General features: G+C 43.6%; 3 protein-coding genes and 1 long non-coding RNA gene across 6 annotated transcripts; 2 read left to right on the plus strand and 2 right to left on the minus strand.

The window, feature by feature from the left end:
• Window positions 1–28,197: 28,197 nt before the first annotated feature.
• Window positions 28,198–33,863, minus strand: NENF (neudesin neurotrophic factor; the record flags this gene model as incomplete). 2 transcript variants are annotated; one of them, XM_081000620.1, is made up of 4 exons in its annotated part: window positions 28,198–29,210; window positions 29,487–29,590; window positions 31,072–31,132; window positions 33,480–33,863. In XM_081000620.1, the coding sequence occupies 4 exons, from the start codon at window positions 33,861–33,863 to the stop codon at window positions 29,034–29,036; spliced, it is 726 nt and encodes a 241-aa protein (XP_080856746.1). In that variant the 3' UTR covers window positions 28,198–29,033. The 2 variants fall into 2 exon arrangements, with proteins under 2 accessions (XP_080856746.1, XP_080856747.1); XM_081000621.1 differs by lacking the exon at window positions 33,480–33,863 and adding an exon at window positions 32,058–32,252.
• PACC1 (proton activated chloride channel 1) lies at window positions 30,692–57,060 on the plus strand. Of its 2 annotated transcripts, none has more exons than XM_081000610.1 (8): window positions 30,692–30,940; window positions 43,522–43,621; window positions 44,308–44,511; window positions 46,415–46,569; window positions 47,637–47,779; window positions 51,934–52,078; window positions 54,245–54,349; window positions 55,909–57,060. In XM_081000610.1, exons 3-8 carry the CDS (start codon window positions 44,400–44,402, stop codon window positions 56,068–56,070), a joined length of 822 nt encoding a protein of 273 aa, XP_080856736.1. In that variant the 5' UTR covers window positions 30,692–30,940; window positions 43,522–43,621; window positions 44,308–44,399; the 3' UTR covers window positions 56,071–57,060. The 2 variants fall into 2 exon arrangements, with proteins under 2 accessions (XP_080856736.1, XP_080856735.1); XM_081000609.1 differs by lacking the exon at window positions 30,692–30,940 and adding an exon at window positions 33,763–33,897.
• A 1,207-nt stretch (window positions 57,061–58,267) lies between these two features.
• On the minus strand, window positions 58,268–103,962 carry PPP2R5A (protein phosphatase 2 regulatory subunit B'alpha). The gene is made up of 13 exons (XM_081000580.1): window positions 102,949–103,962; window positions 81,321–81,517; window positions 72,605–72,706; window positions 71,381–71,473; window positions 69,921–70,051; window positions 67,638–67,697; window positions 65,883–65,991; window positions 64,662–64,715; window positions 63,549–63,599; window positions 63,110–63,229; window positions 62,902–63,029; window positions 60,626–60,727; window positions 58,268–59,592 (listed from the first exon to the last, which is right to left on the minus strand). Exons 1-13 carry the CDS (start codon window positions 103,100–103,102, stop codon window positions 59,436–59,438), a joined length of 1,458 nt encoding a protein of 485 aa, XP_080856706.1. The 5' UTR covers window positions 103,103–103,962; the 3' UTR covers window positions 58,268–59,435.
• A 240-nt stretch (window positions 103,963–104,202) lies between these two features.
• On the plus strand, window positions 104,203–105,618 carry LOC308474392. Its single transcript, XR_013984684.1, has 2 exons — window positions 104,203–104,691; window positions 105,295–105,618. It is a non-coding gene; the product is annotated as an uncharacterized lncRNA (long non-coding RNA).
• Window positions 105,619–132,462: the final 26,844 nt, after the last annotated feature.

Below are 132,462 nucleotides of genomic sequence, written 5' to 3' on the forward strand. Positions count from 1 at the left end.
GGCCAAAACATCCGCGACAGATGGCTATTCAACCTCTGCTTAAAAACCTCCAATGAAGGAGAGTCCACAACCTCCCGAGGGAGTCTGTCCTGCATAAATTCCCTGGCTTAGTAAAAGCATATATGATTTGCTGAACAACCAGTTTCCAGCCAGGGATGCAAATGACTGGTTCTACTGTGTTTGCTAATCTGCTGAGTCAGACCACTGGTCCATCTAGCCCAGGAATGTCCACACTGGCTGGCAGCAGCTCTCCGGGCTTTCAGGCAGGGAATATTTTCCTGGGAAACCTTGGGTATAGGGTATCTGTGGATCCCTTGTCCTGTCCCTTCCTTTTCCACCTCAGATCTACCCCCTTCTCCTTCTTGGTCCCATCCCTTTAAAGAAAACAACGAGAACCCTGAAAAACTCCCTATTGATGGTGGTGGGGAAGCCAATACAAACTTGAATTTCATGGGTTGGCTTAAAAAAAAAAAAAAAAGAAATTGCAAACAGTATAAGTTTGACTTGTAACTTAGGGTGCAAGCCAAATCCTGGCAACAAGGCATGAATGGAGCCACCACCTTATTTGGAGCTCTCTTGTTCCTGCTGTCTGGGGGCAGAAGGCTATTGAGGTTGGGCAGCCAACTTTCCCATGCAGCCTTTGGCTTAACAGCTTGACTTCCGCTCTCAGCTGAACATCGCCGCTTGACACCATCTGTCTCAACATTGTCTTCTAAGACCAGCAGAAACAGGGTCTCAGGTAGAGGTCTTTCCCATCACCTATGCTTTAATCCTTTTATCTACAATTAGAGGTGTTGGGGGTTGAGCTTGTATCTTCTGCAGATAAAGCAAACTCCCCATATCCTATTTCTTTTGCACCCGTCTTTCCAAACAAACCGCCCTTCACACAATGCCTGTCTCACCCCACTGACATGGGATTTCTCCCCAAACCTATCCTCCTCCTCTTGTGATTTTCTCCCCATGAGAAAGGCAGCAGGTGGGAGGAAAACATTCAGGCCTGCTTGATGACAACAGATATGTCTGTATAGTAAGGAGCCTAGATCCCCCTTGAGTAAGTAAACATGATTTCTTATCATTGTTCCATCTTGAAACAGCCATATCCTAATACTTAGTACCATGATCTTAATAGATATATTAATTAGGGTTGCTGGACTCCACACGCCCATCGTCCCTGACCAGCAACTGTGCCAGCTGGGGATGATGGGAATTGTAGGCCAGAATTTATGGAGGGCACCAGGTTGGCAAAGTCTGCATCAACAGGTGTAAGATATGTATGGCAATCTGTTAAATGCCTCTGTTGTTTCCTAAACATCTTGTGATAAGGGCTGTTTCCTGCCTAGGGATATAATATCTGGTGTTTCAAACAAGGCATAAGAAAATTTGAGAAATGCAGGGTGGTAATTTGATCCTTGCTGGAAACTCATTTACACCACCAGCCCATAAACAGGGTTTAACACCCTCCAGCTATTTGCTGTGGAAAGATGAGAAGGCCCATTAGGCCTAACAGGCTGTGTTTCATCCACCAGGCTGCCCTAAAGCCAAGTATTTGCCTGTAATATTTTGAGCTGGATTGGGAGATAGCAAGTCGATCACTGTGTAAACTGAAAGCAGCACCGTGTTATTCCTGCTTTCCTAAACAAAAACCAATTCCCCTTTCTCACGCCACCCACACACCAGTGATTAGCTTATTAATAAACCAGTGGAAGTGAAACCACTGGTTTCAACAAAGGCCTTTTATAACACCTTTCTGTCGCCCTTGTCCCACAATGCCCTGCTGTGCTGTAGGTAATCAGGCTCCAATCAGCGGACAATGACCGGCAATAGAAACTCAGGAGTGACAGAAAACCACAGTTGCTTTGCAGGCTTCATGGGACAGGAATGCTGGCCTTAACTTTTAAGGCAGTTATAAAGCACTGCCCCACAGGCAATAAGCTTTTACCAAGCCTTTACAAGGGGCTGAGCTTTTAGTGTAGCCAAGCCCTGCCCTGTGGAACTCCCTGCCACTGGAAGCTTGGAAGTAATCGTCCCTGCTGGCTTTTTAGATGACTCCTGAAAAATGTGTTACTCAGGCAAGCCTTTGAAACGTGAACTTCATTTTCCCAACCCTTATTCTAATGAAAATGTGGTTTAGAAATATTAGGGCAGAAAGTCGTCCAGTCTGGCATCCTGTTCTCACAGCGGCCAACCAGACTGCAAGCAGGCAGATGGGCACAGAAGCACCCTCCCACCCATGTTTCGCATGACAGGCATGAAGTAAAGCCATTGCATTAGCAGCATCAAAGTGACCTCTCTGGGGTGCAAGCCTGGGCAGTGTGTATGGAGGTCCTGGGCTGTCCAGATGACAAGACCTTTCTCTTGGCCCCACTGATGTGGTCCAAAGGAAAGCAGAGCAATATGTTTGGCACTAGCTTCCCTGTAGGAGTTGCTGGAAGGAGCTGAACAAGGCACCATCCAACCATCTTAGGGACTCCCCTCTGGATTTGTGTAGGGTTTACTCCTTAGTGTTTTCTTTTCCCAGAGATATGTCTCAAGACAGCAGAAGGTTAGGATCAGAGTTTTCTTTCTCCTAGATGGGTTGTCTTCCCAGGTTGATGAGCCCCATTCGCCCCTCAAGTCCCTCTACAGCATGTGCAGAAAACGCTGCCTTTGACCACTGATGGTCTCATCCACCAGAGCCTATCTTCACATTCAGGGGAAGTCCATCACTCACCGAGGGTTTGAGACCTGTTTGCTACCCACACCTGGTGTAGCCAGCCAGTCAAAGCCAGTCCCAGGGTGAAAGACCATATAAATTGAGTTTCATAAGGAAAACACCAGCATTGTTTGCAATCCAGCTCTCTGGATTTTCACCTTGGTATTCTCTTCCCCCTTCCCACTTCTGATAAATCCTACTTTATATTTTACTTGGGAATTAACTGGAAATGTTAATTCTTAGAACCTCCTTGTTTTTCTGTGCCTAGCCTTTCTGTAAAAGGGTTAGCATGCCGTAAGCGGGGATGACAGTGTTTCATCTTGGAATTGCAAGTCATGTGCTTAATTGGAAATGATTTCAGTTTACTACACTGGAGAGTAATGCCGCGATGTCCTCACCAAAGGAGCACATGACTCTTGTGTAAGCCGGCTGTACCTGGGAGGAGGGAATTTGATAAGGCTCTCCGGGTGTGTATTGTTGTAAGCAGATTAATAGCTCTGATCCAATAAAGGAGGTCTCTGCAGTGGCATCATCGCAGAGAGCCAGTGTGGAGTGATGGCTGCTGCCGGCTTCTTGGATCACGCTAGCCAATGAAAGATTCATGAGGAGATGGTGTTTTATAAGCCAATATCTCATATTGCCGCAGAGTCAGAAGTGTGACGTGAGCCAATCGATATAACCCGCCCTCCCGAAAGGTGGTAATGGGAGTGTGTTTATGAGAGGAGAAATGCTCCACAACAGGTGTGGGAAATCTCAGGTTCAGAGACCAAAATCCAGCCTCCTTTACTCTCCTCAGGCCAGACTCTGAAGGTACTTACCTGGCTGCAATGTGTACTTCAGCTCTCGTAATACCTCTCTCTTGTCTGGATGAGGGATAGCTATTGTGGAGTGGCAGTTTTGTATTTTTGTGTTGCTGGTTTTGTTTTTTCTTTTGTAACGTATACAGCTTTGGATGAGCATTTGCACAGAAGAGTGTCCTAAAACCACTTTAAACTAAATAAAAATATTGTCTAAATAAAAAAATATTGTTTGCCAGAGAGAGGGGGCGAGCAATTCCCTGAGTTGCATTAGCAGTGGGATTTGGGGCTGGTCGACGGGAAAACGGGGGAAATTTTGCAGTATCATGCCACATCAACACATGGTTACAGTAATTGGACATAGCCTTCCTTTTTTGGATGAGAAGAGCTCTTTCTCCTAGTCCAGAATGAATGGTAGGCGTCTCTCTATGTGTGTAAAACTGAAAGCGAGAGAGCAGCTGTTTGCAACAGATAGCTCAGCACCCCTGTGAAGTGCAGTGCTGTTGAGATCTCAGCTAAAACATCTTGATTTCCCAGAGGCACCTACGTATACATATAGGTAAACCTGTGTCAGAGGCCTACACCTTGACCTAGCAACACCTTCGCCAAGGAGACAGCCTGAAGGTTTTTCTTTCAGATTTCAGAGTGAGGGCAGGAAAACTTTTCCAGCCTGAAAGCCACATTGCTTTCTGGGTAGGCACGCCAACTCCATGGGGGTGAGGCCTCTACAGCCCCCACTCTAATGTCCACTGGAGCGGGGCTCAGCCTCCCCCCAATCTTGAAGTGGCAGGGGAGGCCTGGCGGGATGCTGTTGGCAAGGCCAGAGTGAAGGAAGGCTAGGCTGAGAGGCAGTGACTGGCCCAAAGTCACCCAGTGGCTTCATGGCTTTAAAGTGAACCAGTAATAGTTAGAGATTTGTGGTTGGATCTCTTGCCATATTTAGTGGTAAATGCAGCGGGTGTGGGGGTGGATCTCATTTGGAATCTGGCTGCTGGGAGGTCAGCCAACTTCCCAGCAAAACCTCCCCTGTGAAGTTGCTATTTGCCCCACAAGTGAATATTTCCCCTTACAAGGCAAATAGCCACTTGGGAGGTGGAGGAGAGATGCAGTGGAAAAATAATATGAGTGAAAGGATTAATTGCCCCCCCCCCCCCCGATTGGATTTGTGGGTCTTCAGTATTGCAGTAATCAAGTTGCAGTCTTGTGTGCCTATACCTGGAAGTCTCATTAAACTCAATGGGACTTACTTCTGAGTCGGTATGGTTAGGAGTCAGATGTTCTTGTAGTCACATCCACATAATACATGCTTCGAAATTGTCATTTGCCGATCACAGGCTGTGCAACCCACTCTACCTTTAAAGCACATTCCCCACCCCAAAGAATTCTGGGCCCTGTAGTTCGTTAAGGGTTGCTGGAAACTGTAACTCTGTGAGGGGGAAACTACAATGCCCAGAATTCTTTTGAGGGCAAGAAAGTGGTTTGAATGCCCTTTACAGGTACAGTGTAGCAACAGAGCTACAGTTCCCAGTAGCCTTTAGAAACTATAGTTCCCGGAATGCTTTTGGGTAGGGGAGCCATGTGTTTTAAATGCAGAAACCTTTTGCTCAGATTGCAAGGGCTTTTTGGAAAGGGCGATCCGTCGAGGGCAATCTGTACATTGAGTCCCCTTGAGGTTTGCATAAGGAAACGAATTAATATTTGTATGGTCCTGTTTCTGCTGGTGGTTTTACATTTACAGTTGGCAAGGCTAGCACCGAGCAAAGGGAAGCAGCCTTCTTTTCCTTTTGCTTGGAGATCGAAAGCAGCATTCCCAGTTCTGGTAACAGGAGCTCGTAATTGCTCTGGCCTCCCCACTTTGCACAATGACACAGCGCTTGATCACCCCTCTGCGCTGCCCATCAGTCTTGTTTTCGCTTATGATTTCTTGTAAGGCTAAAGGGCCATAAAACATTCTTATCTGCCTTTGTGGCAGCACTGGCTGAAGTGTTCTCTGAGATAACAGCTCTCTGAGCCGGAGAGAGGGAGGAACCTGTTTAGATTGCAAAACCACCTCTCTGCATCTGGAGAAACAGAAACTCCTGCAGTATAAAGCAGGCCTCTGGAGCTCTGATTGGTTATAGGCAGGAAGGTTTGAATGAAATGCCACCTGTACTCTGTGGCCTGCAAGAGGGCAGGACCACAGAAGGGATGGGGATGTGGCTCAGCAGTAAAGCACGTGATTTACATGCAAAAAGTCTTGGGGTCAATTGCCACATACCAGGTTTCTAATTAAAGGTACCAGGTATCAGAAGATAGGGAAGATCTCCATATATGCAAGGGAGCTGATCTGCCACAAATAATTCTGGGCACTGTCGTTTACTCTCAAGAGTCAATTCCCAGCAACACTTAACAGACAGCAGTGCCCAGAATTCTGGGAAGGAGAGCATGCACTTTGAAAGTGCATTAAAAGTATAGTGTTTGTACACAGCCCGGGGGAGGGGGGATCATTGTTTAGCTCAAGGTTTGCATTATGGGAAACCTTTCAGTTAGGGGCACATGTCAGTGGCATGCAGGGGCTAAAGTACACAGAGGAACAGGTGCGACTCTTGACTTTGAACAGTAACAGTTTGAGGTATCTGCATACAGACATACAGCCCACGCATCTCTCCGTCTCCTATGCAGGCAAGCAAGAGGGATTATCGCAGTTCAAGGACACGTTCCAGTCTGGTAAAAGCCATCCAGGAGGGTGGAGAGCAGGGCCATTGAGAGGAGGAGCTTGTGAAGGGCCTGATAGAGAGGTGTGGAAGGGCTGTAGGAGTTGGGAACAGGTCAGCAATAACCCACAAGGGGTCAGGGAAGTTAACTACAGTGGTAAAGGTAAAGGTACCCCTGCCCGTACGGGCCAGTCGTGTCCGACTCTAGGGTTGTGCGCCCATCTCACTTAAGGGGCCGGGGGCCAGCACTGTCCGGAGACACTTCCGGGTCACGTGGCCAGCGTGACGAAGCTGCTCTGGCGAGCCAGCACCAGCGCAGCACACGGAAATGCCGTTTACCTTCCCGCTATAAAGCGGTACCTATTTATCTACTTGCACTTAAGAGTGGTTTCGAACTGCTAGGTGGGCAGGAGCTGGGACCGAAAGACGGGAGCTCACCCCGCCGCAGGGATTCGAACCACCAACCATGCGATCGGCAAGCCCTAGGCGCTGAGGTTTTACCCACAGCGCCACCCGCGTCCCCTAACTACAGTGGTACCTCGGGTTAAGTACTTAATTCGTTCCGGAGGTCCGTTCTTAACCTGAAACTTCTTAACCTGAAGCACCACTTTAGCTATTGGGGCCTCCTGCTGCCACCGTGCTGCCAGAGCACGATTTCTGTTCTCATCCTGAAGCAAAGTTCTTAACCTGAGGTAATATTTTTGGGTTAGCAGAGTCTGTAACCTGAAGCGTATGTAGCCTGAAGCGTATGTAACCTGAGGTACCACTGTATTCAGAGAAAACAAAGCAGCTCAGGCCTAGTGAGCACAGCACGTCTTCCCAGTGGATCTTGCCCCAATGAGGCAGTTGCGAGGACTAAGACTCCCCACGCCCCCAGGTCCTTCCTAAGCAACCTGAGACTTCTTTGCCTTGTCTGCCTCTGCTCCGTCCTCTTCATACTTCTGTGGGTTGTGGGAGACCAGAGGGAGGGGAGCTGGTCACAACAGGACGGAGAGACCCCCTAGCTTCTCAGGGAGCCCACCTCATCTCTGCCTCTTGACCCTTCTCTCCAGCCTCTGATTCTGGACTGCCCTCTGCCACAGCCTCTTCCTGCTCACTAAACCCTGTTGCCTCTCCAACTTCCGACATCTCCTTCTCCCAGTCTGCTCCTTCTTCTCCCTCTGACCACTCGCCAGCATCCCACCACCAATCCCCAGGCTCTGAGCCTCCTTCCCTTGGGGGTTCCCCAGTTGGTAACTCCCACCACTCCTCAGCACCCAGCCAGTCCATGACACTAAGGTTCCCAACCTCTAAGATGTGCAATACAGGACTAAATGGACAGTCAGTCTGGTTTTGTGTGAGTTTGCCATGTTCTTAAAGAAAGAAGATGGGATTGTTTTGGTTTTTATCATTTTGTATTGCTTTATTAAAAAAAAAAAAATAGTGTTGCAGTGCACAGGAATGGGTATTGAAGCCTTTCGAAATTCAGGCAGAATAAGAAAGTTGTACGTCCCTGCCTGAAATCCTTCATTAAAAGGGAAGATGTTCCAGAGTTGGGGTGCCACCACCAAAAAGGCTCTGCACCACATCTTCCTCTGCTATGCTTCTACTGGTGGCATCAGGTGGAGCAAGGCATCAAATCATGAATGTAAAGGACAGGCAGGTTCATTTCGCTTTTTCCCCTACCTGCTGTCTAACAAACTAGTGAAAGCATGATTTCTCACGCCAACAATGCTACTCTGAGGGGTGACATGCAGAAGGTGTGCCTCAAATTAAAATGAAAGATGCTTGGATCATGCAACGAAACTGATCCGGAGGTGTATCTGGGCTGCACTCTGAACTAAGTGTTTCCTCAAGGGTAGCATCCTATTGCCCAGATACACCTTGTTGCAATCCAAGGGGAAGCTGATGAAAGTTTAATGCATAAGCAGGAAGTATAAAACAAATCTCAAGAGGTAAGAAAAACATACAAGCTCTCTTGAGGTTTGGGTACTGGTTATTGACTTACCAGGTGCATCTAAATCCATCTGATATTAACTAGAGAACCAACAGCATGACAGTTCATAGTCAATTTTTATGTCACCTATGATCACGTTTACACTGCTCCTGGTGATAGATTTTGATACTTTCTGCAGGTATTATGGCAATACACAGTATAATCACTATCTTATTATGTTACAGTGTAATCAGATGAATAGCCTAATAAAACTTTGACAGGGCTTCCAACCTCATTGCTTTGCGATCAGAACACTTGTTGTTCTTTCAAATCAATATTAATTGGATTCTCAAGATTGCCTTGGCCAATAGATCCGCACTAGACCTCTTTGGTCTGAGGAACTGGCACTGTTACAGGTGCTGCACATTCCTTCCCCTGAAAAGTATCTTGGGAACTGTAGTTTAACCCCTCACAGAACTACAGTTCCCAGCACCCTTCGCAAATAACAGTTCCCAGGATTCTTGTTGGGGAGGTTGCTTTAAATGAATGTTGCATACATACCATATCAGCCTGAGAATTCCTGAGAATTATATCTTCTTGAAGACAGCATCTGGCCACACCCACAACATTCTCCCTTGCATTCTTGTTACTCGCCTTGGGGAAACCTTTGTTATGCAAAGATGGGTCATAAATCTTGGTTAAGAGACTGAGCTATGTATCTGGAAGTCTCCACTTTGAATCTCACTCCCTTGTCTCACTAGCTGGCCTTAGGCAATCTAAACTGTCTTGGCCCTATTACAGATGAGGGTTAATAATGTTGATTTACCTTCTAGGCGTGTTGTCAGGATTACAAACGGGGTGCATATGAAGAGCTCTGAACACTTGAAAGCACAGTACAAATGTTATTGTTAAGATAAAGAGGCTGGGGAAAACTTCTGCCTGGGGCTTTGGTTCTCTCCCAGACTGTCTGGGCCTTTGCAGAGAATCTGTTTATTAAGCATTTGTCCCAATCTGTTTGCAATAATAATAATAATCAAAAATGCATGGAGATTGATATGAGGTCACTGTTTGGGGGTTTTTTGGAGATAATTTTGTTTTGGATATTTTTATTTTAACCTCTGTATCTGTATTCGATCTGAAACTTTTTAAATATATGGAATTTTTTTTGTTGCTGATGTTTTTATTGTTAAATCCTTTCAATATGTTTTTATAAAGTAATGGGGTTCGTGGGTGGAAATGAATGAATAGCATCCCGTGATCACATACTTCCCTTTGCATTTTCCCATCGCTTTTCTTAGCACAAAATTTCTGTGTGGGCAGTTGGGAGTGCTAAGTTGGAAGTAGGTTTGTTGTGCAAGAGTGCCAAATTCATTTTAAGTGTGCAAGCCAATTTTGCTGGTATATGAGTGATTCAATACAGTTGCAGTCTAGAAGGGACCTGCAGCCCTATAGCATTTCTGAGGCACTGCCATTCCTCTCTTTGCTGTTAGTATAAATGAAACTGTGCTTCCACATGATACTTGGCTGAATATACACCATACATTTAAAGCACATTGTTTTCCCCAAAGAATCCTGGGAATTGTAGTTTACCCTTCCAGACTCCCTGACCTTCCAGAAACCTGCCGTTTAATTCAATTTCCTTTCTTTCTCATCCACAGCTATTGCCAAAACAGACCTCAAATTATTCAGTCGTTTCTTCTCTGCAGCCATAGAACCCTCTGCTGTTCGTTCATCCATTTTAAGAAGTTTAATTTTCATCAGCACGCTTGTGCTTGGGGGTGTAGGGGAAATGAATTTAAAAAGTATTAATCGCACATGCACTTTTAAAAGGAGATGAGATCACAAAGGAGGAGCGGAAGGCAAAATGGAGTTATGGGTTGCGTAGCGTTACATGGTAATGAACCCAGGAAACTGCACAGAAAAAAGCAGGACTTCACCTATTACACGACCAACGTCCTAGAATTGTGCGCTGCTCTGAAAGTGCTTTGCAAGTCTGCACTGGGCAGGCTGGCAGCTGCAATTACATTTGAAGTCAGAGAAAATCACAGCAATCCAAGTATTTAGAAAGGAAGGCAAAAGCGGTGCCGTGGTTTTGGAAGTTGCATCATTGGGATACTCTGCAATCACTGAGAGAATGAATGAATGAATGAATTGTGTCTTGAGAAAATGGCTTGTATGAAATCAGTGAGGAAAGAGGGGAAGGGCTGGCTCGTCAGGGCTAGAGCAGGAAATTTGCCTGCAAAAGTTCCCAGGTTCAGTTCCTGGCCATCTCCCTATAGAAGAAGAAGAAGAAGAGTTTGGATTTGATATCCCGCCTTTCACTCCCCTTCAGGAGTCTCAAAGCGGCTAACATTCTCCTTTCCCTTCCTCCCCCACAACAAACACTCTGTGAGGTGAGTGGGGCTGAGAGACTTCAGAGAAGTGTGACTGGCCCAAGGTCACCCAGCAGCTGCATGTGGAGGAGCGGGGAAGCGAACCCGGTTCCCCAGATTACAAGACTACCGCTCTTAACCACTACACCACACTGACTCTCATAAGAAGCACTGGGAAAGCTCCTCTCTTCTTCCTGAAACTGGAGACTCTGTTGAAAATGCAGAGCGAGGTGGACCAGGGGTCTGGTTATCAGAGGAGATGGTCCAGATAGACCAGGGGTCTGATTCAACAGGAGGCAGGCTCCTGTTACGTTATAGCCACCCATGACCTTCACTTGTCCCTTCAGGCGAGGATCGGAAGCGTAGAGAACAGAGGAACTTGCAAGATGTGTGCGTAACTGTCCCTTCCTTCTGCAATCTTTGCCCTTCCCTTAGCTTATGTTAATACACATGCATACCTTTGCTTCCTCTTCCCTTTCTTATTCCTCATTTGGAAAGAAACTGCCCTGAGGAGAGAAGTCATCCCGCAAGGTATTTCAAAGCCCCAAGCACAATTGCCGTCTTGTACAAGTCTGGTTCCTCCCTAAGACTGGGGAAAGCTGCAGAAAACTGATCTAGTCTTTGGGCCCCTCCAGGCAGCCTCTCTCATGTGTCGTCCAGCTGATTTGCACTCTTGATGCTCCCAGGGTTCCTGCATTGAAATTGGTTTGTACCTTCCTGGGACATCTGTGCATGGTCTGTAGCTTCCAGCAAACACAGTCGTACCTTGGAAGTCAAACAGCCTAGTTCTCGAATGTTTTGCCTCCCAAATGATCAAAACCTGGAAGTGACTGTTCTGGTTTTCGAACATTATTTTGGGAGCCGAACGTCTGACAGGGCTTCCCGGCTTCTGATTGGCTGCAGGAATTTCCTGCAGCCAGTCAGAAGCCACACTTTGCTTTTCAACCATTTTGGAAGCCAGACTGACTTCCAGAACGGATTCCATTTGACTTCCAAGATACGACTGTATGCCAAAACTTTTATACAAGAAATGTTCTGTTTGGGGGGGGGGGGTGTTTTCTTTTACTACCACCTCTGATGCCCTAATGGCGCCATGGCAGTGTGACAAACTGAAGTTGCTTCTTTGTGACATAAGCCACTTCCTGCTTGTTGATGCTGTTTTTGTGGAACCCAGGGCACAGCAATTACAGCCTAAAAGTTTAAACGCCAAAATGAAAGTATGATGCAGGCATGATGTCATAGCGCAAATTTTTATTGTTGTTGTTTAGTCGTTTAGTCGTGTCCGACTCTTTGTGACCCCATGGACCAGAGCATGCCAGGCACTCCTGTCTTCCACTGCCTCCCGCAGTTTAGTCAAACTCATGCTGGTAGCTTCGAGAACACTGTCCAACCATCTTGTCCTCTGTCATCCCCTTAAATAGAGGGGGGGGGGGATATGTATGTGGCACCCGCTCTCTTTAGCTGCTTGGCTCTGGATACAGCAGCTTTGCTTGTGTCCGGAGTGTCAAGGAGAACCTTTGTGGTTGGTTGAGCTTCTTAAGGTTTTGTTTTGCTCTGGAATGGGAATTTGAATAAAAGGGAGGAAGCGCTTTGGAGGGAGTGCTTTGGGGGCAGCCCAATCACGATACATGTACACACAGAATGAGGGGACCCAGGAGGCACTGTGGTCTAAACCACTGAGCCTCTTGGGCTTGCCGATCAGAAGGTCAGCGGTTTGAATCCCCGAGATGGGGTGAGCTCCCGTTGCTCTGTCCCAACTCCTGCCAACCTAGCAGTTCGAAAGCACACTAGTGCGAGTAGATAGATACCGCTGCAGCGGGAAGGTAAACGGCGTTTCCGTGCGCTCTGGTTTCTGTCACGGTGTCCCACTGTGCCAGAGGTGGTTTAGTCATGCTGACCACATGACCTGGAAACCTGTCTGTGGATGAAGGCTGGCTCCCTCGGCCTGAAAGCAAGATGAGTGCCACAACCCCATAGTCACCTTTGACTGGACTTAACCGCCCAGGGGTCCTTTACCTTTACCTTTTACCTTTTTAAATACAGAGTGAGGAGAGGACTGTGTAAGTGTGTATATTGATAGATAAATTGAAGGGGGGGGGTGTGCCAGTGTATCAGCAGATTGTTAGCTGCTCTGAGAATGTCAGAGGAGTAAACCCTACACCAATCTGGAGTGGAGATGTTTGGATGGCGCCTTGTACGCCTCCTTCCCTCAACTCCTGCAGCCAAGTTGGTGCCAAACGTATTGCTCTGCTTTCCTTTGGACCACATTAGCAAGGCCGAGATTGGAGGGGGGATTTTGTCATTGGGGCAGCCCAGGACCCTCATGCACACTGCCCAGGCTTGCATCCCGGGGAGGACACTTCGGTGCTGCTAACGAAGTGGTTTGACTTCACCCCAGGAGGTACACTCAGTTGTCTTTCAACACAAACAGTTGCCAATAACAACGCACTGCTATGGAGTATCAGCACCTCCCTTTTTGCTATCCATGGCAGCCATTTTGTTCTGGCGCTCACAGCACATTTATCAATATATGAATACTGGCAATTCATTTAAAAAACAACAACAATCACCCATAAAAGCACTGCCTGAAGGAATATTGGAGGTTACCTTTTAAAAATGTTTTCAAAAGTAAACTGAAGGCTGGTTTTTGATATGGCAGATGCCTCTACCAATGGAAGAGAAGGGGGAGAGGGGGAGATTTGCCATTTCGCCCTTATAGTTGAAGCTCCCTATCCGCTCTCTTCTGAAAGATGCCAATTTGCAAGGGGCAAGGGGAGGCGCTGAAACACACCAAATCGCTACTAGGAAATGCAAGGGGATTCCTTCTTCTGTCAGCATCGCCAGCTTTCAATTGACAGCAGCAAAATCACTAGGTGTGTGGTAACATTTGGCTCTCTTCTCCCCCCATATGCTCAAAGCAAGGCAGGCATGCCTGCGCAGATCCTCCCCACATATGAATGACTCTCCATCCAGGTATCATGGTGAGTTTCTGCTGCAAAAGTCTTCTTTTTTCCTCCTCGGCACACAGATTGTTAGTCATTGTGGTTGTTTCTCCCGTGGTTGCCCCACACAAAGCCGCCATTCATCCACAGGAATGCTCAAGTGCTTTCATTCTTACATAAGCACTGAGAGCACCTGGGGCAATGTCTCATGGTGGGGTGGGCTTCATTGAAAACGGATGTAGTTTTCACATTTCCTGCCTTGGGGGGAATTCTTCTCTGCACTACCTTGCCTGCTGAACATGCCCAGGGAACCCGTGTGCCTAGCAAAGGATTCTGGAGGCTTAAAGGTAAAGGTAAAGGGACCCCTGACCATTAGGTCCAGTCATGACCGACTCTGGGGTTGCAGTGCTCATCTCGCTTTATTGGCCGAGGGAGCCGACGTACAGCTTCCGGGTCATGTGGCAAGCATGACTAAGCCACCTCTGGCGAACCAGAGCAGCGCACGGAAACGCTGTTTACCTTCCTGCAGGAGCAGTACCTATTTATCTACCTGCACTTTGACGTGCTTTCGAACTGCTAGGTTGGCAGGAGCAGGGACCGAGCAATGGGAGCTCACCCCGTCACGGGGATTCGAACCGCCAACCTTCTGATCGGCAAGTCCTAGGCTCTGTGGTTCAAACACCCTCCCTTGGGGAGTGTCCCCTCAGCCTCCTCTCTTCTCCCCTCTCCTTGCAAGTCCTCTGGGTGGCCGCAGGTGCCACCCCTGGTCCCTGAGCTACCCGACTCCTGTCCTAAAGAGAGGTGCCTCCTCACACTGCCCCACAGGGGCCTGGGAAGCACCCCCTGGCCAGCCCGAGAGGCACCATTCACTTGGGAAGCTTGTAGCCAGAGCTGCTGCAACAAACAGCTGTGCAGGCCTTTGGGAGGCAGAAATGTGAGAGGGTATCAGAGGAGGGAGGGAAGGAAAGAGGGATAGAGACCAGTGTTGCCCGTGTTACCCCTAACCATCATTCAAGGCACCCCAGGGTGCCAGGGCACACTGGTTGAAAACCACTGTTCTAGGGGCTCGCAGGCACGGAGGCAAGTTGAAAGAAGTTGAATATCACCACTCTAGGCAGGGCATTACTTAAAGAAGATCAAACCTATCCATTCTGAAGGAAATCTTTTTTTTTTTAATAATATTTATTAATTTTCAACCGTTTAAACACAACAAAACAGAAAGACAAAAAGAAGAAAGAACAAAAAAATAAAAAAATAAAAAAATAAAACTGACAAAGCAAGACACAAACCATTTCAAACACAAAACAATTTCAATGTCTTATCTTTCATTCCCTTATTTCCACGACCTCCTCACACCTCCCTTTTTGTTTTCCACTTCTATTAATTATTTCAGCAATTCCTTTCCATCTTCCTCTGTTTTCTATCCTATAATTATCTTAACATATTCTAGCCTTATTTTCCCCTTAATACACTATTAATCTATTTATACTTGATTCCTTATAGCATTTCTACTAAAGCCATATAACTTCATTCCAACATTTTTCTAACATTCATTATTTTTACAGTATTTCTATAAATAGTCTTAAACTTTTCCCAGTCTTCTTCCACCAACTCTTCTCCCTGGTCTCAGATTTCTGCCAGTCGTTTCCGCCAATTCCATATATTCCATCAACTTCATCTGCCATTCTTTCCGAATGGATAAATCTTGTGTCTTCCAGTACTTCACAATGAGTATTCTTGCTGCTATTGTTGCATACGTGAAACAAATTCTATCCTTCTTTAACACCAATTGGCCTACCATGCCTAGGAGAAAGGCCTCTGGTTTCTTCGAAAGAGTATATTTAAATACCTTTTTCATTTCGTTATGAATAATCTCCCAGAGTGTCTTAATCCTTGGGCATGTCCACCAAAGGTGAACTCTAATCCTCAAATTCGTCTGTTTTTCTTTAAGTTCAGTCATAGCAAGCGTCAACTTATGTTCATCCAATTGCCTCTGTAGGACTGGGGCTCTCTTTCTCTTTCTCTCCAGTTGTGTTACTTTACCTTCAGCAGCAACAGCTTTTTCCCTGACTTCCTCCACAGTGTGCCATATCAAAATAGGTTCTTGTATCAATTTCTGGGTGGTTTCTGTATTGGTATTATTTATACTTTCTGTATTTAAGTTAGTTTTGGTAATTGAAACATCCACTTTCGCATTTATCATGTCCATTTTCCTGTGAAGCTGATCCAATGAGTCATTTATCTTATATAATGCAGCCACTAAAGCCTCTTCTGTCGACATTCCTCTTGGTTTTAAATATACTAGTACAAAGACAGCAACAGAAGGAGCAGGAGGGCCTAATGATAGACCTCTCCTGGATTGTTACCAAGTCCTCCCAGACCTTAATGTTTTGTCGGCAGTTGACTGGTCTGTTTTTCCTCTTCCATTTGCCATAACACTTAAAAGATTCAAGGTCAGTCCCAGAGTCTCACGGTTTTTAACTTGCAGCTGGAAATTCCCCTAGTCCAGCTTTTGTAAAGCAACCGGTTTCAAAGGCTTCCACTAGGGGGAAACAGTTTCTATTTGTAATAGTCAATAGTATCCTCTTTTAAATAATCCAAAGTTAGTTTCAAATTAGTTTCAATTTTCAGTTACTTTTACTCCTTTTTAAAGCAGCCGGAGACAGTAGAAACAATGTATTTCTCTTATTTAACTGTCAATGAACGTTCTAAACGCTGTCAATGAACATTCCAAAAGACATCAGTCCTACTAGCAGCCCGTTTCCAGGGTCAGAGCGGCGGTGTTTTAAGTCTCTTCACTCTCTCCCGCAGGCATACTCAATCCACAACTTCCCCCTCTCTTCTCCTGCCTCCAAGAGGGGGTTTAATGTTCTTTACCGTTGGAAATTTGATCTTTTACAAAAGACCTTCCAGGACTCCAGCTTGCAACTTCATTGCCTCAGTCTATTTACAAAAGGGGAAGGCGGACTTCCTGTTTTGAACCTCCCCGTTACGGTACCAAATTAAACATTTAGAAATCCAATTCTTTCGCTTCAGCTCTACTCACGGGTAATTACTTTAAAGTCAAATTGTCCACAGGAAAAGGTCAGCGCTCTCCGGCAACAGCTATGCGGCTTCGCTCCATGGAAGAAGCAGACGATTCGATGCACCGTGCCGCTCACCCCACGTCGCTCCGGAGCCCCAAAAACCGAGGTTCCCCGCGAGTGGGGGAGGCGCAAAAGGTGCCCGCCGAATCCCACGTTCACAGGCTTCTCCCGCCTGTGATTTTAACGGGTCTCCGCCTTCGCCGTGGCGGCCAGACCCAGATTCCCACGGAGCAGATTCCTCCCGGTCAGAGGAATTCCGCCATTACCGGAGGCGCCTCCCCGGAAGTCTATGCATTCTGAAGGAAATCAGCCCTGAGTGCTCACTGGAAGGACAGATCCTGAAGCTGAGGCTCCAATACTTTGGCCACCTCATGAGAAGAGAAGACTCCCTGGAAAAGACCCTGATGTTGGGAAAGATGGAGGGCACAAGGAGAAGGGGACGACAGAGGACGAGATGGTTGGACAGTGTTCTCGAAGCTACCAGCATGAGTTTGACCAAACTGCGGGAGGCAGTGGAAGACAGGAGTGCCTGGCGGGCTCTGGTCCATGGGGTCCCAAAGAGCCAGACACGACTAAACGACAAGGCAGGGCATCATAAACATGGGATATGTCTTGTTTGTCTTTGCAGAATGTCATCTAGGTAGAGCAAAGGGGAGTAACAGATCCCCTGTGTTTCAGTCCACATGTGATCAGACTTTAGGATAGGGGTTTGGCCAGATATTCTTCATGTGAATCCCCCTGACAGAGCAGGGAAAATCACTCTAGACATTGTAATAAAGTGGGCAGGTTCCTGTGTGTGTGAGGCAAGACTTTGGGGCAGGAGACCAGGGCCCTGTTCAGCAAAATGCGCAGAGGGACCCTCAAATGCAGGAAAGCTGACTTACCATATTTGGGAGAACTACCCATTACCGCCTGCTCTATAAGACCATTAAATCTAAAATTACCTAACAGCACCACTGTGTGTGATGATGTTAAATATAGTTATGTGCATCTATTCTGTGCAACATGAAAAGAAAAAAAAACACTATAGTGGTCAGTCTATAAATATGTCAGAAGAAAGCCACTATGAATGAAGGAATTATGGAAGAAGGCTTTATTTGGTCTTCTTAATGCCCACGAATAGATTTAAAATGAGGAAGAAGGGACCGTGTGATGCAGCTATTTCAGGCAAGGATGGCTGTCATTGTTACAGCACACTGCATGTCATAGGCACAAAAACTGTCAACACAGCCCTTAAGAAATTGTGAACTTAAAGGAAGAAGACAACCCACACAGTTCTTCTAAAGGAAGGCAGGGCCTGAAATGTTCAGAAGTTAAAAGAATAGCCTGTTCCCTCTTCCTTTGCCCTTTCCTCTTCTCTTTTCCTAATAAACAGCTACAATAATTACACAGAGGGCATTTTCAATCAAAGTTCAGCTCTTGTAAAAATTGCACATGTATCTCTTTTGAAGCAAGCCCCGCTGAGTTCAATGTGGGGTTTATTCCTGCATAAATGTTGTTGTTATTTATTAGATTTATACAGTGCTTTTTTTTTCTTTAAAAAATGTTTTGGGGTACTCTAATTTTGACTCAAGAAAATCACCATTTTATAGTTCCAAATCAGAAAAAATAAATACAGTAAATGGACAAACGCACAAGGAACATTCATTACACCAGGAAAGGAAATGAAGCTGCCATTGGAGGTGGTAACAATGAAACTGACCAATCACCATGCTAGATTCCAACTCCTACTTCACACGTTAAGTGCTCGCTTCCGTCTGAGACTCAGGAAACACTGTGACAGAAAATGAGGCTGCCATCGGGGGGCGGGTAGCGGCGGAACTGACAATTCACTGCTAATTTAAAAAATATTTTTAGTTTCTTATCCCCATTAGATTCACAAAATGTTTAGGGGTATGCGTCCCCCTGCATCTTCCCAGAAAAAAAAGCACTGGATTTATATACCGCCTTTCATCAAAAGATCGCAGGGCGGTTCACAACATGAAAACACGAGACAAATGCACAAAAAAATAGTTAAAACAGAAAAAAGCAAAACAATAACCCCTCCATAAGCACATTTAAAATATGTCTTTCTTTAATAAAGGGGGAAAGGGTGTCTAAAAGGGGGCTGTGTATACACCATACATTTAAAAGATCTAAAGCAAACCCAGATTGATAGGAACTGTAGTTTACCCCTCACAGTTCTCAGTACCCACGATTTTTTTTTGGGAGGTGGGGAAAGGAAATGTGCTTTAAATGTGTGGTTCCTCCACAGCCAATGATTCATAGGAATCCTGCTCCTTCCATAAGCGTTATTGCTACAGAAGTGTTTTGTAAGGGTGACTGGAATGTGCTTTGCATCATGGGCATTAGGTGGAAGTACCAATTATTCAGAAGCCTTGATAACAGCAAACATAGTCTAGGGAAGTGGAACTGGAGAGTTGGGTTATCTCTGGGCAAAGAGCCATTTCCACTCTGCAAAGCTCCAACCCTTCCCAAAAGCTATCTTTGCAACAGCAGACTGTTTAGGGCAGAGCTTTCCAAACTTTTCATGTTGGTGACACACCTCTTAGACATGCACCATTTTGCGCCCCAGTAATTTGGTTTCACTAGCAAACCGCAGCTTAAACTAATCCCTTTCCATCTCCAGGAGGGATGCGGGGAGCGTTTGTGCGACACACTAAGGTATCGTGGCACACAATTTGGAAAGCTCTGCTTTAGGGTGACAAGAAGAGGGGCATTGCGCGACTGCCCTCCAGGCCTATACAGTTTTTTGTTTTAAATGAAAATCACCGAAGGGAATGTGGAGAACTGAACTTAAAAGACTGAAAAAATCAGATACGGAGAGAAGCAAAACTGACAAGATTCTTCCATCCATAATGTTGCCATTCCTGGGAATACAGTGGTACCTCAGGTTATGAGGCATCTAATCATAGCCTGCATTTTTATCAAGGCTTATAGTTTGATTAGGGTCTGTATTTTAAAATGAGCTTAAAGATTTTCAAATGTTTTATGCCAGGCAGAAGACCAGCTGCCTAAGTACTTTGGCAAGATGTTTATCCTCCTGGACAAGGGGGCCCCCTGATTTATAGCAGAAAACAATTCTCAAAGTCGTAAAAAAGGGAATTACAGGCTGAGAGCAAGGTTACACTGACCCTACATAATTAAGAGTTGGTAAATAGTAAAATAAAACCATGTGCCTCCCATTTGAGCCATATCTTCCTAAGGTTAAAGGCCAAGAGCAAATGGAAAAGAAAGCAACTGGCTGGAGAAGGGGAGTGTAAACAGAAGAAGAGGCTTTTTTCCTATTTTATTTTGAGGCTGTAAACTATTCCTTCCTTTTACTTTGAGAAGGTTTATTCTTCTAAAAAGCTATCTATGATAATGTATGAAATATACTGGCTTAAATGTAATTATGCAAAGGATCTAGAAAGAAAGAAATGTTAAATTCTTATTTCATAGAGTCATATTGCTGTAGGAGACCAGAGGGGCAAACGAGCCCAGCCCCCTGCCAGACAGGAGACGCCATCGAGCACTCCTGACATATGGTTGTCAGGCCTTTGTTTAAAGACCTCCAAAAAGGAGATCTTTCATTGATGATGCATGAGAATGTGAACCCAAGATCTCTGACATCTGTTTAAGATAAAAATTTAAAACTATTAACCATCTGTTTTGGAGGGCAATAGGGCAAGGAGGGCAAGAGGTGAGCTGGTAATTAAGGTTCCTTGTTGAGACAAATGTAAGATATATGACTACTTATTTGTCATTTATAGATAGAAGAATATATAGCTTTTTGTATCCCATAAAAGGCAATAGGAAATGGGTGTATCTTTTAGGATTGGTTATAGCAATCAGCCAATAGGAAATTCAACCAGGCTGATTGGACAGAGGCAGCCAAAGGAGGAGCAAGGGGGCTGGGCTGAGGGAATATAAGTGCTGGCCATAATGGCAGGAGACCAGGCCAGAGCTTGGTAACCATATACCACTGTGCCTCTCATTTATTTGTCTGACAAATAAATTATTATTTTAATTTCTCTATTGCTGCGTTGAATATTTCATTCCAGCTAAGCGTTAACCACAAGCAGGGTGCTACAGTTACATACACTTCAGGTTACATACGCTTCAGGTTACAGACTCCACTAACCCAGAAATAGTGCTTCAGGTTAAGAACTTTGCTTCAGGATAAGAACAGAAATCGGGCTCCGGCAGCGCGGCAGCAGCAGGAGGTCCCATTAGCTAAAGTGGTGCTTCAGGTTAAGAACAGTTTCAGGTTAAGAACGGACCTCCAGAACAAATTAAGTACTTAACATGAGGTACCACTCTATGAGCTTTCTGTGCAAACTGATATTTGCAGGGCTAGGCATTCTTCAAATCTTTGTTATTTTCAGTCATAGAGAAGAATAAAAGGATACCATTATAGATGATGAAATTGGTGTAAACTGTTTTATCCTTTGTGCATTTTGCAGAGTGTTTCTCTCTCTCTCTCTCTCTCTCTCTCTCTCTCTCTCTCACACACACACACACACACACACACACACACACTACACCTGGGAAATCCCCATCGAATGACTCAGCACAGTATTCCTATTGCCCGCCTTTTGCTTCAGCCTAAGTATTTCACTGTAGCACGTTTCACACACATTGCAGCATTTCAGAAGAAAGGAAACTTGGCCACTCATCCCTGGTGTTTCAGAATTTGCATCATAGATGATGCGTCTCTTAAAGTTTCACCTGCTCCTGTTCATTAATGTTTAAGCAGCAAGGAAGGGGGACTTGAAAGGTGAGGCTTGCAAGAAGCTGTCAGCACTCACAAAAGAATCTCGCCCCAAGGGCAGTAAAGGGAGAGTTGAAAACACAGGGCACAAACACACCCTCTCTGCAACAACAAATTGCAAGGGGGGAAAGCATGATTAAAAAAAAATAGGCTGCTTCCAGATGGGCGACTACTACTAACGGTGCTCTTTAGCTGTTAGCTGTAAGCTGTAAGCGGAATTGCTTTCCCACAATGTAGAGCAGGGGTCAAGAAACCTTTTCAGCAGGGGGCCGGTCCACTGTCCCTTAGACCTTGTGGGGGGCTGGACTATATATTTTTTTGGGGGAATGAACAAATTCCTGTCCCCCACAAATAACCCAGAGATGCATTTCAAATAAAAGGACACATTCTACTCATGTAAGAACACGCTGATTCCCGGACCATTCACGGGCTGGATTTAGAAGGCGATTGGGCAGGATCTGGCCCTGGGGCCTTAGTTTGCCTACCCATGATGTAGAGGGTATATTCATCTCGCTACATTCAATCCACACCAAGGGGCAGGACAGTTTTGTTTTATGTGACCCCCTGAATTTATACTGTTCTGTTCCATTTGGAAATGTGTTGGTTCCCTTGGTTCCATAAACTCATCCTCAGTGCCCTCTAACCTATAAAAAAACATGATTCACAATAGCTGTTTGCACAACCCGCTAAAGATAATAACACAATAAAATTCATAACAGGAAGAATTAAGTGCAAAAATCCAGTCAAAACCATTTAGTTTCATTAATTCAACAAAGCTGGTGAACTGGATCCAGCGATACCAGCTTTTCAAAGTTGGATAGTCCTTTATACTTCCAGCATCCTCCTGGGTAACCCCACTGGCCCCCAGGGGGCAGTAGCACCCACTTTGAGAACCATTGGTCTGTATGCTGTGCCATTGTAACCAGCCCTACAACCTCATGAGGAAAGTCGGGTAAGAAATTATAATAAATAAATAGCTGTAGGCAAGGAAGGTCTAGTTCACCCATGCAGCCATTTCAAGCTCAGCACACCTTCATGATAACCTTTGAGGTGGACACCACTTTATCAGACTGTTTGGTTGTTTGTTTATGCCAGTCTTTTAATTAATTAATGCCCCAGTGCTTTTCCAGCTGTAGTGTTTTAATAAACAAACAAAAATATTAGTGGCATAACAGCACTATAGCACTCATCTACATGGTAACACTATCATGCTCATTATAGCTCAGCTGGTTAGCATGTGGTGCTGATAACGGCAAGGTTGCAGGTTCGATCCCCATATGGGGCAGCTGCACATTCCTGCATTGCAGGGGGTTGGACTAGATGATCCTCAGGGTCCCTTCCAACTCTATCGAAGTTAAAAAGAGAGAAAAAATAACTTTTTGACCAGGTGGCTAATGGCAGTGACTGGAAAGGCTACCAGGTCCATTTCCAAGCGGAATTCAAGGAGGCAGAAAATACCTTTTTAAAAAATATATATTACATTTGTATCCTACCATTCCTCCAAAGAGTGATGTACACAGTTCTCCTCCTCATTTCATCCTGGCAACAACCCCTTCAGATCACCTTGGGAAAGTGTCTTCAGCAATTTATTTCCTGTATGGCTACACTTTGATTTAAGCTTACATAACAACGCAGACGTGGGACGCTGTGGTCTAAACCACTGAGCCTAGGGCTTGTTGATCAGGTCGGCGGTTCAAATCCCCACGACATGGTGAGCTCCTGTTGCTCGGTCCCTGCTCCTGCCAACCTAGCAGTTCGAAAGCACGTCAAAGTGAAAGTAGATAAATAGGTACTGCTTCGGCAGGAAGGTAAACGGCGTTTCCGTGCGCTGCTCTGGTTTGCCAGAAGCAGCTTAGTTATGCTGGCCACATGACCCGGAAGCTGTCTGCGGACAAACGCCATCTCCATTGGCCTTTAAAGTGAGATGAGCGCTGCAACCCCAAAGTCGTCCGTGACTGGACTTGACGGTCAGGGGTCCCTTTACCTTTAACAAAGCAGATACTTCACCGAACTGTGCAGGCTGTTTACTTAACAAAAGAGCTGGGGCCAGCTATGTCAGCAGTCCCCTTTTTCTGCAGATTCCTATTTTGCAGAGGTAAAAATGACAGGATTAGAAGGGACCCCAGAAACCTAAGTCATCTAACCCCAATTTCATTACATACACACTGCCATCGAAAGAGGGAGGACCGCACAAAACCATCACATACGTAGCAATTTGAAGCATTTGTGCGAGTGTAGTTTGAAAAGAAGTTTCAATTCTGGAAGGAACATAAAGAAAATGCACTGATATTAGCACAACAAGGAACACAACTGAAATGAAAAGTGGCAATAGTGTGCATTTAAATATGAGGCTTTGCATTGCCCAGAAACCAAATATGATTTTGAATTCCTCTTCCTCTTTCTCCTCCTCTTTCTCCATCATATCTCCTCTTGACATGTTCCAATACAAGGCTGGCTGGCATGATTCAGCACAATGTGATGGATCATTTGACTCTGTGGGGAACAACATGCAGTAATGAAGGAATGTTTTATTTCCTCATTTTCTTTTTATCTAGAAAGCCTCTTACATAACTTCATACTGGGTGAAACGTGCCCAGGAGCCACAGAGGCCCTTTCCCTTTGTTTATGGGGCTGCCTCAATCTGGCCAAAATGGAGCCTTGTCTCACTGTAGTCTAAGACCGTCGGAAGCCTGGTATAGTGACATCTGTCATCAGGTTGCTTTAAGGCAGGGATGGGGAACCTGTGGCCCAAGTGTTGCTGGACTCTCAGCTCCCATCAGCCCCAGCGGACATAGCCAGCAGTCAGGGATGATGGGAGTTGTAGTCCAACAACATCTGGAGGACCAGGAAAAGAGAGACCACACCTGTCATACAATTCCCATTCAGGTGAGCTTCTTTTCAGCCCTGGTTGGTGCAATCCTATCCCCAACAAGGGGCCGTATCTTTTGGAAGGTAACCGAAGGCCTGTAGTTCAGTGGGAGAACACATGCATTTACGCAGAAGGCCTCAGGCTCAGTCCCCAGCATCTCTAGGTACAGTCAGAAATGCCCCCTATCTGAAATCCCGAAATCAGTTGCTGGCAGTCAAAACACAGGCGTCCCCGCTCTTACAAGCATTTGACTCCATGGGACCCTGTATACGTGCAGTGCCAGCAAATAATTAAATAAAACAATTTTTTAAAAAGGCAAGGAAAGGGCCAAAATGACCCAAAAAAAAAGCAGGAAAATTGCAAAAATGGTGCAAAGAGAGCGGGAACAATCCCAGGAGCTTTTGCACCGACCTTCGAGGCCCGTGTGAGTTTGAGAAAGTAGGTTTTCAGGGAGTGATTGTGGCAGATTTTTGTGGATGTGGTTTCCAGAAGTTTAGAGAGGGTTCAAAAGCTTTTTAGATGGTGTTCCCAACTATACGTGAGTTCATGTATACGTGCAGTACCCGGGAACATATCCCTGCATAGGAGATGACTGCAGTATAGACTTGGTCTCTACCGCCCACTAGTGGGTGTTTCAGGGTTCTAGGTGGGCAGTAGGGGGTTCTTTGGTACAAGCTGAATCCTCCTTCCATTGAGCACTGGTTGGCGGTAAGGAAATTTTACCATCAAGAAAGATGCATTAGTGGGCGGTAGGTATAAAAAGGTTGACAACCCCAGGTGAGGACAATAGAGTGGAATGAGAACTATAGCCTAATTGAGCCTGAGGCATCTTCCAGTGCTCCTAACCCATTTAACGAAAGTTCACCTGTCCTTCCTTGATACATTAATCCGGCACACAAATACCACCCCCTTCCTTAGAAGAGTTCAAAGCAGCTCCTGCTGCCTTCTCAGACAGTCTCCCAATGAGGCAACTTATGGGCCCAGACCTGCTTAGCACCAGCTAAGTCTTCTGGCCCAATGCAATTATTAGAAATGGCATAGGGAGGTACAGTGGAATATCAGCTCCCCCATCTGCTGGGCTTCTGAAATCTCAGGAAATGATGTGTTACAGCAAACCAAATGTCTCTTTTGGTACATTTGCTTTGAGGCTTTGCATACTCCCGAGAAATATCTATTTAAATTAATGGGTTTTCATATTTTATACTTGTCACGGGCTTGTGTTGAAACTTGCACCTCTCCATACCACAAAGTGCCACAATGCCCACTTTTGCCAACCCTAGGCGGCTGTCCGCTTATTGTTTGAACCACACTGCCCTCTGGTGGCAAAAACATGCATGCACATAGATCCCAGCAAGACGAGGAAGATGGTTCAGAGAACTTTCTTCACGCAGAACACCTTACCTTCTTTGTTACCATGCTTAAAACATCTGCACCAACGTATCTTCCTGTAACACTGATGTACCACCTGCATTTTGTGACATGGTCCTTCTGATGCAGAGACTGGTACCCAGCATACAACAGGCTTCCTAGGCCATAAATATGTATTTTTAGGTGGCAGGCAAAACATTTTCCTCTATTACCAGGCCTTTGACCTTTAACTATCTGTGGCCTTTTAGAAATGGTTGGGATGTTTTTAATGTAGTTCTCTTTCCTCTGGGTTGTAAAGTATCTATGTAAGGTTTACTGTCTGGTTGTTAAGTCCCTTTGGGTTGCCCAGGGCAAGAAAATAATAAAACAATAGGATTGCTCCTTAAGGCAACAGTGTTTTTACCTATGAATGAAACTGATAGAGAAGGAGCATAAAAACCTGAATGTCTGTTACTGAATACAAATTCCACTCCAGATTTTTTGACTAGAGAGCACACACCTGAATCAACATCACAAGAGACTAGGGCCCTGTGGGACCTGACATCTTTCCGCAGGGCCTGCAAGACAGAGCTGTTCCACCAGGCCTTTGGCCAGGGCACAGCCTGACTCCCTCCTTTGGCAATCTTCACTGAACTCTAGCCCAATGGTTGCCATCAATTTGATTTGAATTAATTTTATAATGAAATGATTTTAGAATGTTGTATTATTTTATTGGTTAGCTGCCCTGAGCCTGGCTTCGGCTGGGGAGGGCGGGATATAAATAAAGTTGTTGTTTTTTTATTATTATTATTATTAATTATTATCTTGTAATGCATTGACAGGACTTTGGAGGGAGTGGGGCGGACACTGCACTGTTAAATGCCTTCCCGTTTTGTTCCTGTCCAGGACGCACTAGTTTTCACCTCTAGAGCATGTGGAAGGCCTTTTCTTTGCATGAGAAGCCACAGCCTGAAATGAAACAACAGAATTTCCAGGTTGGTTGGAATGGGTTGTAGACAAACGGGAACCCTTTGCATCTGTGGCCGCTGAAATGAATCTTCGTACTTGTCCCATGGAATGCCCCATCAATAGGTTATTCTCCAATAAACACACACCGGGCACAGCCTTTGTGTTTTGCTTCTGCACCACTACAATACCCATTCGTTTTGTACCTTTGTAAGGACACAGATTATGACAAAGATGTCCCAAAGCTTTCTGTGTGGACATAGATTCAGGTGTGGACACCCAGAGGCTCTTACATAGTTTCACTGCCCTTTCTAGTAATGAATTGCTTTTATTGATTGCTTGTCTAAATTCAGTTTTTCATTATTATTGCAAACTAATATTTAATGGGTGGTTTGTTTTTGCTCATAAGCTGCTTTGAGAAGTTATTGGTTAAAGAACAGAAATTTAAATTTAGAGAAATGTGGGAATGGGTTATAAGGAACTATTTCTCAGATTTGCCAAGGCATAGCTGCTCATAACACTTCCACAGCTATTATTCTTAGAAATGGGAGCGAAGTGCACTGTTTTCTGTACTGTCTCCCGTTTCTGCAAACCACAAACTGAAAGGGCTTCTGCCGAGTTTCGCTTCCACAATATGACGACAGAACCCTGGAAGAAAATTTCTTCTGCTGACGGATGCTGACCACAATTGAGGTTATGTTCTCTCCCGCTACTAATTAATGTGACTGGCACAGGTCCAATTGCAACCACATGGAGATTTCTGGACGCCAGGTTTACAACTGGCAAAAGCAAAATGTCACTTAGAGAAGGATCTGAATTTTTTCCCTTGAAGCTTGAATTAATTTTATTCTGGCTTGTTTTATGTGATATTTTAATGTGTTGTAAACCACTTTGAGATTTTTCCTCTAAAATATAAAGCGGTATAGAAATGAAATTAATAATAAGTTTCATTGCAAAAAGGAAAAAAAGTGCCTAGACATTCCATTGTGACCACCACAACCTAGAATTAAGTTTCCATTTGGCAATTAGCTTATATATTTGAGTTTCTAACAAGCAGCCTGGCCTGGTATAAAACAGCTTTCTATGGCCAAAGTGGTACCTGAGGGCAGGGACTTCCTGAATCAAAACCCAGTTTTAATGCAGGAAGTTGCCTTATAGTGAGTCAGACCATTGGCTTCAGTGAGCTCAGTAATGTTTGCAGTGATTGGAAGAGACTCTCCAGGGTTTCAGGCAGGGATCTCTTCCAGCCCTAACCAAAATAAATTAGGGACTGAACTTTGAACCTTCTGCATGCAAGGCAACTAGTTCTCGATTATTTTCATTTATTTATTAGTGTGTATGACACACAACCTCCCCTGAGAGGGATGTGTAATCGTCTGCTCTTTGAAATCAAACAGTGGGGAGCTTAATGCAACAGAACAAATTATCTTTGAAGAATCCGGAGCGGCTGCTCAGTGTCATCTTGCTAATTCAGCCTCTCAGGTAAATCAACATAACACAACACAATCTCCTTAGGCTACTGCAGCTCTGTGGTTAGCATCAATTTGTCTAGCATAAGCATGCATGTTCTCCAGGAGCTATGCAAATTAAAGCCCCAGAGATTTCCTAATAGGACTCTGACAGATGGATAAGGGCATGTCTTTCCCTGGTAGAAACTGGAGATGATGTAAATTAGGTTAACTAGGAGGGGAGGGGAACAAAAAACCACAACGCAACCGTCTCTCCAGAGGACTGAAGTAAATAAAATATGACCAAGCCGCAGTGAGACAGTTTAAAAAAATAATACAGGGGACCCAATTTATATCTAAGATGACAAAACACAGATGCAGTTAATCTCAGGATAAAGAAACTGGAAATATTGAAGTCATTATGAAACATCCATAGCAAAGTACGCAGTGCAAGGTTCATATCTGCAGGCATGTTCTGTGTCCTGTCCACAACCCAAGAAAATCTGGAGCCCACCCAGAAAGCTTTGGCTATTATGCAGTTTAGGAAGGCAGTAAATAAATAAAATGTATATAAAACGAGAGAGGGAGGACATGAGCAGCCTTGCTTTACTGCAGAGTTTGTAGAAAGAAAAGAACCACAAACACAGCCCACTGAGATGGAGCATGATCAGTGGGCGCAGAATGCCAATTTCCTGTTGCCTGGGGGGCGGAGAACAGAACAGTGGGTGGATGGAATGGAATCCTTCAAGCTGCCATGGCTGGCTGGCACCCTGAACCAGGAACGTTCCACGCTGCAGCCTTTTGTTGCAAGCACCGCCCTTCTCATAAAGACTCGTATTTAGTTAGCCAAGTGACAGGTAGGTAGAAAGGCATGGATAATTTCACTGGGGAGGAGAGAACTGGACTAAAATAAATTCCACATTTACCATGACGTTACTGGCTCATCAGCTGCAGAGCCAAGATAGCATAGTAAGCATCTGGTACCTAGTTTTACCCTTAAAGATGTCAAAAAATACATCCTGTCACAGGCATGCCACGCCATTCAGTTTTCCAAGAGTTCGTCCTGCTATCAGCCATACATCTTGCTTTTGTCTATTTCCTCTTGTAATGCAGGAGAGTACCCGCGGCTTCTTAGAACTGCAACGCCACTGGGTCAAAACTCATCCTTAATGGTGAAGTGTGGCTGATCTTCAGGTTTGAAGTTTGGATTAGGGCTGCCATCTTCATTGAGAATTCTTTGGGCAGTATAGCCGACAATGGGATATTTGGCTTTGTAGACATTTTGGAAGGTTTCCTCCAGAGACTGCAACTCCTCTTCCGTAAGGCCCACCTAAATGACATATGAAAACGAGTTAAGGTCTGTGCAAGGGGAGGGAGGGAGGGAGGGAAGAGAGAGCAAATTCATTCACTGTGCCGTATATGACTATTCAAAAGGGAGAGGAAGATATGCAGAGATCGCTTCCCCACCCACCAGATGTCTTGCTCCTGCATGTGCCTGAGGCAACAGCTAGCTGCCAACAACAATTTAGGCCTACATGCAAGTAAAGTGATGTGCAGGATTGTGGCTCAGCCCGTTGTACAAAGAACACATCTCTCTTTTTCTTACTGTATCATGCGTGAGATCCACCGGATCAAGCGACATCTTTGCAATCCCTCGTGTGGAATCTTTGCCAGCTAGCGCATTGTACGGTGCTCCTTTCGCATAAAACTCTGTCCAAGGAGGAGAAAATAAGGTCTCAATGAAATTAAGCTAAAATTCATTACCCTTAAAAAAACCAAACCTCTCATGGTACTTCTAATATTTAATTATGTCCATGATATTTCAGAAAAAAAGCCTATTTCCTTTTAGAACAAGGAACAAGTTAGAAAACCGTGAGGGTAGAAAAATCCCACAAACATCTGATGGCTCAGGAGCTGAGCGCATCAAATATCTGGTCTCTGGACAACATCTGGAGGTTTGTCTGTTTTATCTTCCTTGTACAATGCCAGAACCTTAAAAAAATTAGATTCCATCGCAAAATAACTTTAGCTTCCATTGTGCAAGATGAGAAAGACGTCCACTTATTGCACTTATCAGCCTCCCTGGCCATGAAAGTGACAAGCAAATTATATTACTAATACAGCACTAATGGAAGACCTGCACATGATCTGAGGGAATCCAGTATTTTAAATAATGAGGCTCAGTGCACAGATGACGGCAGGTGGCAACAAACTAATCACCTAGGAGGCAGCCAAGTGGATTTAAATGGTGATCTGCTGAAAGGGGGCGATGTGCGTTTTTGGCTGAGGTAACCAGGCCCAGCGTTGGCATCCAGCATGGTTGGGCAAATGTCAGGGCCTACAAACTCCAGCAGGTGCCAACAAGGCTGCTCCAGCATCCTTTGTATGTGTGTGTTGGCTTACTTTTTATTTATTTTTAAGGCCCAGCACTTTAAGAAGCACCTTTATTTCCCCCGATGCCTCCTTTGTTTCCCTCAAACACAGCAACCTTAAGTCAGACCTGAGAGGCATTGTGGGTAAATGAAGTCCGCGGCAACTGCAGCCACCTGGCTTGGCCCTTCTCTGACTAGCACCAGGCTGTAAAAAGATTTTTTTTAATAAATAAAGTCCATTGCTACAGCTTGCCGCCTGGCTAATGTGTGAGAAGAAATAGCCGGCACCATGAAATAACTGAGGTGAAAGCAGATGGCTGCTGAGAAGATACAGTCATTTCATTGTATGCTGCTTTTCCACCAAAAAAACCATGCACAAAGCAGTTTACAGGAACTGGAGGCCTTGAGGGGGGGAAACATGCCTTCCTGCTGCCACAGACAGCAAAGCTGGGAACATTACTAGGTCTGGTCAGGTAAGAAAGAATTCAGAGTTGTGAAGAATCCTTTGAGCACATTTTGATGGAGAGAAAATAACTTTGGAGGTGGGAGAGGGAAGGTACTGGAAGATATGTCAATTGTGATTATATATTACTAATCTTCTGTTCTCCTCTCCCTTTCAAGAATATCCCAGGACAACGCTAGCTGGGGCTGATGGGAGTTGTGGTCCTGAACATCTGGCGGACACCAGGTTAGGAAATATGGAGCTTTCTTAAAAATGCCCTACAGTAGCTGGGGCTGCAGTGCTGAGATTTCTGCCTCTGAAACAGAGCCAGAGATGGGGAGGGAGGGAGGAACCTTCTTGTTAGAAAGTTAACTCACCTTTTCCAGAGGTGACATCAAACACCACGCCCTTCACAGCTATGTAAATAGGCTGATCCTCCTGAAAAGACACCCCCCCCAAAAAAGACTCATTTTTAAGATATATATATTTTAAAAAATCATCCTATATAATTTTGTAAGCTTCTTTTCCCCAATCAAAAAATGGCGTGAATCAAGTTAAGAGAGCCTTGTCTGACAAAACCAGTTAAAATCACTAAAGGAGTATGGGAGTTTTAGGATAAAGCATCTACAGAGCACAAGTTTGGGGGAAGGCTGGCAGCTTTGCTTCCAGTTACTAAACCTGGAAGGAGTCAGGCTTGTCTCCTTTAGGGAGGGCAGAAATCTGCAGATGGGCTGTACGAACTTGCAGCTCACACACTGTGTGAGAGAGAGAAGGAAGAAATATAAATTCCATACAGCATGCTTACTTGGGAGAAGGAGGAAACAAATCCTGCTGAGACTTTAACCCAAGCACTATAAGTGTCATAGCTGTCAACGTTTCCCTTTTTTTAAAAGGGAAATTCCCTTATTCCGAATAGGATTCCTCGCAAGAAAAGGGAAAATGTGACAGCTATGGTAAGTGTGCACTTGAGCAGCCTGCTTCTGTGGGGGCTTGTTTACTCAGAAAACCCACCGCGTTCATTCAATGAGTTCGCACTCAACGCCCTTCCATTCATAGCAACGGGAACCAAACGCGAGGCAAAAGGACACCCGTCGCTGTTTTGAGTTCCAATCCGGATCCCACCAAGAGGTGCAAAACTCTTCCGTCCATACTCTTGCGCGCACATTTTAGCCTGCCGCTAGCAGCGTCTGCAAACCAAACATCCGAAGGCAAACCCGACCTCGGCTGGCTTCCCGCGCCGGATCGCTCAAAGCCAGCAAAACCCGCCCTTGCGCCCTAAATCCTCGGCCAGCAGCCGCTCCTCGCAGCCTCAGCTCGGCCCTGGCCCACCGTCTTCTCCCGGGAAAGCGCCCTCCCTCCGTACCTGCTGCCCGCCGTATCGCGCCAGCTCGGACTCGGTGAAGAGGCGCACGGGTCTCTGGCGGGGCGCGGGCTTGAAGCGCAGCTCCTGCTCGGTCCGCCCCTCGCGGAAGCCCAGGAGGGCCGAGGCGAGCAGGACCAGCGCCGCCGCGAAGCCGCCGGCCATGGCGCTCCTCCTGCGCCGGATGGCGGCCAAGACTTCGGGGGCGGGGAAAAAGAGCCGCGGGGATCGGGTTTCTCGAAAGCAAACTTCTCCCGCTTGCTTTTCTCCACGCCTTCCTTTCCACGCTGCGACTAGACCGCCTGCGCGTCATACATCCAAAGCACGCACCCTCCCCCCCCGCGAAGACTCCTGGGAACTGTAGTTTATATTCCTTACAAAGCTACAGTTCCGAGCACCCTGAAACAGAAATACGCTTTAGATGCATGGCCTTCACGAGCCTTTAACACCACCTCTACGTTTTAAAATGAAACCTTGCACCACAGAAAACATGCGTGTAACTTTGCTTTTCAATGCTGCAAACATGTCACCACCCTGGAAAGGCAGGTTACCTCCTGTGTCAGCGCACGATATTTATAAGAACATGTGCTTAAATGCATTCATTAAAAAAATAAATCTGCCCAATTAATCAAGGGAAACTATTTAAACATTTGCATGTTTTATACTGTAGTTGTTTATCCGACCCATCAACCGACACTGCATTCCTATGCAGGCGAGGGCCCCATAATCCCGGGAATTGTAGTTTGTATGGATGCCGAGAGTTGTTAGGTAACCCCCGGTACCCCTCACAGAACTACAATTCCTAGAGCTCCCTGAGAAGAGAGATTGATGGTTAAACTATGGAGAACTGTAGTGTTGCAAGAACAAAGGAGTCTCTTAGCTCAGTCAGTAGACCAGGGCTCTTAATTTCAGTGTCCTGGGTTCAAGTCCCACGCTGAGCAATAAGGGTCATGCACTGCAGGGAGTTGAACTAGTTGACCCCCGTGGTTCACCACCCAACCCTACAATTCTGTGAACCTAGCCTCTTTCAGCACCCTTACAAACTAGAATTTCCAGAATACCTTGGGGGAAGCCACGGCTGTTAGAAGTGGTATTATGCCGTTTTAAATGTCTTAACGCAGGAAACAGCCCTACTAGAAAAATTAACCAATAAACCGAACCTGACACGGGGACATATAGAAGAAGCTGCCTTCACCCCGGTATGGCTCCCCTTTATCACATACACATATCACATACAACAAGACACTGACAATAATCTACAAACAGCATACAAATCAATATGGCTAACCTGATCCAAAACACCCACCCACCCCACTCACACACGAAAACAAAGACCACCATAGCCAACCACAAATGAATAACCACCCCCTAGGCTAAGCCCAACCGCCCTCACCACCAAAGGAACACAAGCGATCAGCAAAGAACCTGCACAAGCAACGCTGACACCGAACCCTTGCTCGGCACATTTCGAACCCGGCGCTTCCCCAGAAGCCCCGAGTCCAGCCCAATGCTTCCAGGCCACAAACTACATTTCCCATCATCCCCTTCTCTACACCCCCCCCCCTCGGTGCAAGCAACAAGCCGTGCAGACCCAAGGTACGGGAAGCGCGCAAGTAAGTTCCTGGAGGAAACGGTGGGGTCTCGCGCGCTTGCGCCGTGCGTCTCCCGGCCGGAGAATGTGTGTCCCGTTACGCCCGATGCTCTTTGATCCACTTGTCGCTTCCGCAGCTGCCTCGCCAGATCCCGGCTTCTTTTGCAGCTGCCTGTTGATCGAGTCTCTCCGCTGCCTTTTCTCTTCGCTGGTGCCATGAATAGACAAGAGACTTCGTCGTCTTACCAAGAGGTATTGGGGTCGGGGGTCGGAGCAGTGGCGGCGATCTTGCTCCGAATTCGTCTTCGCGAAGCGCGATCGACGCGCCGCTTTCCTTTCTTGGCCGATCTGAGCGTTGCGCGCTCCGGAAAGAGCCTTTGCAGTTTCTGCTGCTGTGGCAAACAAACAGGAAAACTTGCAGCCCGGGTATGGGCAGACTTAACACAGCCGGATCCGATGCATGCTTACCGCTCCGTACAGAGGCAACTGCTTCATACCGAGTCAGACCGTTGCCCCATCTAGCTCAGTATAGCCTACACTGAGTGGCAGCAGCTCTGGGCAGAAGTAGCAACTCAGCTCTGCATCCGGAGATGCCGGGATTTGAACCTGAGCCCTTCTGCGTGTAAGGCGGGAGCTTTACCACTGCAGTAGAGCTTGCCGTTTGCAATAGGGCTGCAAAACTACAACAGGCTGCCATCCCTCTGTGCATGCATTCAGTATAATGTATCCCATTGAGCAAAGAAAGGTTTACTTCTCTGTGCATGGGATTGCTCTGTGCAAGCAGCAGTTTATAGATGAAAACTTCTGTTGGTTCCCAGAAGTCAGGAGTAAGACTAATTGAACTAAGTGAGACTTGCTTCTGAGTAAAGCATGCACAATCTTGCACTTACATTGACCTGAGTGAGACTAGCCTCCTGTTCTGAGTAGGAAACAAACACGTGACTCTGCACAAAGCCCAGGCACAAGTTTCTTGTTTGCCAGCGAAGGCACTGCAGGAAAAGCGTTTTCTTTGCTGTGCACAGTAGTTCCTCATCCCCGCTCCCCCCCCCCCAGCACTTTGCAGACTTTTTCTAGTCCAGATGGCAAGAATCAGAAGTGGGAGCTCTGCTTAAAACTGCAGGACTCTAGCTGATTCTCCTGTCACTGGCAATTGATTCATAAAGACGGTAATAATAGTATAATAATCCTCCTGATGAGCTGAGTGCTATCCTAGAAGGCAGTTGGTAATAATGAGCTCTTAATTGTTGCTGTAAGTGATCTTATTATATGCTCAAATGTAATGCCTGCTGAGTTCAGTGGGGCTTAATAATAATTTTTTATTATTTTTAGTAGTGTTGACAGGACGCTTGCCTTAATTCTCTTCCCAGTTTGCAACCTAACAGGGTCTCTGCATCAACTCCAGCCTTTATTCTTATATTTAATTGTATAACCGCCCTCCATTAATTCTGATTCTCAGAATTCTGTTTAATGCCACAGAGAAAGATAGCCAGATCACCAAGTTACCATATTTTTTGCTCTATAGGACGCACCGGACCATAGGAGGGGGAGAACAGGGAAAAAAATTTTTTTTTCTAGTTCTCCCCCTCTAAAACAAGGTGCGTTCAAGGTGCATTCACCCAAAGCCTCCAGAGCGCAGCTTCAGGCGGCTACCATCCCCAAGCTAGAACAGCTTTGGGGACAGCCTTTGTAGCCTCCGCAGGGCAGCGGGGTGAAGGCACCCTGCTGCCCTGCAGAGGCTTTGCGCGCAGCCATCCCCAAGCTAGAAGAACGAGACGGAGCGCTCCGCAGCGCTCCGTCTCCCTGTTCTGACTTTGGGCTTAGCCGTGCAGCCTGCATTCGCTCTATAGGACACACACACAATTCCCCTTAATTTTTGGAGGGGAAAAAGTGCGTCCTATAGAGCGAAAAATACGGAAAGTCCATTTTGTAGTGTCAACAATGGCCTGTTTTTTTTCCCCTGAGCGAACTTCTCTCTCTCTCTCTCTCTCTCTCTCTCTCTCTCTCTAACAAAAGGATATCCTGCATACTCTCTCACACGTTCTGCCCTTGAATCATTTAATCATTTTTCTTTTCTTCTGGAGCCCAGATCTCTTGTGTTCATGCAGTTAATCTGGAAGGAAAGGGAAGGGGGTGGTGATATCTGTTGGTGTAAACAAACCCTCCCAGATCTCACTTTTTAAAAAGCATTTAAAGCAAATCCAGAAAATTGGTTATCTGTTTGAATGTGCTCTGGTATGGTGCTATCAAACTGGTCTTAGCCATGCAGTGAAACTCCTCCGCTGTCCTCCTGCCAGGCCTTGAAGGTTTCGCCTGCTTTGCATATCAATGTACCAGCTGGTACAACTGTAACTCTGGGCTCATGGCAGTTGCCTTTGCTTCTCCTTCAAAACTGCAGATGTTGAGAGAGCTCAGCTCATTCAAATGCAATTATAGCATGCCTTACTTGGGGCAGGACATTAGCAGGAGAGCTGCAATGCAGCCCATAATAATAATAACACTATTAACAATAATAGTACCATTCCCAGGTTCTCTCCCAAATTCCCAGATTCCACAGGGGTTGTCATGGTGAAATCAAGTAAAGATTGATGCTTCAAGACAGGAGCTTGATGTTACACAAATAGTCATAATTTAACAGATGCTTCCCAGAAATCCAGGTGAAAATGGGGGGGGGGGGCAGGAATGTGGGCTGGCATTTTGATGTGTGGATTGTGGGGGGGCACAATAAACACCCACCTAGAAGCATTTACTGTGACAGAAGTTTATATGGGCTAAGTCAGAGGTCAGCAAACTTTTTCAGCAGGGGGCCGGTCCACTGTCCCTCAGAGCTTGTGGGGGGCCAGACTATATTTTGAAAAATAATAATGAACGAATTCCTATGCCCCGCAAATAACCCAGAGATGCATTTTAAATAAAAGGACACATTCTACTCATGTAAAAACACGGTGATTCCTGGACTGTCTGTGGGCCGGATTTAGAAGGTGATTGGGCCGGATACGGCCCCCGGGCCTTAGTTTGCCTACCCATGGGCTAAGTGATGCCAGAAATAAAATGTGTTGCTTTTTAAGGTGATACAAGGCTCTGGTTTTTGCATTCACTAATGCAGACGAAGAATAATTCTTGTATTTGTTCAGTGCCAAGCTACCTGAGGTCCCAGGGTTTGTGGCCTGGGATTCTGATGAGAATCCCAAGGGCCAAGTAGAGAGGTTTGGCTCCCAGGCCTGAGGCTCCCTGCCATTCTAATATATTCTCAAGATGCTCTTCTATTTTGGAGACTACAGGTTTTATTCATTTTTTCAAAATCTTTTGAATCGTCCTTACAATCAAATGTTCAGCTGCTTTTGTGATTTTAAACCTTCTGGGTTAAGTGACTTAAAGTGTTAGTGTGATTGCCATTTTGCTCTTTAAATGGACTTCGAAAGAAATGAAATAAAAAACACCAAAAGTTCCCTGAAGGAGGTTAATATGTGTTGAAGAACTAACTAATGTACAAAAGATTTCCCTGCTTCCCTAAACATTCTGTTCGGTCTTTGGCCTCTTCTGGGAATTTTAATTTGTTAAGGGTGATGACTGATGAGAGTTGGCAGGAGACACCTATTCCCTACTCAGAGCTATAATTCTCAGGGATGGGGGGGTTAACCATCAATGCTTCCCAGTGAACTCTCGATATTGCAGCTCCACACCCTTAACAGACAAAACAGACCCCTAACAGACATGCTAGTGGTGGGCAATAGTGGAACAACAGATATGACTTATCTTTGTACAGCAGGTTACATTTCAGCTGCGTCAAAGCGCTCCAGGAGGGCATGGAGCAGGACTCTTGAGCTGGTATATCTTGAGGAGAAGGGGTTCAAGCTAAGGAGAGTCCCAAGGGAAAGACCCAAAGTTCTCCAGTTCCGATGTACCTGCATGTGTGAATCATCCATTCCCTGGGATTTTAGACTTTGCCCCATTGAAGCCAATGTGAATAAATAGCTTAAGTGGCTTGTATATCATAGCTTCCCCTGCTGTCGCCGCCTTGTCTGACATCTGAGTAAATACCGAAATAGGACATACCTGAAAGCTACCTGATCACTGTAGCTCACCTATGCTCCTAACAGTGTGCCAAGGCTTCTGTGCCAGGGTGATCTGTATTCATTGTGGACTGCAGCCATGCACTCATGTACACACGTAACAGCCAAGAAGCCTGTTGCATGCATTGTCTTCTCAAGGGTGTGGAAAGCATGAGAAACTTACAGTGCTATGTCTTTACTAATGGGACCTGCAACAAAGTGTTGCAGCGTGGAGAGCTTCTAGTTAGGGCTCTAGTCAGCTAAGCATTCCATTCCTCCTCTTCTGTTTTCCATTCAGCCCCCACCAGTTAGCATTCCGCGGCCACTGAGCATGCTCAGTTCTCATTGGGCTACTTTTGGCTTCGCTCATTTATTCCCCAACCTTTTCGTTTGTACTTCTGCAAACCTTTGGGGTTTTCCCAAGAAGAGCTGATAACTTCACTGTTGCTTGCTTTAGTTTTGAGTGCCGTTTATCCGCTTGCAGGGGTGTTGAAGTCTTGCAATAATAGCCTTATCTGTTTAAAGAATACAGTAGATGTAGCCAACACGGTGCCGGGGTAGCTCACTTGGTTAGAGCGTGCTGCTGATAACACCAAAGTTGCAGGCAGCTGCATATTCCTGCAATGCCAGGGGGGTTGGACTAGATGATGCTCAGGTTCCCTTCCAACTCTACAATTCTATTATTATGTGGTGTCCCCAAGATGCTGCTGGCCTACAACTCCTGCTGTTTCCTGACCATTGGCCATGTTGGCTGGGGATGATGGGAGCTGACCCACTCTGTGGGTTTCCCCCTTTGATAGAGGCAGATCTTGACAGGGGTTTCTGAAAAGCCTTGACCCCACCTCTAACTGGACGAGCGAACCTTTCTCAGGTTGAAGGTTTGGTTGGTGCCCAGTTATATTTCTGGGGCTGTGGTAGTCAACTGAACTGAACTGAGAGCCAGCGTGGTGTAGTGGTTAAGAGCGGTGGACTCGTAATCTGGTGAACCGGGTTCGCGTCTCCGCTCCTCCACATGCAGCTGCTGGGTGACCTTGGGCCAGTCACACTTCTTTGAAGTCTCTCGGCCCCACTCAGCTCACAGAGTGTTTGTTGTGGGGGAGGAAGGGAAAGGAGAATGTTAGCCGCTTTGAGACTGCTTAAGGGGAGTGAAAGGCAGGATATCAAGTCCAAACTCCTCCTCCTCCTCCTCTTCTTCTTCTTCTATGTTTTCATTTGCAAAAACAGTGACTTAAATAAATAAAGAAAAACAACAACCAATTTTGTTTGGGAAAGGGAAGAAGTGGAATGCGCCAGCTGCGATCTGCAAGGTTGCTTCGGAACGCCAGGAGACAAAAAGAAAATTGTAGATAGAGGGAAGGAACAAAAGGAAGCAGAATCCTTTGTGCTTTGCCTTCAGTTATTTTCCTTTCAGTTATGGGATTAGATGCTGCGCGGCCTGCAGGGATCATGTCTATCGGATGTGACAAGCCTGTGACATTGACAAAAATGTCCTGGCAGTTTGGGCCTTGTGCTTTGAGTGACGGCTCGAGAAAGCATCTGGTCTGTTTTGCTGCTTTGAAAGGTGTTCAGTTGCCTGTTGTTCTGGCCCGCTGAGCCAAAGGATAACGTAGCAGTGGCCTGAGGATTAGGTTGCTGTTCCTTTTGGTGATGATGGGAGGAAAGGGGTTTGTGCTGCATGCTCACACATGCGGAAAGCCGTCAGATGCCTTCTTACATGCCTGGGAAATCCCTCCGCCAGCAATTCCGGGATTTACATACAGAGGGATAAATCCAGTCTTTTCGGTCGTGAATGCAAGATAGAAGGCGCATTGGAATGGAGAGTCTGGGAGCGGTGTAGACGCTCCATTGAAGACTTTGCAGCCCAAACTGGAGAAGTAACCAATGCCCTTTTAAAGTTTTATCAGAAACTTCCTACTCCATGTTCTCATTTTCTTCCGCAACCGTGAGACCAGAAATTGGCTTGTTCTTTTTTTAAAAAAACCCAACATCACCGCTTCTCAGCTTTATATAGCAGCCTCTAGATCCAGCCTTAGAAGTTGGATCTGCAAGAAATGTTCTGGTTTGTCCTCTTTAACAGGAGTGCTCTTGTTCAGGGTTCTAGGCAGTCATTTGAGAAAGCAGTTTCCAGTCAATGCAGACAGTACTGAGCTATATGCACTAATGGTCTGACTCAATGTAAGGCAGTTTCCTACGTTCTGTTGGGTTTGGAACTTAACAGGTTAAGTTGTTCCCATGATGCCTCAGCATTCTGACGTCAGCTTTCGAAGCTAGGAGGAGCTGGGAGGAGTTACGTTCTGTTCCTCTCTGGTCTCTGAGAGAGAAGGTCGCAGTTTGTCATGGCTGCGGTGAGCCCAGGAGTTTTCTGGGAAATGTCGGAATAAAGGACTGTAAATAGACAAACCGGGCTTTGTGTGTTTGTCGGAAGCTACGTGACAGTTTTCACCGCTGTGTTCAACTCTGCTGAGGCGTGACTGGAGAGCTACTGGAGACGGAGCTGAGTGGCGCAGCTCGGAGGAAGCGCGCCGGGCATAAAGAGCTAATTGTGGATCGTAAATCAATTAGCGGGGGTCACGCCAAACCAATAAATCAATTTCACAGGTTATGGACCCTTAATCACCGATCGTAAAAACCGTCACAGGAACGCTTTGAAGTTGCGGTTCAGAGCAACGGAGGCTGCCGGAATGCGTTTGAAGTCTGCGGTCTGAAGCAGAGACGCTGGCAGGAGTTTTTGCCTGTTGCTAGGGGGCAAAGGTGTAGCTGCGGAGCTAAGAGCAGCTGGCTGAAAGACACTAAGTGGTTGCCTGTGTTGCTGCAGAGCTGCGGAGCTGAGAGCAGCAAGAAATCGTTTCCCCACGGATGGGTGCCGGAGGAGCTTGTAATCTGTGAGTACAGCTTGGGGCCCCTTGGGAGAACGGAAGACAATGGCAGGCAGCCAGGTCTTGGAGGACATTGCGTTTGAACAGCTCACTCTAAGAAGTTGAGCAAGGGCTGTCTGGGGATGTGCTGCGTTTGCTGTGAAGCTTCAGCAGGAGGCCAGAGCCCTGGAGAAAGTATTGAGAAAAGCCTAGAGATGGCTGGTGCCCCTGTTCCTGACGATTTAGCCTCAAGGAGTGCTAGTGAGCAGATCGGGGGGGCGAAGGATTCCAAAGGCAAGTGTAAAGGCTTGTCCACTGTGCGTGCTGGAGTGGAATGTCAACAAAGCAGGTTCCCAGAAAGCCGCAGTGGGAGCCAGGCCAGAGGGGGCGGAGCTGGCAAGGAGTGCTTTTCCGGAAGAAGGAGAAGGAGGCCAGCTGGGAGGAGCCCCGGGCAGTGTTTTTCCACTGGAGTTCGTGGTTGCTACGTGTGTAATGCAACGGGACACTTGCGTCGCTGCTGCCCATGGAGAGCGGACACAGCTGGGCAGGAAGGTCCCAAGGTCAACCAGCTGAGTTCTCATGGGAACCAGTCTCGGAGAGGAGGCCAGCGTGGGAACGCAAGGGAAGGACGTGGCTCAGACGCTGGGGAGGGTTGTTTTCTTATCACTGCTTCTATGGCAACTGTGAAGAACAACTCCAGCCAGGACACGGTGACGCGCTGGGTTTTGGATACGACTGTTGGTCAGCACCTGCTAAGCGAGCCTGCTGGCAAAATGCGGAACTGCAGGGCTGTTTCAACAGGAACAACTGTGATGTTAGCAGACGGAATGAGAAAGTCGGTTTCTGCTGTGGCTAACATGTTTTTTTCTCCTTTACAGGAGGAGCTAGAGGTCTACGTTGTGCCGGGACTGAATTGTTGTTTGTTATCTGTATCAGCTCTAATGAAGCAGGGATACAAAAATTTGCTTTGAAAATGACACCTGTTCCATTTTCAGAGGGGGGAAACAAGTGGCCAACGTGAAAAGGGGGCAGAACAATCTCTTTGTTCTGGAGTCACCTCTGGAGGGTGGTGGGAATGCTGGAAAAGCACAGGTGCAGTGTGCTAAGGTTCCCAAAGATGTGCAAAAGCTGCACAGGTGCACAAAAGGGTACAAACTCCGGAAATGTGGGAGGTCCCTAGGGTGCAGGGCATGCAAAGGTGCAAAGGTACATGGTTTTCCCGGGTTTGGGAGGGTAGCCAAAGAGCCCTTTGAGCTCTTTGAGGCAGGTGGTCCAAAGGTTCAGGAAATGATCTTCTGTGGATATGATCCTGCAACCAATGGGTGGAAGTTTGCATACCCAGAGGGTGATCAAACCAAGCTGCTGGTCAGTAAGCAGGCTGAGTTCTGTGAACAGGATGGGTGTTCAAGGCTCAGGGATGGTCCTGATTTTCTCTCAGAATGTCTGTCTGATTCTGAGGAGGAAAGGGAGGAAAGGGAGGCAGAAGCTGATCCCGGTGATGGGGACCAGGTCCAAGATCAGGGTTCAGAACCCGGTGATGGGGACCAGGTCCAAGATCAGGGTTCAGGGCAGGTCTGGGCATCTCCAAAGGTTGTGAAAGGAGTGTCCAGGTGTGAGGCTTCATCTCCGGTTAGCGTAATGGAGAAAGCTCACAAACAGGGTGTCAAGTCAGAGGGGGAAGGATCTGACGGAGAAGACACAACTGCTGGCCCAAATGGGTCAGTAGGGTATCAGGTCACAAGTGCGTGGAAAAGTGTCGCACAGTGTGATTCTGGGAATGTTGAAGGGGTTCAACAGGTGCCTGGGAAAGATGCCGGGAAGTGGCATAAGGCAAAGGGAAAGGTGTTGAACTCAAAAAAGGTCTTGTCAGAATTTTCGGCAAGAGGGGGTGTTGGGTTTGGAACTTAACAGGTTAAGTTGTTCCCATGATGCCTCAGCATTCTGACGTCAGCTTTCGAAGCTAGGAGGAGCTGGGAGGAGTTACGTTCTGTTCCTCTCTGGTCTCTGAGAGAGAAGGTCGCAGTTTGTCATGGCTGCGGTGAGCCCAGGAGTTTTCTGGGAAATGTCGGAATAAAGGACTGTAAATAGACAAACCGGGCTTTGTGTGTTTGTCGGAAGCTACGTGACAGTTTTCACCGCTGTGTTCAACTCTGCTGAGGCGTGACTGGAGAGCTACTGGAGACGGAGCTGAATGGCGCAGCTCGGAGGAAGCGCGCCGGGCATAAAGAGCTAATTGTGGATCGTAAATCAATTAGCGGGGGTCACGCCAAACCAATAAATCAATTTCACACGTTCCTTCCACTCTTTTACAGGCGCATGCACAAACACATACTCGGACACTATGGTTTGCCAGAAGTGTTTCCCCGCCCCTGTACTCAATATCCTATGACTACTGAACATGTTCAGTACTCATTGGGCTGTTGGTCTTTTGCCTCCACCTTTTTGTTTTAATTTGTACCTCTGAAAATTCAGGGGGTTCCCCTTGTATTGCTGAGAGCTCCTTCTTGGTTTCTCAACAGCTCCATTTTGGCTCAATTTCTGTTTTCATTCACCGCCTGAGGTTGCTGTTGGAGGGAGTGCTCATTCATGCTTCCCAGTCCATTAGCAGCCATGAGCATTCATGGAGAGGCAATTTAGAGCCGGGTTGGCAAACCTCTTTCTGGCTGGCAGTACCGATAATGATTTCCCTGACCCCTGGTGGGCCAAATTTCACAGGTGGGCAGGGCTGTGTGGTTAACATTGTGCAGCGGAGATGCAGCAGGGAGGCTGTAGCATGAGCGAGTGTAGCCCGCTGAGTGTGCGGCTTGTGGCTGAATTTCACCTGCAGGAAGAACAGCTTCTTTGTGATGTCCTGGATCAGCTCCTCAGATACATCTTCAGGGTAGAACTTGGCATGGAATTTGAGCCCCTGTAGGAGCTCAGGGCTGTACCCACTACACAGATCTGATTGTTTCCATATTTTATATTTGCAGCTGAGTGAAGATGTGGAGCACGCAGATGCAAACTTGGAACCTGCAGAGGAACAAGTAGACAAAGAGGATCTCGATGATGCCAGCTCAACTATCCTTCCAAGTGAGATCTACTGATCCTGCGTCTCTGGATATTACATGTGCTTGCATGAGAATCTTGGGGTCCCAGCCCGTCTTGTTTTCTGTTGACAAGAGATATTGCAGTGATGCATGTCGCAGGGTAGGGGCATTTCCTGCAACAGGTGCAGGAAAGCCTCTATTGAAGGGAGTTCTCTGTGATAGAACATGTGCTGAGAGCAGCAGTGCCTGGTACAGTTGTACCTCGGAAGTCAAACGCCTTGCAAGTCGAATGTTTTGGCTCCCAAATGCTGCAAACCTGGAAGTGAGTGTTCCGGTTTGCAAACATTCTTTTGGAGCCCGAACGTCTTCTGCGGCTTCCGATTGGCCGCAGGAGCTTCCTGCAGCCAATTGGAAGCCACACCTTGGTTTCCAAACGTTTTGGAAGTCAAACGGACTTTCGGAACAGATTCCGATTGACTTCTGCAGTACGACTGTATTATGAAAAAGTGAAGCACCTCCATGAGGCAGCCAACACTTGCCTTTGTCAAGCAGCCATCATTGCCTCCATTGGCCAACCATCACTTGCCACCAGCAGATCCCTCTGCAGCCTACTCTGCCTACATAGGGAGAATTCAGTCTTTGGTTTTTTCCTCCTTAACATGGGGCATATTTAAATTCTGACACCATATGTTCCATATGTTAAAAGTCTCAGATTAATGTTTTCTCCAGTCCTAGACAGCAACAGCCCTTCGGTGCGTTTCAGCAAGTCCTGCTTGAAAAACGTCTTCTCGGTCATTCTCCTCTTCATATACCTGCTGCTCATGGCTGTAGCTGTCTTCCTGGTCTACCAAACCATTGCCGACTTCAGGGATAAACTCAAGCACCCCGTGATGTCGGTCTCTTACAAGGAGGTGCCCTCTTACGACCCACCTGGTAAGATTGGAAACTGAACGATGAGTTTCCCGGGGGAATCGGGCAGGGTTTGAAGATGCATTTCCGGCTTCCACAAATCTGCAGCTGGCTGCCCTTTTGCTTACCAGCTCTCAGGCTTGCGCATTGTTGGGTTGTGGGACCCAGGCTGCCTTTGTAGATGCTTAAGCCTTATGCAGTTAAGGCTTCCTCAGAAGCTGCTTCTGAGGAACACAAGGAACCCTCATTTTGTGGCTCTGCAGATGTTGGCGGTTGCAGGTACCACTTGTTGAAGCCACAACAATAAGCTGGGTTTTACCTATTCTGTGAAAACGTCCCCTTTTATTCAGAGCTCTTAAGTGTTGCACGAGATTCAGGACTACCTTAGAAACAGCAGCCCCATGTAGGGTTCCCCACTTCTTGTCCTGTTAATACTTAGTAGGAGATTAGAAGCTGCTTTTTCACTGAGTTACAATCTTGGTCCATCTAGCTCACTAAGGTCTACTCTTGCCAGCAGTGGCTGTCCATGGTTTGAGTCAGCAGTTCATTTCCAGCACAACTTTCCCCATGGCCTGACATCATGGCACTGTGTGCTGTCCTTGCCATCATTGGCTGCTTCTTGTGAGGATAGGAATGTCCAAGGAGGATCAGACGCATGGTAGATTGCAATAAGCATGGCAGAGAAGAGGAAGAACTGGGCGTGGAGCTGTGTCTTTGGGTAGCCATGGACAGACTTTCCCTCCATGAATTTGGGTGACAAATGTTTCTTGTAATTCTTCGTTCACCTAAGCATCTAAGAAGAATCCTGCTGGATCAGGGTGAAGGTTTGCGGAGGAAGGCTCTTAAGTTGGTTAGTGCTAATGGTTCACAAATCACTGAGGGGAGGAGTGGGTCCATATGTTTTAAGAGAAGCAGTTTCAAGACTGTTGCATGAGAGACCTTCCACTGAGCTTTCTGTGCCAGGCAGTTCGAGACCTGTTTTGGCCTTTAGCTAAGGCCATCAAGCAACCAGTGACTTATCAACTTCAGGAGTTTGGGGTTGAACTAAATTGTCTAAATTCATATCAGTGCTACCTTGATTGCCCTGGTGGATGATGTGTATCAGGAGAAAGACTGTGGGAACTGACATACTGATTTCAGTGGCTTTTGATCCCCTTGGCCACAATGTCTCTCTGAGTTGCCTGCGTGGAATAGGAACGCGTGTGGAAGAAACTGTTTTATGGCATTTCCTTTCTCACCTGTCGGGTTCCAGAAGGTGGTGCTGTGGCATCCTTTTCTCAGAAGCCAACAAAATCAGGGGGGTTGCTTGTGGAAGCTATTGATGCCCACAAGTTAACTCTGGATGTTTTGGGTCTTTTTCTCCTGTAAAAGCCAGTCCCCTTTCCCCCAACAATCTCTAACATGACCAAGTAACGGAACGCAAGTTGCGGCTCTGCAGACTTCAGTCTTAGTGGATGGTGCCAGAAGCCATCTTCTTCTACCTGCAGGAGACCTTTGGGAATGACACTAAGTCACGACACAGTGTTGTTGCCATGGGGCATTCTGCCACACGAATGCTGTTGAGGGTGCTGAGGACAGGGGGATGCACGGTCCTGCAAAAGTGTAGAAGGAGGGGAAGAATCTCAGCCTAGATTTAATTGTCTTTCAACTGTCGGGGGACTCTGGATGCTGGGGAGAGATTTTTCTCATCCCTATGATCCTTTGTCTGAAGAAGCTAGGGATTGAACTTTGTCTGCATGCGAACTTCAGACTTTCTGCCAATGCGCTATAAGGCTGCTTCCAAAATTTGTGGCTTTTGTGGTCAGTCTGGCCCAACATTCTACCCATCCTGACTCACTCTCACACCACATTCTGTGTGATGTGTAAGCAATGCTGTGTCTGTGATGGTTCCCGTTCATTAGAAATGTAACGTTGCTCTTCCAAACAGGTATTGCCCTCTACCCAGGCAAGGCTGAGCTGCTGACCTGCAAGCATCACTTACACAATTACATCCCACCTCTGGTAAACCCTGGCCAGCCAGGAGAAATTGAATGCACTACTCAGAGAATCAACTACACAGATCCTTTTGCTAATGGAACAAAGGTAATCATTCAGAGGAAGGACTCAAGTTAGTTGGGAAACCCTTGAGTGGCTGCAATCCCACCATCAGACAACGTCACTTATCTTGGAGTGCCACTGCGTAACAGAGCGGGGAAACTGACTGGCTCCAATTTATGCTTTAGCTGAGATTCCTGCGTTGCAGTTGGTTGGACTAGATCACCCTTGGGGTCCCTTCCAACTCTATGATTCTATTTGAGACAACTGTCGCCATAGCTGCTGCTACGGAAGGGATGGGGACCATCTGTGGTCCTCCAGATGTCATTGGGCCCTAACTCCCATCATCCCTGGCCATTGGTCTTGCTGGTTGGGGCTGATGGGAGTTGTAGTTTGCAGAGTTGGAGGGAGCTTTGTAGGCCACCTGTTCCAAACTCCTCCTTGATGCAGGCAGTCCAGAGCTATGGCTTCCCCAGCAGATGGCTGTGTCCAGTCTCTGCTTGAAGACCTAATCAAGTGCCTGTTAATTATAGAGGAGCCCTTCCTGATGTTGGGGCAGGTCTTGGGAGCGACTTCTTTATGCATGGTATTTAACAGAAAACGATAGCGCATGTTTTGGAAGTGATCCGCTGCAGGGATCCTTCACTTTGTAACTTAAGGGTTAGTTCTGGAGGTGTTGATGTTTCATTTAGGTTTTGTTTTGAAGTATTTTTTATTATGATTTGAGTTTCCACTGAAATGAGGCTGCATTTTAATGTTTTTATGTTGTATTTTAATCTTGTTTTTTAAGCCGTATTTCAATCAATTGTTTTTATATTTGGTGTTAGCCACCCTGAGCCCGGTCTTGGCTGGGGAGGGCGGGGTATAAATAAAATTTATTATTATTATTATACTCCTGTAGCCGACATAGAAAAGTGAGGTTGGAGGATGGAGTGGCTTACTTGGTGCCCTCCAGAAAATGGGACTCCAACTCCCATCATCCCTGACCCCTGTCCTAACACCAGAAAATATCCTAATCAATCCAGAGATACATTGACAGAAAATGCAAAGGTTCCCTTTTGTTCATCTTACTCCTCTTCCCATGTGTCTCCTCTGACTGATCTTTCTGCTCATAGAAATTTGCTGTGATTGTCGAAGGACCTCGTGATGTGAAGCAGCAGGAACTGGTGTTCATGCAGTTCTACCTCAATGAAACGGACCAGGATTTCAGCGCAATAGACTACCTTCTCTTTTCTTCATTCCAGGATTTCCTCGAGAGGTACAGCTGCTCTCCTCATAATTTCTGTTCAGTAAAGAGCAGCGTGGTTCGAGTGTTGGACTAAGGCACCCCAGGTTCAGATCCCCATTTGCCCGTGAAGTTCACCGGGTGACATTAGGCCAATTTCTGCCTCTCAGCCTCACCTACCTCACGTGAGTGGAGAAAAGCAGAGAGAAACATGTGTGAGCCCATGTTCCCTCTCAGTGACTCATCCCATCCACTGCTTGCTTTGGAAGGAACTATGGGAGCTGGCTTCACACAGTCATGGGAGGAATTTCAGGGGGTCCCCTATGGTACCTAAAGACCACCAAGTCCCTACATTTCCTGAACGAAAGAAGGGAAGAAACCAATGGGCAACTTTACGGAATAGATTAAAAACAAGAGCTAGGATTTATTGAGTAAAAGGGAGAGGGAAGGAAACAAAAGGAACAACTCTGGTGGGTATACAGTGCACAGGTAAGTCTTTAAGCAACCAAGTAGGAAGAGGATGGAGTCCAGTAATTAAGACTCAGGTGATCCACAGGTGAGCAATCAGTTTCTTCCACTTGCCTCATGAATACCAGAGGCTCTCTGCTTCTGAAGACTGCTGTCCATGCAGATGGAAGGCAATGAACGGGATGGAGCAAACATTCTTGTCCCTGCTGACCCCTCCTCATGTCTGTACAGGGCTTAAGTCAGGCATGGCCAAACTTGGCCCTCCAGCTGTTTTGGGACTACAGTTCCCATAATCCCTGACAACTGGTCCTGTTAGCTAGGGATGATGGAAGTAGTCCCAGAACAGCTGGAGGGCCAAGTTTGGGGATGCCTGGCTGAAGTCAAGCAGGATTTGTCCTCTGTGCTGGGTTGCATGCAAAGATAAATTCATGCTTCTAGGCAACGGAGTAGCATGCGATCCATTTACACAGGCCTTAAACTAGACTCTGAGAGTCTCTCTTTGAGGCCCTGCATCTAAGTGAATTCTGTGTAATTGCCTGCTTAGAAGTGTTCCATGTAAATTAAGCTTAGCGTGAATCATACTTGAGAATCCTGCACTTCCTCTTTTGGGTTCCCCACACAGCGTATTTGGCTGCCTTGGTAACCCACAATTAGCCGGAGAATGTGGAGGCTTCAGAAACTGTAGTGGGTAAGATTGAATAATTAGGAGGCCCAGCCGAGCCTGGTAATGGAGCAAAAGAAGCTCTGCAAGACAGTCGAGGGGAAGCATTTATATTTCCATCGGAAGCCTCCTTGAGTCAATAACTTCCATGGAAACTTAAGTGGGAGAGGAAAGGAACCATCTAGCAGTGATATTAATAAAAGCCCTTTCCTGGCTGCGATTCTTTATTTCTGCTTAGTGCCAACCCCCACCCCTCACACACCCTAAAGCACAAACCTTCTTCTGTCGTCTGCAAGGCTTTGAAAGCCTGTACTCAAGGGAAAAAATTAAAATCCACATTAGGGCCATACACCTCCATCTTGAGTGAGTCTCATGACAGAGTGAGGGACAAGGCTGAAGACATTCAGAGGGGAGGGGGGGTAGCGGCAGGATTGAAAAGAAAGGAAAAATGAATGATTTTGGCCCAGAACAGGCATTCATCTATATTAACAATGCATTAAGTTTCCAAGGAATACACACAATTTTCGTTGGACCTTTAGTGCTAGATTCAGCTAGCTGCTTCCCTTCTGGCTCTAATTTTTTGGTCATTCTTCTGCTTTTTGGGAGCCCGCTGAATATTGACTCCCAACAGTCTCAAGCCATAAGGACTAGAAACGGGCTTTATTCTTAAATGAAGGTGGAGATTCCTCAGGATGCTGAATTCTCTTGGATTCACAACAACGTATGGGCTTTGCAAGTATGTGTTCCCTCCCTTGCATCATTAGCCTGCTGCTTATGCCGGCTTGAAGCAGAATTAGTTTAATGATTTCGGTATTACATTTATATCCTGTCTCTCTTCTCCAAGGAGCACAAAGTGGCAGTGCATCCTTTCTCCTGCCCACTTTCTCCTCACAACACCCCTGTGAGGTAGGTTTTATGCCGAGAGAAAGGTGACTAGCTCAAGGTCATCCAGTGAGCTTCAGTGGTCCCCCAGGTCCTAGTCCAGTCCTGTAACCACCACACCACACTGCCTCTCATACAAAACTGTGTTAAATTAAATATTATTATGTTAAATTGTTCTGAAACAGCCGGCATGATTTCATGCTCATATGAGCTGCATAAGAAATCCTGTTTGAATTCATAGTCTTCTGGAAATGGTCTCTGCTATATTGCAACTCCCCTTTGCCAGTACAATTCCCCGGGGTGCGTCAAGTTTCCTTCCTTTTAAAAAACCATCCTGTTTAAAAACTGTTGGCTCCAGGTTTCTGCAGGCCTTGGGAGAAGAGATTTACAGTGTGATGCTGGGTCTGTGCACAAGGTGCTGTTAAGGAGGCGGTGGCTCAGTTGGGGGTGGCTCATGGGCCAGTTAAATGGCCTCCGTGGGCCGCTTCTGGCCCATGGGCTTTAGGTTGCCAACCCCTGCCCTACAGCTTCTACAGCATCCAGCCCAAGGAGATTCATGTGGCAGGAAAGGCAGCAAGGACTCTGCTGCCGTTGCTATTTATGAAATATGAGCCTCATGCTGTCGGTGACTATGCAGTGGATTATTACCGAGCTGTGGAAAATATATATATGTATCTGTCAGAGTGGCTCTTCGTGCGAGTTAGGCTAAATGCCTTGGAAGAACACAGAATGGAAAATCGATTTCAGATGTCATGGAAGAGTTGAATGCCGCAACTCTCATCTCCCTGCTGTTGGTGTGCCCATTACATTTGTCTGCAAATGTATTTCCAGAGGCTGTTGTAGTTGACTTTCCATACAGGGGCTGGAATCTAGAAGGAACGGACGCCTCATTGGTAGAGAGGAGGGATGCTGAAGGTCATCTGGGACAACCCTCTGCTCAGTGCAGCATCCCTGACAGATGGTTGTCCAGCCTCTGCTACAGTGCCTCCATTGAAGGAGAGTTTTCATGTTTTATACCTATGCGCTTCCAAATTTCAGGTGCTCTAGGCTTGGCTGTGGTTATGTAGCCACCAAGGGAAGCCACTCTGCACGTGTTTCAAGGCATTCTCATTGTGAAATCACATCTCACAGCTGCTAGAAATGTGCCTTTTCAGTTTTATCTGACAAGAAAGTGGTCACTGTAGAATTCCACTTAAGTGAATTCAAGACTCAAAGAGTGTGTTAGCTAAAAGACTAAGCTACAAGTCACGAAGTATCCAGATCTGCCTTCTGCGTGAACTCACCGCCTTAGGCAGACTCAGTTTCTCATTCCCACATCTGCAGTATTGGGATAATAGCACTGCCCTACCTTAGGAGGGCTGTTGGGGATGCAGGTGGCGCTGTGGTCTAAACCACTGAGCCTCTTGGGCTTGCCAATCAGAAGGTCAGTGGTTCAAATCCTTGAGAAGGGCTTAGCTCCCGTTGCTCTATCCCAGCTCCTGTCAACCTAGCAGTTCAAAAGCATACCAGCACAAGCGGGAAGGTAAATACCGTTTCCGTGCACTCTGGTTTCCATTACGGTGTTCCATTGTGCCAGAAACAGTTTAGCCATGCTGGCCACATGACCCGGAAAGCTGTCTGCGGACAAACGCCGGCCTAAAAGCAAGATGAGCTCTGCAACCCCATAGTCACCTTTGACTGGACTTTGACTCCAGGGGTCCTTCACCTTTTTTACCTAGGAGGGGTATTGTAAGGATAATACGCACCCCAACGCACAAAAGGTCTTAATAAATGTTAAGTACAATGGTACCTCGGGTTAAGTACTTAATTCGTTCCGGAGGTCCGTACTTAACCTGAAACTGTTCTTAACCTGAAGCACCACTTTAGCTAATGGGGCCTCCTGCTGCTGCCGCGCCGCCGGAGCACGTTTCTGTTCTCATCCTGAACCAAAGTTCTTAACCTGAAGCACTGTTTCTGGGTTAGCGGAGTCTGTAACCTGAAGCACATGTAACCTGAAGCGTATGTAACTCGAGGTACCACTGTATAGTTAATTAGGGGGTCTTGTAGCAAAACCGATAACCAACGTCTATAAAGCCAACACTACCACTTGCTAAATTTCCACACCACGAAGGTCCTTACACAGAACGTGTCAGCTTCTTTTTGTTTCCCAAACTAACACTACCTCCTTCTACCGCAGTCCAAACAAGCCAGACTTTATGAAGGCCTGTGAGAGTTCCTACTCCAGCTGGAAGTTTTCCAGTGGTTTCCGAACCTGGGTCAAAATGTCTCTGGTGAAAACGAAAGAAGAAGATGGCCGGGAGACGGTTGAATTCAGGCAGGAGGTAAGGAGGCAGCAAAACACAGCTTTCGTTGCCGGGGGTGGGGTGTTCACACCAAGCAGGTTCTTGATTCCGCAAGCGCTTTCTGCAAGATGTAGTGCCACCTTGTTCTCCTTCTGCTCCCATAAGGGACACGGTGCCAGAGACTAATCGGAGTGACAGAGGATGCAGCTCAGCATTTGTGCTTTAGTGACTCTTCATCCTGCACGTTCTCTGTCCTTCTCGTGCACTTCCCAGAGTGTCAAGAAGTTCATGGGCAGCACTTGAGAGAGCAGATTTTCCTTTTGGATGATCGTGAGCTCCGGAGATTCCTGGTGCTTTTGTAAGAAATCCAAAATCCACAGCCAGGCAAGGATGAGGACTGGCCAAGTGATCAGAAAATAGCAAGCAGGCTTCACCTAAAACTTTTCCTTGGGAAGGATGTTAACCCAAAGCAGGGAGACGGGGAGTGGCAATGGAAGGAGAGACAAAAAGCCAGACTGAGTGCTGTAGCCACAAGCTGCGCATTGCAGATTGGTTGAATATAAATAGAGCAGATTGGAAGCAAGCAGGTATTGAACACAAGAAGCACACCTATCAGATACTAAGAGCAAATGTTGCACAGAACTCTTGTTTAAATGTCTTGACTCTCTTTCTCTTTAAATTCAACCTGCAACTGTTCCCTCTTTGCTCCCTCTGCTTGCTGAAGGCTATGATGTTTCACAAAGATCAGAGAGAGATTCTCAGCCTTTAGGGAAGGTTAGTCTCTCTTGTTAAGCACCTGCCCACCCTTCCAGTTTAGCAAGGGCAAAGCGACTGGGCATAGCTCCTCTCTCCCTCACCACCCGCCACCCCTCAGCTCCTTTGCACTCAGTGCATTTCCGCCAGTGTCTTTGCATTAAGTAATGTGTCTGTGAAAAAATGGATGCAGCAGTTCTTGGGTCTCTCTTGCAAACCACAGTCGAAGGCATCCTGAGGGTAGCCGGGAGCAGCACATGACAGCAGGCAGGAGTCTTGAGAGTCTTCAGTGATAATCGGTGTTTGGCTTTTGTTTCTCAACAAACTGTGTGCATGAGTGTGTTATCTCCTTGGGTGGGGAGGACGGCTGCCCTTGGTCTCCAGGTTGTGGACTTCACTCTGTCCTTAAGAGATTCACTTCTCTCTTTCATAGATGGTCTTACGGCACCAGCTCAAGACCTTGTGTTTTCTTCCATTAGATTGCATGGCTCCCCCTTTTGTGCTCTGCTGTTGTTTTCTTTTACTCTGTGGTTTGAGCGCATTTTCCCCAGGAGGGGGGTGGTGCAGGTATCGTTTTTATAAGACTTAGGTCACCTTGAGCTCCCGTATTGGAGTAGAAAAGGTAGGGTAACAAAATCCCAAAAGTGAATAGTTACAAGAGGTGGCTATGAATGCCAGGGAACAGTTTCCTTTGTGAGCCGAATGAATCTGTTTTTTAGAATTCCCCACATGCTTCTGTCTTGAATCTGTAGCATGTTTGGAAAAAGCTACTTGTCCCTTGGAAGAACGTGATAAAATCAGCACCCCTAATTTCTTACAAAGTACAGTGGTACCTCTGGTTAAGAACTTAATTCGTTCTGGAGGTCCGTTCTTAACCTGAGGTACCACTTTAGCTGATGGGGCCTCCCACTGCTGCTGCACCGCCGCCACACAATTTCAGTTCTCATCCTGAAGCAAAGTTCTTAACCCGAGGCACTATTTCTGGGTTAGCAGAGTCTGTAACCTGAAGCATCTGTAACCCGAGGTACCACTGAACATGACAAGAGGCAGAGGATGCTAGAAGATAAAGCTATCGATGGCTATCAGTCATAATGGCTACGTTCTGCCTCCTCTGTCAGGTTCTGCTTGCAAGCTTCCCATAGGCCTCTGCGGATGATGGGTGGTATACAAACTTAATAAATCACCATCATCATCTGGTTGGCCATTGTGAGAAAAGGACGCTGGGCTAGATGGACCATTAGCCTGACCCAGCAGTGTTCTTCAGTGGCAACATCAGAGTGTGATTTTGTTCACTGAAGTCTAGCCTCAAAATGGCCCATCAGTTTGATATCCTTTGTCTTCTTGATGTTCAGCTTTTGGATATCTAACCCTTTAAACTGGGAATATGTATTCTGGAGCGGATTATATGACACACTAACGGCAAGACTCTTTCCCCCCTTGCCCTGTCGCCAGATCAGTGTGGTGAACTACATTGAACGAAGAGCAAAAGCAAGCGGTGACCAACTCTTCTTTGTTGTATTCGAATGGAAAGACCCTTTTATTCAGGAAGTTCAAGATGTGAGTAAACTAGATGCAAGGCCTCTTAAAAAGCCAAACAAAAATGTCCACAACGATTGGAAATTGAGTAGATGGCTTTAATTGGGGTTGCTTAAAGAATGTGTGACCGGGAAGGTGGGAATTGGGACGCTGTATGGACTAGTCCCGTTCCCATCACAATGTGTGCCATAGCCATCTCTCTCCTCTGCTGTCCAAAACTTGACAGGCATGGGAAGGGGCTGTATGGGAGAGCCAGCATGGTGTAATGGTTAAAGTGTCAGACTAGGATCTGGGAGTCCTGGGTTCGAATCCCCACTGAGCCAGGAAGCTCACTGTGTGACCTTGGGCCAGTCACTGCTTCTCAGCCTAATCTACCTCATAGGGTTGTTCATAGAATTGTAGAGTTGGAAGGGACCGCAAGGGTCATCCAGTCCAACCCCCTGCCCTGCAGGCATCTTTTCCCCAATGCGGGGCTCAAACTCATGACCCTGAGATTAAGAGCATCATGCTGTATCCTAGCTTGGTGACTCTCAGCTTAAATAGTATGAGGATCCATCGTGGAAGAGGATTGCATTGGAGGCAAAATGTAAATGCTCACTACTCACTGCTACCTGCACATTCCAAAAAAAGGTTAGGATAACTTTTCCTTGACGCTAAATGTTATGTATGTGCAAGTAAGGTCTTCACTGTTTTTAATATGGAAGGACCACTGAAATGCGCCACCTTGAACTCCTTGCATGGGGTATAAATTAAATAAATACAGATGTGCCCATGTATGTGTGTAGTTCTCCACACAAGCAGGAGCCCCTAGACCAATTAGCAGCCCCCCCCCCCCCCAATGTGAAGCATATATCTAATTGCATACAGCAGTGGTAAGCATATGGATCTTCTGCACATGGCATGGGAGAAGAATGACCATTGGCATTGGGAGTTGGATTAGCCCACACACCTCCATGACCCGCTTTGTGTGTTCCATCAACACACGGGAGGAAGAAAGTAGGCTCTGTTTCATCTCCAGAAGCGCCCACACTTGGCTTTGGCTTAGCTTGATGTGCAAACTAGACCTGTATGTAGGTTCCTGCCTCAATCATTGATGGTGAAGGGACATCAGACAGCAGGCTTGGAAAGACTGCTTGGAAAATGTTCTTCAGAGAAACAGCTCTCTCTGTTTGCCTCCAGTATTAAGAGGCAGTGTGGCTCTGAATACCAGTTACTGGGGAACAAGAACAAGAGAGAGCTACGAAACACAGTGGCAACCGGATGCTGGATCAGATAGGTCTTTGATCTGATCTGATCAGCGGGGCTGTTACATTCCTAAGAGGGCAATTTATTCCCAGCCCCTGGACATGTAGGATTGTGCATGGAGGAAAATGGTGTTGGAGTGCAACTTTTCTCCCTCGGGTGGCTGGGATGTGGTGGGGGAGGCTGAAGCTATGAAGAGCCTTCACTTACAGTAACTACAAATCAAAATATTAGTTAAAAAACCTGCAATGAAGGTCAAAAAAATATAGCTGAGGAAGAAAACCTGCACTGTAAACTTAGGTCTTTCTCAACCATAGCTTTTCTTTCTCTTTCAATAGATTGTCACTGCAAATGCTTGGAACATGATTGCAATTCTATGCGGCATTTTCTTGGCTTTGTTCAAAGCAGCCGATTTTGCCAAACTCAGTGTGAAGTGGATGATAAAAATCCGGAAGCGGCACCTTCAGAGAAGAACTCAAGCCTTGAACCACATAAGCTGAGGGCTGAGCGCTACTGAGTTTTCTGTTACACTGGGGAACACGGGTGGCCTGAGACTAAACTAGCCTTCAGGTACCTTGGACAGAAAAGCTGCAATGGCAGAAGGAGGACTTGCTTAACTGGAGTACAATGCACTGGACACTTGGAAGTTTCAGAAAACTGTATAAGAAGCTCCTTCTAAATCCATGCTCTTTTCTAGAAACCTGAGCTCCTTTGACTAAACTCTGAACTTCTAGGAAGATTCCCAAAACTATATTTAACCCTATTTTAACAGAACTCACAAGAAGGATAGACTGACAGGGCCCTTAGTTTGCAGGGAAACAGAACTGGCCTCTTTTAAACACATTTCTGCCTATGTTAAAATGGGATGTCTGCTTCAGAGTTAAGATTAGTAAATCATGTTGCACGCCCAAGGCACAGTTTTTGTCTCTTGGGTCTTTAGTTAATATCTCAGGGGAATATAATATCTCCAGCTTTCAGGGCCTACAGCACTTCTGGTTTAAGATATGCTGTCAGTCAGTGGGTGGTACTGTGCTAGAGGAACGATTATCTGATTGAATCTTAAGGCAGAGAAATCTCCCAAGCATTGCTCTAGCAGAGAGGCACACCTCAAAGGATGAAAGTATATTACTAGTAAAATTCTGGGCACTAGTTGTGTATTGGATCAGTGTTAATCTCTTAACTGACTCACACCCAAGTGATGGAAATTAGTATGGTCAACAGTGGCCGACTATATGGTATTAATAGCAGTTTCAGCCTTCGGCATTCCCTCCTGAAGGAGTATGAACTCCACAGTGCCTGCCTCTAATCCACATTCAACTTGCAGTAGCTTCAGGAGGACAGATAGACTAGATTGGCTTTCACTGAAGTTAGCATTGAAAGGGGCTCTCACCGCAAAACAGAAGCACTGGAATTTTATCAAGCTTTCCTATTGGACTAAAATGTATTTGTGTTCTGAAGATTTTTCAGTAAAATTACATCTGTCTCCTACACTTACCTTTTCAAACTATTCTTGTTGGTCCATTAGGCAAGGCCCTCCAACTTTCAGACCCCTTGTCTTGCCCGCGTGAGAACAGGGTACAATTCTGCTGTGTGATAGTAATGAGAGTTGTGCGGCTGCAGAAGCAAAACTGCACACTGAAAAGCTAGTCAATATTAGACTAACATCTTGCCTTCATTGGTTCTACAACAACATGAGCAGAACCTAGCTAGTTAGTCAAAATGCCTAGAGAAGCATTGTTGACTATCTCAGTTGCCCACCATCACGAGAAATTCCTAATAGAAAATCTGTGCATATTTACAAACACTGTACACAAGGAGCCACTTCTGGGTTTTACTATTTTAGTGGTGGGGAGAAGAGTCAGGAAAGAATCCCCTGCCCCAATATACTACCACCTGACCTACCAGTGGCAGCCCAGCAGGTCTTTGGATTTAGCAGTTCCTCCACCTCCCTTTCATTTCTTATACCTTGTATTTTATTGTTTTGCTATTTGAAGTCCACAGAAATCAAATTGTGATGCAACAAAGGACAAATCCTGAGCTCAAAAGCAGATGGAATAAGAAGAGAGAATCCAAATCAGCTTTGGGTGAAGGCAGGGACAGACCTGAAGGGGGCAGTCAAGAGGGAGCATGTTACAGCAAATCGGTTTAATTGCATGTCAGTGGCTTGGGGGGGGGGGAATCACAGAACATAGCTTTCCGTGTGTATGTATCCCATGCCAAACTGAGAAAGAGATTAGCCAATGAAGTGAAAGTGAAACTAAGGATCATATAATGTAGGAGTAGCCTCATTTTGTTACCACAACAATTTCAGTTTGCCATATGGACTGATCCTCCCCTCTCCACACAGTTCTGGGGTCCACAGTTCGGGGAGGGGGTGGCACATGGGGGAGGGGAAAATGCACAAGCAGAAGGTCCTTGCACAAGGCTACCGCTGATGGGACTCAGTTGAATCCCACCTTGTGTTCTCTGTACAAAGGCTCATTTAGAACTACACCAGAGACTTATGTACATACATTTCTTTTGCCAACTTCTCTCCTTTTCAGTTTCACAGCCCATGTTTTGTTCAGTCCTTTCATTATATTTTACATAAATCTGAATACCTTTCTTGAGAGCCCTCCCCCCCCCCAAAAAAAAATACCACAAGCATCCTTCTGTCTGGCATGGTAAAACTACAAAGATGGTAATATACAGCACTAATTACAAACATAAAGACTTTATTGATGCTGCTCAATCCCTCAATCTTTCAATACAAAACCATTTTCCGCACAATTGCAATTTAAGAGACTGGAATGGTACTCTGATAGAAAGTTCTGCAAAAAAAAAAAAAAAAACACACCACCTGATCAAGTAAAAAACAGACAAGACTTCTAGAGTCAGCTTCCCATCTTAAATAAGCACACTGTATTTTTCTTAAAGCAAAACAAGGAACTGTTTTGTCACACAGATGTTTCTATACCCGAATAGGAATTGCACCTTTAATAAGAGACTGGACCATCTTGCAGAGCCAAGCTGAAAGCAAAAACTGCTAGGCTCTCTACAAGGAGTCCTGAGCTAAGTTAGGAGCTCCATTGATTGGCTCCACCCCCAGTTACAGGACCAGACAGATAATGACTGATTTCTCACTAAAGAGAGACATGAGAGCCAAGCACAGCAAAGCAACTGTTGAGTGGAAGCCAATGACAGTTTCTCTTTATTCAATCATAAAGCTCACATGTGCTGTATCATATTTTTAACTTGTGCTTCATTTACACTCCATCCCCATAGCGCTTTGCTCTCTGAACCTCTTTATGTAGGAATAGCTCTGAAATCTGTAATGGACAGATGATGAATATCTCATTCAGATACAGATTGCTATTCAATCCTAGACACATTTACTCAGAAGCAAGCCCTATTAAGTTCAATGGGGCTAGCTCCCATATAAGTAGGAATACAACTACAGCATTAATCTGAGAAAATACAGAAAACCTAGAAGTTTCTTCCAGAATCTCAGCCAAAGTCTGGAGTAATGTGAAAGCACACTGGAGGGAAATGTAAATAGCTGGCTTCTATGCCTATGTGCAACACAATAAAAAAAGAGAAAAATTCAAGTCATAATTTTCACCACTCCCATAATTAAATCACACACATCATGGATGATAAAATTCATTTCTATGAAATGTCAGAAGTGACAATATAGCAATGATTAGAGACAAATTTACAATATGCTGTGGTAAATAATGTCACATTCAATTATTGTATTTAAGTTCAAAAAATTTCATTTACATTTTGCCAGAGGGGGGAAAAATGGCCATTTCAAATATACTGATGAGGTTTCTCTTTTGCATTTTTACATAGTTTTTTTTAAAAAATGTGTATAAAACATGCCTCACAAAGAGAGGCTGTCTCTCTCATTTGGCACTTGATCATTTTGTGCATTTGTCACAGAGGACGTGTTGCTCGGCTGGTCAGACACAGCGTTCTTTAGCTTTAGTTCTTCCAGCTTTTGCCACAGTTCTTCGCGTTCCAGCTCTTTCTTCTTCTCTCTGTAGAAAAGTAAAGCAATGTGAGTCTTTGGTTGCTGTGCACTCAATGAGTTTGATAAAGCAAGCGTATCAGAAGTCCTGTTTATCATAGCATGAGCTGGTGTCCACTGCCTGTTGGTGGCTAACTGGCAGCTTACAAGCCGCATCTGACCCACAGCACCTACTGGTTCTGAAGTGGACCTCATACACAGCTCCTGGATTGGCCCAACAGCATCATGTGAGGCACTTCTTCCCAGGTCGCTGGACAAGTAGTGAGAGATGCCCAGAGGGCTCTGGGGTGACTTTCCAATCCACTGCAGATAAAGGAGTTTAATAGAGGTGCTGGCAGCAGAAAAGCTGTCCTCTCTGAAAGAAGAACAATGTCCTTTCCAATGTTGAGAGGACTGGGAAGTGGGAGGAGAGAATGAGTGGCAATGTTATGCCAGGAATACTCAGTGCCCCAGCAACTTGGATGGAAAATTGATCCGTTCCTTGAACAGATTTATAAGGAATATTTTAGACCACATTTCTGCCCAAAACATCCTTCAAGGTAGCTTTTCAGTGTAAACTCAAAATCACAAAGCAAATAATAAAACAATACACTGATCAACACAGAAGCAGCAAAACGCCACATATAGGAACTGTCTTGACAGGAAAAACAAAGGATAAAAAAGGAACTGAAGACCCAGCAAAACAAAAAGGTTTTTAAAGAGTATTTGACTAGTGGAAGGGGTCACACAGATCTCCTACCTAGTGGAAAGAGTTCCACAGCTTAGGTGCTGCTACTGAAAAGGCCCTGTGTCATGTCATTGTTAGTTGCACATCTGACAGTGCCAGGACACTTTTACAAGGTCTCTACCAGGTGCCACTGGCATGGCAGGACAAGGCCACAGAGCTGCCTTCCTGACCAGCATCAGGTTTGCTTGATGAGGCTAGTGGGGAAAGATTTATTTAGCTACAAATTTACCATAATGTCAAATTAGCATTAATTTAGAGGATGTTTGCAGGCACATTTTGTATAGTCAAAATGGAGGTGGGTGAAAGAAGTAAATACCTTTGTCTTTCTGCTTTATAAGTACTTGTGAGTTCATCAAACAGTTTCCCATTCATCTCCATCAGTGTTTTCAGCACATTATATACTAATGCCACAATGGTCCTAGAAGAAAAGGAAAAGTAGAATGTTAAATTAAGAGAGAAATGTTGTGTTCCAACATTTGTCTTGAATGTCTGACTTTTGTTTCCATTCTGTATAAAATACAAGGCAGCAATATAATCAATTAGGTTTAAAACAGATGTTCTCTCTTGAATATCTGCAGCTTCACGACTCAACTTGTACACTGGGGACTTTTGCCTTTCAAGTTACAAAACGCTGGGAAGGAGTTCCAGCTAATCCAGCTGAACTGATTGTTACCATTGTAATATTACATAGTTCAAATATTGGAAGCGTTTGGTATGCATCACAATGTAACATCGAAATAGGGAATGCTATTTTCAACAAATTCCTATGTTCAAATAATGTTATAAATGCTACAATTGCAAGAAAGAAAGCACTTTCATAATGGCTTCCATTTACCAAGGACTCAGTTAGAACTTAAGTTTATCTAAAACCATTTGAAGAAAGAAGAAAATAATTTTTTGTGTTTTCTGAGCAGATTTGTCTACAAATTTCACTCAGTCTTTCATTTTGTGATACTCCTTCTAGAGAGACACTATTTTTCATAATCTGCACACACACACACACACACACACACAATAAATTCATTGCCAGTGATAACCAAGAGCCACCATGACCTTTGGGGTCTCTTCCAACTCTCTGGTTTTATGATTCTGTGAAATGTATAGTGCAGATTGTGCCTAAGCCTTGAATCAGTTTCTGCAAGGTTAAATCCTATCCAACTAACCTATTTGAGTTCTTTGAGACAATCAATAGGCATGTGAATAGGGGTGTTCCAACAGATATTGTGTACTGAAGACTTAAAAACAACAACTCTTGGTAACATCCCTCACCAAAGACTCCTGGGTTAAGCTTAGCAGTCAAGGAGTAAGAGGACAGGTCCTCTTAAGAATCAGTAACTGGTTAAAGAACAGGAAGGAGAGGGCAGGAATAAACAGATTAAGTCTCCCAATAGAGTGTTCCCTCCAGTGATTTTTACTGGGACTGGTAAATGTAAATGATCTAAAGTTAGGGGTCAGCTGTGAGGTGACCAAGGTTGCTATTAACAGCAAATTGTTCAGGTTAGTAAAAAAAAAAAAGAAAGAAAGAAAAAGAAAAGATTATAAAGGTGCTACAAACCAATCTCTCCAAACTGGGTTGAATGGGCAGTAAAATTGCTATTGCAATTCAATGCAAGCACAAAGTGATGCCCATTTGGGGCCAAAAAAGTTCTAACCATATATATGCCAATGAGGTCTGAACTAGTGCTGACTAGTGAGGAAAGAGATCTTGGGGCCATGATAGATAGCTTGACAAAAATGCCAACCCAATTTGTGGCAGCTATGAAACAGGCGAATTCCACATTTGGAATCCTTATGAAAGGGATTGAAAATTAAAATGCAGGCATCACAGTGTATTATACAAATCTATGGTGGAATTCAGCACAGTAGGCCCGCAACTGACGTGGGTGTTGCATTCTGGGGATCGTGCCTGAAACCGAAAATTGCATAGAGTCGAAACCCATTGCATTCAGTGCCAGGTGGGATTGCCAAACTCACTTTTCCCAGAACCCCGTCCCCCTTCGCCCCCTTTTAATTCCCCCCCCCACATGCCTAAAGCTGAATTTGCACAAGTTAAATGAACCCAAGTTGCAGGCTGACAGGTACTGTGAGATGTAGTGATGGTTACCAACTTGGACAGCTTTAAAAGCAGATTAAACAAATTCCTGGAACATAAACTATCATAACTAGTAGCCTTTGTTCTATGTACAGTATCAGGGGCAGTATGACACACCAGCTGCTATGAAGCAGGAGCAGCAAAGTGCTGTTGTGCTCATGTCCTGCTTGTGTGCTTCCCATAGGGACTTGACTACCCTTTATGTGAACATGATGCTGAACTAGATTGGTCCCAACCCCTGCAATGCAGCAATCTTTCACCCAATGTGGGGCTCAAACCCACAACCCTGAAATCATAGAATCACAGAATTGTAGAATGGGAAGGGACCCCAAAGGTCATCCAGTCCAAGCCCCTGAAATGCAGGAATCTAAACGAAAGCATCCATGACCGATGGGTTAAGAGTCTCATGCTCTACCAACTAAGCTATCCCACAACCACAGCAGTTACTGTATGAATATCTGAAGGAACTTTTGAAAGATTGAATGCTAAAAAATACATACGGATTCCAGTGTTCTTTGGAGATCTTGTATAAACTACCAAACATAATTGGCAGAATTTTATCAATGTTCTCCTCAATCAGACCCAGAATGTATTCATTGTTCCAGAAGTACAAAGCCCTTTCAGCAACCTGAAATATACATACAGGAATTATCAGGACTGTGAGGTTGCATAGAGTCTGTTAAAATTTTTGAAAATGCCATGTTATACCTGAAAATGTGAACTTGACACACACTTGGCTATCTGTTTAAAGAGAGGTTCTTGTATTTTTTTGAACTGTGTTGGTTCTATAACATCCAGGATTTCTTCAATTTCACCTAAAAACATGACCTGTTATAAAGAAAAGCATGTGGGCTTGATTCTAGTCACATCACAAGTGGCTACACAACAGATCTGTGACAAACAGCAAGTTATTCTAGAGGGATTTGGTAACCAAACTCTTGAGCGCTAGAGGGATACCTCCATATACGGACACCGACCACAAAGGGATGGACTTCAGTGCTAAGACAATTATTTTTAAAATATGAGTAGAATCCTACTTATTAGCAATATTACAGCTAGAATAAACAGCGTTCAGACATGCTGGCCTGTTAATTATAATTATTATTATTATTTGCAATTCAATATATGGAAATTAATAAGAACTGACCTCTTTCTGGCTGCATGTTTTTGGCCAAAATTTGAGCAATCCTCTGATAACCTAGGTTGTAAAAATAATTTAATAGGAGTCATTACACACCTGTTAAGATTGATTTATACATTTAGCCACTCACAATGCACAGAAAGACTACCTTAATTTTGATTACTATAATTATATAATTTTAGATAAATGCATCTTGACTTTGAGTGCAGTTCTGTTCCAATCATATCTCAAACTGTTTTAGCTCTGTTTTCGAAGGATAATTCATACATTTATTAGTGTTATAGTATCTTCTATTACTCTCTTGGAATTCAACCCACGGCTTTTAAGAGGCTGAATTTATTTTTCTATCTGTACAAAAATGTACATGGTAACTTTAAAAACCATTTACACGTTACACAAGAAACTACAAGGAGTCAGATAAACCATTAGTCCATCTAGCTCACTCAGTGTCAGAACCACACTACCAGTAGTGGCAGTAGTCTTTCCCACTTCCCAATTATTTGGACAAACACTGATCTTTCAACAAACACCAAAGGAATACGCCATTCTTTAATTTTCAATCTTAAATTGATTTAACGATACCTTTATTCAGGTTCCATTTGTTGTCTGTATTGCACATATTAACAGAAATGTGGGATACAAATTTGTGGGACAAGAAATACATGTAATGCTAGAAATGTCTACTTAAACTCCACTTTTTCATTTAGGTCAAATGTTTATCAATATCAGCTTTGTTAAACAAATCTGGTCCACCATAAGCACTGCTTAATGTAAAATTCCCAGAGGCGAAAAGTCTATGTAGCAATTTCGAGAGTCTTGCTAATTCAATTATTTTAAATTGTTCAGAATTCAAGCAACGTCTAGATATATGACTTAGGCAATTCCTATTAACAAGCCATCATGCTTGCAAAATTTGGCATGGTTTAGTAGCCAAATCATTATTTGTATTCACACTGACGCTTCCTTGCTTCTAAATCCTCTGGCACATGTGGACAATGAGACGGGCATGTTTTTATCTTCTACAAATCTTTAGGAGCTGCACAAACATAGTGGAACCAATATTATTATTTTTTAAACCAAGTGCACCAAAATTTTTCAAACTGAACATACATCACTTACCGGTTCTGTTAATGTCATATCTTTTTCCAGGAACTGAACAACACAATAGGCCAGCTAAAACACAGATAAAAGGTTTTGTTGAAAAAGATAATATTGCACAGGTTTTCACTGTTTTAAAAGGCAATTAAGCATGTGGCCCATACAAGATAATTACTAAATCTACAGAAAATGAGACTAATATAAAACTCTGGTTAAACTTTATGATCTGAAAGATCTGGACTCAAATTCAGATCTCGAGCACTCCATTCTTCTCTGCTGTGAGGGGAGGAGGAACAACTGGTCCAGGAGAGCTTCAAGTAGAGGATCTCCTGGTTTAGTGAAAGTTGGTTGTCCACTTTCCTCCTAGTCAAGGAAAGACAGCCAGGAGCATGCAACCCAAGTATGGGAAGGGGGATGGAGAAAGAAACTACATACTAAGAGGAAGAATATGAGCATCACTGCTGACACTGTAAGTAGTAGTAGTAGTAATGAATTCATTAATTGCCTTCTAAACCACTGTCTGAAGGCAATTTACAGATAAGAAAATTAAAAGCACAAGTACAAATCCATTTAAAACAAGAATAAAACCCTAACAAGAGGACACTTGTGGTAAAGACCCATTTATCCAGCTGTGGCAACCCAGTTGGATGGGTGGCATTTATTATTATTACTACTACTATTTTAATGGGTGTTATTTTTTCATTTCATCTTTGTTTTTATTATGTATTTTGTGTTTTTATCTTGTATTTTTATGTTGTGAACTGCCCTGAGACCTATGGATGAAGGGTGGTGTACAAATTTAATAACAACAACAACTTAAAGCCATGTCTCCCGGGTGCATGCTTTACTTTTCTAAACTGTAATATATAGGTCAACTGTAACAAATCCGGTACATTCCTAGAATCAACCAAGTACATGAGAAAAATATGTATATAAAACAGAGAAAACAATTGTAACAGACAAAAAATAAAAGGCAACTATAAAATAGACACATAAGGTGAGTAGTTGCACATAAGTCCAAGTAAAGATTATCAATTTTATCAGATCGTCAAGTATAGTTTCAGATTTGCCAGGCTTGTGACGAGGGTTGCCTTGAATCTGAAATATTTCCAAAACCTTAAACTAAAGTAAGCTAACTTTTTCAAAAATAACAAATAAAAATCAGAGCATGTGGTCATATCTGCATAGCCTAGAGTATTCCAATCAAGATTAAAATCCAGTAGCATTCACAGATAGACATACCTGTGCATGAAATAAAGCTAAAGCCTTTGCAGTATGCATAGGGATGAGAACCTTCATAAGGAACTGCTTATGTTCTGCCTTCAGTGGCAATGCAAAACCATTGATAATACTGTAGGGGGAAAGAAATTAGACAGGAAAGATTATTACTGTACTGTTTTAAAAATAAAAATGAACAGTTAATATTAAAAATGTAGCATAAGATCAATCCATCAATGCACTAAATTCAAAATTTCTTTGTAAAGATTTATTGCATTAATCCTATTGCTGAAGACATTGACTACAGGGAAGCAAAACTCAGGAACTGTTTATCAGGCTTGCTCCTTCCTCTTCAGCAATCAGATGCCCATCCTTTCAACCAGGAGCAGCAAGCGCTTTTGATGTTACAAAAAGCAAAATCAATCCAAAGCAGAATCAATGTAGCTAAGTTTGTATCAACTCAGTGCAGCTTCTAAGAACTTCTGACGTTTTGTTCTCCATATGGAACACACTTCAGTACAAGGGAAAACACGCAAACTGCATGATGATCATTCCATGACAAGGGTACAGAAGCCTATTCCATGACATGTGAATATTGCATGTACAAACATTGAAACAAATCTGTGGTAGGGGGTTAGTTTAGATAAGAGCTCTCCAAACAGGCAATTCATAGCAACTGGGGTGAGCCTCAGAGTGCCCCCTTTTTAATACTTTGAAGATGGGCTTCAACTCAAGCACCTTACTTCCCAAATTAGGCAATGTTCCAGTTGCCAGTCACCATCAGGGATCTTCTTACTGAATTCTTTTGAAAAAGTGTTCTCTGCTTTAACAATGTTCAGATGAGACGATAGTTGAACTGGCAGAAATGGTTTGGGTGAAAGTCACACAGTTAAGAATTTAACTATAAAACTACTGCTTTGGAGAAAGGAAGAGACAGACAGGCTGTCACAGGCATCATATTCAGCCAACCTCGGTTCCTGGCAGTCATCCCATAGTTGTAGCATCACATGATGTTTCTACAATTTTAGTTTATGGTGTAAATCATTTAACAGGAAGCTAGGGAAAGGATTCACAATGTACCAGGGCAGTGCTGCAGTTATGGGATGCTCCTGAGGCAGGGTTGGAACAATGTGTTAGTACATTAGCTAAATGCAACCTGAGGCATAAAAGCTAACACAAAGGAGAAACATCATCATCATCATCATCATCATCATCATTACTACTACTACTACTACTACTACTTATAGCCACCATTCTGGGCCATACTAGAAGTGGTTATGGCAGTCCTGATTTACCTAAGGAGGGAACTCCAAACACAAAGAGAAGGGCCAAGTTTAGCAGTAGTATGGATGATGGGTGCTAAACCCTTTCTGTGTCCACTATTTATCACCCCATAGTCCCTTCATCAAGCCTTTTATATCCAACCAAGATCACTTCTGTTATAAGAGCTTGGCTGAGGGGCATTTTAATCAACGAGAAAAGCTACAAAGAGGAAAGTGGCTGGCAGAGGCCAGAGATTTGGTTCTACATTTATCACCAGCAAGCCCCATTTATGGTTACATTTTCCAACCACCTCTTTCTGTGTTTAACACCCATGGAATTGCTGCTCCCACACTCAGGGAGCAAAATCAAGAACAAAATCCACCAAATCTTTTGAACATTGCTCAAATGGCTCTGCCAATTGCCCTAGGACCTTGGGTGAGTAATAAACTGTAACAATAATGATAATAATGATAATACCACCACTTAATTGGCTAACTGGCAAAAGAGTAAACCTACCTTCCTAGTATCTCAAGTAGCTCAGCAACACCATTAAAATGTTCTGTTTCATATATAAACCTGTCAGGATACATTTACAGTCAGTCAATATATGAGCAAAATGGAACACAGAAAATAAACACATACACACACACACACACACACACACACACTTCAACAGTTTCTAATAAATAAATAAAAATATTAAATTGCTAAGCTCAGCTTCATTTTAGTCTAGAAATAAGGGAATCCATTTGCAATATTGTACAACAATGCTCAAGCACTAGAGGTAGAGAGGTAGGTTGGGGTGCATCTAAGCCATATTGCATATTCGGTTTCAAGTCACCATCACTAAACATCCATTCATGCATAAAGCTTGCCATATCAGCAACCAGGCCTGATTAATTTCTATAATTTTAGAAAGAGGAAAACCATCAAATTGATTTTTAAAACCACAAAGAAAAGGAGACAAGTTAAATGTCTGTCTCCGCTAGAGGAATGGATATGTCATTACATCCCTGAAAATTCAATGCCACAGACATGGGCAGACACTCCACTCTCTCATACTACTCTCTCAAAAACCCCTTGCATGTTGCATATGAATTACAGACATGTCTCCAGAGCTGATACACTGAAGTAGCAGGCGGTATTTGCGCTGCTGCCAGAGGAAAAGGAGAAGGGGGAGCCCCGCTTGCACCAGCTCTGGGAGTCTAGTACTAAATCATAGAAGAAAGCACAGCAAGGCTGGAACAAGAATGTGCAGTTTCAAGTAGCAAGCACAGTTAAAGTGTTCATAGTGGAGGAGCAGCCTTTCTATACATTGAAATACTACTGGTTTCAGCTTTTTAAAAACACACAGACACTTTTCTTCATAAACCTGTATGGATAGAAGTTACCGTATTTTTCGCTCCATAGGGTGCACCAGACCATAGGGCGCACCTAGTTTTTAGGGGGGGAAATCAAGAAAAAAAATCTTATTCCCCCCCCCCCCAGCCCCTAAGAGCAGCGTACAGGCTGCACGCAACCTCTCCCTGCCGGAGGGGTTGCGCGCGGCTATGTCACAAGCCACGGCAGCCAGCGGGATAGATCCCGCTCGCTGTTTTGGCTTCCTCTTTAGCCCTGCGCAACCTCTCCCTGCCGGTATTTGATCAAATGGTGACTTTTCTAGCAATACTTGATCATTCTCCTTTCTCCTGGCCAGAACTTAAGTGTGACAGAACCTAAAGCCCTGCCTGTTTTATATGTGAATTACCACTTCACTGGACACCTATGGCAAATATAAATGTTCCCCAGGAGCTACGGCTGATCAAGGGAAAGTATACTTATCTTTGAAGTTTGCCCCTTCAAAAGGAAAAGAAATTCCTTGCACATTTACACTTCTCCAAGTGCTAAATAAACTTCCAATGCCCAGATGTTTAAACAGTCCAAACTTATGGTTTCATGCTTGAAGCCTCCAATCTGCAAACAATGGTTGCTGAATCTGCTATTTGTATATAATAGTTTATGCCTGAAACTTTCTTGTTGCCAGAGTCAGCTTTATTATCTGCACTTCACACCTCCTCTGGCATGCAAAGCGTGAGCTGTTTCTTACAGCAGTTTTCAACTGGGGGGCGGGGCATATGTGAGCAGAACAACTTCTGCTTGTGCAGCAGGACCTTCCACCCCTCCCCCCATGCCACACCCAATTTTCCTCCAGAGGGTTGGGGAAACTTCCAGGATAGATTATGGGGTGTGTGGGGAGAAGGGGCTGGGAGTTCCTGTTGCACAGCAGAAATTGTTTTGCTCACGCAAAGCACTACTTAGAGCTACACTGAATACAACACTGTCTTTCAAAGCACCTGAAGCTACCTATCGTTTAGGAGGAAAACGGACAAAACCCCTATTTTTGGATGCACTTTATTCATATGTTATTCAGAAGTGGGTGAATAATTCACATCCGTCAATGAATTCAATCAGTTTAACTGGAATTAAGTAGGCATAGAATAGCAGCCAGGTTGCACAACATGTCAGTTTGGGATTTATGGAGAAGATAGGAAGAATGTTCTCAAGTTATGGAAAGTTACCTCAAGGGGGAGACAGTCCATATTTCCCTAGTCCTTTAACCCAGCAGCAGCTCTTTTTAAATCCATTGCTTTCAAGTGTATGAGAAGGGTGGGTTTTTTTGTTTTGTTTTTTTAAATCCCCATACATGTGGATAAGCACCCTAGTAAAAAACTGTGGCCAAGTAATTTTATTTTTGTTAAAATACATTTGCAAGATTAATTTGTATGTTTAGTAAACAAACAAATACTACATATATTGTACCTGAGAAAAATATTGTTGATTTGTTTTCTGATGAATGCTCTTAATCCAAGGAATTTGCCATAAATTCGGTGAAGAACTGTTTTTAGGAAGTCTCGTTCTCGTGGATCTTCACTATCAAAAAGCTCCAACAGCTATTAATAAAGCATTGCTTATTACTTCAATACCCAGTAACTAAATCCTAACTGAAAGAAAAACAACTTTGACCCGAATTCCTCCCGCCACCCTCTAAACTATACCAAAATTAAGCACTGGATTGATTCAGTGACATGTTGTCAAAAATTACTTCACACATAAATGCAGGTCAGGGAAGCTCTCAGTGAATTCATTCTTTATAAACAGCATTACATAAGAAAGAGCAAAAGCATAGATGCTACATCAATCCTTCAGGCAGGTAGGGGAACACACAAAATCTACAGCAAGGAAATGCCTTTAATTGGGATCAACCAAACCTCAATGTTGTATCAATTTTCGGTTGGTTCTAATAAAAGTATTTCTCTATTTTAGAGAACAAGAACAATATTACTGCCATGTAATAAGTTCATAAAACATTTCCTTAAAACTGGTTGTAATTATACCTATCTAAGCCCACCTAAGGGACATGGGTGGCGCTATGGTCTAAACCACTGAGCCTAGGGCTTGCCGATCAGAAGGTCAGTGGTTCGAATCCCTGCGACGGGGTGAGCTCCCGTTGCTCGGTCCCTGCTCCTGCCAGCCTAGCAGTTCGAAAGCATGAAGTGCAAGTAGATAAATAGGTACCGCTCCGGTGGGAAAGTAAACGGCATTTCTGTGCACTGCTTTGGTTCACTAGAAGCGGCTTAATCATGCTGGCCACATGACCCGGAAGCTGTACGCAGGCTCCCTCAGCCAGTAAAGTGAGATGAGCGCCGCAACCCCAGAGTCGGCCACGACTGGACCTAATGGTCAGGGGGCCCTTTACCTTTACCTTTAAGCCCACCTAAGCCTCTGAAATGAGTGAGCACAACCCAGATAGGTTATATAAGCAAATCCTGCTAAAATAAGACTTAGGCATAGTTAAAAAAATTAAAGCACATTATTTCAGTAAGACTCAGGTTTAGGTCAATTTAACCATGAAATGAGCCTCATGTTGCTAAATTAGCTGAAGTGTTCAGTGGCAATGTTAAGTAGTTTTCTCCACCACAGTTTTGTTTCTTGCTCTACACAATGATACATGCAACATTGACTCAAATCCAGAGTTCCCATAAGCAGAATCAGCTGCTCCTGCTTTAAGTCTTTCTCCCTCTGCTTCCTGAAAATCTACTCCAGATAACTGGGGGTCCCTTTAAGACAACTTGCTTTTCTGCCAGCGGAAGCATCAACTAGATTGAAGCTCTCCTGCAAACTAAAGAAGCCTTTCCATTTGTGGAATAGGTTCTTTAGAGTCAACCAATTATCTTCATACAAAATTAGCAAAATTACAAATATTTCAGATGACTATTTACCTGTTGTACAAATTTCTGGTCAATGTGACGTTTTGCGATGCTAGGTTGGAAATCGGGACTTTCTAAAAACCTTAGTAAAAATTCGTACACCAGCTAGGAAAGAGTAAAACAGACACATTTAGAAAATATACCTTTAAATGCAATAAATTAAAAGTAGTAAAAAGCTTATCCACTATGTAAAGGGCCAGCAGTTGTTGTTCCAAATAAAAGTAAATGTGTTGGCTCTTAAAGAGACAGCCCCTCTTTTCCTGATCTACTGTGATATTAGCAGCCAAGTGTAGCCTCTCTCAGGCTTGATGCAGAGGAATGTTTTCCTGATCCCCTTTTAACCATTCTTAAGATACCAGGAGTGCTTCTGAGCACACATGTGCCCAGAAGTTTTGGGCCATATGCTGCCAGCAGGGATATACAGAGTATCCAAGCCAAAGCACAGAAGAATCAGACATGAGATGACAGTTAGGTGCATCCAGGGCAGCAAAGAAATCAAGATAAATGAGAACAGTAGAGACAAATATAGATTTGACAGTAAGGTAATCAATAATTCTGTGAGGGTCAGGTTCAGTTGAGCTCCCTTCCAAATCTACAATTCTATGATTCTACGAACTTAAAGAATGGAAACTGTGGGTTCAGAAAGTGACCGAGAAAAGTCAAAGAAGTAGGAGTAAACCTCAAGTTCAAGGAGTTTGGATGTGAAGGGAAATCAATATTATATAGTTACTTAGGAATAAAAGGTATATATTACATTTCCAAAACTGCTACCCTAGCATACTACAGTGGTACCTCGAGTTACATATGCTTCAGGTTACAGACTCCGCTAACCCAGAAATAGTACCTTGGGTTAAGAACTTTGCTTCAGGAGGAGAACAGAAATCGTGCAGCAGCGGTGCAGTGGCAGCAGCAGGAGGCCTTCAGGTTAAGAACGGACCTCCGGAACGAATTAAGTACTTAACACGAGGTACCACTGTACTAGCATACTGCTGCATGAAATGTTCGAAAACCGAAAATCAAAGGGCTATTGGCAAAGTGAATGGTGAAAATGGAAAAAAGCACCACAGAAGCTGTTGAACTTCCAAGGCATGTTTGAAAACAGAAGCATTCACTTCCAGGTTTTTGGTGTTTGGCTTCCAAAATGTTTGGCAGCCAAGACGTTAAAAAACCGAGGTTCCACTGTACAGAAACAGCATGAATTGGGAATACAAATAGTTATACAAAGGAACTATATACCTGTATATGAGGCCATGAAGCTTCTAACGTAGGTTCATCTTCTTCTGGATCAAAATCTGGATTTTCACTTGGTGGAAGTGTCCTGAAGATATTAGAACCAATCTGGAAGAATATAGATACATTTTAAGCTAATTTAATTGTGCCCAAAGAAGGACACAAATATTTATTTTAATGTATTTATAATTATTTGTTTATTGCATTTAGACATATGACATGCAACAGTTACATAAAATGAGAATTAATTTAAAACAGCATATGCTCAGATAAACATTTCTGACTACATTAACAAGTTGTGTTATGATATAAATTGTTACAGATATGAAATGATGTATAATAGTGTATATGTTTGGATTGTTGACCATTAGTAAAAAGGATTTTGAATCCAAAAAATTTAATTTATAGGAATTTATAGGAAGTAAGGGAGAAAAGGGAAAGTTAAAATATATACTTTATGCATACCAAACTGTAAACTATGGGTTCTGTTCTGCCATATGCCTCATTATTCGTATAATCAACAAAATCACAAAATGCATAAACATTGTTGTGTTTCTTCTGGCCTCTTGCTACTTATAATTTTTGTGTCAGTTTTTCCAATAATGCTGTTTACCAAATTACATTATACCATTGATCCATAGTCAATAATTGTAATGATTTCCATGTCCTGGCGATGGTTGCTCCTACAGTGGTTAATAGATGTGCTATGAATTCTTTATTTCTAATTTGTAACATATCAAGACTATACAAATTAAGTAGAGCTAGTTCTGAAGTCATGGAAACTGTTTGCCTTGTAATTAAAATACTTATGTAAATACATTTTTCCAAAACCTTTCCGTTTTTGGACATTCCCAACACATGCGCTGATATGTTCCTATAATAGGACATCCTCTCCAATGCATGGGAGATCTGTTTGGTTTTAGATTAGTACCAGTCATGTACAATTTTAAGGGTTCTTTCTCTTGTTGCCAATATAGATTTATATGGCAGTTTTACTCCCCACACTGTTCCATGTTTCTTCAGTTTTTAATTTCCAATTCAATAACCAGCACCTTCTGAAATTTCGCTGAGGGCAAAACTGAATCTCTATAATAGATTTATAGAAAAAATGTATTAATCCTTTTGTCATTATATTTTCTTCAATGACTATTTTCTCATATGTCATTGTCTTGTGGCTTCGTTTTTAACCTGGGAGTTTGTTAAAAAGGACCTTAATTGGTAAGTTAATAGCTATGGTATTTCCATAGTTCCCAACTGAATTTGCATCTCTTTGATGGTAAGTGGTCATCCATCTTTGTAAAAATCTTTCAGTTAATGCAGGTCCCCCGCCCCTTTCTGCACATTATATTAATAAAGGAACAAGAAGTAGACACTGGAATCAAGGTCGGGGCAAAAATGTCCCAGTGGAAAACTTATAACAAGAGATTGGTGGAACGTAAGTAGGGATGGAAAGCGGGATAAAGGACAAGTCCAGGGGAGGAGGCTAGTAATGAAAAGGGTGTCGAAGCTCCTGTAGCAACAGTCCCATCCAGTATACTCTGAAGTATCCTCTGGAAGATGGGAAGTGGTAGATAAACATAGTGACTATAGCATCAAAAATTGACACTTGAAATAAGTGTGTGTCAAGAAATTTGTAATAATGAACAGCTAACTGGAGTAAGAGACGCAGGTGGCGCTGTGGGTTAAACCACAGAGCCTAGGACTTGCCGATCAGAAGGTCGGCGGTTTGAATCCCTGCAACGGGGTGAGCTCCCGTTGCTCGGTCCCTGCTCCTGCCAACCTAGCAGTTCGAAAGCACCTCAAAGTGCAAGTAGATAAATAGGTACCGCTCCGGCGGAAAGGTAAACGGCATTTCCATGTGCTGCTCTGGTTCGCCAGAAGCGGCTTTGTCATGCTGGCCACATGACCCGGAAGCTGTATCCCGGCTCTCTTGGCCAATAAAGTGAGATGAGCGCCACAACCCCAGAGTCGGTCATGACTGAGCCTAATGGTCAGGGGTCCCTTTACCTTTTTAACTGGAGTAAAGGGCAGGGAACAGAAGATATTAAAGATGCATTTTGCTACTTCCATGTGTCTGTGAAGCCCCAGTGACCACTTCTGTCCAGTGATCATACTTCTACTTCTCCTGGTTTTGAAACCTGAAACAAATGCTGCCTGCATGCTCTCTAAACATTAGTTAGAAAGGAGACTATTTGAGATGCTTCTCTTCATAGACTGTGGGGCTGATATTTAGCATATTGTCTACAGGGGAAAAGACAAATAGTGATCAAGAAAAGTGGTAGGTTATGTTGGCATGGATTACTGGTTTGAATCCAGCACTTCAAATCAAGTTCTGTTCAACAGTGGGCACAGATCCAGACAATCAGATTATTCTCTTGACTTAGGCATGGTATTTACACACATTCAGTCTCCTTATCTGCTCAAGATTTTGATAAAGAATTCTCATGCTGCCAGTTTCACATTTTCTTCTTATACTGGAATGCCAGGAGCAAAAACCTTCTAGTTTCTGTTCCAAAACCTTAATAAATCTATGGCTTACGTGGGCAACTTTCAAATTTCACAGAGGTTTCAAGTGTATAAAGTTTAGCTGCATGTTATATTAAATAAATGTAAATGTTATTCACATGTATAATAAGGGTTAAGCACTTTCAAGGTGAATTTGACAGATGGTGCTAAAAAGAAGCTGATTAATTTACAGCTGAGAAACAAAGGACAATATGAAGAACTATTGTTTTAATGGAATACATTCACGGCTGCTGTGAAGGCACAACATGCCTCTGCTTTACAATTTAAAATAATAAATTCCCAGACCTCTCACGGAAATTGTTGTAAAAAGCATCTTTGAAGATAAGGAATGAAAGGTCAAATGTAGAACTACAATTTCAGGAAAATATCTGTTCAGAAAGAGAATCTTACATGTTATTTGTCTGGGGGCATTAGGAATGCAAGTATCGGTTTCGCCTGCCCTAGAAATTTATTGTTGGCTTACTGCTGGATATGCTCCTACCACTGTAGGAGTCTCACTTGGCCATTACTGGCTTTATCTCTGGAACATCCAAGGAAAGCACTAGTAGGGACAGGAGCACAGTTCAGACATCACGCTAGATTAAATGCCATGGACTGACAAGAGTGAGCACCTCAAGGATTCGCATGCCACTTATACCTCTGTCCCCCTTTAATGACAACTATGATTGTATTTATTGCCTACCTAATCTACATCTAGACAGCATCTTAAAAAGCAGAGACATCACCTTGCGAACAAAGGTCCGTATAGTTAAAGCTATGGTTTTCCCAGTAGTGATGTATGGAAGTGAGAGCTGGACCATAAAGAAGGCTGATTGCCGAAGAATTGATGCTTTTGAATTCTGGTGCTGGAGGAGACTCTTGAGAGTCCCATGGACTGCAAGAAGATCAAACCTATCCATTCTTAAGGAAATCAGCCCTGAGTGCTCCCTGGAAGGACAGATCCTGAAGCTGAGACTCCAATACTTTGGCCACCTCATGAGAAGAGAAGACTCCCTGGAAAAGACCCTGATGTTGGGAAAGATGGAGGGCACAAAGAGAAGGGGACAACAGAGGACGAGATGGTTGGATAGTGTTCTCGAAGCTACCAGCATGAGTTTGACTAAACTGTGGGAGGCAGTGGAAGACAGAAGTGCCTGACGTGCTCTGGTCCATGGGGTCACAAAGAGTCGGACACAACTAAACGACTAAACAACAACAATCTACATCTTTGCATTTTCCTTATTCTCCCCCCCCCCCTTTTTTTCTCATTTTCTTTATTCTAAGTACTTGTCAGGTAAGGAAAAGAGGTCAAAGACATTTGGCAGCCACAATCTTTTCTGAGCTATCACTCAGCCAGAAATACATATAATGTCATGGCAACTTGTCCTACCTGGTGCTGCTACTGAATGGCAGATCAGTGCATAAGACCAGTCTCATGAAGCAACTGACATGGTGTGTATTACTGAAGCCTTGGTGGGCAAAATGAGCAGGCCTGACCTGACTCAGTGGTGTCCTCTCCCCTCGCATCAGCATAGGCTGGAAGGTCAATGTTGGTGGTGGGGGAGTCACCATCATCCACAGAAATACTATATTTGCTTAGGAATTTGAGTTGAGGCTTTGCACCTTGTGATAGGCCAGTGAGAGAGAGAAAGAGTCCTATTGGTTCAGGGTGGAAAATATCCAACCCATGGGCTACGCCAGGCCCCAAATTTGGCCTTCAATGATGTTTCCCCCAAACAACACACTCCTACAGTACATCTGTTGTCATATAGTTGTTTAATTGTTATCCATCTTGTTTATAATATTTTAGAAACTGCTCTGTGATTATTTTGTAATGAAGAGAGATCTAGGAGTGTTATTAATAAATATATATCTGAACTGGAGTAGTCATAAATGCTACTAACCATAATTTGAACTCAAGCCAGATTTTAACATGGAGATCCTTGTTTTGATCTCTCTTAATTTTGAAAAAGTGAAGTTAAACTGCGGCTTAGCAGTTACTATGGTGATGCAAGTTCAGGTGTCATGGTAAACCATGGCTAAGTGGAAGGGAAACATCCAAGGGGCTAGAACAACAAAGGGAACCCATGAGGCTGTCGGACATTCCAAATATCAGACCATGGTAGCTGCTCACCATAATGTTTACAGGCCACTGTAAAAAGTTGTGAAAAGTGACTTCTAATTTCCTTTACAAAAATAGTTAGGTATTTCCAAGAGATATTCCTCGTGCATGAATTATGGATGAGTTGTGTCTTTCATGTATGTATGGACAAAAAGCGCTGAGGAGCAGCAGCAGTTTTATTCCCACTTAATGAAAGGATCTTACAAATGAAATTACGTGGAAGTAGAATAAAGCTGTTCTCCACAGCTAACCCTGGTGTGCCCAATGTAAATGGATGAGTTGCGAGAAGAAAGATGAATGGAACAATGCTGTGCATCATAAACTATTTTGTGGATGCAACTCCACATATTGATGGCAATAGTTATTTACAATTAAGTGTAGTCAATGGTGAAATTCCAACCCAAGGTGGTAGGTCCTGGACTCCACAGATGAATCAACCGTAATCAACCATAATCAAGACTAGGACAATGTGCCACAAGCACAAAACAATAACTAGAAGTGTTCTGCAGTTTACTACTTTGTTTTAAAGCACAATTACTAGATGGAAGAACTGCACTTTTTAAAATCTCAAGTTATCTAGCCACTGTTATGCCAGTTACAAAAAGGGATTAGTTCTGTTTTTTTAATTTGTGAAGGAGCTGCTTTGCTCTAAAAATGTAATAGGCCTTTTACATATTTTGCAGGTCTTCACTGAATACATATTAATAATCTAACATTGCACTGCATTATAGATCTTTAACTGTGTATGCTGTGAACACACACACACAAACACACCCACCCACCCACCCACCCACCAAGGAGCTGGGACCAGTCCTGCTATAATCTGAATACCTGTCCAGAGGGGTAGCTGTGTCGGTCTGCTGCAACACACACAATAGCTTAAGGCACCTTAAAGACTAACAGATTTACTGTAGGAAAAGCTTTAAGTCTGCTGAAGCAAAAACAACAGCTGGGGCACCTTAAAGACTAAAAGATTTATTATAGAACAAGCTTTAAACCTTCAAGGTGTCACAAGGGTGTTTAAGTTTATTTAACCTAGCAAGAGTATCTAATTCAAAGGCCAGGGTTGAACACATGGGAAACTAATTTGGTTTTCAGTCATTTCTAGAATTAATGAGATTCTAATCATAGTATATGCACTATGAAATTGCATATACTCAAATGTTACCAAAACGTTTTCTAAAAAAGTATTAACATGAAACAAAAAGTTTTGGTCCACAACTGTACATTTCAGATTGGTATTACATTGATGTATTCTCATGAGAAAAGGAAACGTGCATGGCTATTATATTTGAGAAGGCTAGCCATTAAAAAAAGGACCCCTGGATTGTTAAGTCCAGTCAAAGGCAACTATGAGGTGCAGCACTCATCTCGCTTTCAGGCTGAGGGAGCCAGGATTTGTCCACAAGCTATTTAAGGGTACGCTCTACCTCCAATGTTGGAGGCAGAAATGCTTCTGAATGACAGTTGCTGGAAACCATGGAAGGGGAAAGTGCTCGTGCTCATTTTCTGCATATTTCCCACAGGAATCTATCTGGTTGGCCACTGGGCTGATCCAGCAGGCTAATCTTACGTTCTTACGAGATATCCTGAAAAACCTTATACCAAAATTGATTTCATTTATTTTTACAAGATTTTTGAAATCTGGATTACTGTTTAAGCACAAGTAATCTTTGATCATCTTAATTATGTTTTTACTTGGTAAACAAAGCTTTTTCCAGGATTCCTGGTCAGCATCATCCATACTCCTAGTGAGCAACATTGTAGTTTGCCCACTTTTCCACCACTGTATTTTATGGCTGTCTTCAGCTGTTATACTTGAACATTTGTTTTCCAGGAACACAGTCAAATATGAATTTGTAGATGATAATGCCAGAGTTACTAAAGATAGAGCAACTGATGATGTGGACTCTAATCCATGAAAGTTTATGCCATGGTGAATTTGTTACTGTTCAAGATGCCAAAGCACTTTCTTTTTTTGCTGCAACAGGCTAACTGTGCTACCCATCTGGAAACTGAAGACAAAGATTAAACTTGTAAATTTATATAAACAATTGGTGCAATCCACAGCCAATAAAATCAACAACAGATTTACCATTAACTTCAATAACCACAAGCAAGATTTCAACAATACATTTACAAGCATTAACAAAAAAAGTTGTGAAGTGTCAGATCCTAATTGACATGTTTAATATAAAATATTGTTGGACTCTAAATATTCCTCCCTAAAAGGAAATAAAAGCTGACCATTGCTTGATAATATTAAATTTAAGATAGTTAACCAATATGTGCACTTTTGTGTGCCACTTCTATTCCTTCAACTATGCTGAGGCTAAGGTTGTGGTGTACATACTTCTTTTTACTCTGCATTCAGTGCTCTCCGACTGCTGGTTTGTGAAGATGTGTACACACAACCTTAGCCAAATTCCTCATCTGTCCTGTCATTTCTTGAGAAATTCTGCATTTTGTTGCATTTGCCCCCAAACCAGCTTTGATCCAATATGAAAATGCAAGACACAAGAAGACACCCAGGCTCCTTCTCCAGCCATTGGTGTGGAGAGAAAGCAGGTGACTTGAAAACACATCCAACTACTGATGAACACTGTGGAAATGCAATCTGAAATGCAGTTGGGAGGGGGTTTAAGCTGTTAATGTGTGCACAGCCTAAGTAACTTTATAGGTGTGACCAACATGCTACAAAGTCCACAGAAAATCTCATATTAAGTAGAAAAAGGGACAAACATTTTTGCAAATCGTTAGAAGCCAATATTGGGGAGCTCAGTGGGCAGCCATACATTTATATTATACATATGCAACCACCCTAGCACTCTAATTCTTGCTATTTCTTCCCTACCCTATGCTGTTTTCTTGATTCTTCACCCTCTGCTCTTTCTCTAATCTTCCTTCTGAACCTTCTCCATCATCTTAGTTTTCCCCCTTCCCATTCTCCTTTCCTTCTGCTTCCAACATTATTGCAGTTCCTTTTTCTACTCCTTTGTCACTTTCAACCCAACTAATTCTCTTCACTTCTTTCCCTCCCTTCCTCACCCGTTCTTTCTTGCAGTTTTGCTCCTCCTCATGATGAATAAGGAACAAGTGCACATTCAAAAATCAAGCAAACATTTTTTACGCCAGCATTTGTTCCTTTGCACTGTCTGTTTTGCACTAACAAGTGCAGAGTCAATGTGATGTCAGGAGAAGGAGCTGCAAACTAAATTGCTGTTGTTGGAGGGAGAGAAATGACTGTTGAAAGCTACAATTTCTTCTGAGACACAATTCTATGTATAGGAAGAGACTGAGTATGAAATTGCTGGAAGAAAATTGAGGTACAAAAGTAGCTGGAGCAAAAGCAATCTATTGACCAAGCTGTGAACTTTTCCTGCTTCAGCTGCAACTGGAAACATAGGAAGAGGTTTAGCAACTTTCTCTTGGCCTCTTACGGCTTAGGGAGACATGAACAGCCCTAGTCTGGCTCACATACACCTTTACCTCTCCCACTCCTGTGCGGCCAGAAGCAGTAGAAGTTTCTGCTTCTGTGCTTGCTGAATAGAAGCTTTTTGTACAGACTGCATAAACAAACTGTAGTAATGTAAAATATGGTTAGCTTCAAACAAGAGAACTCAATCTGTAGTTTTTGAAGCTGTCTTATCTGAAAGTAACCACAATTAAAATTAACCACAGTTCTAGGTCTAGCTAACACAGGAAGCTGTGGTAAAGCAAAAGCTCCCAAACTACTCCTCCTGGGTGTGGTGCCCGTATCTCACTTAACCATAGTTTAGTGTGACATCCAAATGCAGCCATTGTTCTCTCCAGCTATAACCTTTGAGCTTTAATCCATCATTCTGCAGTAAAAGAGGGACAAACAATGAACCCATTCCTACATCCTTGTCACCTAGGAGTCTATGGTTGTCATGCAACTAAATGTAACCAATTTTAATCCATTACAATTTAACAGCAAGTTAACAGGTAGTGTCAGCAAAAATTTTGTTCTGCTATAGAAAAATTAATACAGAACACAGACTATATTTAGCAAAAAATATTGGGTGTCATTTTTAAATGTGTCCAAGAAGAGTATACTTCAGGTGTTTTACTTACCATTTTCACTATATCAGAATATGCTGATTCAACTAACACACCACGATGTGTTGAAACATATTCCACCAATTCATTCAGTGTTGCTCTTTTAATTTCTTTGCTTCTCAAGTCAGAGACAGAGTCCATGAAATCAAACAATACACAACACTGCTGTAGCTTCTGACAGAAGAGGTCTTGCTGTTCATTTGAGGTGGCATCTATAAAGGAAAAAGGCTGCAGAATTAGAATTTAAATTCCTGTAAAATTATAGAAATCAATATAACTTCCATCTCAACAGCAACAAACTAACACCAAGCAGGAAATATCAAATCCAATGTTCTATTAGCAGACATATAATTGTTACCTTATGTATGGAGTCCCTTCTTTCTCCCATCGGTAATGCAGAATATATGTGTTCAGCTGCACTAGCTGAGCTGTAACATATTAATATGTTTAATTTTTTCTAATTCTGATATGGTCCTCTTTCTATGATCCTGAGGAAAATTGTATTCCCAGGCTCTAGGAAAGGCTCTTAGGTTTGCTACAAAGTCAGCCAGTGCAAATTCCCCATGCATTTAGTGAGCAAGGGTTCTTTCTTGAGGAGAAATGCAGAACCAGCATTGTGCTGGCTAGAGAAGTGGTTCTCAAACTATTTTCTCTGGGCCCCACTTGCAGAATAACAATTTTCTCATGCCACGCTGATTTTTTATTAATAAGAAATACATCTTCCGGGTCAGCGCCATTGGTGAATGGCGGAGTTCCTCCGACCGGAGGAACGGGCTCCGTGAAAACTGGGTCTTCCCGCCGCGGCGAAGGTGGGGACCCGCTAGAAATCCCAGGCGGAGGAAGCCTGGGAACGTGGGGTTCGGCAGGGCACCAGAAGCGCCCCCCCTACTCGCGGGGAATCCCATCTAGGGGCTCTGGAGCGAAGTGGGGTGAGAAGCGCGGTGCTACGAACTGACTGCTACTTTCACGGAGTGAAGCCGCACAGCCATTGCCAGAGAGCGCTGACTTTTTCCTGTGGACAATTGGACTTAAAACAAGTACCCGTGAGTAGAAACGGAAAATTGGATCAAGAAATTGTTTTAATTTGGTAACGAAGCGGGAAGGTGTAAACAGGAAGTCCACCTTCCGTTTCTTTGTATATAGACTAAAGCAAAAATTTTGCAAGCTAAAGCCGGGAAGCTGTCAAAAAAGGACTAAATTTCCTTCATTTAGAACCACTGAAACCCCCGTTGGAAGCAGGAGAAAAAGGGGGGGGACTCTGTTTAACTCTAGCAGGAGAGGGAGTGAAGAAGGATAAGTTTCCATCGTCTCTAACCTGGGAACGGGGTGTCAGAGACAGAAACTGGTGCTGAGGTTCATTGACGGTGAACGCAACACTTTGACAGATAGCCAGTGAAGAGAAACAAGTTGATTCTAATGTTGCCTTTTGCATCTTAAAGAAACAAAATATCTGAAAAACGTTTGAAATATCTGAAAAGTGAAAGTAACATTTCCTTTGTCTTTAAAAAAAAAAATGGCTACAAGTGGATTGTATCCTCTAGAGGGAGCTTGCTAAATTGTTGTTGCAGCATATTTGAGACCCAACATCTGTGAGATTAAGACTGTGGGAACAGACTTTTTTCGACCTTGAATAAAGATGAGCTGGGAGAAAGACTGGCTGCTTGCTCTATGCAAGACAAATACTCTGCTGGAACAGATGCATGAAAAGATGGATTTGATGAATGAGAAATTGGATTTGACTGCTGTGGTTAATAACATTGATACAGAAATCATCCAAGAATCAACCTATCAATCCGTACCGACTGGGCAAGCGCAGTTGACAACGGAGGAGGATGCAGCTGCACCTCAAATAGTTCAAATGGAGAGACCCGAGGTCCTACAGGAGCATAAGTCACTGTTATCGAAGATTGAAGCTGGAGTGGGCCAAGGGGAGTCTGGAGATGAGGAGACTTCTAGCTTTGGAGAGACTCTGAAATTTGATTTTAAATTCATTTTGGATTACATCGAGGACTGTGGGGAGTGGGACTGTGGGGAATGGGTGAGCTGGATGAAGGGCGATGGAGATAATTTTGGGCTGGAATCCCCCAGAGACCTACTCCTCAATGAGAAAGGAAAGAAACTAAGACAGAGACCAATAAGAGACAAGGAAAAGGGCAAGCACAAACAAGATGAAGAAGAATTGCAGAAGGGACATGGAAGAGATTTAAGGGCCTCGGACATAAGGCTTCCAGGTTGATGGACTAGACGGAATGGACAATAAGGACAATAAGGACCGACATGACCCGAGACCAGGAAGAAGAGACGCTGGATGATGATTGGAAGAGAATTTATAATGGAAACTTTTTTATTTTAGAATTAGCTAATGAATATTAGGGAAAATGTGGGAATGAAACTATACGACTCTAGCAGAAATGATATTAGGAGTTATGAATATTTGAAATTTAAGATTTAAGTTTTAAGGCACTTAGGGTAAGATAAGGTTAAATAAATTAAGGTAATCTGAATAATAGAATATGGGGAAAGATGGTAAGGATTTGTTGAGTTAATTATTAGGTTAAATTGTTAAGATAAATTTTATAATAAAAATTGAGAAAGATGGAAAGAATTTGCTGAAAAAATTATTAAATTAGAATACAAAAACGGAGGTGTGAGGAGGTCAATGAAACAAGCAAATGGAAATAATGGATACGCAATTTGGGATTTGTGTTTTTTTTCTCTTTTTTCTCTTTTTTACATTTTGTGCTTTTCTCTTTTTTATTGTCTTCTTTTTCTTTTTTCTGTTTTTGTATTGTAGTGTTGTCTGTTATTTTTTATTTTTCTTGTAATCTTGAAATTATCAATAAATATTATTTTTTTAAAAAAAAGATAATAAATACATTGGAAAACAAAATGGAAGTACTCCTAGCAATGCTTGATTTGTAACACAGAACACAACTATGATCATGGGATATCCAGAAAGTATAAAACAATGCAGCTACATATTCTGCAAATAAAAATATTAGTTTGATACTATACTATACTATGCTATGCTGTGCTGAAATATTTAAATATTTCTCTGATTGTCCTTGAATCTTCTGGCCACATTTGTCATCCTCTCCAGAGCCAGTGTGGTGTAGTGGTTAAGAGTGGTAGACTCGTAATCTGGGGAACCGGGTTTGCGTCTCCGCTCCTCCACATGCAGCTGCTGGGTGACCTTGGGCCAGTCACGCTTCTTTGAAGTCTCTCAGCCCCACTCACCTCACAGAGTGTTTGTTGTGGGGGAGGAAGGGAAAGGAGAATGTTAGCCGCTTTGAGACTCCTTCGGGTAGTGATAAAGCAGGATATCAAATTCAAACTCTTCTTCTTCCTGTCACATCAGTGTGGTTTACCACACCCTTTGAGAACCACTGGGCTAGAGTAATGAAATTAGGCTGGAGAAACCCAGTCAAAATTCCCGCCTAGCCATAAAATTAACTGGGCAATTTGGGACAGTCACACCCTCTCAGTTTAACCTACAAACAAGATTAAACTGAATCTGAGTACGTATCACATGCAAAGTTTCAAAAATGTCATACTGCATGACATGCTGCTATGCATTCTCAACTAATTTTACTAGTAATGTGCCATTAAAACTTCAAACTGTCCTATGCAGAGAAATTACCCTTTCAGTTTATCATCAATTTACATTTTTACAGTTCTTACACAAACAAAAAATCAACACGGGATTGAATACAGCTGCTAAAATACTGCTGCTAAAAAATAATACTGCTGCTAAAAAATATCACAGGGGCAATCATTTTGCAGTTATCTTCCAAAACACTCATAACATGTTTACATATCTATATCACCACACTTTAAGGAAATTATGAGAGGGGAACTTGTACAAATGTGTCATGAGCTCATCACAAGTTGTAGTACAGTGAGCAATAACTGCCAACAGTCTTTATTGTTAAAATCTGGATCACCATAAAGAACTTTAAAACCAGCATTCAAAACTCCCATTGTTCTCAGCACATTTTGCGATGGGGAATTTCATTAGTGCGAGCAGTTTCTGAGCTCTGGGAGCAGTACTGTGCCTAAGATTTCAGAATAAGTGCACCGAGACATTCCGTTGTTGTGCCCGTAACCTAGGTTTAAGGTGTCATTTAGCTCCTAGCTTTCATATCTCAGTTTCTAACACTAGTTAAAACACCTATCACCATGCTGAGGAGAACCAATTCAAGTAAAGCACTCCATGAGGTAAAAAATTCTTATGAGGAGGGCCCCAATTCCCATCCCTGGCTATAGTCTACCCCTCCCTCCCAAGCAACATAATATAAATTTTCAGTGAGTTCACCAATACAGTTGTAGCTTGGTTTTCAAACAGCTTAGTCCTCGAAAGTTTTGACTCCTAAACGCCGCAAACCCGGAAGTGACTGTTCCGGTTTGCAAACTATTTTTGGAAGCCAAATGTCTGACAGGGCTCCCGCAGCTTCCAATTGACTGCAGGAGCTTTGTAAGTCGAATGGACTTCCAGAACGGATTCCGTTTTACTTCCTAGGTACGACTGTACTAACAAGCAGCTTTTCAAGGAGAACAACGTACAAAGACATCTATATATTAAATAAATTGGTATACAGTTAATTTCAAGCCTTTTTTTACACTCCTCCTCCTAGTTTGTGCTGTAAAGTAAACAGTCACAATGGCACAGAGAGGGTGGGTGCCAATCAGTGCATTTGTGTGGTCCCTCCTTGGCTTCTATTCATCAAGCTTCTATTCTTTTTATAATACGTACTAGAAAAGTAGTAGAACCTGAGTAGGCATATATGAAAACTTATGACATGTAATAAAAGTCAGCAGGGGCTGCCTGGAGCCCTGTCTAAATTCATATTTCCAATGTTTTTCTACCAGTACAGATCTGCAAGGTTAGATGTTTCCCTCAAGGAAGAGGATGCAGAGGACAAAGCAATATCAAATCCCGAGTTTCATGTAGTCATTTTGCTTTATTTAATGAACTGATTTATAGCCCACCCTTTATCTGAGGGTCCTAGGGTGGAACCAGAAACACTAAAATGAAAAGAAATAAACATTACAATAAAATTAAAAAACATAAAACCAAATGCAATGCAAATATTCAAATACAAATTTAACATTTGTCAAACTGAGCATTGAGACAGCAAGATGATTCCTATGGCATAGTAAGTCAAACATTGGCTTAGTGAGACCGTGCAAAAATGTCAGGTCCCAGAGAGGAGCTGGCAGCTACTTCTCTTCAGTCCTCTGAACTAAGCTAAGGTTTGGCTCAAGCCCAGTCTTCCAATGAGGCAAGGTGAGGTGGTCACCTCAGGCAGCAAGTCTGGGCCTAAGGAGTAAAAAAGGACCAGAAAGAAAAAAAGTGGGTGCCAACTCGTTTCCAGAAACCTACATATTCATTAAGTCTCATTAAATCATGGTTTGCTTGAACGCTTTGTGTGAACTAGGTCAATAAGAGAAATGTCTCAGTCATTAAAATAGTAACCAAACCAAATCTGATTGCCTACTGTGCTTATTTCTTCCTCTAGCTTACATAGCAGCAATCTGTTTAGCTTTCAGTGTTGTTTTTTTAATAAGGGTTCTAAAGGAGATGCAGTAATTTTTCTTTAAAATTTAAAGTCCATCATGTGCCATATCATAATAAACCCCATGAAGGTCTGAAGACGATGGTAATTTTAGTTTTGAAATATCCCAATTCTGGGCTGAGCTTTTAAGGTTATTGTGTAGTCTGGCAAGGCCAACATTGACACTTTTTAAAATTTCAAACCCTCAAAAATGGGATGAGATAAAAAAATGTAAAACTGAGATCTGGGACCTTCTCTTACACTACTTTTAGGACACTGAAAATGGAAGCAATATAAAATGGTAAAGTAAAATCCCTAGATCACTTGACATGGCATGGCCTTCATACAGCAGCCGGGGCACTATTTTGTTCTCAACACATCCAAAGTGATCAAAAGCTTAACTTTAACAATATATGCAAGTACATGCCCCACCAACATTATGCTGCAAGTAGAAATTCAACAACTACTTTTACACTCCTATGAAAACACTGCCACATTCTCTCAAAACGGGGGGAAGGTTTCAAAGATGGAAAACACATTTCCAAATATGGCTCCCAAGTTGTTAACAGTGGTCAGCAAGGAGTCAATACTGGCTCAGAGAAAAATGTTTAACAACAAACAAACAAACAACAACAATGGGTGGCTTCCAACATATGTAAAAACATAATAATACATTAAACATAAAAATACTTCCCTATATAGTGCTGTCTTCAGATATCTTCTAAAGGTGATATACAGTAGTTACTCATCTCCCTGACATCTGATGGAAGGGCATTTCACAGGGTGGGTGCCACTACCAAGAAGGCACATAAAAACAAGCCCTATTTATCAGCGTCCAGAACTCAAACCACAACGCCTTTTTCTTCAGCCCCTCCAGTAAACCTTCATTCTACAGTGGTACCTCTGGTTACGCACTTAATTCGTTCCGGAGGTCCGTTCTTAACCTGAAACTGTTCTTAACCTGAAGACCACTTTAGCTAATGGGGCCTCCCACTGCCACCGCGCAATTTCTGTTCTCATCCTGAAGCAAAGTTCTTAACCCGAGGTAATATTTCTGGGTTAGCGGAGTCTGTAACCTGAAGTGTATGTAACCTGAAGCGTATGTAACCCGAGGTACCACTGTATTTTATTCTCAAGTCAATTTCTCTAGAATCCAGGCAAGTTCATATATTTCTCCCAACCTATCCTAAAACCCTCTCCAGCAACACATAAAAAGATAGAGAATTTGTGAAGCAGTTAATTTTCCTTGACATACTGCAGATATTGCCTGCAGGAGTACAATGTGAGGAACTCATTTTCTTCTACTAGCACAACACAAGAAAAACATATAAAACACTCAGAGGACAGCTATTAGCATACTTCCATATCCTATGTAAAGTATCCTCCAAGGATAGCCAGAAAAAATGGAGAAGCACTGAGGTACAAGCAGAGAGGAGCTATTTGCAAATTCACAGGCTTTACCCAACTTCAACTTCATGCAAGAATAGGAAGCTATTACATCTTTCTACCAAAGCACTATGATAAACATTGTGATAGCATACATAAGAGGATATATGCTTTTACTGATGATAATTGTGAAGGGAACTACCACTAGTATGGTGCACTGTTACTTTAAAAGAAAAGCAGGAAATGCTTACAAACACAGGTGAAAACACTTAACTAACCAAGTTATATATGCCTGGTAGTGTTGCACTAGGAGTGTATACTTAGCTTTTCTACTTTAGAATTCATACTAATAAATGTGAGTTCTTAGGACAGACTTAAATGTAAGAATCTCTGAATAAATCTAGTCTGCACGTATTTTTTTTAAAATCACTGGCTAAAAACAAAGCCTTTTTTCTTTTCTGTGCTCAAATATGCATGATTTTTCCCTGCTAAGATATTAATGTGTGTCTCTTATAACTGAACATCTTCTGCAGATTCAATATGTATCTTCTGAGCATTCAATTTCTTGAGATTGCAACTGCACAGAACATGTTTCTTAAGCCACTGAAATGGAGTTGATTTGCCTCTAAACAACTTTTAATTAAATAACACATTAAGTTATCCCTACCAATCTTGTGCTGCCCTGAGTTTACCTAAATGTCTATTTAAAAATCTACTTTGATTGATCTGTGTCTTGTCTGCTCCTGCCATCCCTGCAATAGTCTGGTTGTTTAGGTATGCAGTTAGACAGATCTAAAGACATCCAAATCTTCCATAAGAACATTTTAAAATGTAAATTCAGACAAAAAAGCTAAGTGTACACTCCTAGAGCAGGGCTACCAGGAATACACAACTTGGCTCTTTAAACACATTCAGCTGGACTGGCAATCATTTCCAACATTTCTGTTAAAGGAACAATATACATCTCTGTGTACTGCACTTAGCTCTCACCTGTGACTCCTCAAAGCTGCCAAAAGTGACAGCGGCCATACCCCTCACCTGTGGCTCCTTGAAGCTGTCAACAGTGGTAGTGGACACACCCTGGGGAAACTGCTTTGACTGGCTGGCCAAACCAGGTGAGGTAGCTGATGGGTCTCAAAACTTCAATGACTTAGGATCCAGCAGATTGAGCAAATGAGACCAAGAATGGGTCCAACAGTCAAGAAAGCGGTTTCTGCACTTGCTGTAGAGGGAAGTGAGGGGCAGATGGGGCTTGTCAACCTGGGAAGGCAACCCATCTAAGAGAAGGGAAACGCTGATCCTAAACCCCTGCTGCCTCACAGGATATCGTTGGGAGAACAAAAGGCTAAGGGGTAAACCGTACACAAATCCAGAGTAAACTCCTGAAGACACCTGGATGGCACTTTGTACGCCTCTTTCTGGCAACTCCTGCAACCAAGCTGGTGCCAAACATATTGCTCTGCTTTCCTCTGGACCACATCAGAGAGGCCAAACCCCTGACTGAAATGCTCTAGAAAATCAGAACACCTGGATCTGGTATGCTTATGTCATTAATTCATTTAGGGTACAAACTTATGGCCCCTGTGAAAATATTCTAGGGGGTCATAGGATTGTAGCTCTCCATCTCTGCCTACAGAGTAGGAAGCCTAATCATGGATGCCTCTTTTTTGTAGCCATGGAAACCAGTGGGAAGGGAGGGGAAAAGCTACTGATGGAAAGCAGAGCAGGTGGAACTAAAATGCCACACCCCTTTTATCCTGCTGATTCAAGGCCAGGAAGGCTTTTGATTTGGTTCTTTGTCTGTCTTTGATTCCCCCCCCCCACTAACCAGGTGGGGATTGGTGTATTGCGCTCATTAGTATCAGTCACCCCTTAGGTAATTGAAGGTTTATAAAAAATATACTAACTTTTGGAAATGTGGTAGGAATTCTTTTTTACACAGTTGGTGGCATTTGGGGCAAGAAATCTTTTATAATGAAGGAGGTTATACCACAAGTTATACTTTTAGATATAGTACCTATATATATATATAGATAGATATAGTACGTACATACATACATACATACATACATTTATTTGGACTGTGTAGTATCAAGGACTGCAGGCTAACCTTAGCATGTAATTGACCTGTGATGCTAACTGGAATTCAATTATAGCAGAAACACTGGACAAGCATTTGAATGGTCTGCAAGTGGGAAAGACAATAAAATTGGAATAACCTTCTCAGTATATACCGTATTTTTTGCTCTATAAGACTCACTTTTTCCCTCCTAAAAAGTAAGGGGAAATGTGTGTGCGTCTTATGGGGCGAATGCAGGCTGCACAGCCATCACAGAAGCCAGAACAGCAAGAGGGATTGCTGCTTTCACTGCGCAGCGATCCCTCTTGCTGTTCTGGCTTCTGAGATTCAGAATATTTTTTTTCTTGTTTTTCTCCTCCAAAAACTAGGTGCGTCTTGTGGTCTGGTGCGTCTTATAGAGCGAAAAATACGGTACATTTTCCAACTCAGATGAATTACACGAGGATGAATTTCTTCCAGAAATAATTATTCTGCATGGAATATAAAATGCCATGTTCTCAGTCTAATTACCCAGCACAACAGAAGTGCAGAAACGATACAGGAAAGTTGAACATTCTCACTGATATGGGCATTTTGCCAAGTTATGCCATTTCTCACCATTATGGATTCATTGCCAATGAATTTGGCTGGCCACCGTTTTATGCCTTTCACTTCTCTGAAAGTTTACTTCTCTCAGTGCTCCAGCTTATTTTCAGTAGTCACAAATAGACCACAAATACATATAGTGTGTGTGAAATGTAAGGTAAGTGACTAGTCACAAGCCTACTTCAAAAAAGTGTATTAGGATATTATTAAGATTTTCCCTGGCTGTCCCTACCATTCTTCAGAAAAATGCAGGGTATAAAGCAAGTAACTAAAAATGATCAACAAAGATTTGAATATTTCAGTTTCCAAAGTTCTGAAAGTTACAATTGTACAAAAGATAGCACACAAAACCATAGTTTCCTGTTGCCAAGGCAAACTGAATACCTAATGCGTCTATGAATAGTTGGGCAAGTTTAAAAGTCCTTACTTGGTATACAGTGGAAACTCGGGTTGTGAACACGATCCGTGCAGGAGGCACATTTGCAACCCGCAGCGCCGTGCCTGCGCATGTGCGGGCTGTGATTTGGTGCTTCTGCGCACGTGTGAGTACCGAAACCCAGACATAACCCATTCCGGTACTTCTGGGTTCGGCGCTGTGCGCAACCCAAAAACGCATAACCTGAAGCATCTGTAACCCAAGGTACCACTGTATATCTAAACAATTATCCTATTCAACACAAACTGCAATGAGAAGTGCTTGCTTTACAATTTCATACCCACTTCGACATCCTGACAATTTGTCCATTGATGTTGTCAGTAACAAGCTCAAGGTAAATCCTGCTGAGTTTTGCCTACTGAATTTCCTGAATATAGGCTACATTAGGTAAACCAAATCTATGGCCTGTTATCCACATATGTCAACTTAGCAATTCAACTTATTGTGAATATGCTACTGATATAATTGGTTTCCCTCAGAGCTTCCAGACATGTGCAAGGCCTAAGAGAACATGACAGATGTTAACTTGAAAGCTAGCATAAACTGCAGGGCACTGGAGGATGGGGATTGGGGAAGGTGGTAAAGATGTGAGAACTGCAGTCTGGCATGAATGCCATGTGCTTTCTCATGTGCAATTAAGCTGCCGAGCAATGAAGCTGGAAGAAGCAGAGCTAGCAGCTGGATAGGGAGAAGAAAGAATAGGTAGCAGTAGCAATCATGCATTTTGTTGCTATTCTTGCAGGAGTGTTTGTACCTCAACATAACTTGTCCCAGTCTCATAGCCTATGTTATGACGGTTTTAAGGCTTAAGAGCTTTAGTCACCTCTTTACTATTTGAAAGAAAGATACTAAATAACGTTCTCCATTTTTAGACACTGTTGTACAGTGGTACCTTGGCTTTAGAACAGCTTAGTTTACGAACAACTTGGAAACAAAAGGTTGCAAACCCAGAAGTAGGTGTTTCGGTTTGTGAACTTTGCCTTGGAAGCGGAACCTGTTCTGCTTCCTGTTGAGTGTTTTCTGCTTGTGAATTGAGTCCCCCGCTGCTAATCAGAGGCTCCCTGTTGAGTCTGTCGGCTGTTGAGTCCCAAGCACCCATGCAACACAGAGGTGACATTTGGAGCTTTTGTTTTTGCTATTTTTTTGCGGTTTTGTTTCTGTGGCTTTTTCGGTTTTTTGACTGTGACTGTGGCTTGTGACTTCATTTTTGTGACTTGTTTTTGTGACTGTGTAGAACCCAGTTCAGCTACTGATTGATTGATTGATTGATTGACTGATAGTATGACTACAGAAATGGATAAAAGCCCCCCATCCAAACAATGACGATCATCAGTGCACGCAAGGAAAAAAAATGTTTTTAATTTTTATCATCTACATTACTGTTTTATTTATTTTATAGTACAGTTCATTGATTATTACTTTCATTTTATGGATCAATGGTCTCGTTAGATAGTAAAATTCATTTTAAATTGCTGTTTTAGGGGTTGTTTTTAAAAGTCGAACGGATTAATCCATTTTGCATTACTTTCTATGGGAAAGCACACCTTGGTTTTGGAACACTTTGGCTTTGGAACAGACTTCCGGAACGGATTAAGTTTGGGAACCAAGGTACCACTGTAATGGCACACTGGAATAATTCTTCTTCTTGCCTGTTGCTCTCATCCTTGTCTACAGAAATAAAATTCAAATATTCTAAAGACCTGAAAAAGTCTAAATCAAGCATTAAACTTATACGTAAGTTAACTGCTTTAAAAACTGAAATAGGTTTGTTATACATAAACTTTCTGTAGCTTTAGCTGTTGTTGTGTAAACATGGGAGCAACCATAGCAAAAATGGCAGCATAATGTGAGGCACATTGACAAACATGATTCACTGATCTTTAGTATCCATCCCTTTACTTCTTTTTTATTTACGAGTTGTGAGTTGGGACCACTTAACCTTTGGATTTTGGCACAAGGCATCAGTAGCACCTTCACAGGCATTGTGCAGTGTTTCTGTCTATTTTGCAAAGTAGCTTTTTACAATTTAGAAACAAGAGGGCTGCTGAGTTTTTTATATAAGCCCTTCTCACTTCTACCATACCATCTATGCATATTCATAAGAACTGCCTTCCTGATCAGATTGTTTTGCATCCTGCATCCTAGCAAATATTTTAAGACCAACAATGTGCAAGAAACGCCATCACTCACAACTGATGGTACATAGTTTGCCTCTATCCAAGGTCTAAGGACACCCTGGCTGCAGTGTGACATTTTGTAACTATCTTGGCTGCAAGATTTATCACCAACAGGCTTGTCTACTCTCCTCAAGCATCTTTCCACACATTGCAAACACTTCAAAATATAGCCATAAATTTATTTCAGCCTACATTACTGGTTCTGAGAACCTGCCAACAGTCTTGATTTCTGCAAGGCAGGCCTTGCTTGGGAGACCCTTTGGTGACTACAGTCCATAGGGCAACTACATAAAGCAGAGCACCCTGTTAATGAAACGCCATCCCTGTAGACATTTGGTTTCCCCCCTCTCACTCTGTTTTCAGTTAGCAATTGGGAACTTTTTTGTTTCTGCATGCCTTCAGTTCATACTGGAATTGCCCACACATGTGCAACTTTTTAATGGGCATTATACTGTATTTTTATTGTATATTATATTTCACTGTTTTACTGCTTAATGTTTCATTCTTGAAAGCTGCACTGTGCTCTTTCCAAGAGGAACAGGAACTGTGGGGAATAAAAGTAACAATGATAATATATCAGGCACTGCATGAAATCCAAAATCATGTGAGCAGACTTCCACTTGTACATTAAGGATTCCCCTTCCTCTCTTCCCCCTGCAGACCCACACCATCCTCAAAATCTGCTCAGAGTTCTTCAACCCTCCAGAACAGATTTGAGGAGCACACAGGACAGCACAGAGGCACAAAAAGTCTCACTGTCCTACTACAAGTCAGTTCAAAGGATGCAACACATTATTTCTAAACTCACCATATTCTTAGAAAGATTATCATAAGTTGGGCTACAATTCATACTTTATGTATTTGTTTAATATGACATATTTACTGAAAGAATAATGTGGCACTAATTACACAGCCATACCAGCCAGTTTCACAAGGCTAAAAAAGGTTCTTATGTAAGTTTTAAATGCATAGTTAGGGTCTTTCAAGAAGAGAAGAATAACCCACTTCTGGAACAATCATACTATATTTATATAAGCATACCGACAATTCAAATATGACAATTACTTTGTAGGCTGGATCTAGAAACATCACAGAAGCAGTTCAGTTAAACATGTTCTAAACTTCACACAGGGACATCCCATTGGTGAAAGATAGGGCTCTACAGCACCATCAGTGTTATAACACATATAAAGCACTTTATCTTTATAAACGTACCTGAGTCCATAGTCCATATTTTAACTAGCATAGGATGGGTGGGGGTAGGCAAGAGACGCTAGCTAATTTCTAAGTGAGGGAACATTCTAAATAGCTTTTGAACACTAAGTTTCTACAAATCCAAAAAAGGAAAGAAAAACTGGTTCCAAGGCTTGTGACTATATACACAGGGATAGCAAGCATAGCCTAGCCAACAGTCAGGGATGCTGTAGACTCCCAATAGCATCTGGAGGACACCAGGTTGGCTACTCTTGCAATAACTTCACATTAGCTGTTTCAAGAAAAATAAAATCTCACCCCACAGTGAACTGCTTCATGAGAGACAGTATTAACCAACAATGAAGGGAGTGGGAAACAGTGCTGTGTATTGCCCTAAGTTTAAACCCATGCACTCATTAGGTTGGGCTTTCAACACATCACTCCATCTGTTTGCCACCTTCAACTAAGAAGAGGGATCCCTAGGCAGTGCACTGCTTCAGAAACAAACAAGATCTCTTCTCTCCCAATTTGTTCAAGTTTCCCCTCTTCTTTTAACATCCCTCCCCTTGTATCTCCCTCCGCCTTTTTCCCCATTGTGAATTGGCAGGCAAAGATCTGGGTTTTTTACTTTTGTACAACACCCAGCACATAAATAAAATATAAATATATAAACAAGGTGATAGCTATGATAATTATAGTAACAAATATTGCAAATTATTAGAAATAATAAACTGACATTCTGCTGAACTCGCTTAAGTCCTCTTGTGTACTCTGTTGTACAAGGGAAGAGGTCACATTACTGTAATACCACACATGCAGCATTTCCCCTGCTGAATATATGAATTGCAACCAATATCATTAGGTATTTTGTTTAGATTCCTTCTATACTGCACAACTTCCAAAGATGAATACATGTAAGCCCAGAGGATAAGATCTCCACTTATAATTAACATCTGGAGAGGGATGGAACAGGAACACTCATAGCATGTATAGAAAATGTCAGAACCAATTATTGCTTTAGCCAGCAGGAAGCCTCTATAACATGGAATACTGTGTGAACTAGGCCTCAAAGATCTGCTGATAAATGGACAACAGATTTGCAAACAAAAACCTTTAAAAATCAGTAGGTTGGACTGGATTCTCCCCCCCCCCCCCCGATAGGTTTTTTATCTATGAAAGGCAGGTTTAAAATATTATAAATGAATAGACTTCAGACCAGATAAAGTCAATTAACCTTCAGCAATATTTAATATTTCCCTCATATTCAAATAAATAAGTTTATTCAATTTAACACCTGCACAACTAGAATCTGACTCAACTTGAATGCAATAAACATGGAAAAAGAAATTCAATACTATGCTGGCACAAAGATGCTGAAGATTAAAATAGAAAGGTTCTGCATGTGAAGACTGTCAATGGACACTATATTTAGCAATTACTGTTCATGAAAGTGTATTTTTTTAAAATTAGACATTCTAAGGAGGTCACATCTTGAAGAACTTAAGCTATGAATAGTATCTTTGTTTAGAAGACATGGAAACTTTGCAATGCTATGTGAAAGCTGCGTTAATAAAACTGAAAATACCTTAAAAGCCTACATATTAAAAACACAATAGTTGTTGATCCACATTTCTAAAATTTAAGAATGTATATGTTCCTTCGTTTTCTTAAGAAATCAAGAGGCTAACATTAAAAACAATTAACATAATAACCAATCATTACTGAAACAAAGCAAAAGGACACAAATAAAGGGACACAGTCTATCAAAATAAAAGCAACATATAGATTGATAGCTCCACTGCAGCAACTAAATCAGCAAAATACACACTGTGTTCAATTTCAAACCCTTGTCTAAAATGCCAAGCATTTCCCATGTATCTAAAACACTCAATATTGTGGTTAAAAGGACTTACTATAAAACTGTAAAAGGTATAAAGAAACAATTAAGATGACCCTGGTCCTTATAAACATTTTGTGGAATAGATCTGCAGATGCTGAATGGAACATATGACGGAAGGCGTAGGATGTTACATAACCAGACTACCTTTGGTTGAAATCCTAAGCATACTTATAGGGAAGCTCAGCTGAAATCAACAAACTTCCAATTTTTTTATTTCTCATGAAATATATCAAAATCACAAAATTAGGATAAAAGTATGTGCTTAAAAGACTCATTTAAAAAGGAAAGTCTTGAACAGATGCTGAAAAGGCCATGGGGAGAGCACATCCCAAATGCCCAATTCCTACATCATACAAATGGACCTCCTGATAAGAAATTCTCCCTGCAGAACACCACCCTGGTTGGTTGCATATATAAAGGAGTGAGCTTTATATAGGTATTCCAGTACCAAAATGTATAGCACTCTGTTCACCAGTACAAGCATTTGGCACTTCGCCCAGTAGATAACCAGCAGTGTAATGTGATGGCAAAAGTCTGCCAGTCAAGCTGCTGTGTTTTACACTAGTTGCACTTCTGCTCAACTCCAGGAGCAGTCCCCACACACAGCACATTGCAGTAGTTTAACCTGGAGGTTACCACATTGACCAGGCTACCCAGGTCCAGAAATGTCTATAGCCATCTTACCAGCACAAGCTGGCAAAACACACTCCTAGCTACTGAGGGCCTCTAGCAGAGATTATCCAGCAGCACCCCCAGACTACAAACCTGGTCCTTCAGGATAAGTATGGCCCCATTCAAAGCAGGCAATTGAGGGAACCATGAACCCATGGCACTTTTGTATTGCCAGGTTTGGGGCTCCAGTGAGCCTCCTAGCCATCTGCCAAGTCTAAGCCAGGAGCCCAGGTTCAAATGACATGCTAAGCTAAACCTTGATTTAGCTCACCACAGTGCGGAAATGAAAAAAGACCAGAAACTAAGCGCTCCTCTCTGGGAGCCTGCATATTTACGCAGTCCCTACAAGCCACAGTTTGGCTTACCAAGTTATGCAAATGAGGTCACAAGCAGAGATTCAAAGAGTAAGTCTTGCTAGTGAAAGGCCATGTAATGACTTCTGATAGCACAATGGGGCTTTTCTCCCCCCTCCCTCCTTCCATTCTGCCCCAAGGTGGCTTGGAGTAGTCAGCAGAACCCCCAGAACAATACACCGGGGGGGGGGGGGATCGTTCCATCTGGCAAGCTGGTATGCTTGTGTTGATGCAATGCTTTCCATAGCACTACACTGGATCCTCTCTGAGTGTCTCATTTTAAGAAATCATTAAACGCCTATCTGGTTAACTAGGTTACACTGAAATTTAGTATAATACTGTACTCATGTTACATTTTAAGTATAATCTAGCCCAGATGGATTTATCGAACTACAGCATTTGATAAGAGTTTTTGAAAAGTTTGCCCACTGTAAAACTATGGTTAAAGTTATCAGAATTCGCTCCCTTGAGAGTAGAAGAGGTACGGAACACTTCTGTAACACAAATTCTTGAATCCATATTTGGACACTCAGTTTTTAAATTGGAAAAAACCTGAGCCTCAAAAACCTCTCTCAAATCTTGAAATTCTTTGGCATACTTCCAATCCTTTCACTATAAAGGGCATACGTTTCCACCAGGAGTCAACCTCATTTGGAAACAATCTAAAATAAACAGATTTGATTTCAGTGTTTTAAACAAATTGTTCTTTTTCTTTTCCAGAGTTGAAAATGTGAATGTTTCCACGGTGCTAACTACAGATTTACCACTGGGTGCAGTACTTTATGAAATCAATTCCCTAATTGTATTTAATCTAACATAGGCACCATCTTCCTGGAGCCCTGAGTGCCAAGACTCCCACAGTTTTTCCTGTGGGTGCCCAGTCTCTACCCCCTGCCGCCCACTGTCTCTATGGCCGCCTCCGCACAACACGGCCACCATGCATAACTTCCATGGCTGCCTCTGTGCACCACATGCCAGGCATCATGACTGTCACCTTACCTCTGGACCAGCGACTGGAGTGCATGCACCACGCCATCACGTGACATCATCATGCCATCACGTGACATCATCATATCATAACGTCAGCACATTGCGGCATGGTGCACATGTGCTTCTATGTTCAATCAGCAACATGCTTTCTTAATTTGATATTCTATAGGTAGCAAACAAGGACCAGAAATAGCAGTAACATTTTAAGTCTAAATTATAAGGGTAAACCTAACAAGTGCTGTAAATGGGATCATAATAGTCCCAATTCAGTAAGCCCTGTAATATAAATGCATGAAGCAGTCCCCCCACTTAATTTTACCAGTCCATCGTGCCCACACATCATAGTGCAAATCTGATCACATGACTATAACTAGTATCCCTTGTCCACCACCTGGATGAAGTCCAACAGCGAGTAGTTTTGCCATTTGCTCAGAACTGCAAAAGCAGGGGAAGTTACAAAGCACCTGCTGGGCACAATTCAAAGCTGTTGGATTAGATTTAGCTAAGTGGGTCATATGTTGCACAGTCCTGTTAAAGAACTTGTTGCAATGTAGCACATAAGTTACAGATCAGTAAAATAAGGGATAGGTTCTGTTGTGCTTGTGGCTTTCCCATACATATCTGAACAAGGTCCTTCAGTTTGCTTTGCAATCTATTCCTTATAAACGCTTAGTATAGAAAAAGCATATTTAAGACAATCCATCTATTATTCTCCCTCAACCCTTCAATTTCCAGAGAATGAAAACTGATTATGCAAGGCACTCCTTAGCAAATAGCTTGTACAAGATAACCAATAACAGCTAACTGTCATGCATTTTAAAGACCACAAACTAGTGTCACCACCTAAAACAGCACATACTTCAGCATGACAAAAGGGAAGACAACAATGTCACAAGACCTGGAAATATTCCTCAATATGTAGAGCATGCTCAGTAGTCTACAAATTTTTGTTAGGCTTAATTGCCAACTACTACTTGAAGTCACCATCAACTACTCTCTTCTCTGTTTTACTGAGGTTTAGGGCACATGCAGAGAACCAAGGAGAAAGGAAAGGTGGTTTATCTCCCTACCAATGGCCTTTTGGAAAAGCTGTGAGCGACACCTTGCTACTTTGGTAGAAGTCTAATGGGAAATGAAGGAGACACCCTCTTCTCTCTGACCTGCAGAAAACAGTGAAATAAAGGTTGCCAAGACCTAAGGTGAAGACAGACTGTCCCATCTTCCCCACAATTCACAGAAAACTCAGGAAAATGTATCTATGTGCTGGGTATGTGGAAAAGAAATAAGGGTAGTTACCATTAGTAATATATAGAAGACTGAGTACAGTCATACCTCACGTTGTGCCCGCTTCAGGTTACGTCTTTTCAAGTTGCGTCCTGCGGCAACCCGGAAGTACTGGAACAGTTACTTCCGGGTTTCGCTGCTCACCCATGTGCAGAAGCGCTAAATCGTGCCGTGCGAATGCGCACAAGCAGCGCTTCTGGATGCGAACGCTTCGAGTTGCGGACATGCCTCCGGGACAAATTACGTCCACAACTTGAGGTTCCAATGTATGCTACTTTACTTTCTTGCACTTATTTGGGGTATCATGTCATAATGTTTCCAAGTATTTGCCACATAATGGACAACTTTAATGGACTACATGGCACTATATTCTTGCTATGGTACTTGCTTCTCTCTTTCCTTCCCTCACTATCTCTCTCCACACCCATTTTCTTACCCACCCTTCACTCAAAAGTCCCCAGTTGGGTTACATACAATTAAAAAATACAATACTTAAATCCACAAAAAATACAGGCAGCCCCCATTTATGTGAATTGAATATGTGTGCGACCTTGTATACACGCCGAACGCAGAAGCGACCCGAAAACATCATAAAGACATCACTGAAATGTCTTTTAAAGGCCGTGGGGGGCAGAACAGGGTATTTGTAGGCTTTTTCAAAGGGTTTCAATTATATGAGATTTCACTTATGTGTGCAGTGTCGCAGAACGTAACTCCGCATAAATGGGGGCTATCTGTACAATAAAACAGCACCACTCAAAATTAGAGGAATTTGACAAAACAACACCTCACCCCACCAAAAGTCTGGGCAAAGAAGTACACATTGACATGATAAAAAAGTTATACAGTATCAATGTAAGATGCACCTTAGTGAGAGCACTCCACAATGCATGGGCTACCACTGAAAAGGCCCTACGATGCACCGTTGCCCTCAAACCTTTTTTTGGCAATGTCACCATGAGCAGAGCCTCCCTGGGTGATCTTACTCAGATAAGCTGATATGGAAGTAGACAATACCTCACATACTTTGGGCCCAAGTTGTTAGGACTTGATATTGTTGGAATATATTTTGGGGACTTTTACTTACCATCACTATCAACATGCTTAGTTTATCCTGAGTTCATTGCTTCTGTTTTTATTGTATTTTAATGTCTTATTCTGGACCACTTTCAGATATTTTTATGAAAGGTGGTATACTACTTGAAACAAAAGAATAAATACATTTCCTATATATTGTGTATGCTAATTATATAAATTGGTATCCAACTTGCAGGTATTTCTACCTTCCAATAATTTCTAGTTTAGTAGAAATTTTACCTTAGAAATTATTTCAGCTGGAAAACATCACCAACTGAAGTTTCAGAACCTGCCTTATGAGTCATCGTTTTTTGATGGGCATGCGGTATATACACAGATAATGTGAGAAACTTGCTTTGGCTAGTCCTATTCCCCCTCCTACTTCAATTCATTCACCCTACTTCTTGCCATCCAAAAACATATTCCAGTTGGTAGAAAAAGTAGAATTAGGATGAGGAACATGTAACCTTCCAGATGTTGTAGAACTATAATTTCCAACAACCCTGACCATGGCTGGCTGGGACTGATGAGCATTTTAGTCCAGCAACATCTGAAGAACCTCAGGTTTCCCACACCTGATGTGGAGAGAGAAAGGTAAAGAATAATAAAAATAATAATAAATTTTATTTATACCCCGCCCTCCCCAGCCAAGGCTGGGCTCAGGGCAGCTAACAACCAATAATAAAAACAAGCTGATTAAAACACAGGGGCCTCTCTCTTCTGCGTTTTAAAGGGCTTCCCGCTCAACTACTAGAAAATAATTAAGTTAGCACCACCTGCTCAAGACACTATTTGAAACGCAGTGTACTCTGCCAGAATGTGTCACATCTTTGGATGGTCAAATATCCCTTCAAAAGACGTGGTATTTTCTTCATTTTCTAGACATGCTAGTGCAGTGCAAGAGTCTCAGTACTGCTCATATTAGCAGTATTAAAAAACAAACAGAACTCATTACACTACCCTACAAAAATGTCAGTCCTAACCCCTTTCAGCTCAAACTATCATTTTTTCATCCTCTCCCCACTTTTTTAAAAAATGTGAAAAACTTTTTTAGACAGCCAAAAAAAAAAGTGTTAAATTGCACATAAGAATTCCAGTACTTCAAATTAGCATCAGAGTTGGTAAAAATGGAGTTTGGATTGTCATAGGCATGACAAGCCCAGAAAAGAGGATAAAGAAATTCACAGAAATGCACACTTGCTAAACACTACTATTATGAGCTTCTGGGAGCCTAACTAATCATGTGAGCACTCTTTAATTCCAGGGGGTGAAAGTAACACAGTACCACAGTTTTAAAGGGAAGGATACTTTGTACACTAATTTAAACAGCAGTAACAGCCCCTGGAGGAGATTACACAAAACCCAGAGAAGAATGAGGAAGGGGAGGACAGGTTAAAATTTATGAAGGCCTTGTTTCTGAACAAGTTCTGCAGATTATGCCATAAACCTTGGTGCTCCCAGCTGGAGTTGGCCTGGGGGTCCTCTTTTGTCCCTGGTACTACCCACAAATGCATCAAGCCAACATTTTGCATAGCCAACTCCTTAAGGCAGGGCAGGAAAGCATGAAATTCTAGCAGCTAAGGGAACAAGGCCCTTAAAAGTGTAAGGTCTTCAAAACAGGAAAGCACCTAATCCCCCGAAAGCTGTTGAAATGCGAACCTGTGGCAGTATATTTCGCAGGGGAAAGGGATAAAAGGTAGAGTTTTAACAAGGCTGCGAAGAGGAAGTTTCGGAACAAGAGTTGCGCCTTAACATGGAGTAACAGAGGGCAGTGAAACGGGCTGCCGCGAAATTTAGAGGGTTGGCACAAGGAAGCAAGCAGCACGTAGGCGGCGGCGAGAGGCGGGAGGAAGTCTCTTCCCGCAGAAGGCAGCACCTGTAGCCCGGGGCTAAGTGAGCTGCAGCTCGCTCGATTCCTCCCTAGGAGATACATGCGGTATAACTGATACATTACCTTTGAGCTGGGGCAGCGGGAAGAGCTCCACGGGGCTGCTTTGGGTGCGGAACTGCGAAGACCCCTGCGACCGCTTCTGCTTCTGAGCCTTGCGCACCGACCTCCGCGTGAAGCCGTCCACTTTCTCCGCGGCGGAGATCGCCGTCGCCGACATGGCTGGGAAAGGAGGAGGCACGAGGGGGGATCGCCTCTCCCTTGAAGCATATAATCACGCCGGAGGGGCGGGGGGAGGGAGGAAGGCAGAGCAAGCGGCGGCGGGCGAGAAGACACCACCAGCCAAGGAAGGAGGAAGACACTTAATCCAGTGCACCAAGGAATAGGGGCCGCGGGGGGGGGAGCGGTTCTTCCAAGTCCAAAAAAAAAACAACAACCCAAGAAAGGGGGAAGAATCCAAACACCTTCCAAAGGGGGAGAGGCTGTTTATCCAACACCTCAAAGAAAGAAGGCTCTTAATCCGACACCCTTGAGAAGGGAGGGGATACGCTTAATCCGATACCCCAAAGGAAAAAGGGGTTTCCAAATAATGGATACTTTTCCGAGGAAGAGACCAAATGAGGGTTAAACCAAGGGGGGGGGCCGGCACGCAGCAAAGACCCGCCCCCGCTGCGTCCTCCAAATCAGCCGAGCCTCCGAAGGAGAAAAACAGAGCAGGAAACTTTTATTCTTCCTCCCGCCAGCGACGTCTCTTCGCCGCCCGCCCGCGAGCGGCAAACTTTGGCGGCGCGCGGTCTCGTGAGGAGGAAGGAGGCGCTGTTCTCCCGCCCCCCGCCGCCTCAGCCAGGCTCGCTGTCGCCTGGGCCGCTCCGCCAGGCGCTCGCTGTCATGAGCCGGGGTTCCTCGGCGACTCCTGAGGGAAGGACGGCGGCGGAGCGGGAAGGGGAGGGAGAGAGGCCAGGGCCGCGCAGCCTCCTCTTCAGCCACCGTCGGGAGCCCCCGGCGCCTCTTCCGCCAACATCTTGTCACGCCAGCGCCCCCCGCCGCCGCCGCCGCTTCTCCTCTTCCTCCTTCTCCTCAGAGGCCGCGCGCAACGTAACAGCGGGGGAGGGAGGGGCGCGGAGGCTTCCACTCGAGAAGCGGCGCGCAACTTGCTGGAAGCGAGCGCGCTGTTAAGGGCAGCCGAGTTCCGACTCGGAGGAGGGGGCGGGGCCAGCGGCGAGGGGAGGGGAGGAGGTGGAGGAGCAGGAGCAGGAAGGCGGTTGGAACGGCCGTTGGAGGACGCCTGCCGGAGGGTAACTGACAGGAGCGCAGCAGCCAATCGGAGAGGCGGCGGGGCGGGAAGCGGCGGTGGTTAAAGCGAATTGCATTCTGTTGGGCGGGACGAGCTGGAAGCCAAGCGACGCGACCTCTGGAGGACCGGGCGAGTGACACCAGGATTTGCCCAACGCGAGGGGGTCAAGGGCGGGGTGTGGTGCGGCGGACGCGATTGGGTCTACGGCAGCGGAGGCGGGACGAGCGGGCAGCCAATGACGAGTTGCGATCAGGACATTTTCGTTGGTTTGTTTTGAGGTGGGAGCTCAGAGGGGCGCGAGGAGGGCAAGAATCCCACCCGGCAGCTTTCGGGGGTTGTGAGGTTGGGTTAGTCTGCTGCTTGTGTTTTTCTTCCGGGAAAGGTCATCGTTGTTGGCTTTTGGGTCCCTAGTGGCGGGACGGAGAGGGGGGAGTACGCAAGAAACTTCAGCAGCCCAGTCTTGTTCATCTTTACTTGCAAGGAAACCCTGTTCAACCAGTAGAGCTTACTCTTGTGTAAGCAGTCAGTTACTAACTTTTGTCTTCTCTCTTCCCCACCGCTCCTCTGGAGATGCAACATTTCCAGAAAATTTTAAAGCTGTGTGGAATAAAACCCATTTCCCCTTCTCCCAGCACAGCTTTTTCATGCACACAAAACAGAAAAATTGAGAAATTGTGTGTGTGTGTGTGTGTGTGTGTGTTTTACATATTTATATATAAATATAACCCAGCCAGATGGGCAGGGTATATATATATATATATATATAGGATCAGCGAAAGGCCTGCGAAAAGAGGGATGTTTTTGCCTGGCACCTAAAAATATGTAACACAGGCGCCAGGTGAGTCTCCCTGGGGAGAGCATTCCACAAACATATATGCAATACTTACCAAGCCCAAACGTATGTTACTGCTTTAGCAAAATAAACTGTATTGTTCCAAAGCTAGGGTAGAATAAAATTATCCCCTTTGGCATATTTATTAAATTTAAGACTATAGATGTACCAAGTAAGATTACAATATTACCCACACAGTCCACTTCCTTCTGTGGGTCTTGGTTAAAGCTCACACTCCTATTTGCAGTTTCTGCCCCACTGCCTTTTGACCTTTTTTTATCCCCAGTGAAACAAAGCAAGAAGCTGCTTGTTTGTTTCCCATTCTGCAGCACTGTGTCTGTGTCCTTCAAGGGGCAAGGTGAAAAGGTTGACCACAAAGGAGGGAACAGGTCAGAAGGGCAGCAGAAACAGGATGATTGCTACTAGTATCTACAAACTAAACCAAAGGTGACTAGGAGACGCAGGCAGCAATTCACAAGCGACAGAGGCCCTGCATGTTCCTCTAATGAAGATTACTGCACCCATAATACAGAAATTCATTTTGAATTGAAGTGTTGTATTTGCCAGCGCACTAATGCTGTACATCTTAAAATAAAACATACTTAATAGAGGTTTTTTCCAGTGTCCTTCAAAATATGTCAGTTTTTAAAATGGAAACATTTGCAAAAAGTCTTCTGGAAAAAAACACCTTTTTAAAAATTCCCTGGGTGAGGTGTAATAGGACCTTCACACCTCTCTCCTCAGCCCATTTCTTCTGGCAGGAGGGAGAGGCTTGACCTCTTAAATATTAGCCTGTATGTAATACAACTTTTTTAAGTGTATTAGCCCTGGAGAGGCATAGCAGTCCAAATTATGGAAAGAGGTTCAGTTTGTGTTGTTGTAACAGTGCCTGGAAACAAGTATGCAAATAGCAGCTGTTTCAGAAGGGGAAAACAACTTTCTGAAGCTTCATTATTGGAATGTTAGGAATAGCAGCTGTGAGCTTCTCTTTAAAGCCACATACACACAGGATGGGTCTTGCTTACACATTCTGGGAGAGTGTATTTACTAAATGACCATTTATAATGCATGTGTGCAGTGTTCTTCACACCTGAGCACCTCTGCATGATGGAAGAGAAAGAGTTGCTATGCCATATTTCAAACAAATGTGTGAAGCGTTCCTAATTCTGCCATTCAAGGAGATGTGATTAAGATCTAATCATAGACACCCTGCAGCTCAAAAGCTTGTGTAGTGGTTTCAAGAGCCCACATTAGTGTTGTGTATGCAGCATCTCATCAAATTATGGAAGCTGTGCAGAGACTTGTTCAACTGTGCTGCAGGCCTGCAGTCTTGTGCAGCCAAACAACTTTAGTCTGTTTTGCTCAACCAATCCTACTTCGGATTCTTTCTTGGATTACTGCAACAATTAAGAACTCTGGAACAGAGACAGGATTCCTTGCTTCTGTCATGTCTGCACCTCAGTGAGGTTCCACCAACAGAACTCTCCTTCTCTCAAAAGTTGTTAATGGAGATGCTGAATCTGACATAACCCCCTAAGGTTTAACATGTCTTTGCTGTCCTTGCTATGGCTTTGCATCCGTGGCCTTCTTTTATGCCATATCCTCAATTTTCATCTTGTTAAAAGAAGGGTGGTTCCCAAATTGTTTAGAAAAGAAGACCCAGCAAGTAATTATTTAATCCTAAACATAACTGGCATTTAATTTTAGGAATAAATTTTTGTTTTGACCCTTCCGTTCCTTTGAAACCAGTATCCCTGTAATTTGCTGTAGCCCGCTGGTTAAGTCCAATTTCCCATGTGGTTTCTCATGCCTTATGCCTTCTTTAAAGGACAACTCATGTGCTCGCTCAAATATGATCACCAATTAATAGCAGTTGACGAGGCAGGTAATCTCTGTGAGTGGTGCAGTAGAGATAAACCTCAGCTCCCACTGAGAGAACAAATGAGAAGTCAAAGATAGAGCAGAATTCAGTTTTTCAGCCATAGACATGTAAATCAATACTCTTTGCTTCTCAGTACTAACAGATGCCTTTAAGTGGTGAGAGTGGAGTTTGGAATTTTGCCACACTAGCAAAATTGTGTCAGGAAATTGATGCATTTGTATACTGTGATCTCCATGATGATGGGTAACTGTTTATGAAAAAATAGCCTGAACTGTTCCATTTATACACTACCTTTTTTATTTCCTTTTGGCGGGATTATAGTATTGGCTCCAGGGCTTTTAATAGCTTAGAAGCTATAGTATTTACTGCTGCACTGCTTGGACAGGAAATGCTCCACCTGCTGAAAATTTCTCTTCTATACATTTATTAATAAGAACCTGAGGACAGCACCCTCTGCCATTAGCTAAGGACAAGGGCACTGGGAGGCCACTCCCCCTGCCTTCTAGCAACAGCATCACAGCAAGATGCTCAGTTGGTTAGAGTTTGGTGCTGGTAATGCCAAGGTTGCAGGTTCGATCCCTATATGGGACATCTGCATATTCCTGCATTGCAGGGGGTTGGACTAGATGATCCTCAGGGTCCCTTCCAATTCTGTGATTCTATAACCTAGCCCAATCAGTAGGCCAAAGGAGGACTTGTCATAAAAAACACTCCCAACTGCTGGTTGCCCTGCAGAAGCAAGAAGAAGGGCCTCTCTGGTCCCATCCATCAGCCAAAGGAGCAAGAGGCATCAGTTGCCAGTCACAGGGTTTTTTTTAAAGCTGATTTTCCAACTGCACAAATTCCCCATCAGTCACTCCCTTCACCATATTTTCGTACCTTTCTCTGGAGGCCTAGAATCATAGAACTGTAGAGTTGGAAGGGACCCTGAGGGTTGAATCTCAACTAAAGCAATGACAGATGGCCATCCAACCTCTGCTTTAAAACCTGCAGTGAAGGACAGTCTGCCTCATAATTCAACAACTATGAAATCAGGATAGTCTCTTGGATTTCTTGTTCTTAAAAATGTTGATATTGAAGAAAACATTGAATGTTTGTCTATTTTGCCTCAAGTTCTTTAAGATATTTGGGAACATAGGAAGCAGCCTTATGCAGAGTCAGCTCATTGGTCCATCTATCTCTGGATTGTCTACAGTGACTGGAAGCAACTTCCCAGCATATCAGGCAGGAGTCATTCCCCAGCCCTACCTAGAGAATCCTGGGGTTGAACTTGGGACCTTCTGCATGCAAAGCAGATCCTCTAACAATAAGCTGCAGCCCCTTTTGATTTATCAGTTTTAAGAAAATTAAATAAAAGTGCATTTACTTTTGTGTGTCAACAAACAATAACAAATTAAACAGCATAAAAAGTTAATAAAATGTTGGTCTACATTTTTGCTACTGTACTTGTTTGGCACTCAGTCTGCTTTCACAAGTGGGACTATCCTATTGCTCAAATGCGTGGCAAGACTCCTGTCTCATTCACTGCAAATTGCACAGGCTATCCGGCACTCAATAAATGAGAGTCCTTAAATAACATTGGAACAAATTGTCCGAGAGACCATCTGTTGTCTCCCCCTTGCATCTTAGGATTTGAGATAGAGGGATTGGAACTGAGATCAGGAGGTACTTAGGAGGAACTTAGGGACTCCTAAGTAAGATCACCCTTCAGCTTAGCTTGTGCTGAAACCTACGTATTTGTAAAGAACAGCTTCAGAAACAAACTACTATGGGGAAGTATTTCAGTTTTAGGAGTGTGCATTTGTCAGTTACAGTTGTGGCTATTCTCTTTGGGGTTCTTCATTCCATTTTTAAAAATAGTTCTGTGTGGAACGCTCATATGCCAAATGCCTCATACAGATATAAAACTGAATATGTCACGTACATAAATAGCAAATGTCCCTGACTATCCTGGCCCTTGACTGTTTACAATTATTTCAAGGTCCCAGGACACCTGCAACAATGTGGTGTAATTTGGAAACCCATAACAGCACATCAAAGATATAGAATCATTTGACAATCCGCTAAATTTAATAAAGGTATACTATTCAATTTAGAATCTAAATAGTGATTTTTCTACAGCCACCTTTAACTACATAGCTGCCTAGACCTTCAGCAGATAAAGCAGGGGCAGCCAAATGGGTTCTCTCCAAGCCTTTCCCTCTCCCTGCCAGGTTTTCTATATGCAGGAAATTCTTTTGTGTGGAGTATTCACTCCTGTCAGCCTCAACAGCAGGCTGAAGCAGGGATGTTACAAACTCTGATGTGCATCTCCTGGACTCATGTGCAGATCATAACTTAATTATCCAGTTGCTTTTGCACAAACCAAAAGTTCAAACAATAATGTGTATTTTGAAAGAAAATATGTACCGACATGTATTTAAATGGGCATTTTGTGCATATTTCGTTATTACAGATTAATGCGAAAGCAGGATAAAATCTACTGATGGGTGAACACAAGCAGAAGTTGTGTGGATCAGAAATAGATTCTTCCCATCCCTAATCTGAACAGGGACAGGGACAGATTTAGTAGTTTACTATCTCTCTTGTTTGTAAAAACAAGACAACAGAAGCCACAACCTAGAGGTGGTTTAGTGACTAGAGAGTGGGGCTTGGCTGTGGGAAGCTGAGAGTCTAATTCTTCCATCTTGCTGTAAAGCTCACTGAATGGCCTCAGGCAAGTCACAGACCTGATGTAGATGCCACAATCTCAGCTTCACAAACCACAGTATATTGAGCCGTGATTGTAATGGCTGACTTGGATCAATGCTTCTTAGCCTCCTTCACTCGGGGTTGCTTTGAGGAGCTTAGAGGCTGGACCTGAAAGACAGGACTGGAAATAATAATGAGCATTTATTCCACTTGTAAATGGGAAAATACACATGAGTCCTTATTGCCTTTTATGGGGGTGGGGGTGGAATCTGTAGAAAACCAGCAATTTTGTAATGTACAGAAGCCACAAAAGAAAATGATGTGTGTCAACTAATCTGTCTCAGAAGGGTTAGGAAGCACAGATATTTCAAGAAACTTGCTAAAGCATAAAAAGGCAACCAGACTAACAGAAAACTTAATGGTTAGCATCCTGTCAGCTTCTTAGCAGGCTTTTACCATGAGTTTTAATACCTGCCTGAAATAATCTCCAGCTGGAAAACAGGCAGTGCTGGTGAACAAAACTAATACAGTCCAAATCAAATGCAGTGGATCTCATGAATAAAGTCTCCATTATTTAGGATACACAGTGACTGCGTATCATTTATGTCAAATTATTGTTCTGTTCAGATTGCACTACTATTTATGTGAGTATAAGGTAAAGGTAAAGGACCCCTGGACAGTTAAGTCCAATCAAAAGCGACTATAGGGTACGGCGCTCATCTCGCTTTTCAGGCTGATATATTGGGAGGGAGTAGTGTGGCTCCAAGGTTTCTGATATTTCATGCCATTACCAGGTTCATTTGGACATTTTTTGACTCGAGATGGGCAGACATCACCAGTGGTTAATTGTTTCTATAGTGTGTTGTTTCAGTGCCCTATATCAAACAGACATACAGAAAAGATTTTAAAATGATTCTGGACATGCGGAAAGAGACATGAACATGTCACATTCCATGCAGGTTGTGTCTCATTTAAACCGTGCCATCAGCTGCCACGTGTTCAGCATTAGTGTAACAGAGGAGTTCCCACATGGGTCATGGAACTCTGGTATGCTGGTGCCACATGACTCAATTTAAATGAGATGATGACTGCATGGAATTAGAGACTCGTGAATCTCTTAATTTCAGATTCTGTTTTACTCATTTTTTGTATCTTATGCTCAGTTTGCCCCATTTTGTTATCAGTTTGTGGTTTTATTTATTGCAAATAGTTTCACACAAAATTTTGTATGTTGTGCACTATTTTCACTAATATACACTCCTTTTTGCACATTTTCACCTATGCTTTTTTCTACACATTTGTTTTGGTTGGAGAGCTATATTGCAAATTCAGAAAAGTGTGACATTCAAACAAAAGCTGCCATTTGGTTTGGGAAGTGCAAATTAGGGAGGTTTTCGTTAAAACATGAACAGAACCAATTTCACCTCATTTCTACATGGAGCTACTGCCTAATTACATTTTCCCAGCATCAAATGTAAATCAGGCTTCATGATAAATAGATGCCACCAAGTAACACAGCTTGAACCCATGATAGACTACAGTCAACAGCTTGCTGCAGACATTTTACGGCTGTCACTTTGCATATGCAGGAAAATAATAATATGATGAGCAATGCACACATTTCTACTTATCTTTCCTGCATGTGATGTGATGGAAAACAGGATTTTTCACAACCACTGGAGAAAAAAAATAGCATTCTATATTTATTGTTCTAGCTTCTTGTCATGTGGCTTTCAAAGCAGATTTTGGAATACATTATGTAAGGTAAATGTTCACATACATTTCTTTAAACTGGAGCATGGCGAAACATTAGAAAGTTGGGACTAAACAGTAAGAATAAAATAAGTTGGTGAGTCTAAAAGACTAAGCTAAACAGTACCTACAAGTGATTTTTCCTTCCCACTTCCAACGCTGACTATGAACCACTCATGAATACAGTGCTTACATAGGCTTACATACTGATGATAATAAATGCAGTATCAGTTGCTACTACCACAGAAAATCTGATCTTACAGAAGAAACTTGGGCTCCCAAGCCCACGAAAAGGAATACTACTATTCCATTCTGCTTTGTGCAGGTGAAACACTAAAGCTGTCTTGATTCAGCTTCCCACAGAGCTGAACACATTCATTAAACACCAGCCATGCAGTGGGCTCAAATACAGAGGACTTCAGTACTCAAGTTATGCCAGATGAGGGGCCGTAGGATACAGTGGAAGCCCCACTATGCCAGCAGAACTCAAGATATGTCATGGGAGATGCACTACTAGTCATTCACCAGGGTGACTAAGGCCAATGTGGTTCCATGACCAGGCATGAACCCAGGTTGAAATGAGTCCAGATAATCTATATTATCCAAGAATGCCTGAAGATTGCTCCACTACGACTCCACCTTTCTGGGTCAGCAGTTAGTCCAAACCCATGGGTTCAAAGCTAGCTTCTTTAGAAGTGGCTGTACTACCACCTCATACCTTGAAAGGGCATAGAGACCACCCACTTATGCAGCGAAGCATTAGCCAGACTCCAAACCCAACCATTCAAGCCCCCTCTGCTAGATTTATTAAAGCAAGAAGGGCAGGGGTCAAGATTTGACATGGTTGAACACAGGTCCGCGAGCATCTCACCCACCTCATCAGTCTGCAGAGGCTGAAAGTGATCCCAAAATACATCACAGTCTGAGGCATCAGACACTTGGGTCAGAAGCGAAACAGCGGTGGAATCAAAGTGCCTCCAAAGCAAAACAACTTTATCCACAGCCAGTTGGTCGTGGCAGGTCTTGGAATGGCTCCAGAAGTCCTTCCCCCTCATTGGGGAGTCAACAACCCTTGGACCACCCAAAAGAGCTCCACTGGTCAGTTGTTTGAAGATGCAACACAGCTGTGAAGTTGTCTTCTTTGCTGCTCACTCGTGAGGTAACACGTGAGGCACAATTATATGCAATAGTCAGCATCGGAACAAGATCTGTGTCGCTTACACTCTAGATTAAGTCCGGCTGCTTTATAGCCTAGGGCTTCCCAGACTGTCAGAGAGCCAGCTGGTCGCCAGACTCACCACAATGCTGCCTTGGATTGATAGGAATAATAATAATAATAAACCTCTGGAGGGCCACAGGTTCCCCATTGTTGCTTTCAAGGATGGGTTGTTGCTGCCTGTGCCAACTGATGGGTTGGGAGTGCTGTGACATCACATTGTTTGCTGTTATAATAATAATAAATAATAAAATTTTATTTATATCCCGCCCTCCCCAGCCGAAGCCGGGCTCAGAGCAGCTAACAACAATAAAAGTAACAGCATTTTAAAATCAATTCATTCTAAAATCAATTCAAAATCAAATTAATGACAACCATTGAGCTAGAGTTCTATGAGGATTACCAAACGAGGGGGTCAGACTGTGCCTTGGCCAAAGGCCTGGTGGAACAGCTCTGTCTTGCAGGCCCTGCAGAAAGATGTCATGTCCCACAGGGCCCTAGTCTCTTGTGACAGAGCGTTCCACCAGATCGGGGCCACAGCCGAAAAAGCCCTGGCTCTGGTTGAGGCCAGCCTAACCTCCCTGTGGCCCAGGACCTCCAAGATGTTTTTGTTTGAAGACCGTAAGGTCCTCCGTGGGACATACCAGGAGAGGCGGTAGCCTGTATGAGTCTGTGTCCCCACTGACCACAGTTCATTGGCTGTGTGTCATATATATAGGTGTTGTCAATGACACAGTCTTTGTTTCTAGGGATCCTGGGTGTGTGCCTGCCCTTTTGTGCCATTTTCCGTTATTTATATTCCCCCCTCCCCTTATGTAATGAGAGGGTATGGCATAGCAGTGGTATCTCTCTTTCGCTTCACCCTGTGCCACAATGTAATTGTGGTATAAGATTGCCCAGTTAATCCCCTTAACTGCGACACTTTGCATTTGGGTCTGCAAACTAGTTCTTTTGTTTTGCTGCCTTTACTAGCTGCCATTTGTATTTCATGTGACTGTGCTATTTATGGAGGAGTAAATATCGCCACGGGGGTCTGTTTAAAAAGGCCAATGACCTGGATTTTTTTTCCATTTGAATTAACTGCAAAAATCAGACATGTTTAACCACTGATCTTTTCCCTTATAGCTGTGGACTATAAGTCATTTTAACGTTTTTGACACACTATCAGGCAGAAAAGAAGATTCGTTTATACGAGCCTAGTTCAGAAGTCTAATGCCTTTTAACAGCTATTTATTTTTATGGAAATGTAGTGAATTACTAAAAGAAAAAAAGAAACTTATTTTTAACAAGGACTGAGATTCAATATGTTTCTATGGTAAATATAGTAAGAACATTTTGTTGTTGCGTAATAACATGAAACCAAAATAGCTCAAATAACAAGGCCAGTGTTCTGTGGCTTAAGCATGTATTTATTTATTTAGTTCTAGTATTTATTCTGCCATTTAACCCAAAGTGTTCTAGTGTACAAATTGCCCACAGGAAATAATAATAAACATGGCTCTTGGAGGAAAAGCTTTAAAAAACAAACAAACCCAAGAAACCACCAGACATGTCAAATTATATTATATACATTAGCATTATATACTACAATAAGAAAATAAGGAGAGCCCTGTAGGATCAGACCATTTTATTCTCATAGTGGCAAATTTTATTCTCATAGTGGCGAACCAGATGCCTATGGAAACACACAAGCAGGCCAAGCTTTCCTGCTCATGTTCCCCAGTAACTGGTATTTTCCAAGTTAAAAAGCTACGGATATTGTAACTTTTACAGAGGAATTGCTCCAGCCCCCTGGTCATTCTGGTAGCTTTTTCTGCCCTTTTCCTAGTATTATAATACTATTTTCGAGGTGCGGTGGCCAGAATTATATAGCCGACTGTGGTACACTGTAGATTTATATGAATGCATTTCAGCACTGGCAATTTTATTTCCAATACCTTTTCTAAAGACCCCCAGCGTGGAATTTGCCCCTCTCTTTTTCACGGCAGCTGCATGCCATGTATAAAATGTGTCCGTCACTGTCAAGCAAAAGAGTAGACTTGAAAGTGAGGTCTTTCGGAACATGTGATATGCTTGATATGGCAGACAGCCTTTCCGCCACAGAGGTCAATTTATTTTATTTTTTTACGCGCTCAGATTAATGGACATTTTTCGGTCGTCGCCTTCGAATTCATGCAGTTTAAACATGGGGCAGAAAATATAGAGCTGTGACCTTGTCTTTCCAATCACCCACTGCCTGACCCTTTTCTAAAGGGTTAACAGAAGCAGGGCTTTTTCCTACCTGGGTTCCTAATTCTGCCAATCTACCTGGATAAGCGCAGCTTAGGTGCTTTAAGGCGTGTCCCTCTTTGACCCCATTTCTGCCCTTTGCTCATTACAGGTGCAGAAGTCTGCTTGCATTAAGTCAAGTGAAGTCCTGGAGCCTAAGGTGATGCTGTAGCCCAGCTTGTAACCCATTTACTGCTGTTTATATTCTCCTTGGCATTTAGATGACAAGCCCTAATTAAAACAAACAGACATTTTTGTTAAGAATATGCAAGATGTATTACCGTAACTATTTTTACTGGAGCAGGAGGAGGGCGCTTTGTTAACTCTTTCTTTCCTTCCCTATTAATAAATCCATGCATACATTGTGTTTATTATAGACATCGTTGGCTGCCGCTAAACACAGAGCAGGCATTGTGCTTGCTTTTATACACACAGCGCTGTCCCTCATCATCGCACAGGAAGCTCATTATATACAGATCTTGGGGACTTAACTACATGTGGAGGATGGGACAAGGACATAGTTGCCACCAGCTGAGTTTCCCTTACATGCCTCACTGGTAATTACCGTATTTTCCATGTATGACATGCCGCCGTGTATAAGATGCCCTCTATTTTGGGGGACTCCAAATTAAGAAAATGAGGGGAGATTGCCCAGAGTTGCTGAGCTTTTGGGGGGGATGATTGCCCATAGCTGTTGAGCTGTATGGGGGGGGGCAGAGTGGCTGAGCTTTTTTTAGGGGGGATTACAGAAAATCGCTCACTCACCTGAACTACACTGCCACTTGCACACTTTGCAAAAGCCACCTATTATCTGTCACCTCGCCGGCAAAAGCCGCCAATTGCCTGCCCAATCGCCGTAGCAACATCCAATCAACACCAGCCCTTGCCGCAGCCACCAATAACACACCCAATAGCCACTGACAATCTCTGACTTGCTATGCACTATCCGTGTATAAGACGACCCCCAATTCTTAACATAATTTTAAAATAAAAAAACCTCGTCTTATACACGGAAAAGTACGGTAATAGTAAAAGAAATGTGTGACATGACAACACATCCAGGATTCACGCTCCTTCATTTGGTAGCCAATGGAGGGTCGAGGGAAATGTTGAACAGGACGACATTATATCGCCTGTTGGCCAAGCAGGGATTTGAACCCAAGTCTCCCAAGTCCTAGTCCGATACTCTAACCCCATTTAGCACAAGGGCTTTTTCCTAGTCATTTAAGTGAGCTGGAACAAAGCTTACCGAAGCATACGTGGACTTAAGACACTGCTTTTGAATCCCCCAAAGTAAAATGGGTTAAACAAAAGCAAAGCAGATTACTAGAGGAAACGTATACCATAACATCAGGCATACAGGCCAACACACACAAAAATAGCATATTAGATATTAAAGGATACAATATACACAGATTGTCATTGTCCAGGGAGTTTTCTTTGAAACATTTTATGCAGGCAGAAGGGTTCAAACCTAGATAGCGAAACTATCCGCACAGGCTGCGTGTGCTCAGTTTCTTTAAAGAAAAATCACACCCCCAGTTTTGAGTACCAGCCTCTTAATTCCAGTAGTAATGTGGTTCTCTGCCAGTCCAAACAGGCCTGGGTTACATTACAAACTAGACAAAAGAACTCATCACCCACAGGAAGAGGGGTAATTGCTAAGTACTTAGGAAGCACCTGCAGGAGTTGTCTTGCTTAGTGGTAAAAGTCAATGGTTATTCATTATGTGAAAACACATTTGGATATTAAACAAGATAGCTCAGTTTAAAGCTGTTGTGAACAGTTTGGCTCAGGCAATATAAATCAAGCATATCTTTATATATCTGCCATACAGCTGCAAAGAGGAGTACTTTGTTTAATTAAGGCAGAGTATCCTTGCCTGTTGGGTACTATTCAGTCACAAGCGATGATGAGTTGATTTAATGTCTGAATATGGGTGTAGCTTGCATTAGATACAGCACTGGATTCCAGAGTTAGTTGGGGCAGGGTGTGACCTGACAGTAAGGCTGACTAAGCTACAGTGGTTCCCCCAATTATAATTATGCTCTCATTGCTTTGACTAAAGCAAAGTTGCACACACACTTACAGGGCATGCAGAGTTACAGCTGAATTTAGATTTTCAGTAACTGTGTGTGTCCATGTGTGAATCAGAGGCCTTTCTCTACACATCAATTTGTGTGTGAGTACCAATGACACCAATGTGTGACACCAATGAGCCAGTGTGGTGTAGTGGTTAAGAGCAGTGGACTCGTAATCTGGTGAACCGGGTTCGATTCCCTGCTCCTCCACATGCAGCTGCTGGGTGACCTTGGGCCAGTCACACTTCTCTGAAGTCTCTCAGCCCCACTCACCTCACAGAGTGTTTGTTGTGGGGGAGGAAGGGAAAGGAGAATGTTAGCCGCTTTGAGACTCCTTAGGGTAGTGATAAAGCGGGATATCAAATCCAAACTCTTCTTCTTCACAATTCTCAACAATTCCAGATAGTAAGTTAGGGGAAAGCTGTGTGTACCGGTATCTCAATTTGAAAACAACGGTGTTTTGGAAACAAATCTATATCACAGATTGAAATGTGTAAGGGTTAGTTACATCTAAAAGAGATATGTAAATATAAGCTTTCTAATCGGAAGGAAGGAATGCTAAGGAATTTTTGGAAATGAAGCCTTTCAAAATGGTGGCCTGTCAGTTGCTTTCCCCCCCAATGTTCACTTTCAGGCCCACTGTGGGGAGGTACATTCTCTCACAACGAATCAACATGCCTAATTTTATATGGCAAATGTTGGAGGATGGACTTTTGGCCAGAATTTAACCATACTTTGACTGGGTCTCTCCCCTGCCCCCACCCGTCCCAGTCTCTTTTAATTCCCCATAGGTTGGTATACAGTTACAGATGGCAGCTTGCCCTGGGCCAGAATAAGAATGCTTCACCTCCCTTCAACCTTCATCTCTCAACAGCCCTCAGTGCCTTTTGAAGCCTCAAATATTAATATTATTTAACTAGGAGTTGCCTCGCACTAGGTTTCAGGGTGAATACCTTTGAGACCTCTCGTTCGTATTCCTAAACAAGAATATGCAAGTTGCTTGCTGGCTGCATTATTTTTTTGTTCCAAATGAAACTTAACAGAAGACTTAATAGGCATTCAACTGCTCATAACAGATTGCAGTGACTTTATGTATGCCACTCCCTCCAGCCTCTGCCAACATTCAGAAAAAGCCTAAGGGGAGATAGCAAAGCTGGCTGCTGTTGTATTTTAATGTATTGTGCTCGAGATTTGTTTGAAGAAAAGAACAGCAAGCGTAGTTCTGCTTCCCATAAATAATTATAGAGTCCCCCTCCTTGGACATGTTTTCTGACAGTGTATTTACCGAATTAAAACATGAAATGAGCTTAAAAGCAGTAATATCGGCGTTCTGAGGTAAATCTGACAGAACAGACATAATCTTCCCCTATTGCTTCTCTCTAAAGATTAGGGACTCTATTGCCCCACATTTAAACAAGTTTTCTTGTGGATTCCACTGAACTCTAGAATAGGGCTAACTTACTAAGGAAATACATCTATAACAGGCGCATACATGGAGTGAAATCAATTCATGCTTTATTCCCGTTTGAAGTTCCTACACAGGACAGGGTGCTGGAACAAGTCTTGAGCTCATCCACACCACAGGCAGAGACTTCAGGGTGATTTGGGTCTTAAGCCAAGGCTAGAAAACCTCTTTGCCATTCATCCCATGGAGACTTCATGCCTTCTGGCTGGTACAAGGCCCCACAAACCACTGCCCCCCATCCTAAGTCAGACTCCAGCTCCCCTGCCCCTAGGGCACACTCCTCAGCATCCTGCCAGTCCCAAAGATCAAATCTTGAGAGTCACAATTATTTGCACAATTACCAGCTCCTGCAGAGCAGCAAATGTTGCTTTCTTCCTTTTTAATAAATGGGCATTTGAACAGAAAAGAAATCCCACCTGTTGCAGCCAGTCAGTTAGAAGCTAGGCGGATTTGTTTTGAGATGTATTAGGACATTTTGTTCCAGGTCCAGAATATTTAAGCACAGCTAAAGACTGATTGTCTTTCATTGTGTACTCTGAGCGTCATTTCTCATGTTTTGAACAAGGGGCCGCAGTGTTATCGTTTGGTCTGTGTTCAAAACAGAGAAACAAAGTATTTTTTTAAATCTGCACACAGACAATGCTACTTTTATATTTTGCCTCATAGCTTCGCTATCTCTATTAAAAACAAAAACAAAAACTCCTGTTTTGGCTTTTGACACTGATCATGCTCACAGATTGGCATAAAGCACTCACATTTTCAACTACCTTTCATCTGTCTTTCTATTTGCTTTCTAATTCATGGTTGACATTAACTACAGCTGTTTCCCCCTCCACTAGAAAGGCAGATATTCTTTCTGTGGTTTGTTGTCTTGATGCTTACAAGAAATTCATATTAGCTCAAAGCCAGAGTAAATAGAACAAGCTTCTTGTGTTGCCCCAGAGCAGGTGGAAAGGGGTCTCTGTCCCCAATGGCTGGCTTTGCTCCCCGTTGCATAAGTGGAGACAAGAAAAAGGCTCTTGAAGAGGGGGAGGGATAGGAAAAGTATTATTTAATTATTTACAGTTGTCCTCAGCTTTTCTCTAATGTGCTCAAATCAACTGAGGTGTCTCCCAACAACTAATTAAATACAGTGGTACCTCAGGTTAAGTACTTAATTCGTTCCGGAGGTCTGTTTTTAACCTGAAACTGTTCTTAACCTGAAGCACCACTTTAGCTAATGGGGCCTCCTGCTGCTGCCGTGCCACCGGAGCACGATTTCTGTTCTCATCCTGAAGCAAAGTTATTAACCTGAAGCACTATTTCTGGGTTAGCGGAATCTGTAACCTGAAGCGTATGTAACCTGAAGCATATGTAACCCAAGGTACCACTGTAGTAGGTTATCATGAGACCCAAGAACATATATGGAGCTTCACAGCCAATTAGAAATTTGAACCAGTTTCTAATATTCAGAACAAAAAGTTTGGGCTCTCCAAACAAACAACAAGCATTTCTCTTGTACGAGTCTCACGCCTGCCTGTGCTGATCCTTCTAAATTTGCTTTGGCTTTGAAAAGTGCATTGAGATTGGAACAGTCCCCACCAGAATCAGCACATCCAACCCAAAAAGGTTGCCTTCACCTGGAAGCGCTGTTTGTGTGTGTGTGTGTGTGTGTGTTGTGAATGACGGTCTATATGGCGTATGCTGTTGCTTCTTGAAGGCACTGTTTTTGTGTTCTCTCTATTTCAGTGCCAATAGTTATATTTTTAAAATCAAATACACCTATGATTCTGTTCTTGAGTCTCTTCTTGAGTGAGCCAGTGTGGTGTGGTGGTTAAGAGCGGTAGTCTCATAATCTTGGGAACCGGGTTCGATTCCCCGCTCCTCCACATGCAGCTGCTGGGTGACCTTGGGCCAGTCACACTTCTCTGAAGTCTCTCAGCCCCACTCACCTCACAGAGTGTTTGTTGTGGGGGAGGAAGGGAAAGGAGAATGTTAGCCACTTTGAGACTCCTTAAAGGGAGTGAAAGGCGGGATATCAAATCCAAATTCTTCTTCTTCTTCTCTTCTCTTCTGCCGTGTGGATTTATGGATCAGTGAATATATGAACATTGGACCGCCAACACCTACTCTTTTTTAGACCTGTTTCATTTCATGTGTGATGATCATCTTGGCTTCTCAGATAAGAAAATGTGTCCTGTTATTCATTACACCATTCTTCTGATATACTGTGTTTTGTTTTGTTTTTTAGGTCCAAAATACTACAAGAATGGTGACTGAGAAGTAATGAAAAATTGTTAAGGTGATGATGATGATTGTATTAAACATGGGGAAACACAATAGATTGGCATCAGTCAACTGTAGTCTCAAGACTGAAACTCCACTGAGTACTGAAGTGGCATCCCAAGGAATGTGGGGCAGGGATTCAGTCTGTGCCACTGTATTTGGTTGAACCACTGTGTTTGGTTCAGATTTATGTTTAATCAAGGCTTAAGATCAGGAAGTTATAAGGCAACAAGAGGGTGCCAGACAGGCCACATGTGGCTTGCCCAGCTCTAACACGACACCATTGCTCTCCACCCTCCGGCAGCTGCTGCCTGAGGGGGTTATGTTATGCTGCCTAGTGGGAGTTCTGGCCCTGATATGTGTTGTAATTAAACAGAAAATGTACAGCCAGCCTTGCCTGAGCCACTAAGGGATGGGTGAAAATAAACTGAATCAGCATTTGATTCACTGGCTGCTGCATGTGGGAGGAAGCGAGGTTTGTCTCACTGAGGAAATAGGGGCTATAGCTCCCTTTTTTGGGCCGATTGGTACATAGCTTATTTTTTGCAACTAGTTTTGGGTTCTAATGGATGTGCGTTATCCCTTTTTTTTTCTTTTCCAAAAATACAGATAAATAAAAACCTATCTGAACAAGAAAGCCTGAATGTACTCTATGTCTACCTTTACTTAACACTTCCAAGCCTATTTGGCTTTAAAACAAGCTCTTTTAAACCTGGATGGTTAACCTGAGGGTCAAATCTGGCCCAACAAACCACAGGAAGTTTGTCCACTAGTCCTGAAGCTTGATCTTCTGATGTCAGTCAGGCCAAATCCCTCTGCTTGCTCTTTAGTGATTGCTCTGTGAAAATGAGTCAGAGCACCTCATAACCTGGTCTCAGTGCTGTGGTGGTCAGTACTGAGATTGGGAGATTTAAAATCTCTCTCTAAACAGCAGGCGGGAGGCCTTTATCCCCTGATCTCAGTGCTGAGCATCACCATAGAGAGATGTACAGTGAAAGGCAGTATTTTCCCATACTGCACTGGACAAGTCCTATATGTGATGGGGATGTCTTTATAAGAACCATCATCCTGCCAAGGAAGAGAGCAAGTGCTGTATATAGGCATTCACATGCGTATAAGAGAGTAAAAGATGTAGAAAGAGAAGGAGTGTTGTGTGCCTGTATGCTTTGCTTTAAGCTCTGAGTCATGCTAAGAAAACTTAACAACTGCTTCTGGTGGCACAGCTAATAAATTCTGAAACAAAACACACACACACACACACACACACACACACACACGTGATACATACCATTTGGCTAGATGACACAGCTGTAATGAGTATACTTATAATTATCCCAAATATAATTTTAAATTTGGCTACAATTGTGACTATCAAAGCTATTAATAGGGGCGAAAGCCTTGGTAAGCAAAGAACAAATATCAGAATCAAATCCCTTCTGTATACATTTATTCAGAATTTTACAAAGCTTTAACATTGGGAATGAGTCACCTTGCTAGCACTTATTCATGCATAAAGAGGATTGTGCTTCCTTTTTAAGCTCCGCAGTTTTGCACACAGTTTTGGGGGTATTGCTGTTTTGCACCTAGAACATTTTAAAGTCAGACTACATGGGAACAGTGTGTGGGTGTGGGTGTGGGTGTGTGTGAGAGAGAGAGAGAGAGAGAGAGAGAGAGAGACAGACAGACAGACAGACAGACAGACAGACAGTAATGTGACACTTTTTTTCTGCCCATGGCAGGCATTTTGTGCCGGCACCCACAGCACGTTTATCAAGATATGAGTACCAGCACCTCATTCTCCCAGTCTCCCCAAAAGCACTGCATAGGAGACACATGCTGTGTGTGTGTGTTTGTGGTGTGTGAAAAACAACTTTGTAGGTTGTAATCAGGAGCAGAACAGTTAGAGAGGCGCTGGTTAACCCTCTTTCTTCCTGCGTTTGGCTCAAAATCACTCCCTCGAGGGGCGGAGAAGCAAAGATTGTAAAGACCTAGTTTGAACTTAAATCATTATCAAAGTCTGGGGAAGCACAGCATTCGAGATCTCAAACATTTATTTTGTATCTCCAGCTTGTGCGGAAACATTGCCTCAGGAAGCAGCTAAAGATGATTCATGCTCTAGTCTAGCTAGAATGTGTCTTAAAGCAATAACATTTCAACACCATTGTGGTTAACAGTTTATTATAAAGAATGAAAATTAAATTGAGCTTAATGAGGTAAATAGTTTTGTGCACCTTGTAGGTGATACCTTTAAAAATATGCAATTCGTCATTCTTTCGCCTCCAGAAAAAAGTGGTGGTGGGGAAACTCTAGGACCCTGTCAGAGCCTTGTGCTTCCTTCCCGAAGCACGCTTCTTCACTTAGCCAGCTCTGGGAAGGCAGCACAAGGGCTGGGGGGTGGGCGTCAAATTTTGGCCTTGTTTCCTCCACCCTCCGCATGACAATACAATGTGTGGCCTGCTGGTTCTGTGTCAAAGTACTCTTGCAGCCCACTTGTTATGAGAAGTTGGACCGCCCTGAGCTAGGTTAAGCAATCAGCAGGGGAGCCCTGTCGGCGATGCCCTGTGACAGGGTCTTGTTGGTGGTGGTTCACCGTTTGTGGAATTCCCTCTCTGCTGAAGTGTGTCTATCTCCCTCATGATTGATTTTCAGAAGAAATGTAAAAAGAGTACTGTTTGCCCAACCATTTGATGGCTAAAAGATACGGGCCTCGGCTACCTTGAACATAGCAACTGGAAGGGTATGTGATTGGTTTTATGTGTTCGTTGATGTTCTAAATATTGCTTTACATTATTTAAACCTTTAACATAGGCTTTTATTTTGTTTTAACTTGCACTGTTTCATCTTGCTTATGTTTGCCGCCCTGGGTTCCTTTGGGAGAGATGACAATAACAATAATAGCACTCCTCCCTCCTGCCTGCCAATGCTCCTCTAGAAATGTTTCTTCTGCCCACTGAAAGTGAACATCACTTTCACCAATGCACTTGTGTTACCTCAGTAAATGCAGGTTCCTGGCCATGGGTTTGCCAGAATGATGTCTAGTTTGGCTTTCAGTCACCTTGCAGGATCTAAAAGGTTGGTTTGTGTTATGGAGATGGGCCCATCCCTGAAATACTCATAAATTTATTTGCTGTTTAATTTTTATATATATTTATATATTTAAAAATCTAAACAAAGACTTTTTTGTACTTTCAGATAACACTGAGGAAGTAAAGCACGACAAGCCAGCCAGGTTAAAAGTACAGAAAAACAGGCTTTGAATGCAAGAGCTGGATTTGGACAAAGAAGGAATTTGGTTTTTGGGCAGAGACCGAAGTGTTATGAAAATTTTAGGAGGCGGTTTGGAACTCTCCTGTACTCCCATGAGCCATTGGCTCTTGCAACCAGCAGCTGCGTTTCTTCAAGGGAAACACCAAGTGTTGCAGAGGATGACTTGTAGAACAGAACACAGAGCAAGATTGAATAGGGTAACTGCCTAAGGTATGTCATAGATCATCTCCTTTTCAAAGGCCGTTTCCTGAGCAAGGCAAAGGGAAGATTCAACCAAACAGAAAGCTATTAAGTGTTTTCCTTTCTTAAGTGTGGAGCTTTTACAGTTTGTGCATGTTTGGAATGCTTCCCAGTCAGATGCCATGTGCTGTGAAACAGGTTTCGGACTTCAGGTAAGAAGCACTCTGTGCAAGAGAAGGAAAATCACCCCCCACAATCCCTCATTGCCTCTCTCCCTCAGGTGCAAATCTCCATTCCAATCTCATTCAGGGACTGAAGAGATAAGCTTCCCCTATCTGCAGGCTCTCTTCAGAGAGAGAGCTCCGCTGCCCCATAATTCGTTAAGGAGACTCAGGGCTGGCACTGCTTGAAGAGGTTTTCGTTCAAGCAGTTTACATAAAAGATGGTGCAGCCACAATCCCACTCCTCCTCTTTGCTCCTCTCCTGCTACTCCCAGCTTAACTTTCTTCTGTTTCGTTCTTGGTGAAGCGGCAACACCTAAGGATGGGTAACAACAGCAACTGAAACACCACTTTTTCAAAATTATAACGAACAAGTAAAAGTGGATTCAGTTGTAAGCTGAAGAAGAGGCACTAAAGCACTTGGATGATTTGTTCTACTGTATGCTAAAATAGGCATGGATCCACTCAGCAACTCACAGTGTTTACGTGCTGCGGGAATGAAGCCTTTCACAGATTAATAATGTTATAAATTGCAGGGGTCGATCTGGATTACACACCTGAGGTTGCTTCCAAATCTGTGACCCTGTAATCAGTGAGGCAAAATGAGTGAGTGGAAACCTGGTGGACAGCCAAACTAGTCCCTTTGCAAAGGTAATGGATCTATCTAGGATCAATTGGCCTCCAGCCAGATAAGGAGGGGGGGGGGCGACCTCCCCTCTCATTGGAGAGAACTAGCTCTTTGAGAGGCTGATGAGCCATTAACTGACCAGCTAAAGCCATTACCTTTGAGAAGACATAGATACAGCCCTACTCAAATATTACAACTTCAACATTTCAAATTATAAGTTACAAATGAAAAATAGGGTATTAAAAGGTAATGTGAATACTCTAATATACTGTAGCCCTCCTACCTACCACAAATGTATACCTATGCAATTTATATTTGGCTTTTCTTCTTATTTAATTTTATTTACTGATGCCTGTCACTACTGCATGGTGTGCACAACCGACATATCACTAATTAACAATACTTATTACTGAATCTCTCACTTTGAATGTCCTTTGTCCTTTTAGAGAATGTACAACTCATTTTTCAGTGTGAAAATTTTCAAAGTGAGAAACACGCACACACAAACACACACTTCCCATATGTCTCTGGCTGCCACAAAGGTCATTCTATTTAAAGTGCCTCCTTATACTTCTCTCAGGTTAAATCAAGAGCTAATTTGCATGGAGAAGTCTCACGCTCCATTGACTTGCTTGCATGTAGTCTGCTTTTACTTTTAAGTTGTCAAAATCCAAATTAAAAATGCCAACACATTCTGCACATAAAGAACAGACCCAAGTTAGAGCAGAGACTACTATCTTGGATGCTAACTTCCTGCTCCAACCCCCTCAACTACAGGCCGAGGTAACTCATGCACAGGAGTGATACATTAACATATGTTCTTGTGGACCCCTGCATGTATGTACTGTTGTGAGTTTGGGTGGGAGGTGGGTCAGGCTGCATGCTTGAGTCCCTTCTAATTTCTGGATCCGGCAAGGATTCAATTGCTGGAATACCTAGGCCAGCTTCCTAGTGAAGCAACGACCTAAGTATGGGTTGTTGTTGTTGTTGTTGTTGTTGTTTAGTCGTTTAGTCATGTCCGACTCTTCGTGACCCCATGGACCAGAGCACGCCAGGCACTCCTGTCTTCCACTGCCTCCTGCAGTTTGGTCAAACTCATGCTGGTAGCTTCAAGAACACTGTCCCACCATATCGTCCTCTGCCGTCCCCTTCTCCTTGTGCCCTCCATCTTTCCCAACATCAGGGTCTTTTCCAGGGAGTCTTCTCTTCTCATGAGGTGGCCAAAGTATTGGAGCCTCAGCTTCACGATCTGTCCTTCCAGGGAGCACTCAGGGCTGATTTCCTTAAGAATGGATAGGTTTGATCTTCTTGCAGTCCATGGGACTCTCAAGAGTCTCCTCCAGCACCATAATTGAAAAGCATCAATTCTTCGGCGATCAGCCTTCTTTATGGTCCAGCTCTCACTTGCATGCATCACTACTGGGAAAACCATAGCTTTAACTAGTTAAGGTAATAGACCCCTTCCTCAACTAGCTGTTAGTTAGAAGGGAAAAAGCCAAAATTTTGTGTGAGAGTTAGAAGCAGAGTGCAGGCCAGCCATGCCATCTCCAGGGCGTCCTGGAGGCCCGGGCACCTACAAAATGTTCATTGTGGGTGCCTGGGCCGCCATTCCCTCCTCACCATGGCCTCCTCCTCCTCCTCTGGTGTGTACAGTGACATGCAAATGCAATTTGAAACGGAGCAGAGAAAATAACCTCACCACTAATGTGTTTTTAAGCTGTTAATGTATACATAGCCTTTGTTATGCCTACAGAATGCTGACTGATAATTGAAGGGAATCTGGACAAGAGGAGCAATGCAATGGAATATTCTGAACAAGAGCACTCCATTTCACACTGCAACACTTTGTTGCAGATTCCAGTTTATCTCTTACATTTCAAGCTCTGTGAATCTGGGTAACTTGGTGAGAAGGAATCTGTCATCTCAGCAGAGCTTTGCAAAGTCGTCATCTTAACAAAAAGCCTGTTTGGTGGAGATGCATCAGAAAAGCGACAGGTCAAAGGGCTGCCTCTTGACACTTGTTTACCTCATGGGCTGTATTCAGCTGAGACACAAGTAGTCACAACTCCTCCTTAAACTGAATCAGAGATTCATTTGCCAACAGCTGAGGCTCAATCTAACCACATATGCTGAGCATCAAAATGACTGTGGTTTCTGTTTGATTCCAAGCCAACTGTAAATAGGATTGCCACCTTATTTTATGAACAAATGGCCGTGTCAGTCTCCCAGAAGAAATACAGAAGTAAAACCAGTATGTGCAAATGAATGCATGTGGCCCCAATATGTTTTAACTCCCACTGGGTTCTTCAAGAAAAACATGAAAATTTTATGATAATATTATCTAATAATACTTCTTTTTTGCCACAGCAAACACTCTCAAAAATAATACTGTTTCCAATTTCTCATTTCAAGTGGTAAACAGTCTCAGGGCAACTTTTTTATTGCAGGGTCAATTGCCTTGCAAGAACAGAGCACTAGAGAATCATGGCATGTTTGTAGCATATCTGTCTAGTTACAAAAACAGAAATTGAACAGAGTGGAGAAACTGCCACATAGGCTGGCAGTATTGAAAAAGCATCAGGTCCTTGCACTCAGCAGGACAACTGTGCAGCTCCTTGACACTCTGAAATATACTCAGAGTTGAGTGTGAATTTCATGCTCTTTATTCAGCTCATAGTAGCAATGAATGAAACTTTTCCCAAAACGTCTAGCTATATATACATTATTTACACAATAGGCCCCACGTGATTGGCTAATTCCGGGCTGCTCCTGCAGGCCAATCAGGCTGCTGATTCACTTCATCCAGGAGCCTGATTGGCTGCTCCTGCAGGCCAATCAAGTCGCTGATTCACTTCCACCTGGAGCTGGCTTGGGTGGCTCCTGCGGACCAATCAGACCGCTCCATTCTGGATCCTATTGTTCTAGGATTCAGCTCAGTACATAACACACTCCTTGATAGTCATGTGCAAAAATTTAAGCCCGATCTATATAAAGTGGTGCCTCGGGTTAAGAACTTAATTCATTCTGGAGGTCCATTCTTAACCTGAAACTGTTCTTAACCTGAGGTACCACTTTAGCTAATGGCGCCTCCCGCTGCCGCTGTGCCACCGCCACATGATTTCTGTTCTCATCCTGAAGCAAAGTTCTGAATCTGAGGTACTATTTCTGGGTTAGCGGAGTCTGTAAGCTGAAGCGTCTGTAACCCGAGGTACCACTATATAATAATGGCTACATTCAGGTGTTACCAACCAGAAGGTGCCAGTATGGCACTTGTGTCCGAAGAGGCCTCCTGTGGCACCCAATAATGCTTGAAAGAAGCATTATTTTAAGCTCCATACATTCAGTTGCAGAAGGTGCTTGTTTACAGGATAAGGATAGTGCCCACAACAATTTATCTGATTTGCAGATGCCCCCATGATCTCACAAAGGTTGAAAACCCTTGCTGTGAAGCAGGGTTCCCCAAACTTGGGTCTCCAACTGTTTTTGGGCTACAATTCCCATCATCCTTGACCACTAGTCCTGCGAGCTAGGGATGATGGGAGTTGTAGTCCAAAACAGCTGGAGACCCAAGTTTCGGAAACCCTGCTCTAAAGCACAGTCTAGCCTGACATGAGCGAGCGTTAGCATCAGGAACTGCTGATCGTTGTCCCTGATGTGGTGAACTTCTCAATGGCAACCTCTCAGTAAAGAGCCTTCTGGCTCTGAACTGACTCAGCCTGCTAGGCATTGGCTCCTCCTGGAGAGGAAGGAATGTAAGAAGACTTCCTGCTTTGCTTGAGCAACAAGGCCAACCTGAACTGTGCTATGCCTTTATCTTTCTTTTGGTCCTGTCTCTTCTTGCACTGATTGCCCTTTTATCCTGACACTGGTTCCCTTCCTGGTTCCATACTGGTGCCCACTGCTCAACCCTCAGACTAGGTGACCAACAGGCAGGGGCAAAACTAGGCTTTATTTCACCCGGGTCAAAGACCCAGTTTGGCAAAAAACAGAGTGTGGTGATCACACACAGGGCCCCCAGACGTTTGACGGTCTATTGACCCTGTGCCGCCACTGTGATTGCTTTTTCCGCTGCCACCACCCCGTATCTCATAGGGACACACGGAGTCCAGTCAGTTGTTAACATAAACAAATAATCAAGTTTATTTTTAAATGCAGGAACAAGCTTATGGTTACAGTTAATTTTACTTGGCAGTTTCTTATTCTTAGTTCCTAACAACTCCAAACTGATTATTCCCAACTATCTATCTGACTCCACCTAATAATTCCTCTCACTCTCTCACAATACAACTCTACCAACCCACACCTAATCCTCCCTCTTCCTTCTTCACCTCCCAAACCTCAACTCCCAACTCAACTCAACTCAACTGACTTTCAAAACCTCCCACTCTAACTTTTATTCCCCCCTTGCATTCTCACTGGCCAATCACATCACACCTGTTTTAACCCTTTCCTTATGACCCATCCTAGGAAGCAAACATAACACAGAGAAACCCACATTTGCGTACACACATGCAAATGCACACACACACACGCAGAGGCTGGGAGCCTCAATGGTACCCATCAGGAGGCTTCACCTGGGGCAAAAACCCCAGCTAGCCCCCCACCCCATAGCTACGGCACTGCCATCAGGCATGCACTCTTGCCCCTTTCCCTAGGCTCACTCAGGCCATATTAAACCATGTTTTAGCACGCCATCCAAAAAATGCAGCCGTTGGGTTTCTTCAATTGACTTGCAGGGCAGATCATAAAACTCTTATTATTGTGCTTGCACTGCTTGGCAAGAGAGGTAATGCTGTTGCAACAAAACAAAGCAAAACAAAACAAAACAAAACACCAAAGCAGTTATGCTAAATAAAACTATTAATGTCTTCCGTTTTGAAAATAATGTTCATGGCTGTCAAAGTGCAGGGCATTTTATAGTGAAAGAGACTCTGTCTTGAGCAGTATCCGTAATAAGGTGTTGTGAGTCACGCTGTCCTCCTAGGGTGGGACCTGAGTAGAGTGCGGTGGAGCAGTCATTAAGCTGCGCTTTCCCTAAAACCTCCTTTAAAATTCAAGAGGGGTAGCCTTGCTTATTCTGTAGCAACAAAAAGAACAAACAGTGTTCTGGCGCGTTAAAGACCGATAAGTTTATTGTGGCAGAAGCTTGTGTGGGCCAGAGCCATCTCTAATGACTGCATCAAGGGGAGCCTAAGTGCTTGGTATGTATACCTTGAGTGCAGAGAGAAGAGCGCTGTTTCTATTTTGTTTTTGTTGTCCCCCCCCAAAAAAAGTAAAAGGTAATAAAGGTCAAGCAATGCAAGAGATAGCTGTAGGTAACCTGGGTCACACCTGCCTCCAAGGTATGCTGCAGATAAAACTGGTTTGCCCAGTCTGGTCGCAGGGAGTGGGGGCAAGGAGAGTTGAACAGAGTAATTTGTTTGGCAGGTCAGAGGAGAATGAATTGGTTCTTGATTTTTGCAGGGAGAGGACAGGCCTTGCTTTGGAGATAACAGTGACGGCCTCTATCTGCTTGCTTTTAAACCCCTATACCAGTGGTTTTCAACCAGGGTGCCTTGAATGATGGTCAGGGGTGCTGTGGGCAACACTGACCTCTGCCCCTCTTTCCTTCCCTCCCTCCTCTGATGCCCGCTTGCATCTCTGCCTCCCAAAGGCTTGCATGGCTGTTTGTTGCAGCAGCCCTAGCTACAAGCTCCCCAGGTGAGTGGTGCTTCTGGGGCTGGCGGGGGGTGGGGGCTTTCCAGGCCTCTGTGGGGCAGTGTGAGGAGGCACCTCTCCTTCGGGTGGGGGTGGGGCAGCTCAGAGACCAGGGGCGGCAGCAGTGGCTACCCGAAGGACTCCCAAGGAGAGGGGAGAGGAGGCCGAAGGAACACTCCAAAAGGGAGGGTGTTTGAAAAGGAGCGAGGGGCTGCTGGCTCTGTAGGCAAGGGGTGACATAACTGGGCTCCTGAGCCCCATAGGGGTGCTGCAGAAAGAATGTAGTTGGTCGAGGGAGCTGTGGACCCAAAAAGGTTGAAAGCCTCTGACCTACACTATAGTATTTGCTCAAACTATGCTTAAGAGAGCCAGTGTGGTGTAGTAGTTAGAGTGTTGGACCAGGGAGACTAGGGTTCAAATCTACTTAGCCGTGAAACTCCCTAGGTGACTGAAATATACTCAGAGTCGAGTGTGGATTTCATGCTCTTTATTCAGCTCATAGTAGTGAGGAATGGGAAGTTCCCCCAAAATATCTTCTTTATATACATTATTTACACAATGGGCTCCACGTGATTGGCTAGTTCCAGGATTCTACTGTAGGCCAATCAGGTTGTGGATTCACTTCCTCCTGGAGTTGGATTGGGTGGCTCCTGCGGACCAATCAGACTGCTGCATTCTGAATCCTATTCAACTCAGTACATAACAGTGACTTTGTTTTAGTCATTGCCTGTCAGCCTAACCTACCTCCCAGAGGTGTTGTGGGAATTATATAAGGAGGGGGTGAACAGTGTACACCGCCTTGAGCTTATTGGATGAAAATATATAAATGTAATAAATAACAAACTTTTGTAAATAGATGGTTTCAAAGACAATAGGTGTTTCCAGTGTTGCATTATTGAAAGGAAAGGGTTGCTCCAAACTTTCCATAGTCTGGGAAAGGACAAGCACACAGAACAATAGATTATTCCCTAATGCTATTTAATTATGCTGTATCTAAGGATATATATCAGAAAGGCAAGAGGTTTAGAAAGCGCTGCTCAACCCTGGAGGGTAAAAAGGTATTATACCAACTCAGAGAGCTGTTGACATGAAGCATTTGATAATAATAGATTTCATCATTTCCTTCCTTAAACAGTTCTTTAAGGTTGCTGTGCAGCTGAGAATCTTTGCAAAAGCAATGCAGGGTGGGTGGGGGAAGAGTATGGGCAATATTTGCTGTGTTTTACAATGAATCACACTGAATGAATCCATAGGGTGGCCCAGTTCAGATGCCACGAGAAGACTATGCTTTGGCCCTTTGGAACGTGCTGTGGACACAGGTCCTCCTTTCTCCCGCTTTCTTGGCTTCTTCTCCCCTCTTCCTGGTTTCTCCAAACCATAATCGTAACAATAACAACAACAACAACAGTAATAATAATAATACCACTTCAAACCATTTCCCCCAATTATGATTTGAAGGCAAACTATGGTACAGTCCATAGCAATACTTGCCCATTTTGGACACCAAGGTAAACTATGATGACCGCAAATCAAAAAAGGAGAATCAGTGTATGGGAGGAGAGAAGGGGAGAGAGCACATGACCCCTGCAGTTCATTTCTAACTATGTTTTGACTACGATGTTGAAACTAAGCTCGAGAATCAGAACCTACCAGCACAGCAATACCATAAAGATCAGGACAGCACTGCCATGCTGAGACCTATGGATAAAGGACGGTATACAAAATTAATAAATAATAATAAAAGTACACAGGCAAGCTGGTTGAGCTCCAGCCAGGGTCACACTGAGATTTTTATTCAACAGATTGATGATTGGGAAAAATTGTGGAAAGAAAATTTGAAA

This window comes from Podarcis pityusensis (assembly GCF_964106645.2).
Source record: "Podarcis pityusensis genome assembly, chromosome: 3".
Lineage (NCBI taxonomy): Eukaryota > Metazoa > Chordata > Lepidosauria > Squamata > Lacertidae > Podarcis > Podarcis pityusensis.

What these genes read in the sequence shown, in the direction of transcription:
- PPP2R5A (XM_081000580.1), bottom strand. Translation starts at nt 103,102, where the DNA reads ATGTCGGCGACGGCGATCTCCGCCGCGGAGAAAGTGGACGGCTTCACG. An exon ending in ACCAGAAATTTGTACAACAG is followed by an intron (nt 70,052 to 71,380) that starts GTAAATAGTCAT and finishes CTTTATTAATAG; the next exon opens with CTGTTGGAGCTTTTTGATAG. An exon ending in TGTCAAGTTCACATTTTCAG is followed by an intron (nt 63,030 to 63,109) that starts GTATAACATGGC and finishes TGTATATTTCAG; the next exon opens with GTTGCTGAAAGGGCTTTGTA.
- PACC1 (XM_081000609.1), top strand. Translation starts at nt 33,862, where the DNA reads ATGAATAGACAAGAGACTTCGTCGTCTTACCAAGAG. An exon ending in CAGCTCAACTATCCTTCCAA is followed by an intron (nt 43,622 to 44,307) that starts GTGAGATCTACT and finishes TGTTTTCTCCAG; the next exon opens with TCCTAGACAGCAACAGCCCT. An exon ending in GCCCTCTTACGACCCACCTG is followed by an intron (nt 44,512 to 46,414) that starts GTAAGATTGGAA and finishes TCTTCCAAACAG; the next exon opens with GTATTGCCCTCTACCCAGGC.